Genomic DNA, 121,896 nt, shown 5'->3' with positions numbered 1-121,896 from the left:
GTTGCAAATGCAGTCTTGAAAGGCACCGAACCTCAGGCCCTGCTCACAAGCCCCACCCCAGCTCCTAAGTCTCCTTTCTCCCCTTCCCGTTTAGCTCTGAAAATCTTTCCCGCGACGCTTCTTCCCAGGGGGTCCGCCTCTTTCTTGCTCCGCTGGGAGCCTAGCATTGACCTTGGCAAATCCAAAGGCACCACAGTGAAGTGTTAATGGAAGAGCCACAAGTTTCTCTTGCCAGAGATAAGGAGAATAACTGCCTTTCTAGCAAGCAAGAACTTTCTTCAGACCCCTGAGGGAATGGGAGCTTTTGTCTAAAAGCCAGACCTAGAGAGAAAGGCTTTCTTGGACGACCAGACACGTCGGGACTAAATAAACTCAACCGTGCTTCCTGCTTAGACCAGACTTGTGAACCCTGAGATTCTCAGCAGGGGCTGGGACTGCTTTTCATTTGGCTGAGCGACAAGTCTCGGGCCGCGAAGGCCTCTGGGAAATGTAGTCCGGAGCAAGAAAGCGGCGGACCCATTCGGATTCTTCTCAGTTGCAAGCAGCAGACCGGGGCTGTGAAAACCAGGCCGGAGAGAAGCCGCTGCCCCAAAGACGCTGGGCCGTCTAGGCCGGTGCAGGCCTAAGCCGATCCCCCTGCTGGAGCGCGGCGCCCTCACCTGGGCACTCTCCCGGCTCGCTCACCGGAGGCCAGACCCGCCCGGCGAGCCGCGGGGCCCTCTGGGAAGTGCTACCCAGCTTCTAACGGACCCAGGTTTGTGGCGCTTCTCCCCCGTGGGGTGTGGGATCGCAGCCGGTGACCGGGCTCAGCGGTGATTCCCAGGAAGCCGCGAGCCCGGAGGCCGGCACTCTTTGTGCTGGGTGGGAGCGGGGCCCTGTGGAGCCGGGTGTGGATGGAGGAGGCGATGCCGGCCGTTTGCAGCGGCCATGGCCTGTGCGTGATGTGGCTGCAATTTGCTCGTTATCCATTATGTGCCTTTACGAACATGAGTGCACACGTGCATGACTGACTGAGATAACGAATGAAAGAGAAACTCTGTGGGTGGAAGTTAGGTAGGGAGGATTGTGCGTGTAGATGTGTGGAGACCGTGTTTGCTTCATTTAGTTGTTTATAATAATGGAAAATGCGTTTCTGTACGAAATATTAGTAGCCCCAACGCTTGAGTATTTGACGATTTATTTTCGTGTATTGACAAGCTGTCTGTGTCATTCGCCTTGCTGCCCCCACTCCATTCCCCAAATATTAAGATACAGAAAAGCCCAAAGAACAAAAATTATTCAGTTCTACTAGGCACATAGGTCTTGTTAAATTGCCGTTTTTACACTCCGTGAATATAAACGCTTGCATGTGTGCACATATACGAGCATAGTGGCTTAAAAGAGCAAGCGCATATATACAGTTCTGTAGCCCACATTTCATTTAATAATATGTTGTTAACCTAGCGACAACAATTTCAAATGGCTTCCGTTTCCATTTTCCTTGGTATACATATATACATTTGTCTCCCGAATGATTTGTGTCTTTTCAACCTCTTGAAGTTATAAACCAAGTTCATGAAGAACTTTTTGGCAATGCTCCAATGTAACTTCTTCCTCCCTCCCATGCTTGGGTAGGCTTTTCGAAGTAAAATTGGTACGGTAATAATCCTCATTAAAATCTCCCTCAATCTAAACTTTTCTTCCTAATGCAGGGTTCTAACATCCTACAATATTGCTAAAATAATAGATTCATCCCTATCATTTCAGTAATATTGGAATCGAGATACACTACAGATAGCAATACATGCTGTAAGTGATGGTAATCTTTATTAACTTTGTAGTTATAAAATACAATTTAGGCTGGGCAGTGGTGGTGCATGCTTTTAATCCCAGCACTCAAGAAAAAGAGGCAGGTGGAGCTCTGTGAGTTTGAGGCCAGCCTGGTCTACAAGAGCTAGTTCCAGGACAGGCTCCAAAGCTACAGAGAAACCCTGTCTCGGAAAACAAACAAAAACTTAAATTGAGTTTGCAGTACTTGTTACCAAAATCAAGCATTTTGTGATTTGTTTTTCTAAAGTAAAGTTCTATTTTCTGCTTTCGTTTCCAGAGTTCTTCCTCTGCTGAAAATCCTTTTAGAAACTGAAAATTGATTGAATGTTGGACACCTATCAGTCACAGTTTTTGGTGCTTGGGAGAGAGCTGTGAAGAGAAGAACCAGCCCCTCAGCTACCATGACACCCACACCACCGCAGACCAGATAATAAACAAAGTAAGTGAACCAAACATATCAGGTGCTGGAAAACACTAAGAAAAGAGTCAAAATAGGAGGATCTTTAGAATCAGACATTTAGTTTTAGATGGTGAAGCCAGGGAGGGGATGCTGGGAAGGAATGATGAGGAGGTGATGGTGGAAAGGAAGTGGGGACCCGTGCAGCCGAGGAAGGATCGCTGCATACAGGGCAATTGCAGCTTACAAGTTTCGAGGTTTTCGTGCCTGCCTGGATGAAATGCTGGTGCTGGCTAAAGCAACAAATGAGGAGGAAGACGTTCCAGATGTGAGAAGAAAGCTCAGTGGAGGGGAGGAGCGCAGAGGAAATTGGGCTTTGCAGTTCATTGTAATGATTTTGGCTTTTACACTGAGTATTTTGAACATGGGAATAAATTTATCTGCTTAATGGCAGCTTTGGCTGCCCTGGTGGCTGAACAGCTGGAAAAGGAATGCAGAAAGGGCGGGGACAGGGAGAGGGAAGGAGCAGAAAGACCAGTTAGGAAACTTAAAATGGTCCGAGGGAAAGGCATTGCAGATGGAGAGCAGCAGTAGTGAGAATGAGTGTTGCCTCTCCCTCCAGTGTTCAAGCAGAATTGATGCAGAATGTAAGGATAGCAAGGTAGTGCAGTGTTTATTTGGTTAAGAATTTGATTTTATAAGAATAGGCTGGCCTTGAACTCACAAAGACCCACTTGCCTTTGACTCCCAAGCATTGTGATTAAAGGTGTATACCACTATACCAAGCAAGCGTGTATCCCATTTTAACCTCACTTTTGCAAAACTTTTTCAAAGTCACAACAGCCATTTTTTATTTGGCAAAGACTTTCTCAAACAATAAATATATATTTAAAGTCAAAAGAAAGGAATTTGATTTTGTTGTTGTTATTTTGGTTTTTGGAGACAAGGTTTCTCTGTGTAGCCTTAACTGTCCTGGAGCTCAGTCTTTAGGCCAGCTGGCCTCCACCTCAGAGATCCACCTGCCTCTGAGTGCTGGGATTAAAGATGTGCGCTACCACTGCCCGGCTAAGAATTCAGTTCTTGAGAATGGAGGCGAATCTTACTCAAGGAGCTAATGAGATTCTAGTTTGGGATATAGTGTGTAAAGTGTGATATGTCACGTTGGCAGCTGTGTGTGACGTTCAAGAGACCTAGAATGGGGAATTATCAGCATATAAATGATTGTGAAAATCCGAAGGATAAATGAGATCACTTAGAGTGGATGGAAAAATACAGAGGTGAAGGACTGATTTGGGCGTTCCTCTAATGATTGACATTTGAAGGATAGTGGAGAATTAGCAACAATGTCTGACAGAGACCAGCTAGAAAAGTCAGAGGAAACGAGGCGGATGTGTTAGAAATGAGTCTTTCTTAATGAAAACTGTCAAGCACTACAGGTAGGGTACTGAAGACAAGAAAGAGTCATTGAATTTAGCAACAAAAAATTCCGTGGATTATGAGGCCAAGGAGAACTAGAGAAGAAAAGCTGGAGAAATCAAATCCAGATAGTTCTTAAGAAATCTACCCCCCACACTCCCCAAAAATCAAAATATACTGGATGAAAGAACTATTAAAAACAGAGGGAGGAATGTGTATGTGCTTAACGAGACAGCTGATAGGCTCAGATGGCAGAGTACGCCTTAGTGTGGAGCATGCTCACACTAGTAGGAGGAGAGAAGGAAGAAGCAACTGGACAAGAGACAGGCCAGCAAGCAGATGGTTGGCAAGAGCCTGCAAGCTTTTTCTCCACACTCCTTCAACTTTATAGGCAGCTGAAGAAGACCCAGCCTGACCCAGCTGAGAGACTGGAAAGAGGTGTTAGGGGTTTAAAGAGAAAGCAAAGCAAAGCAAACACAAACCCAGGTCAGCACTTGAAGCCAGCAGGAGTGATGTGAAAGAGAACAAGAAGGCCTTGCGTTAAAATAAGTTTATTGTATTTTCTGAGTGTGGACTTTAAAAAAAAAGCTTTATTTTTATTTTATGTGTGTGGGTGTTTTATCTGCATGTATGCCTGTGCATCATGTGTGTGCAGTGTCCTTGGGTCCTCTGGACCTTGAGAGCTGTGTATGTGTTGGGAATCCAACCTGCAAGAGCAGCAAGTGCCCTCCCGCTGAGCCATGACGCGCCCCCCCCCTCCCCGCCCGACTGACAGTTTGAACTGAGCAGATGAAAAGGCGAGACTAGGAAGGCACTGAAAGACAGTGAGAGATTGGTGGAGCCACGGAGGGGCTGAGATGGGCGACAATGAGGTTTTCAGTTTTGGTTTTCAGACTTCTCGTAAACAGAACAGAAAGAGCTGGATGTGATGGAGGCAGGGCGATGACCTGTTTTAGGTTACCTGGGCTACATGGCAAGACTCAGCAAAAAATGTAATGTTTGGACTGTCATTGTCACTATTATTTTTTCTGCCTTTACAAACCGAAATATTTTTCTAAAGAAAGAAAAATCCCTCATCAATTATTTAAAGACAGTTTGTATAAGAGAAAGGGAATAAATGGACTTTTTTTCCCCTTTATAGGATTTAGGGACATTGAATTGTTTCCAAAGTGTTTCTGTCTGTCTGTCTTTCTCTCTCTCTTTCAAGACAGGGTTTTACTGTGTAACAGGTTACCCTGGAACTTGCTCTGTAGACCAGGCTGGCCTCGAACTCACAGAGATTCTTCTGCCTCTGCTTCCTGAGTGCTAGGATTAAAGGTGTGCCACAATCACCAGGCTTCCCCCACCCCAAATTTATTTATGGTTGCCTACTTGCCTTTGTGCACACCAAGTGTATGCAAGTGCCTTCAGGGGCCATAGTCCAGTCCCTTGGAACTAGTTATTTACAGGTGCTAGTAGCCATCTAGTGTGGGTGCTGGGAATGGAACCTGGGTCCTTTGCAAGGGCAGCCTGTGCTCTTAACCATTGAGCCATTTTCCAGCTAGCCTCTGGCATCTCTTCCTAAGCTTTTGTTTGTATTACAATTATATACTCATTGATTTCAACATACTAGTGTTTCAAGTTTTTGCAGTTACTTTCTATCTTAAGTTCAAATTCCTTACCTTAAACAACCCTTCAAGATGGCTTCTGAGTCCCCAATAGATTTTTATAATTTCCTGTATTTGTGTTATCACCAGCTATTTATTTTGAACATTTCCTGATCTCGGCATGAAGTCAGTATTTTATGCATGGTGTCCTGATTTCTTTTAATGAGAAATAGCATTTAAGACCATAATTAGGGCTGGAAAGATGGTTCAGGGAGAAACAGCATTTAAAACCATAATTAGGGCTGGAGAGATGACTCAGTGGTTAAGAGCACATACTGTTCTTGCAGAGGACCTGAGTTTGATTCCCAGCACCCACATCAGGCAGCTCACCACTGCTTGTAGCTGTAGCTACAAGGGATCTGACACTCTCTGACCTCCTTCAGTGTGCATGCACAGCCTAAGTAATAATTAAAATAACTTTTAATCATATTTTTAAAAGACATTTGTTGTTATGGTTTAGACAAAACACTGTGGTTTCCCGAGGGGTGCAGTGGTAGAAACGCTGCAGTTCCTCGAGTGATGGCAGTGAGCAGTGGGCCAGGAAGGCAGCCGGTCCCAGGCAGGGAGCCGCATGAGCCGCATGGCAGGTGAGACAGAGACCTATTTGGCGCACCATGCAGAGAAAGTGGCTATTTATTTAGTGGGTTATGGGGAGAAGGGAGAAGAGCAGAGAGAGAAGCAGAGAGAGAGAGAGAGAGGGAGAGGGAGAGGGAGGGAGGGAGGGAGGGAGGAAGAGGGAGGAGGGGGAAGGGAGAGAGGTCGGTGGTGGGGTAAGAGAGTGGGTACGGCTTGTCTCTTAAAGGGACAGGACAGACCATTACATTTATTATAATGCTTATTACTATTGGTATGGTCGTTGTTTCTGTGTGTGTGTGTGTGTGTGTGTGTGTGTGTGTGTACAAAACTAGGATTTTTAAAAACAGTTTAGGATATCTATATGTATATTTACCCACTTACCACCTAAAGTATATTATTTATTTTTAAAATACAAACCAGGTGTGGTATTATATTCCTTTGATTCCAGCACTAGGGAGGCAGAAGCAGGTGTATTTTTGTGAGTTCCAGTCTAGCCAGGTCTACATAGTAAGTTTCAGGCCATGTTTTTTTGAGATTGGGTTTCCCTGTGAATTTCTCTGGCTGACCTGAAACTCACTATGTAGTCCAGGCTGACCTAGAACTCAGAGATTTTCCTCCCTCTGCCTCCTGGGTGCTGGGATAAAAGATGTGCGCCACCACTGCCCAGCCTAAAAATTTTTTAATAAAATATATACAAAGGTTGTGTTTCAGTATAATACAATTTTAAGCCATTTTTGTTCCTGCTAGAAGAAACATATATGCCATGTGCAAGTGTTGTAGCTCTGGCGGGAAAGATACCCTGACTGTCGGAAGTCAGGCAGTACCTGCAGCTGTGTTCTGGGGGATGCACATCTCCGTGGCAGTCCTGCTCCTCTACAACAGAGTCTGGAGCAGTTGCTCTGCTCTGCTCCCCTAAGGGGGTTTCCCAGCAGAGGCGTCCATTGCTTCTCTGCTCCACTCTACAAAGTTTCCTAGCAGAGATTCTGCTCTACTCTGGTTAAAGAAGGTCTTTACCCAAAACTCTTTGAAGAGATTTATTTGGGACGGAGGAATCGAGGAGAGCGGCTGACTGTCAGGGTGGAGAAGGGCAGCTGCCTGCTGCACAGGTACAGGGTTTATGTAGGGCTTCTTAGGAGTGGAGGATTTTCAGGGTGGGAATTGGTCAGATTTTAATCTCCTGGATCTTGGACAAGCTCAGGCGGGCTAGATTTTGTGTTCAAGGATTGGTTGGTTTTATCCTCAGTTGGTCAGGGCAAACTTGGCTCTGGTTATAGCACCAAAGTTTATTTTTTTCACTGCCATTTGGCTCAGGGGTAGGGTGAGTTTCCTTCACTGGCTCTGGTTCCAGGGCCAAAGTTTGTTTCTTTGGTTCTGGTTTCAGGGTTAGGGTGTGTTTCTTTTTTTTTTTTTTTTTTTTTTTTTTTGGTTTTTCGAGACAGGGTTTCTCTGCAGCTTTTTTGGAGCCTGTCCTCCTGGAACTAGCTCTTGTAGACCAGGCTGGCCTCGAACTCACAGAGATCCGCCTGCCTCTGCCTCCCGAGTGCTGGGATTAAAGGCGTGTGCCACCACCACCCGGCTAGGGTGTGTTTCTTTCACTGGCTCTAATCTCAGGAACAGGGTGTGTTTCTTTCACTGGCTCTAATCTCAGGAACAGGGTGTGTTTCTTTTATTGGCTCTGGTTTCATGTTGTGGTCCCAGACACAACTGGGTGGGTGCGAATCACAGCCATGATGCTCTCCACAGTTATGAAGGGCCTGTTGGCCCTGGGTTCAGCCTTTCTCTTCTGTTTCTCTCCACTGAAGGCTTAGCTCCCATGTGTGCTCTCCTCCTGGTGTCCAAATGGCTGTCACAAACCCAGACAAGCTCTTTCTGGGGCGTGCCATAGAAACTTCAACCAGAGTCCTGAACTTTAAGGAAGGCTAGCTCATCAGCAAATCATGCCAGAAAGTCTGTCGTCTGAAAATTATCTCTCAGACCAGCGTGGAGGTGTGGGATTTTTGAGGCACAATTCACATGGCTTTATCTGGAGAGAGTTTTCAGGGATCTCTCATGAAATCCTGAGTTCACATCCTGAAAATTCACCCAGGTTTATTCTCCAAACAGCTTTTATACCAGAACATACACTGAGGGGGAAATTCATTAGCATTCTGTTTCCTAGGTAACCAGGTGAGTGACTGTGGTCATGTCCACACCTTATCTATGCCCATTCTGTCACGTCTTCCTGTCTATGACTGCTCTGTATGGCTGCTCTGTCACATAGACTGAATTAACACCTCTTTCCCAGGCGACCTCCCAAATTACAAAGAAGGAGCAGAGCGACATTGGCAGATCCTGAGCCTTTGTTCAGGATGACGTCAGTTTGTCCCAAAAGGCTAGGTGACCCTTCTGTGTGACCAGGTGCAAACTGTGGCCTGAGAGTCTGGCCACCATACAATGTAGAAATATGGGCCTGTATAATATGGCCCTACAATTCACTCCCTCTTATTAATTTTAATAAAACCTGTGCTTCTGCAACAGGACAGATGATCACATCTGCCTTAGGTAAAGACTCCTTCATTTACCCAAATTTGCCCATCCTTGGAACAAGCATTTCAATCAAGTGAGCTCCTATCTTAGGCATCTGGGGAGAAGAAGCTTTAAACCCATCTCTGACTGCCCACCTCTGTGAACAAAAGAGATTAAGGGAGAGAGATACCTTTGGGCTCTGTGTCTTGGAGCCAAACTTTCTAGTCAGGAGAGATCATAATGTATTATGAATAACCATGCTCCTAAAGGCAATAGTCTCCTAGTTAAAGGAGAGGAGGGTCGCCTGAGTTGAAAATGTTTCTTCAGATGCTCTAGTGCAATTTTTTACATTGTATCAAAATCTAAAATTCTGAACATATGCATTAAACCCAAACATTTACAGGGCGTGTCCAGCTTTCCTCAACATCTTCTAAGCTGTTACAAACATCATCAGGTCAATACCATAATCCTAGAATGGGAATTAACAAATCCACAATTTAACATATCACAATCTTCTTAAATCCATATTAATCAAGAGACGAGAAAAGCTCTTCTGACGGGTGAGCGTCCGGTGACTACAGTAACGTTGCTGCTATCGATACCAGTTCCAGTCTCTGCACAGCAGCTAAACCCTCGGGCTGCCCCCTCGGAAGTGAAGAGGGGCTTCAGTCATTCCTTATTGAGTCTTTCTTTCCCTGAGGGGAAAGCTTAGGTCTTAGTTCTCAGGTCCAATATTTTAATCTAAATGAGTTCTGTGTCCCAAAGACTAAACAGTCAAATATTCTGTCTACATTTCAGCTCCAAAGCAAACAGGATTCAGGCTGCAGAAAATTGTAGTCATTGCTATCAGGTCATCTCAGTAGGGAGGGCCTCTGGGTCTGTGGCCTGAATGTCTGGAATTAGGTCAGCATCCCTCCCCCGGTGCAGCACGGCACCCTGCAGTGTAGAGTGGCAGCAGCAGGTCCGGCAGACCGGGCACGCCTCTCTGTGGGGGCGGGGGAGACTGGACCATGGACTCCTCTCCAACTCCTCTGTGGGGGCGTTTGCGGCTACGATGTCATCGGGTCGGCCACTCCTTTACTGTCTATGCAGTCATCTCACCCAGCTTTATTTCTTTCTGTGAAAAAGCACAAACACATCCTTGACATCCAAATTATTATAGGGTCAGATCTTTTTATAATTTATTCAAGGGTTTGGTTACCTTGGTGTCACCATGCCAGATCTGCCTGCAGCTTTTATTGTTTTAAGTTGTTTTCAAGGAGCCATGGCATGCTCCACAATCCCTTTTCATTGTTAACCATATATGCAGTCATTCCATTGGCAGAGCCATTGGAAATTTTAGCATAACATCCTTTAAGGGATCTTTAGCTATAACATTAGCAAAATATAGTTGCGCAAATAGCAGCAGCGGTCAGCTGGGAAAAGATTATTACTCTGGCTTTTTAATTGAGCAAACACAATTGTCCAAGAATCACTATTTAAAAATTATCAGTTAATCTGTTGCTTAGTATAAGGAACATTGACCATAGTCAGTTCTCTGCTAAATCATCTCCTAGGTTCAGCCTGCTCCTCTGTATTAGACAAGCTACTGCTTCAAAATAAGAGTTTAACATCCTAACTGGCAAAAACAGAAAGATGCAGCCATAAAAAACATTCTGTTTTTCCATAAAACTGCTGTAGAATAAGTTTTGTACTTATCATACATACTTGCCATAGCTGAATTATGATTAATATACTCTACCTGCTTGAGTACCTGTCTGTAGTTTTTTAAGCTCTCTATCGGAAATTGGGTCATTGCTCCCTTTAAGAATTTTACTTTGTAGCTCAAGATCTCCCATAAGAATATTATAATTAAGGCTTTAACCATTGCATATCTAATTAAGTTTGTAAACTGTCTTCCTTTTAAGTTGCAAGACTGCCTAACTGATAGGAAAATGGAAAAAGGAAAGCATATTCAACTAGTGATGCCTGCATAACTTGATATTAACATATAGAAGAATGAAAATAGATCCATATTTTTCACTTGGCACAAAACTGAAATCCAAATGAATCAAAGGCCTCAACCTAAAAGTAACCACACTGGACCTCATAGAAGAAAAGTTAGAAGTGCACTTGAATGCATCGGCACATCAAATACGGCTCCAGTGGCACAGACACTGAGAGAAACAATAAATAAATGAGATCTCCTAAAACTAAGAAGCTTCTGCAAAGCAAAGGACACAGTCATCAAGACGTAATATCAGCCTATAGCATGGGAAAAGATCTTATCCATTCCAAAATATACAAAGAATTCAAGAAATTGGTCATTAAGAGCACAAATAATCCAATAAAAGTATATGGTACAAAGCTAAACCAAAAACTCAATAGATAAACTTAAAATGACTGAAAGACACTTGAAATGCTCAATATTCTTAGCCATTAGAGAAATGCAAATCTAAACAACTCTGAGATTCCATCTTATCCTTGTAAAAATGACCAAGATCAGAAAACACTGCTGATAACTTGTGCTGGAGAGGTTGTAGGATAAAGAGAAACTCCTCTGTAGCTGGTGGGAGTGCAAATTGGCACAGTTACATTGGATACTAGTATGGCAATGACTCAGAAAATTAGGCAACAATCTACCTTAAGACTCAGCAGTATCACTTTTGGGCCTATACACAAAAGATGCTCAACCATACCATAAGGACATGTGCTCAACTATGTTCACAGCAGAATTATTTTGTCATAGACAGAATCTGAAAACAACCCAAAATGCACCTCTTCTACACATATGATAAATGAGAGCCATCATCCTTTACCATAACCATAAATACCATAACATGTCTTAGAGTAACTCTACCAAACAAGTGGGAAAACCTGTATGATAAGAACTTTACATCTTCGAAGAAAGAACTAAGACATCAGAAAATGGAAAGATCTCCTATTCTCTTGTGAAGGTAGAATTAACATAGCAACAAATGACTATTTTATCAAAAGCAATCTATAGATTCAGTGCAAATGCCCACTAAAATTATAGCAAAATCATTCATAGACCGCGAAAGAACAGTCCTCAACTTCATATGGAGAAACAAAACTCAGGATAGCCTAAATAATCCTAAAATCCTGTACATTCAAGGAACTTCAGAATGCCTGACAATCTCTGACTTTAAACTTCATTACAGAGCCACAGTACTGAAAACAATTGATATTGGCATAAAAACAAATATGAGGACGAAAGGAACTGATATCAGTCCACCTTGTATATCAATCTACATGCCTATGAACTACAGATTTTTGACAAAGGAGAAAAAATGTGAAATGGAAAAAACGTATTTAACCTGCTTTTTTTTTCATACCTTTAACTGTCCTGAAACTGCAATTCCCTGAGGCTACCTTTTCAAACCTGCCTGTCAGCTTGTAGCTGAAGCAGGGCCACTATCGGAGCAGGTCATGCTCCCTCCCTTACCCCGCCTTCCTGCTGTACTAGGGACCAGCTGTGCCTGTTCCTCATTCCCCGTTCTGCCTGGGCACAGGCCATGCGTTCTAAGTTCGTAAGTCCCATCAGAGGTCAGTGGCTGACACATGTACAGGCTCTCTGGTGTCTGCCATTGTGGCTGCCCTAAGATCGCAGCAGGCCATCACAAGCTCTGGTGGGTGTAGCCATTTTATTTTAACTTGTAATCATAAAATTAGGAAGATTCCTGAATCCTCTCCTCTGTTCTATTGACCGACTCTGGGTGCTGACTGTGGGAGGTAAAGTTAGCTCTCTAAACTGTCTCCTGCTTGCTTTTCACCCCCGGGTGGGTTCGATTCAGCTGGCTACAGCATGGTGGGGCAAAACTCAGCTACAGCGCATGTGCATGGAACTGCCGCGGTAACCTAGGTGATCGCTAGCAAGGGGGAGCGACATTTCCTTCATTCTTCCTACCCGTTCAGCAGCTGCATCTCACTACCGTGGCATTCACATACTCTGAATATCTCAGCCTTTGTTTCTGCTCCACTTTAACTTCCTTTAGCTATCAGCATACATAACTAGATGCTCTTTCCTTATCCCATATATGTAACTTACTATTTACAAATTTTTACTCCTGATTATTATTTTCCCGCTTCTATGCTTTAAATTTTATATTTCTGAGCGCTCATTTCTCACCTCTCCACCGGTGGTGCAGTTTCCTCTCGCAGTTCCCTCGCGTTCTCCTCCGGACGTCTGGTCATTTCTCTGGTGTCTTTTAGGGTTCACTGGTCAGTCCCACATTGCAGGGCGCCACTATGTCATGGTCCAGGGCCAGCCCGGACCTAAATTATTTCTCGGACCAGAAGGGAGGTGTGGGAATAAAGACACAACTCAAATGACTTTATCAGGAGGGAGTTTCCAGGGATCCCTCATGGAATCCTGAGTTCACATCCTGAAAATTCACCTGCATTATTCTCCAAACAGCTTTTATACCAAAACGTAAACTGGGGGGGAGGGGGGAGGATTCATCAGCATTCTGTTTCCTAGGTAACCAGGAGAAAGACAGCAGTCTCGTCCACACCTTTCTATGCCCATTTTGTCACGTCTTCCTGTCTATGCCTGCTCCGTCACGTAGACTGAATTAACACCTCTTTCCCAGGCGACCTCCCAAGTTACAAAGAAAGAGCAGAGAGACATTAGCAGATCCTGAGCCTTTGTTTAGGATGACGTCAGTTTGTCCCAAAAGGCTAGGTGACCCTTCTGTTTGACCAGTTGCAAACTGTGGCCTGAAAGCCTGGCCGCCATACAATGTAGAACTATGGGCCTCTGTAATACGGCCCTACAGTTTCAGGGTCAGGTGTGTTCCCTTCGTTAGCTCTGGTTTCGGGGTCAGGTGGGTTTCTTTGGCCTTTTACCCTACACCTTTCTAATTGTGCTTGTTTTTTCTTTGGTCCCTGTTTTCCTTTTCTAGCTCCTTTATTTGATCTTCATAAGTAATCTCTGGTTTTACTCTTTGATTTATATTTTATTTAAAAAACATAAGAGTATTGTCCTGAATTTTCAATATGTATTTTTTAACTCATCTTGGTTTACTTTGAAGCAGAGCCGCCTTGTCCTGCCCCAGCACAGGAGCTGTTTGACTGAGTGGTCCGCCTCTCCTTCCCGCATTTTATGGCACAGTGGTCGCTGACTTCACTCATCCCGGTGCTATAGCTAACACGTTGATGTGTCACTGTTGTTTGCAATAAGCAGTTTTCTCTCGATCAGGGCCCAAGGAAACGTCTCCTTTTCCCTGTACTGTCCCACCATGTGGCTTCCCGTGCCCTTTTCCCATCTCTACTATAACCATTACAGCTTGCATGGAAAGGGTTCCTGGCAGTTGGAAGCCAAGGAATACCAGAAATCACACTGCACAACAAACCTCACACAAGAGATTTGTTGGGAGGAAAAAACAGGAGGGTGGCTGCCTCTGCTTGGGTGAGAAAGAGCAGCAGACTGAACAGGATACAGGGCTTGTACTTGGGAAGGGGGTGGTGGATCTTTTCAGGGTGGAGATTGGTGAGATTTTCTATTCAGAGATTGGGCTTTTTACTCTCTAGAGTAGGGGCAGGGTTTAGCAGTTAGGGGAGTTAAGAGTGTTCTGTAGGTGGAAGCCGGCAGTTAGAGGTCCTTGGGCGAGGGGCCTGGCCGCTTGTCTGGCGTAAGAGGGCTTACATTCCCCCTCTCTGTTTATTATTGATAAACAATTGGGGCATGGAAAAGGGGGCAATGTTATCATTAGACTACTTCCTGTTGAATCAGGACCTCAAAGTCCTTTGGGTGAACTTGATCTTCACTATCTGTATAATTAGGAGTTACTGGCCCCTGGCTCTGTAGCTCGGGACTAGTAATCCTGTAATAGCAACTGATTAAAATTCTGGTTAGAGATCTATTAAATCTGTTTTTGAAGAAATCTAGACAAGAAGTTTATCAGGCAGGGTGCAACTAGTAGGATTAAGAGAAGCAGGAGAAAGGGGGCTAAGAAGGGTAGTTTTCAACTCCATGTTGGACTGTCAATGAGCTGTTTCTTACATTTTTGGAGATTCATCTGGAGCTGTCAGATCTTGTCTTTTGCTAAACCTGACTGGTTGACAAAGAAGCAACATTCCTGCCTGAGGAAGAGACAAAGACCTCCTCTTTCTGCTCTTAGTGAATCCTCACCAATTTTGTAACACTTAGGTGACCCAGTGAGTCTAGGTGGCCCTGGAGGGTAAGGATGCTCTGAGTCACCCATTAGAGATCCTGATGAACTGAGAGGAAAAGCGATGGTGGATAGCTAGGGAGGAGTCAGCCCTGGGTTTCAGCACCAAAATGTGAGTGTTATAGCTCTGAAGGGAAAGGTTATAACACAGCTTGGAAGGAAAAGTTATCCTGGCTGTCAGAAGCCAGGCTATACCTGTAGGTGTTACAGCTCTGGAGGGAAAGGCATCCTGGCCGTCAAAAGCTAGGCTCTACCTACAACTCATAAGGGAAAGTTATCCTGGCTGTCAGAAGCCAGGCTATACCTATAGCTGTGTTCTGGTGGGGGATGGTTTCCCTGCAGGATTGTAGCAATCCTGCTCCTCTCCGAGAAAGCCACTATAGCTCAGCTCTGCTCCACTCTGCTGAGAGTTTCCTTGTAGAGATGTCTGTTGCTTCTCTGTTCCACTCCACTAAGGGAGTTTCCCTTCAGAGATGTCCATTGCTTCTCTGTTCCACCCTGCTAAGGGGGAACCACCCCCTCCCCCAAATGTAGCAGCTTGCTCTTGCTCTGGTGAAACTCATTATTTCTCTGCCCTGCTCCACTTAGAGGAAGGTCTTAACCCAAAATTTATTCAAGAGACTTATTGGGAGGGAGGAATCCAGGAGAGTGTGCCTCAAGGTGGAAAAAGACAGCTCCCAACTCAATAGGTACAAGGCTTATATAGGGCTTCTTAGGGGTGAAGTTTTTCCAGGGTGAAGAATTTTCAGGGTGGAAATTGGTCCAGTTTTAATCCCTGAGCCTGAACAAACTCAGAGATTGGCTGGATTTTGTGTTGAGGGATTAATTGGCTTTCATGCTGAATTGGTCAGGGGCAGAGTGTGTTTCTTTGGCTCTGGTTTCAGGGTCAAGGTGTTCTTTTTTGTTTTGTTTTGTTTTGTTTATCTCTCTGGTTTCAGGGTCAGGGTGTGTTTCATTGGCTTTGGTTTCAGGGCCAAAATGTGTTTCTTTCATCGGCTCTGGTTTCAAGGTCAGGCATGTTTCTTTGGCTGACCCTTTTACCCTACACCAGGCTGGTGTCCACCTTCAGGTCTTCTTGCCTCGGACTGCAGGTGCTGGGATTTATGGGGTATACCACCATGGCCAACTGAAAAGCCTTACCATTGCTTGAAGGAAGAGCTGCTTGATAAACTCCTCAGTTTTTGTTTGAATTTCTCTGTGTCCATCACTGTTGAAAATGGATACAGTTCTGGATTGGTGTTTTCTTCTTCAGGCAGACACTCCCTGCATTCTGTTTTATGTCTGTGGTTACTTTTAAGATGAGTATAGTTCTTTCCTTTTTTCTGTAGAGATATGGTATTGGTTTTTTGCCAGCCTTCTTTTTATTTTCGGTATGCTGTGTTTATGTGTGTGTTCCCCCCACACACATTCTGTTATCTGAGTTTTTTAGAGTTGTGACCAGATCTGCTGTCAGTTTATAGCATTCCTATAGATTATTGCTTAAAATACTTTTCCTTTTGGTAATCCATTTGCATTCATAATATCTATGTATCATATGCTTTAATAGTGTCTCATAGTTTGGTTGTTTTCCATTGTTTTGTGTTTATGCTTAGAAAGTATCTATTGACATTTTTTTAAACTCACTAATGTTTTCCCTCGGTGTATTAATTCTGCTGATCAGCACAAAGACATTGTTTCTGTCTAGTGCTTCTTATTTATAGCATCCCTTTTCCCCCTAGTTTCCATCTCTTCGCTTATTTCCCCCAGTTTCTGTTTTTTCCATTAGCAACCTCAACATACTAATCACAGAGCTTTAAAACTCATTTCACAAACTTTTCCTCATCTTTTCCTGTGAGTTATTGTGCTGTGTCATGGAATGCCGAGCCTTATAGTAATCTATATCATAAATGCTTCGTAACACTAGGGAGCCTAACAGGTCAACAGATAATACTGTTGCAGAGTGGTAAACGCCACAGTGTGGGAGCTGAAGGGATACAGCAGCATAAGTGAGTCCACAAAGAGGAGTACCCCACCCCCAAAGTGAAGTGATCTCGACTTAAGAGCAGGGCTTTGGTAAAGGAGCAGCAGGCTGGTTGGAAGTCAGGTTGTGGTTTCTAGACATGGGAACAGGATGTGTAGTTTGTTTAAAGAAGGGCACATCCTTATATATAGCTGGAGTTCACCTTCAGGAGTGAAAGAGGAGGCCTACACGGCATTTATAAACAAATCTATACAAGAAGCCACTCAATGAATTTAAGCAGGAGGACATTTTATAAGTATAATTTAAAATGTATTATTTTATATGCACGTATGAGGTTTTGCATGTATGTACATGTACCATGTCTGTGCTTGGTGGCCTTGGAGGGTGTTGGAGCCTTTGCAGCTGGAATTGCAGGCAATTACGAGTGCCCAGTGTGGGTGCTGGGGACTGCATGTGGGTCCTCTGAAAGAATAGCAATGCTTTTAACCACTGAGATACTTCTCTAGCCACAGTATAAAATTCTTGATTAGATCATGGGACTTAAAAAATCAATTTTGGAAAGGGTGGCATTAAAATAGGGATGTTTGAACAAATAGGTTTAAAAAATATGAGTATATGTGTATGGGTTGTGCATGTTGGGGGGCTGCTCACAGAGGTCAGAGAGGGCGTCAGCTTCCCCGGAGCTGGAGCTACAGGCAGTTGTGAGTGAGCCGCCTGATGTGGTTCTGAGAACTGAACCCGGGTCCTCTGGAAGATCAGCAAGAATTCTTAACCACTGAGCCGTCTCTCCAGCCCCATGACTGTATGGATTCTGTTATCTCTCCAGTGGTCAGCGCTTTTGGTGTTATAGTAGTGCTGTGTTAATGTAGGAGGATTTCTTAGTTTTTAACAGGTACAAGAGTGAAGTTCACGTATGTTAGAGAAAGTACGAGAACAAATGTATCAGATCAACTCAAACACTCTGAGTGAATGTTTCTACAAGCATTTGTGTAGAGTTTTTAAAAGTAAAATTGAGCCAGGTGGTGGTGGAGCACTCCTCCAGCTCTTGAGAGGCAGAGGAGGCAGACCTCTGAGTTAGGGGCGGCCTGGGCTACAGAGTGAGTTCCAGGACAGCCAGGCCTACAGGGAAACCTTGTCTTGGGGAAGAGTTAGTGAAAATGAATACAAATGGAGGGGAATCGAGCAAAATACATACATAAAAGCTCATGGCATAAGCTAGAGGTAAGGAAGAATAGGTCAGCTCTCTTAGGAAGCGCATCCCTAAGGAAGACTAGGTCAGCTATTTTAGGAAGCCCATCCCTAAGGAAGAATGTGTCAGCTATTTTAGGAAGCGCATCTCTCTTTTAGCCCCCATCCAGAGGGAGCACTTTGCACTTTGGTTAACAAATATAAGCGGGACCTACCTTCTCAAATGCAAGGACTCTAAGTTTCTCTGCAGGGCAAGAGGAAGCTTATAAGCAAACTCTTGTTCTTTCATGTGAGCTTCCTTTTGAAAAAAAATATTTCTGTTTAAAGTAGAGCTTTTCTTTTATTGTGGATTGACTAAGTGAGCGATTGAGAGGTGGTCTTGTTCTACAGCCAGGGTGACCTTGACCTAAGGAGACCTTCCTGTCTCAAGCTCCCAAGTGCTGGGAATACAGACATGTTACCACCCTCACTTGAAGCTAAACCATGCACGAATATACATGCTTATGTGCATGGTGCATAGACATAGAAATGCATGTACATATTCCAAGATAGGTGATGTCGAGTGGGAAGGAAGCCCCTTTTCCACCCCACACCTGTCCCTCTTCTGCCGAGGCCAGTCTGTTTTTCCCAGACGCTCCCTGATGGTGTTTACCAAAGCTCTGCACTCCCCTGACATTGCCAGTTTCGTACAGCAGGGAAGGGTATGGGAAAATGCACAACCCAAAAGTCAGGTACACCCCATCATTTAAAAGTTAACTCAGCTTATATCTGTTGTTAATCACGGATGGGGATGGTAGGGGTGTTATCTTAGGACTAACTCTCAGTTTGCAGAGGGATGCTTGGTCTTATAAACAGAGCAACCAGTTGTAAAATGAAATAACACACTGTTATCAATAGATCCTTAAGCAGCTGAGAAAATAACCCACCGTGGATAATCGATCCTTAAACTCCAGAGAGAGCTGTTGGTAGTTTGTCTAGGTTTACAACTTTATATGTCTTTCTTTCTACATTCTAATTTCTGGTACCTATATTTCTATATTCTTATCCTTATTTCTAGACCCTTCAAGGGGTCTGCCATCCAGCTCCCAAATCAATATCTCCCCCCAACACACACACACAGAGAGGGGGGGCTTACTGTTACTTATAAATGCCTGACTGTAGCTTGGCTTGTTTGTAGCCAGCTTTTCTTAAATTACCCCGTCTACCTTTTGTCTCTGGGCTCTTCCTTTCCTCACTTCTGTGTATCTGACTTTCACTCTGACTCTGTGTCTTCTTTTCTCTCTTTTCTCCTCCTGTTCTCTCTGCCAGTCCTCCCTATCCTTTCTCCTGCCTCACTGTTGGCCATTCAGCTCTTTAGACCAGGCAAAGAATCACAGCTTCGCAGAATTAAACAAATGCACCATAAAAGAATGCAGCACATCTTTGCATCATTAAAACAAATGTTCCACAGCATAAACAAATGTAACACATTTAAAAATAATATTCTCCAATAGAATATTGGGACCAGACTAGAGATAGCCCAACTTGCCTTTTCGGGATGAAAAGAGTCAAATCCTTTCTAATGCAGAACCCTGGGGAGCTGTAGTGGGACATGGTGTGTCCAGTGCAGAATAGCTGAGTGCTGCTGGGCTACGAATGGGACGAGAATTTGGCACTCAGATATTGGACTTCTGGGTCCCTTCCCCCACCGTATACACACACTGTTTCCATTGACAAGGAGATCAAATTATGTATATGAATTCAGTACCTGTGCTGGTGTTTGTTTCTCTGAAAGCGTAAAATAAATCTCGTCATATGACAGCAGCCAGGTTCAACAATTCAGGTGTGATGTTCAATTAATTAATGTTTTCGACCTTGATAAGATCTAGAATCACCTGGGACATGGGCCTCTAGGCCCACTTTAGGGGGCTCTCTTGATCAGGTTAACTGAGGTGGGAAATGTTTGAGCTGGGGGGGATGGGAGGAGAGGTTGGTGTGAGGGGGTCCCTGCGGGTGTTGTACAGGAGCCATGCAGAGATGAGAATGGAAACTCAGTGCAGATTGACTTCTCCAACCTAATCAGACCTCAGGGAGTCTGAGCCAGGCGGTGCATTGCCAGGATATTTAAAACAGTGCAGTTTGGGAGAGGTTTCAATGCAACAAATAGTTCAGTTTCAGGTACACAATAAAGCTTAAGGGGTGACTACATCGGGACTCCATGGTTTGTGTGACCGTGAGGGCAGGTTCTTTAGCTAAAAGGCCTAGAATCTAGTGTGGCCTCTAACCAATGATATAGAGGTCACCAGGCCACAAAGTACTGGTGACAGCTCGCCTAAGGGTGGGAAATGGTCTAGGGAGGGAGGAGTCTGGAATAATCATTCTGGGAAATTAGGGCAAGGTCTGTCCCTAAAGGATGGCAAAAAAAAAAAAAAAAAGGACACTCTCAGCTTTGTGGATGGAATGCAGGTATTTGATTTTTATCTCCTCCATCCGGGCGTGTTTAACATTCTGGGTTCTCTTAGTGCTTCTCTGTGAATACAGGGTCCTCTGCGCCCCCAGCAGTGCCTTTAACTGAGCACTTAGAAAGCTGAGGCAGGCAACAGAGAGCTCACATAGTGAGTTCCAGGACAACCAGGGATACACAAAGAAGTGTCTCAAAAAACAAACAAACAGAAGAAGAAAAAAAGTTTTAATTTTTATCTTTTTATTTTTTTTTTGAAACAGGGTTTTACTATACAACTCTGGTTATCCTTGAACTCACTATGTGAACCAGGCTGACCTTAAACTCACAGAGATCCACCTGCCTCTGCCTCCCAAGTGCTGGGTTCAGAGGCATGCACCACTGCACCTACTGAAAGTCGCAAAAATGAAAGGGGCCACTGTTATGGTTTAAGTAAAATCCGAGTCACGGCATCAATGTTATGGTAAAAGTAAAATGCTGCAGGTCCCCGAGTGGCTGCAGTAGGCAGCAGGTCCCCAAAGTGGTGGCAGGCAGTGGGCCATGAGACCATGCCACAAGTCCCCGAAGTGGCGGCAGGCAGCCGGCTGCGGGCTGCGGGTCCTGAGAGCAGCCAGTTCCAGGCAGGAAAGGCACAGTTCCCCAAGTGGCTGCAGTGGGTCATGAGGGGCAGTGAGTCTCAGGCAGGGAGCCGCATGGTGGGTGAGAGACCTCAATGGGGCAGCCAGTCCCACGAGGAGAGACGGATGGGCACACCATGAGACCACACCACAGGTCCCCAAAGGTGGCTGTCCCAGGCAGGAAGCCATGCAGCAGGTGAGAGACAGACATGGATAGGCATGCCATGCAGAGTGAGGTTGGATATTTATTTAGTGAGTTATGGAGGCAAAAGAGGAGAAGGGGAGGAGAGAGGGGGGGTGACATCAGCAAGATGGTGGTGTAGGGAGCCTTGGGTCTTTTCCTTTCCTTTCCCCCGGGTTCTGTGGGACTGTGGAAGAGGTGTGTCTCAGCAGTCTCCATCAGGTCTGGGACAGGCTAGCTACTCAGGAAGAGAGGAATGGCAATTTAGGCTTTAGGTGTCTGACCTACGGGGAGCAAAAACTAGCTGCTGCTGCTTCCTTAGAAAGAGAAGAGTCAGAAAACCCCAGATTTCCTGGCCAGGCTCTCTGTCTGTGTGTCTGTCTGTCCCAAGGCCAGTCCATGAAGGCTGGGAGTGATTCTTGCTTTGTCTGATGCACAGACATCAGAAGACAGTGTCAGAGCAAATGTAAAGTCAGCAAAGATTCCCACAGAGACATATGAGATTGTCTGAAACCAATTCTGGGGAATCAGAGCTAAATGGCTTATGTGACAAAAAAAATTAAAAATAAATCTTATAAAGAAGCTCACTAGGGTCAAGAGAGCAATGCATGAATAAAGAGATTTTAAGCAGACGGAAACAAGAGATACCATGGAATTTTTAGAGTTGAAGAACATAGCAACTACACTGAAAAGTGTATAGTAACCGGGTTCCGCCCAAGACTAGATCAAGAGGAAAGGATCAGCAAATGCAAAGACAGGTCCCTGAGAACAGTCCAGGCAGAAAGCAGAACAACCTAGAATCAAGAAGCCTGGGTAGTAGTAAGGAAATCATGGAATCCCAGGGAGCCCACTAACTAATGTGTGGGTATATACCCATTGTGTGTGTGTGTGTGTGTGTGTGTGTGTGTGTGTGTGTGTGTGTGCCTGCGTGCTAGAAGAAAGGGGAGGGTAACTGGGTGTGGTGGCACATGCCTTTAATCCTAGCACTCAGGAGGCAGAGGCAGGTGGAACTCTGTGAGTTCAGGCTAGCCTGGTCTACAGAGTGAATTCGAGGACATCTGGGGCTATCTAGAGGGGCCCTGCTCAAACAAACAAAAAATAAAAAATAAATAAATTAACATGTAAAGCTGAAAAAAAACTAGGTGGCTCTGACTGGCCTGGAACTGACTCTGTAGACGAGGCTAGCCTTGAGAGATTCACCTTGCCTCTGCCTCTCAAGTGCTAGAATTAAAGGAGTGCATCACCACACCTAGATAAGTCTATTTTATTTTTACTGGAGCACATCACTAGATAGTGTATTTGGTACCCAAGGCTCTCTTCCCTTATAGGGAATTCAAGAATTTGACAAACCCAGCAAGAAAAAAGTGTTCAGCCAGGGGCTATGGGAGACTGAGATCAACCCCAGTCCAGGCTTCCAGTTGCCAAGTCTAGAAAGGAGCCACGTGGAAGTGCTGGTGCTGGAAGGCACCTAGGGCGGTGATGATAGGAAGGGCCGGGTGTAGCATGGCAGCAATGAGGGGGACCGGCCACAGACAGGTGACTCTAGGAGAAGAAGGGGGGCTGCTGCAAGTCTCCCCAGAGACCCCAGGGTCTCTTGCTGCTGCAAGTCTCCCCAGGGACCCCAGAAGGGGCAGATAATTTAAGTGATCACCCTGGAGTGTGGGAGGCCCATTCTGTGCAGGTAGAGAACTGCATACCCTCCGAGTCAGACTGCAGCTGGGAGCCTCCTACCTAAGGAAGGAGAAGCAGCCAACGGTGAGCCAGAGAGGATCTCTGTGCCTATCTGCTGCTGTCCTGGTGTCCCTGGGGAAACTGCCCATCGCCTAACCCTTGGGGAGCATCTTCCTCCTGCTCCCCTATGCCATTCATTTCTTCCACTCTCCTTTGGGGACTGTCCTGGATCTCACCTCCTAGCCAACCTGTACCCTCTGATCTGTGTCAGAGCTGTTCCTCTGCTGTATGGGATGAGGTGAGGCCACTGTGTCTTTCTGCTTAAATCTGTTCTCTGGGCTTCTCTTGGGGCCTTGTATTAGTTGGAATTCTTTAGAGGAACAAAACTGTTCATTTTTTATATATGGATTTATTAGAGTGACTTACAGGCTAGCCCAGCTAGTCCAATAATGCATGGCTAACAAGAGAAAGTCCAAGGATCCAGTAGCTGTTCAGTCCATGGGGCTGGATATCTCAACTGGTCTTCAGTATGTGCCAGAATCCCAAAGAAGTAGGCTCTAATGCCAGTGAAGGAATGGACTTGCTAAGAAGAGCAAACACACAAAGAATGAGAACTTCCAAGTCTTGTGTAGGCTGCCAGCAGAAGGTGTGGTCCAGATTAACGCTGGGTCTTCCCAACTCGAAAGCTCTGGATGACAGGTGCATCTAGACTAGGGGCTGGGTTGGGGTAGGTGCAAGCAGGATGGAGCGTAAGCATCAGGGCTGGGGTCCTGGGACCTGAAGGGGCAGTCCTCCACTTGAAGGAGGAGAACAGGAGTGGCTTATCTTGACTGCCAGTCCCCATCCTGTATTTATTTTGCCATCTTCCTACATTGAGAAAAATAAGCCTGTGAGAGAGGTTCCCTTCCTCGCATCCCTGATGATTGTCAGCACCATTCTTCTTCTTCCTTTCGTGGGGGGGGGGGGGGGAGAGAAGGCAGCTGGATCCCTTGCTGGAGTTGGAGTTACAGGCATTTGTTAATCACTGAGTCAAGTTTTCAGCCCCTCACTGTTCTAATCCTGTAATTCCCCCAGTAGATCTAATGCCCTTCTGGTTTAGATTTCTTTTTTCTTTTTCTTTCTGTTTTCCTATGGAAAAATAAAGATTTAATTCTCTGAACCGCCAGTACTTCTGATACACCTAACATAAACCTTCCAGTCCCGGAAATACATCACCTTTCTTGGTACATTCGCATTTAATTAATAAATGTCTCTGTCCACTAAGAGAGCCTGTTTGTCTTAGCAGTTTCCCAATTGTTCTGGCCTACGCTTTCGGAGCTGCAAACACAAACAAAAATTTGTGGGCCTCCCCACAAATGTGGCCCTGCTTGGCACACCCCACTCTCAGCCCCACATCGCCTGCCTAGTGACCCTTGTGATATTGGCCCCTCACCAGTATGACTATTGTCCCGCTTTCTCTTGGATCCAAGATTGGATACAAGAATGATTGTAAGTTGTAGGCACATAATGCTGAACCCACAAAGGCAACTCTGTTCTAATGACTTCTGTTCTTTTTGCCAGCTCAGCCTGCTGAGGCCGCCCCTCCCAAAAAGAAGAGGAAATGACGGAGTCCAAGGTAAATCCAGCGTCTCCTCCTCTGCCTGTGCACGCCGTTCCAGAGCACTCAGTCACGTGCCATGCATTTAAAAGGCCTGCATCCAGAAGACAGAAGCATTATTTCCTCCAAAGGAAGTAACGTCAGAAGTTTAAAACTATGGGGGATCAAATGTGGTTGTTCTATGAAGTCCATTCAGAGCCTCACGTTTTAGTTTCATTCTTCTTCTTTTTTTAAATTATTCTTTTTGGTTTTTCAAGATTGGGCTTCTCTGTGTAATAGCCCTAGCTGTCCTGGAACTCGCTCTATAGATCAGGCTGGCCTGTAGCTCACAGAGATCCGCCTACTTCTGCCTCGTGAGTGCTGAAATTAAAGTGTGTTCCACCAGGTAAAGAAAACCAGGGCACAAGCTGATGACATCACTTTCATTATATATAAGGCCCAAAGCAATAACTTCCTCACAGAAACAAGCCTTTCATTGTCACATGGGTCAATGAGAACAATGTGGTGTGTGGCTCCTTACACTTGATAAACCTACGTTTTTGTTTGTTTTGATTAAAGATGAAACAGTATGTGTCAAAGTAGTCCAGAATCAGAAGGAACACAAATAAACATCAATAGTAAAATAAACACAGCCTGGCACCATGTGCAGTGGGCACTGAGCAGTGGTAAGGGAGTGTGTCTAAACACAGTGTGCAGAGCTGTGCAGCAGTAAGGGAGTGTGTCTAAACACAGTGTACAATGCTGTGCAGCAGTAAGGGAGTGTGTCTAAACACAGTGTACAGTGCTGTGCAGCAGTAAGGGAGTGTGTCTAAACACAGTGTACAGTGCTGTGCAGCAGTAAGGGAGTGTGTCTAAACACTGTACAGTACAGTGCTGTGCACAGTATGGGAGTATATCCCTATATCCATCAACACATTGAGAAAGAATCTGGAGACATCAGTACATACCAACTGCCTCCATTCTTATGACATTCAGACTTGCAAAAGGTGTTAAAAGTCAAAATAGTGGCCTGGGTATCAGGTATATGTTCTTGGTCCAAGTACCTGGGAGGTGAAAAGAGCAGAAGGTCAATGTCGGCTTTGGCTGCTGAGCAAGTTCACGGCCAGCTTGGGTGATGAGATTATTACCTGCTCAACATCAGCACAGTCAGAGTAGCAGTTAGCTCTGAGAGGGTGGACGGTTACCCAAGAGAAGGTCATGTGGAGTATTGAAGACAACTTTGTTTGATTTTATTTGGTGGATGTTGTAATTTATAAAATTGTCAGGCTGAGCACACAAGACTTTCTGCTGTTGAATTGTCAGATATAACCCTCCCTTCACAGCATCTTTATTTAAATTGAGGTTATTTCTGTAAGTTCTCTTAGTCACTGAAGGATTTTTCCCCTCAACTGTGTTTCTGCTAGTTTACCTCTAATTTTTGCCTCAGGCACATTGAGATAATTTTCAAGTGAACACATTGTACGATGGAAACAGCACTAAAGCCATTTCAAACCCAGGCCCCATTTTTGTGAGAATCTAACCTAGCAGGCATCCCACCCCAGGCACCTTACCCAAATACCTGAAAATTCTGAGAAAGGCCACAAATGGCCCAAAATCTACCTGGCTGAGAACAGCCAGTCAGAAGCTAGACAAACAAGTTTTCACAGTTACCAGGTGTTTTTGTGGAAAATTCCAAAAATGCCCTCTTGACTTGGAGCCACCTACAACATAAGCATATCCCCCTTCCCAATCCAGTAACTCCAAGGCATGTAACTCCCCATTTACGGTTTTTCCCTTTAAAGGTCCCCTGCACTGTGAGCCAGGAGCCTTCCTCCCTCACCTGCTGTGTTGGTGTGTGGGATGAAGCTCCTGCTCCTGAGCTTGTAAAACAATAAAGAAACCTTGTGTGAATGCCTTGGAAAGTCAGCTCCATGGGGGTCCCATTGGGGGGTCTCACGACTCAGGCGTAGCACAGCCAGCACAGGGTCAAGAAACGGAACAAGAGGGCTCAGAAAGTAAAGGCACTTGCCACCAGATTTGAAGACCTGATTCAGTCTGGGCCCTATGTGCTGGATGGAAGGGACTGAATCAAATAATCCATGTGATCTGTCTGTATCTGGCTTTATTTACTTAATATTATGTTTATCAGATTCATCCATGTTCAGTTGTTACATCTAGTTATAGCTCACGTTCTCTCACTCAACTAATGAGATAGCTTGTATTTATGCATATTGCTGGTAGTCATTTAATTGGTTTTATTTTTAGGAATTATAAATATGAAAAATGGGAAATTTCTTGTAAATAGCAGGCTGTGTATAAAGTTCATTGTTGTGGAAAACAGTTTTCTAAAGTGATTGTCCAAAATGACATTGTGTCGAAGAGACTGTCACCCCAAGTAACCTTGAATATTGTTGTTGACTTGTCTGTGGTGTTGGGGGTTGAACACAGGGCACCATGCATGAGCACTCTACCTCTGAGCTAGGAGCTGCCCCCTTTAAAATTTAAATAGAAAGTTCTCTCTCTGTGTGTGTGCATGTTAAGAAGCCTTTAGAGTCTCAAAGAGGGAGTCAGGTCTTCTGAGCTGGAATTGCAGGCAGTTGTGAGCTGCCTGGCGTGGCTGCTATAGCTGAGCGTGTTTCTCTGTAAGTTCTCTTAGTCCTGAGCCTTCCCTCCAGCCTGTGGAATATATTTTTCTCTATTTACAAGCTTGCCTGTTCAACATAATAGGGATTCATTTGTGGTAAAGGAGAAACTCAAAATTTAAATACATAAAAATCATAGTATTGTCAGGCATAGTGGCTCATTTATGCCTTTAACCACAGCACTCAGGAAGCAGAGGCAGGAGGATCTCTGTGAGTTACAGGTTACCTTGTCTACATAGTGAGTTTCATATCCTGTCCCAACAAATCAAAAGCACAGCAAAAACAGAAAACAAAATCACAGTCTTCTTTTGTTCTAGTCACCTAAGTTAGTTAATAAAACATGACAATGAGCTCCAAACTGGAGTTTTTCTAGAGACAACCCAGCATCGCCTATGTTACATCTTTCACAGTAGTTGCCAAGGCCATTTTGCTACAGCAAACTTAAAAAAATTAAACTTATTTGTATGTGTCTGCATATGTGTGTCTGAGCATTTATTACATGTGTGTGCAGGTACATGGATGCAGGAAGGTGTCTGTACATGTGTGTCTGAGCATATATTACGTGTGTGTGCAGGTACATGCATGCAGGAAGAAGGTGTCAGGTGTGATCCTCTGTGTCTTGCTGTCTGTTCTTTTGAGGCAGGGTCTCTCCCTGAAACTGGTATTCTCTCAGGTAGACTGGAGCCTCCTCAGAGCTGGGTTACAGGCATGTTTGGGATATCTGGCTTGTTAGATGTGCCGTGGAGTCTGAACTCAGTTCCTCATGATTGAGTAGTAAATGTTCATAACTGCTGAGCCAACTCCTCCTCCCAGCTCCTCTCCACCTCCCCTCCCATCCAGGTCCACCCCCTCTGTCTCATTAGAACATAAACCAAGCTTCTGAGGGATTATATATGATGATATGATATAACAAAAACTAGCACATTGAAATAGGACAAAACAAACAGAAGGTCAAGAGCCCAAGAAAAGGAACAAGAAACAGGTATAGAGACAGAGGCTCACTCATTTGCACACTCATGGATCTCGTGAAAATATTGAACTGGGGACCATAATATTTACCCAAAGGACCTGTAGGGTTAAAAGAGAGAAAAAAGATATAAATAAGATATACATAAGATATACATAAATAGATAGATAGATAGATAGATAGATAGATAGATAGATAGATAGATAGATAGATCGATAGATAGATAAAATAAGAAGGTAAAATTAAGTCGGGTAAAATTAAGGTGGCATATACCTTTAATTCCAGCACTCAGATCCCTGAGTTCAAGCCAGCCTTGTCTTCAGAGTAAGTGCCAGGAAAGCCAGAACTACATAGAGAGACCCTGTCTCAAAAAACCAAAACCTCCACAGAGAAACCCTGTCTCGAAAAACCAAAAAAAAAAAAAAAAAAAAAAAAAAAAAAAAAAAAAAAAAAAAAAACCAAAACCTAAAAAAGTCACACACAAAAAGATTAAATAAATAAAATGCAAGAAAAAAAAGCAAAAAAACAAAAAACAAAAAAAAAAAACAACCCTGACACAACATTATGAGCAAGGAACCTTCAGCGGTGCTGTGGAGTTCCTGTTCTGTCCATTGTTTACTGCTGGGCATGCAGCTGCCCCAAGAGTAATTGGTTTCTGCAGTGTGGTGAGACCCTGGGAGATGTAGTTATGGTAGATAATAAATACGCATATCAAAATTTATCCCTGCTCTTAGGTTTTCCACCTTACTGCTTTTGAGGGATGTATTACTGACCTTTTGAATTTTGTTTGCTCTATCATATGGCTCCCTTTCGAAACCCTCTGCTGGGGAGACAGAGCGTTTCGTTTGGTTGCTCCTGTAGATGGAGCTGCGGGCCACTTCCCAGCTCCCGGCTGCTGGCTAGCTTTACCCAAAATAATTACACGGAAACTATATTCATTTAAACACTGCCTGGCCCATTAGTTTCAGCCTCTTATTGGCTAATTCTCATATCTTGCTTTAACCCATATTTAGTAATCTGTGTAGCACCATGAGGTGATGTCTTACCGGGAAGGATCTTAGCCTGCGTCCATCTCGGAGAGGAGAGCTATGGCGTCTGCCTGAGACGCCTACCTCACTGCCTTCTTCTCAGCATTCTGTTCTGTCTACTCCACCCACCTAATTTTCTGTCCTATCAAAGGGCCAAGGCAGTTTCTTTATTAACCATTGAAAGTAACACATAGACAGATGACCCTCCTCCATCAGCTACATTCTTCATTTCGGCATTTCAGTTTGGGTTTTCTTCAGTACTTCTGTCTTCTTGCAGAATCCCTCTCTCATGTCATGTTATTGGAATCAGCTGTTTGTGTTTTCTTGGAATTCTTTTCAAAAGTTTATTTCATTCTCTAAGTTCTTTGAACAGACGTATCCTTCTTTTAAGTTATTTTTGGGGTGATTTCATCCAGCTCACTTTCATTGGATGCTATTGCTATAGAGTAGTACTTTTGAAGGAGTTGGTTGCCTTGGTTTCTCATGTGTCGTGTGTGTGTGTGTGTGTGTGTGTGTGTGTGTGTGTGTGTGTGTTGTGACTTCTACATCTGGAGCTAGATTTTTGGTTGGATTTTTTTTCTTTTTTAACTCACCCTTATTATTTCAGAGTGGGCATTTGTGTGTTATGAGTGTCTCTTTATGGTCTTCACTGTGAAGGATACTAGGTTGTTGTTATCACCCGGTAGAGACGGGTGGTGGTGGCGAGAGTCTGGGTAGGTGTGCTAACCTCACTTAGGGAAGGTGCAGAGCAGTTGCTTTCCAGAAACTGTGGATACCAGTGTGAGAGTAGGTAGGAGTGAGGCTTCCTGGGCATGCTGAACTCACCAGGACAACAGGCAAGGCTAGCACCTCCCTAGCATGCTGTGCCCACGGGGGAGCCGGTAAGGCTGAAGTCCCAGCCACACTTTGCTCATCATGTATAATGCCATTTTTCTTTATGGCTGAACAGAATTCTACTGTGTATAGATACCACTGACTCTACTTTCTGTTAAATGATCTTAAATGGACAGAATATTGCTAATATGGTATTTGTTTTATTTTGTCTAGAAAATGGGCACTTTTTATAACCTTTTTTTCTGAATAATATCTGAATGAGATTCCTTATGTTTTTCATATGTCTTATGGATTAACTTCAGGTTGAGTGTATGTGTGTTGTTACAGGGAACAGTGACATTCAAAGATGTGGCTATAGATTTCACCGCAGAAGAATGGGAGCGATTGGACCCTACTCAGAGGAGCCTGTACCGGAGCGTGATGCTAGAGAATTACAGCAACCTAGTCACAGTGGGTGAGATGGCATCGTTTTTCTAAAATAGGTAAAACTTCAAAATGTTGGTGAAGTCTGCTTTGAGATGCCTTTGTTACTGGTCCTGTCCATGCTGTTACTTCAAAGCAGAATCCTGATAATATTTCAGCGTCCAGCATTCCCAGAACTTGGAACTCCTGGCTTCCCAGGCCTATCTCATTTCCTGGGCTGGTTTTTGTTACTGGTGTGTATACCCAAATTATGTCATCTCCCCCAACAGGCTCTCCACTCACCAAACCTGAGGTGATTTTCAAGTTGGAACAAGAGGAAGAACCATGTGTGGTGGAGAAAGAAGTATTAAAGAGATACTGTCCAGGTTAGTGGGAGGGAAGCAGCCAGGTGAGGAGAGAGGAACAATGAATGGTTAATCTGTCTGAAACATTTCCCAAGGTGTTTTCCTAAAGCATATAGACTTGTGGAGTAGCAGTTAGTGTGAAGTCTTCTTATAACTATGATGCCATCACCCTTTAAAACTTTTTAATTACGTTTCTATTTGTGTGGGGGTGTATACATGCATATTTATGTGGGTGCATGTGTGCTATGGTGCACATGTTGAAGTTTTAGGACTAGTTATACAATAGAACTTGGATCATCAGGCTTAGTAGCAAATGCCTTTATCTGTTGAGCCATTTCATCAACCCAAGGTGTTATTTTATTTAAATACTATTCATTTGTGTGTATATATATATGTGTGTGTGTGTGTGTGTGTATGTATATCTCTGGGTTGTTTTTGAGTGTGTGCAGGTGCGTGTGTGTATGTGTGAAAACAAGCATGTGGAGGCTGGAGGATAACCATATTCTGAGGTGCTGGGAGTTAGTACTGTATTATATCTTTTTGGCAGCACACAGTTGAACTTGTAACATCTTTCTTTTCTGTTATTGTTATTGTATTGAGACAGGTTCTCATATAACCCACGCAAGCCTTGAACTTGTTATATAGCTGAGACTGATCTTGAATCACTGACCTGTCTGCCTCAACCTTCCAAGGGCTGTACTTTTAGGCATAGTCCACAATACTTTGCTTTTATGTGTTCATTTTTGAGTTTTCACACAGTGTTTGGATATTCTTACTAGTTTTTTCTTAGTTTGTTCAAATTACTTTATAAGTATAGTTTTCCTTTTTATATTTCCTAAATAACTATTTATGTGTATAAGAAGATTATAAAAATTAATGTTCCTTTCTTTCACATAAAACAGAGGTAATTGAATTTCTAGATATCTGCTTCTACTCATATTTCCTTTTCTGGAATTTTCTTGTAAAAACTGAGGACGTAAGAGATACATGTGGGGTTGGAGCGATAGCTCATCAGTTAGGAGCACTGGCTGCTCTTCTGGAGGACCCAGGTTGGATTCCAAGCACCCATATGGCAGCTTACAACTGCCCGTTAACTCCAGTTCCACTGGATCTGATGCCCTCTTCAGGCTTCAACAGGAGCAAGCATGCACATGGTACACTTAAATGCATACAGGCAAAACACCCATGTATATACAATGAAAATATTTTTAAGATTAAATTAAAATAGGAGATATGCATTTGTTTAATTGTGGGAATATGTTTTTCAAGTATACTTGGTATTTCAATACTGGAAAAAATCTTCAGTGATACTTATTTGCTATTTATTTTAGGAGAAATTTGGGAAGTTGATGAGCACGAGAAAACCCAGAACAAACTCTTGAGACAAGTTTTCAAGGAAACAGTGACTGATGAAGCCAGTGAATGTCCTAAGAAATTTGCAAATACATTTCCTCCAAATGCAGATTCCCTTCCTTCCAGACACAATCTCTGTGAACAAGACTGCTTTGGAAAGTGTTTAGAACACAATCTTGATGATCATAATAATGCAAAATGCCCAATAACAGAGGAACATTTTGAGTATGATGATGCTATGAAATCATTTAATAATAGCTCACCCTATTTTGTAGTGACCCCCTTTAAGTGTAACCATTGTGGAAAAGGTTTTAGTCAAACCTTGGACCTTATTAGACACTTGAGAATTCATACTGGTGGGAAACTCTATGAATGCCACCAGTGTGGAAAAGGATTTAGCCTCAAGGAAAAACTTATTAATCATCATAAACTTCATAGTAGAGAACAGTGTTATGAGTGTAATGAATGTGGGAAAACTTTCATTAAAATGTCAAATCTCATTAGACATCAAAGAATTCATACTGGAGAGAAACCGTATACATGCAAGGAATGTGGGAAATCCTTCAGCCAGAAATCTAATCTCATTGATCATGAAAAAATTCATACTGGTGATAAACCCTATGAATGCAATGAATGTGAGAAATCCTTCAGCCAGAAACAAAGCCTCATTGCACATCAAAAAGTTCACACCGGGGAGAAACCGTATGCATGCAATGAATGTGGAAAAGCCTTCCCTCGAATTGCTTCCCTTGCTCTTCATATGAGAAGTCACACAGGAGAAAAACCTTACAAATGTGATAAATGTGGAAAAGCCTTTTCTCAGTTCTCCATGCTTATTATACACGTGAGAATCCATACAGGTGAGAAGCCCTACGAATGCAGTGAGTGTGGAAAAGCCTTCTCCCAAAGCTCAGCACTCACTGTGCATATTAGAAGTCACACGGGTGAAAAACCCTATGAGTGTAAGGAATGTAGAAAATCCTTCAGCCATAAGAAAAACTTCAGTACACACCAGAAAATCCACACTCGAGAGAAACCTTATGGATGTAGTGAATGTGGGAAAGCTTTCATTCAGATGTCAAATCTTGTTAGGCACCAGAGAATTCATACCGGAGAAAAACCCTATATATGTAAGGAATGTGGCAAAGCTTTTAGCCAGAAATCAAATCTCATTGCTCATGAAAAAATTCATTCTGGCGAGAAACCCTATGAATGTAATGAGTGTGGGAAAGCCTTCAGCCAGAAACAAAACTTTATTACACATCAGAAAGTTCACACTGGAGAGAAACCTTATGATTGTAATAAATGTGGCAAAGCCTTTTCTCAGATTGCATCCCTTACTCTTCATTTGAGAAGTCACACAGGAGAAAAGCCTTATGAATGTGATAAGTGTGGGAAAGCCTTCTCTCAGTGCTCATTACTTAATTTACATATGAGGAGTCACACGGGTGAGAAGCCTTATGTATGTAATGAATGTGGGAAGGCCTTCTCTCAAAGAACTTCCCTTATTGTGCATATGAGAGGCCATACTGGTGAGAAACCCTATGAATGTAACAAGTGTGGAAAAGCCTTCTCCCAGAGCTCATCCCTTACCATCCACATACGAGGTCACACGGGCGAGAAGCCCTTCGACTGCAGCAAATGTGGAAAAGCCTTCTCTCAGATCTCGTCTCTGACTCTACATATGAGGAAGCACACGGGAGAAAAGCCCTATAACTGTATTGAGTGTGGCAAAGCTTTCAGCCAAAAGTCACACCTTGTTAGACACCAGAGAATCCACACTCACTAGAAACTCCCTGAACACTGAGTGTAGGAACTGCCTTCCAGTGAAACGAACACCTATAGTACACTACATGGTCCATTCTAGAGCAGAGAGCTATGAGTATAGGAAACCTTGTGAAGAACCCACATATTTATTAGAGAATTCTCAGTGAGACCACCCATTGTATGAGGAAACTGACTGAGGAACTGTGAGTAAACTAATTGATATCTAATTGGTGTCCTCATTCAAATCTGAAAGTGTCTGCTGAGTATCAACGTACTTGAGCTCCTTGTATGAAGCAAGATAAGAAGATAAACAAGATAAGAAACAACCTTTGGTAGGCAATATGAGACTATGAAAAAGCAGGTTTTGTACAAGACTGTGTCAATAAGAAAATCTGATAATTGGGTGACGTGTCTACAAAGTTGCGAAATTTGCTGATGGTTGCAAAAGAATGCCTGAAAACTCAAGTTAGAAAACTATAAAAATACAAGCACTCTTCCAATTTCCTACCTCTGTTATACTCCTACCCAAAATTTACACATTGGTTGTAAAGAAATTCATGAACTGGTTTCAGAGTAATACAGCAAGGCAAAGGACAAAATATAAGGCCCAAACTATTTTTTTTTTTTGACAAAACAACTAAGGAAGAAGCTCACTATTAGATATCATTACATTATTTAAAGTTTCTCTCATTTAAATTCTTTCGAGTAAATAACCAAGTTATCGGAAACAAATTGAGCATTAGCATAGAAATTCAAGACTTGGCCATTTTGTGTGTGGTAGTGCTACTGAAATCATTAGAACGAGTCTAGCCTATCCAATATGTGTAAAATTCATATGACCCAACATGTTACTCCTCAACCATACATATATGACTCAGCTCATAGGGTGCTTGCTGCCAAGCCTGATCCCTGACTCTGACCTCTAATGGCATGCCATGCATGCATGTACACACACACACACACACACACACACACAATCCAAATAGATAAAATCCTAAAACTATGATGGAAATAAAGCTGACTATGTCACTTTAGAGTAAGAGTATCAAAAATAACCCCACAAACATGTACTAGTCTATTTTAGTGTGTAACCCATGTATGTATACAACGAGAAATATATCAGTGTGTTCCCAGAATCATGGTTTGTTTTGCTGTAAATTGTAACATTTTCATCAACAAATAAATCAGTATGTTTATTTCTATGATAGGATACTATACTGTAAAATATACAAAATTGTCCACAATATTTTGAGAGGAAAGAGTAAAATACACAATGAATAATGGTATAATATTTGTAACTTAATAAACCAGTTCAAAGAACAGTAAGGATATTACTCATGATCCATTTATGGTGTTAGTTGCCTTTGAGGATGTAGAAGGGTTTGTGGGAGTTGTTACATTGATCTGTAATACTTCTTTAATAAAAGGATGAGAGCAAATATTACAGAGCTGGCAAGTCTGGTTGTCAAAATTAGTTCTAAGACTTTAAAGCTTTAGTTGCCTGCTTTTTCTAAAGTAAATCAATAGGTGCAGAATGTGTGGCCTTATAGAATTGATTTTAAAGTATCATTTACGTGTTATATTTATTTAATCTTCATATAAACAAGCCTGATTGAAGATGCTTTGTTTACTGTAATGGTTAGAAGTTTCCTTAAAGACTCATGTGTTGAGAGCTTGGACTCCAAAACATGTATTCACGAGTGATTTGATCTTGGTGTTCAGACCTCTTCAAATGTTTAGCCCACTAACGGATTCCTAGTTGACAGTGGATGGTGCAAGCTGTAGGAGGTGATACTTAGTAAGAGGAGGTCACCTGAGGCATGCCTTCAAAAGGGGCGATACCTTCCCCCTCAATTCAGTTGATTTTCTTAGGCCTTCTTGTCATAGTAACAGAAAGCTGGCTTGGAGTCTTTATAACATTAATTGGGATAATGAGAATCATCAGTATACAACATTTGAGGCCAGCTGTAAAACTGTAAAGCCTGTTATCTTTTACATAGTTCTTTCCCTGGCTGAAAGCAGTAGAAAAACAACAAAAAAAAAATTCTTGGAATATTTGACTCTCAATTTAAGAAAAAGACCAATTGCATTTGGGTTAGTTTTGAAGAAGAGAGGAACTGTGTACAATGCCAGATAAGGACTGGTACCCAGATCACAGCAGGAGCAAAGTTCAGTGTATCTCAACAAAGCTTTTTTGAGTGTCTGTATTCTTGGTTTTTTGTTTTTATTTTTATTCTTGTTGGAGGGTTTGTGGGTAGTGTTAAGACACCTCTGTAGCCCAGGCTGGCCTCAAATGTAGGTGGATTTTTCTTTCCCACCTGCCAGTTCCCAAATAGCCAGTATGCAGACTCAATATTAATTGTAAATGCTCGGCTGATATCTCAGGCTTATTACTAACTAGTTCTTACAATTTAAATTAACCCATTTCTATTCTGTGTGTTGCCACATGGCTCATGACTTTACCTGTCCTCCAGCATATCTTGCTTCCTCTGTGTCCACTTGCAACTCCTGACTCCACCCTTCTTCCAGCATTCTCAGTCTGGCTCTCCTGCCTAACCTTGTCTTGTTCAGCTATTGGTCAGTCAGCTGAAGATGGATGCTAAAAGAAATCCCACACTAGCTCAGAATTGAGAATAATAAAGAGTTATTTATTTAGGTGTAGAGACACAGATCACAGTCCTCTGCGCAAATGGGCAACAGAAACCAAATACAGCAGCTGGAAGAGAGAGGGAACATGAACTTTACATCAGCATTTATAGTATAAGAGGCTGTGCCCAAGTGGGCGGGTAACAAAGGCTACTGGCTGTAGGATTTCCTACAGCATATGCCCTTTTTGTTTAAATAAGAAAGTTCTAAGCCTAATACAAAATTACGTACAATAAGAACAAATATCAGGTATAAAAATTAGAATTACAACCAGCATAAACAATATCAAGCAAGAAACATTTGAGAAATGTTTCAATAATTATCCTATCCTGAGGAGTTTAAGTCTTGTATTATAAATAACTTGACCAAAGCATGAGAGGAAAGTAACTATGACTATATAGTCTTCAACCCCATCAAAGACCCGAGAAGGGAAATAATATTACTTGAGTAAGCAGGAACTTCCAAAATGTGCAACAAATGACAGAGACAACTGGCTACCTGGGCAATCACCCAAAGTCTCATTTGCAACGTTGGAACAACCAACTTTAGCTAAGGCCTAGAGTAACTGACAAACCACTTTCAGAGGCAGAAAATTTTTCAAACCATCTTGGCAAGATTTGACAGTCTTTTTTCTTGTATCCTGTTTGTCCTATATGGACATCATGCATTTTGTCAGTGGTTGATGCATAGGCAGTTCCTTGCCCAAAGGCTACTTTTGCCAAGAAGAAAATAAGCTCCAAGTGGAGTGTCTTCAGTGCTGAACATTCTCTTGGGAATAGATCGGGGCTGCCAGGAGCAATCATGTCTCATGTCAACAGAGCCCTAAGTTATTTAAATGCCATATTCTACAGTTCTTTGAAGTGGTTGAAGATTACCTGTCTATGCAGAATACAGTCTCTGTATATCTAAAGAACCTGATTAGTCTAACTATAAGTATGACAAACATGGATGACTATTGACCTGTAATTTTAAATACCTATATAACTTAAAGACTGAGACTTCATATTAGAATATTAATCTTTAAACAACTGTGCAACAAATGAGGACAATGACCTCAAAATGTAAACAATGTATGAGTACCTAGATCAGAGGTAGAAATGTATATTGCAATATGATAAATATATCCTAAAATTGTATCAGTTTACAAAATGCCTTTTTTTTCCTCATTTTTTTTATTAAAGATTTCCATCTCCTTCCCTCCTCCTCCCCCTTCCCTCCCCTCCCTTCCACCCATACCCCCACTCCACCCCTCTCCAAGACAAAGAGCCATCAGGGTTCCCTTCACTATGTTAAGTCCAAGGTCCTCCCAGCTCCCCCTAAGACCAGGAAGGTGAGCAACCAAACTGACAAGGCTCACAGTGAGCCCGTCCATGCTGTAGAGTTCTACAAAATGTCTTAAGCAGAGGTAGAAGCATGCATGCATACAATATGACAAAATAACTTTGCCTAGGTATACAAATATTATAAACAAAATAGGAACATATTCAATATAGTTTAAGTTTGTATCAATATATAAGAATCTATACCAATGTAAATTGCCTATAAATAATAGCTCACAAGTATTCACTAGTCTATTATCCCATCAGTTTTCTTTTTTCAAAGAGATCCCCGAGACTACATAATTTCCCCCAATCCCCAACCCTATACCAATTATAATCAATCCCTAAATGATGTCCCTAACCCTGAGGACAACCTTTATTGGGAGAGGGCACGTTGTCTTCTAGAATTACTTCCAGCTGTCATGGGGGCGATGTTCTTTCTATGGGATCCTGTGAAAGTAAAATGATGGTTAAGTTTCAAGATTATTGTCTGGTATAATTGCAAATAGTCTCTGAGTTTTTGGTAGGGTTTTTTTTTTTTTGAGGTTTCTGTTTGGAGTTCTAGTCAGATCATTGTAAAAAATTGCACCATTTCAGCTAACCAAGTTGGAACCATCTTGAGCAGGTGGTATACCCCAAACAGGTCTATAGTAGCGCTATCAGCACCCTGATGTCATATCAACCAGGTGGAGCCATTATTGTGGGGCTCCATCTTCTTCCTGGAAACTTTAAAGATTACTGCAGGGAAATAATTCATTGTTCATTGTGGAAAACTTAAACATTATTTGTACAGACATATATTCAATGTGAGGTATGATAGAGACAAAAATAGATATGAAGAAAAGTAAATTTTTTTCTAAATTCTTCTTTCTGTCCCATACCGTGGCTCCTGACATGAGACAGAAACTCTGGATTTTTATTTTAACAAAATGTTTGGATTCAGAGGACAGAGCTGTTGTCTACCTCCAAAGCCAGCTTTGATTTTTAAGTGAGTTATGACTATTATTCTAGTTAATATTCAGAGTTTCAGCTGGGCAGTTATGGTGCACGCCTTTAATCCCAGCATTTGGGAAGCAGAGACAGACATATCTCTGTGAGTTCAAGGCCGACATGGTCTATAAGAGCTAGATCCAGAACTGGCTCCAAAGCTACAGAGAAACCCTGTCTCAAAAAATAAAAAAAAAAAAATCAGAGATTCTTATCCTCAAATGTTCTGTCCTCATAAGTGATAAATGTCTTTGTTTGGTGATCCTATCTGGATCTTTTCCTCTTTAGACATCTAGATGTCCAGGGTCTCTTGACTTTCTGAAGAGTATTTTCCTGCAAAGACAAGAACAGAATCCTGCCCCAACCCTTATGAGGTTTCTTTACTACCTGTATGATTGTCAATTCTGTGGATGAGTCATCATTTCTATTTCTAAAGAGATTTCTCTTTTTTAAGCCAAATTTATATTAATTTTGATTTGATCCATAACTTTTCTTCTCCTATGGAAAAAGAGCAAAATCCCTTCCCAAATGTAGCACATCTCCTGGCTTCCATTGTGAGGTCAACACATCCTTGAAATACACCTGCTAATTTAATTCAGAAGACTTTTCTATTATCCAATGTCTCTCTGCTGCTGTTGGTCCTTTCTCATTAGCATTAAGAAAATCCAAGGTTAATAAAGCATTATGTAATCTATTTCTGGGAATATTTTCTATCCCTTTCTGTTTGTTTAACATATCCTTTATATATTTGATCTTTTTATAACTGTCTGACCTGTAGGATTGTTTGCTATACCTGCAACATGCCTTATATTATAATATGCAAAAAAACCTGTTTCATTTTCTTAGAGATATATGTTGGACCATTGTCTGTCTTTATTTGTACAGGAATAACCATGATGGCCATAACTTTAATAAATGTATGATTACTGAATCAGTCTTTTCTGAGCTCAAAGCAGTTGCCCATTGAAAACCTGAATAAGTGTCAATGGTGTGGTATACATATTTTAATTTCTCAAAATCTGCAAAGTGGAACACATCCATCTGCCGGATTTCATTCCTTTGAGTACGCTTTGGGTTACTCCCTGCAGGTAGCAGTGTTTGGTTATAGAAAGAGCAAGTAGGACATTTCTTTATAATTTCCTTAGCTTGTTGCCATGTAACAGTAAACTCTTTCTTTAAACCTTTGCTATTGACAGGATGTTTTATGAAATTCTGAGGCCTTCAACACACTTCCAATCAATAATCAATTGATTTCTTCTTTACCTTGTGCTAGAGGACCTGACAGACCCGTACAGGATCAAATGTGTGTTATGTATATGGTACAAAGCCTATTCCTGATTATATCTAGAACCTATATGAATAATGAAGTTAATTCTGTATCGTCTGGTATAAATTCAGTGGTTTCAATATGCAAGACAACTCTTTCTGCATATTGAGAATAAGTAACTATATTAAGAGGTTCACTAAAATCCCTTAGTATCATGAGAATAGCATATAATTCTGCCTTTTGGACAGAATTAAAAGGGCTTTGTTCCATCTTACTTAAATCTTCAGATTTGCAACCTGCCTTCCCTGGTTTATTTGCATCACTATAGAATGTATGGGCTCCAATTATTGGTGTGTCCCATACAATGTGGGGAATGATACATGTAGTTCTCTTTATAAAGTTAATTCTATCACTTTTGGGATAATTGCTATTAATCTCTCCTAAAAAATAGCACAAGCTCTTTGACAAGGTTTATTGTCATTTAATTTTATCAGTAGTAAATGGCACTATAATCTCTGCTTGGTCTATACTTGCTAGTTGATGAGGTCTCAATTTTCCTTTTATAATTAATTCAGAGACTTTTTCCGCATAAATTTTTAATTTTTTACTTGTTTTATTTGGTAAAAATATCCATTATAAGATAATGTCTTCCATTTACATTAAAATTCCTATAGGGGAAATTCTGAAAGCCAATATGACTAGGATGCAATTAAGATTTGGATTCGCCCTATCCACATGTGCCTCCTGTAATTTTTCTTTAATGACAACCAATTCCTTTACCGCTTCAGCTGTTAATTCTCTGGGACTATTTAAGTCTTGATCACCATGTAAGATTTTGTTTAAATGAACTATTATATCAGGTGTTATCCTAACAGCTGGTTGTACACTGAAAGTGCCTCCTAACGATTTTTGAAAGTCATTAGGAGTCCACAATCGGTCTCTCCTAATTTGTGCCTTTTGGGTTCTAATTTTCTGTCAACCTATTTTATAACCTAGGTAATTGACAGGATCTCCTCTCTGTATTTTTTCAGGAGCAATTTGTAATTCCCATTTTGACAAAACTTCATTTCTTCAAACATTCTTTCTAAAGTATATATGCTTTATTTAGGTAGAAAATGTGTTCCATGTAATGGTAAATTATAGATTTAGGAAATTTTTTATGTATTATTTCCAATGGCTGACTTACAAAGTATTGGCATAGGGTTGGCTATTGAGCATTTCCTGTGGAAGTATGGTCCACTGGTATCTCCTAGTAAGCTGAGAATTATTATAATTAGGCAATGTGAAGGCAAATTTTTCTCTGTCCTTTTCTTGTAAAGGTATAGTGAAGAAACAATCTTTTAAATCAATAACTATAAGTAGCCATCTTTTTAGTAATAGAAAAGGCAGAGGAATTCTAGATTGTAGAGGGCCCATAGGTTGAATTGCCTTGTTGTCAGCTCTTAGATCTGTCACCATTCTCTATTTACCAGATTTTTTTAAACAACAAATACAGGAGAATTCCAAGGGCTAGTTGACTCCTCGATATGTCGAGCATCTAATTGCTCCTGTACCAATCATTCTAAAGCCTGAAATTTATCTTCAGCTAGAGGCCATTGCTTTACCCATATTGGTTTCTCAGTTAACCATTTTAAAGGTAAAGCTGTTGGTACCTCTAAAGGTTTGATATTTGCTTTATGTTCTTGTACAGCCTGAATGGCTGGTGACCTTTGTATATAGTACCTTATAATCTCCTTCCCAGCATTAAGAGTTTCTGGGACTACAGGAGTGTTAATCTGGGTTCCATTGCTGCAGCAGGTCACAATCCCATAAATTCAGGACAGGCTCCAAAGAAACCCTATCTCGAAAGCCTCCCCCCCACACACACACCATCTCCCGGTGTCCCCAGGTACACACACAGCGTCTCGCAGTGTCCACCGGGTCCCTTGTCACTGGCCCTCATCTCCCCGCCCCACAGGCCGTAGAAACGGGCTCTGTGACCCAGGCCCATGACGTCACCGCGTGCCCAGCCAGAGAGCTGAGGCAATCGAGATTCTCAGCTAGAGGCTGCGTCTGGCCCACGCGAACTACCAGTCCCAGAGTTCTTTGCGGCGCAATCCTTCCCACTTTGCGCCTGCGCTTCAAGATGTGCGGGAAGTGCTAGCGCTCAGGGACCTGGTAACCGCTCCCGGGCGAGTTCCCTGCTGTGGGTGGGTTTTTGTGAGACGGTAAGGTTCAGCGAGGGCGTGACTGTGATTGAATGCCTGCGTGTGCTCTTTGTGCATGACCATGGCTGCATATCATTTCGCGTGCGCACCAATGGGGGTTGACTTCTTTCAGTTTACTGAGCTTCTGAATTTGAAGTCACGTCCTCTGAGGTGGGCTGTTGCTTGACAACTTTGAGTGTAACCAAATTGCAAGTCACTGCGGGTGTATGGGGTGACTCTCTTACTTTGTTGTTGTTTTTGTTTTTGTCCCTGTCCCTACCCCCCTCCCCAAACAAGGTTTCTCAGAGCTGCCCTGGAACAGACTGTAGACCAGACTGGCCTCGAACTCATATCTCCAGCCTCTGCCTCCTGAGTGCTGGGATTAAAGGCGTGAACCACCACCACCCGGCTTTCTTACTTAAAGAGTGACCATTTCAGTCCGTGTTACTTACTGCCTTGGGTCTTTTGTTTCCGAGCTTGCATTTAAGGGGTGTGTGAGTGTGGGGTTTCAGTTGCTGCATATTCAAAGTTGCTGGGTTCTGTTTTAAGTGAGGTCTTAATTTATGTCTGGGTGTTTTGCCTGCCTGTACCTATATGCACCAGGTGTTACTGGTTCCCTGAAACTGTCTTGTGGGTGCTGGGAACCAAACCTAAGTTCCCTGGAAGAGTAGCAAGTGCTTTTAACTGCTGAGCAATCTCTCCAACCCCTTAAATGAACTTTGAGAAAAGTAACTACCCGTATTATAGAAAGCAAAACCAAGCAGAGAATAATCTCCAGTCAGCAGCAGTTCATTTGGACATGGCCTTCTTCTAGGTCCTGATGTGTGCACATGAATTCCATTTTAAGTAAACAGGGTCAATTGGATTCACCAATTCAAAAGTCCTAAAGTTGGCAGGACAAGGTGGAAACGTTGAGTATTCTAAAAGATTTCTTTAAAATCATGTTATTGGAGACAGGGTACACAGACCACCCTGATATCAAGCTCCCAGTCAGCCTCCATCAGCATCTTTAGGCAGGTATGAGCCACCAGAACCATCTAATCACCTTTTATATAACTACATCTCCCTCCTCCAATCCCCTTTATTATGGGATAAGATGCAGAATAGGGTATTGTGTGATATTTTCTTCGTGTTTTGACAAATAAAGCTCGCTTGGAGTTAGAGGGCGGAGCCAGTCACCAGCTGACCATAGAGGTTTGGAGGACTGTAGAGAGAGGACAGGAAGTGGTCAGGTAGGGCTGAGACTGAATCTTGGCCCTTTTGGATGAAGGAACAGAAGAGGTAGGAAGGGACTGTGACTGTTCCTCTGCTTCTCATCTTTCAGGTTTTTACTCCAGTTTCTGACTCCTAGTTCTTATTGATAAGATTAGATTAACACTTCTATAGGGATTCATTTCCTTGTGTCCAAAACAAAATAATTTTAATACCCAGATATTTAATCGTATTGTTACTGTCTCTGTGCCCTCCCATTCTTTTTTTTAAATATTTATTTATTATGTATGCAATATTCTGTCTGTGTGTATGCCTGAAGGCCAGAAGAGGGCACCAGACCCCATTACAGATGGTTGTGAGCCACCATGTGGTTGTTGGGAATTGAACTCAGGACCTTTGGAAGAGCAGGCAATGCTCTTAACCTCTGAGCCATCTCTCCAGCCCCGTGTCCTCCCATTCTTGTCGAAGAATATGACTTGCTGCAAAGCAGCATCTTTTGAGATAAAACATTCCATCTTGAAGGATGTTCTATAGGGAGGTGAAATATTCTTCTGTGCAGGAATGCTCCTTACAAATCAGGAAGTACACAACCCAAAAACTTTTAAGAAATCCCTGAAACTGAGTAGACTCATCAAGTCCCTCCTTTTCCAAGGTTATACAAGCAGTAAGGATGGACCTTAACTGAGCAGCCTGGAAGAGGTAATGTCCAACAGGTTCACCCATCCCGGGATGGGCTTCTTGCCATGCAGCTATCTATAAGTCACTTCTGCTCTTATAGCTAATTCCCCCTCCCCCACGCTTCTGCATGCAACTCCAGTAAAACTCTGGTTCGCCATGACTTCGATAACATCCTCACTTTGGCTGTCACTGGTTCCCTATCAAAGGTGAATAGATTCTTGCTCATGCCTCCCCCAGGAATACTGCCACACAATACTTGTATGTTTTCTGCTTTTGGGCAATAAAGAAAAACAATGTCATCTCTTCCTGCTGTTTTGACAGCTGTGACTTCAACTATCTGTCAAAACCTTCCAGAATTTCAAACTGACATTATTTGAACAATATTCAGAATTAAGTCTGAAGCTAGCTGTAGTACCCACATTTTTAATTCCAGCACTTAGGCGGCAGAAGTAGGCAGATCTTTGTTTTCCAGGATAGCCTGGTCTACATAGTGAGTTCCAGAAGAGGAAAGGCTGTATTTAATTTAACTATTTATTTTTCTATCACAAATCCTCCAGTTTTGATAAAGGTAAATGGCAGTTAAAAGTACATCCCAAGGCCAGGTGGTGGTGGTACACACTTTTAGTCCCAGCACTTGGGAGGTAGAGGCAGTCAGATCTCAGTGAGTTTGAGACCAGCCTGGTCTACAAAGCAAGTTCTAGGGCAGCCAGGACTGTTTCACAGAGAAACCCTATCTCAACAAAACAAAAAGTACATTCCAGAAGCTAGGAGAAGTGGGCTAACAATAAAACACTTGCCTAGAATTCATGAGTCCATAGGTCCATGGCTGGACCATAGCTCAGTGATAAGAGTGCTTGCCTAGCACATATAAGGCCCTGGTGTCTATCCCCAGCATTACACACACACACACACACACACACACACACCCCTTCCAGAAATCATAAAGAAAATTATGACACAGTATGCTAATGATAACGGAGAAACCTTTTATTAGACTATACTGTATGCTAGTGTAGATTACAGTCTTTATAGTTATGAGTTGGAGTTCTCGCAGCAAACCACTGCATACCCATGACTGCACATATAAGATGAAGAACAACTGCTCACCATGTGTGAGAAAATAACACTTTGCTAACACTTTCTGGCATGGCATCAGGATTAGGGCTAATGAAAAGGAAGAGCACAGCATACAAGAAGAATAGGTGAATAAACTCAGCATTAAAAGAAATGCTTTTCTTTTTATTTTCAGAGAAATAAAACATCAAACATCCAAACATAAGTTTGGGGTCATATTAATGGAGACTTCTTTTATAAATGCAAAAATTTAGAAGCAACCATAACATGAATAATAGTCATTTAAAATATACTTCACATTGCTGTAAAAGCAATTATCATAATGTTTCTAGCATGATAAAAGCAGATGAAGGAAGAATACAAATACCATAACTACATGTCTTTAGAAAATAAAGTCCAGCAGAATTAGTTCTACCAAATTGATAATCGTCGTCTACAATCAATATAGCAGTTCATTTTGATGTTTCAGCTTTGGATTTTCTAGTTTTCTTATTTTTTTTCACTTAGAATAAAAATAAAGCTCATGAACTATAGCAAAAACACTGACATGCCTCAAATCAACACTGGAATTCTACAAGGAACTTAAAATCACTACAGGTTACACAATTAAAACACTGTGATATTAGTGCAAACATCAAAAACAGTTTAGAAGATGATAAAAGACAGGCCTAAAACTATAAGAAAATATAAACAATGGTATGACAAAGCCCAGCAATGGAGAGATAAAGAACAATTAGGCACCTAGCACTGGGGTGGGAGAAGAGAGCAAACGTAGACTCGGAATTCCTAACCTACAGTTATGACTGAAAATATAAATACCTAATCAACCGTGTCAAGAAAGTAACTCTCAAATATGAATTTTTATTATTCATTAGCATGAATTTCCTGATGGCGAACAAGGTCTGAGTCATTACTGAATGTCTTCCCACATTCCTTACAGCTATAGGGCTTGTCCCCACTATGAATTCTCAGATGGCGGGTAAGATTTGAGCACTTATTAAAGGCCTTGCCACATTTATTACATTCATAAGGTTTTTCATCTGAGTGGACTCTCTGGTGTTGAAAAAGCTGAGAGTTCTGGGTAAAGGCCTTCCCACATTCAAGGCATTCGAAGGGCTTCTCACCAGCATGAATTCTTTGATGCTGCCGAAGTTGTGAGCTCTGAGTGAAGGACTTCCCACACTCCTTACATTCATAAGGTTTCTCCCCGGTGTGGATTCTCTGATGGTTTGTAAGTGCTGAGCCACTACTAAAGGCCTTCCCACACTCCTTGCACTCATAGGGTTTCTCCCCAGTGTGGGTTCTCTGATGCTGAACAAGCTTTGAGCTCTGAGTAAAGGCTTTGCCACATTCCTTACATTCATAAGGTTTCTCACCTGTATGAACTCGCACGTGTTGGAAAAGTTGTGAGCTCTTTGTAAAAGCTTTCCCACATACTTTGCATGCATAAGGTTTTTCACCAGTGTGAATTCGCTGATGGTCGATAAGATTTGAACAATAGCTAAAGGCTTTTCCACATTCCTTACACTCATAAGGTTTCTTACCAGTGTGTATCCTCTGGTGCTGGGAAAGGTAGGAGCTACAACTGAAGGCCTTCCCACAGTCTTTACACTCAAAGGGCTTTTCACCAGTGTGAATTTTCAGATGACGAGTAACATGTGAGCCACAACTGAAGAATTTCCCACACTCCTTACATTCGTAAGACTTTTCACCAATATGAAGTCTCTGATGTTGAAGAAACTGTGAGTTCTGAGTAAAGACCTTCCTACATTTCTTACATTCATAGGGCTTCTCATCATTATTAATAATTTGTTGTAGGGTAAGGAAAGTCTGCTGAACAAATGTGGGCATGTACTCACGACTGAGTATTTCTTGGCTTAAATGGTCATTTTGATATTGCAATTGGCTTCCACATTCCAAAACATCTCTAAAACTGGAGTACTCAAGGCCATGCTTCTTAAGTCCCATTAACTCCCTCTGACACGATTCTATTTCATAAACTTCCTTCTTTAGAGATAGTAACTTGCTTTCACACATTGACTCCAGAGCTGAAAGGCAAGAAAGTAGAAAATGTTTTCCCTTCCTATTTGGAAAAACTTAAAACTTTTATAATGGAAATGGGAAAAACTAAAACTAAAGTGAATCTACTATCTGGAGGAGATTGTCACAGGCGCTTAAGGAGATCTAGTACAGCGCTGCTCAGCCTTCCTAACACTGCAGCTTTCATACAGTTCCTCATGTCGTGGTGACCCACCATAAAATTATTTTCATTGCTGTTTCATAACTATAATTTTGCTGTTATGAATCATATATTTTTCGAGCCAGTGTATATATCTATGTATCTACTGTATGTTTATCTATATCCATGGCAAATTCCTGGATATTTTGTGGCATAATAAATAATAAATTTGGTCTTTCATTTATGTTGGGTTTAGATAATAAAGCAAAGTCTCATTATCTAGCTCTGGATGGCCTTGAACTCAGAGCTCCTCTGCCTCCCAAGTGCTAGGATTAAAAGAATGTCCCCTGAGATGAGGTCTTACTATGGAACTGGCTGATTTTGAATTCTGGGATTATCTTGTCTCAATCAATTTAGATAAAAAAGAGGAAATATTGTGGAATAATCTTTTTGTACACCGTGAAGATGTGCCACTCTGATTGGTTTAATAAAAAGCTGAATGACCAATAGCTAGGCAGGAACTGGGGGGCAGAGAGGACACCAGGAAGAAGAAGGGAGGAGACACAGGGATGCAGAGCAAGCAGCATGGACATTTACAAAGTGAAGGTAATCAAGCCACATAAAAGAAGTAGATGAGGGTTGGAGAGATGGCTCAGAGGTTAAGAGCATTGCCTGCTCTTCCAAAGGTCCTGAGTTCAATTCCCAGCAACCACATGGTGGCTCACAACCATCTGTAATGGGGTCTGGTGCCCTCTTCTGGCCTGCAGGCATACACACAGACAGAATATTGTATACATAATAAATAAATATTTTTTAAAAAAAGAAGTAGATGAATAGAAATGGGTTAATTTAAGTTAGAAGAACTAGTTAGAAACAAGTATCAGCTACTGGTGAGCTTTCATAAGTAATAAGTCTCTGGGAGGTTACTTGGGAGCTGGCAGACAGGACAGAGAAGTCTGCCTACAGCCAGGATGATAAACATACAGTTGCATATTGGTCTTTGTCCTGGTTTTCTGCCACAGAGCTTCAAAGCCCCGGGCCTCTCCGAATGACAGCAGTATCTTTGTACTGCTACTAAGGGTGTTCATTGATGGGTCTCAGAGAGAGAGAGAGCCTCAGGACTGGTTCTGGAAAGACGGGCTGGTGGTTAAGTCTGGCAGAGGACCCGCGCTCGGTTCCCAGCATCCACTGGGCAGGTCACACCACCCGGGACTTTGTTCCAGATGTACATACTCTTGTGCCCTCTGCACATGCACCACACACTCGGTTTATTAGAAGGCTGGGGTTTAGCTACTGGACCTCTGGATGGAGGAAAGACTGAGGTGTCAGTTAAGTAATCAGACCTATGTAAAAATGATGACAAGCTTGATGACCTGAGTCTGATCCCAGGACCTACATGATGGGCAGAGAGCCAACTCCAGTAAGTTGTCCTTTGATCTCCTCACACTAACCTCATACAACAAACAAATAAATATATGCAATTAAAAAAATTTTTTTAAAGAACTTGGTTTTCTCACTAGACCTAGCTTTCTTGGCAGAAGCTTTCAAAATAAATCTCATAGGTGCTGTTTCTTCGATCGCAGCGAGTTATCCCTGCAGGCATTGCGCTGCTGCTGCTTTCTCACTTACCTGAGCACAGGCCTCTTGTAAGCTCTTTGCCAATCATCCAGGGCTCTTTGCCTTGCTCCAATAAAGAGATCACCTGAGGCTTAGGAATGTGAAGTCCTGCTTACAAGAAAAGATATGGGACATTGTTATGCTGTGGGAAACAGAGCCTATCCCTCGATCACCAAGCAAGAGATGCCATGACAGGAACAGCCAAAGACGCAGATGAAGCTTCAGCCCCAGCCTGATGAAGCGGCCTGTTTCCCGCGCTTCCTTTTCAGCCCAGCTGAAACCATATGTGAACAAGGAGCAGGAATTCAGGTGGCAAAGTTGAAAAGCAGCTGAGAAATTCACTGAGGAAGAAGCAGACACTCCAGAGAAGGCTGAGTTGTTGGTACGGGCGCTCTTACCCACTGAAAGCAGGTTGCTGTAGTTCTCCAACATCACATCTCTGTACAAGTCCCTCTGAGCAGGGCCCAGGCACTCCCACTCCTCCTGAGAGAAGTCCAGGGACACGTCGCTGAACACCATCGATTTCTGAAACAATAAATGCATACCCTAGCTGTGTAATACAAAAAAATCCTCCTGAAACTTTGGTGCTTGTGCTGTGGGGTTCAGCGAATGAGCCATTGCTCTGATGTCAAGAACCAGTACCTCATTCAGAAACAGATGACACAGCCAAGCATGCTGGTGCCTGACATAAGCCAGCACCAGGGAGGCAGAGGCAAGAGCACTTTGCAGTTTGCGTTGTCAGCCTGGGTTATATAGTGAGATAAAGTCTCAAAACATCAGGACTAGGGAGTGGTCACTGGTAGAGTCCTGATTTCAACCCCCAGCATCAAGAAAAAAAAATCATTTCTTATTAATACAAATTATTTTTCTGCTGACCAAATGTTTTGATTTCTGATTTACAATCTCAACAGCTTATATACACTGATGAGACTGATTAGAACCATCCACTGTTATACTTGTTCTTATTTCTGAGATAAATAAAATGAATGATTCATATAGAAAGTCAGCATAACCAGGTGGTGGTGGCACACGACTTTAATCCCAGCACTCGGGAGGCAGAGGCAGGAGGATCTCTGTGAGTTCGAGGCCAGCCTGGTCTACAGGGCCAGTTCCAGGACAGCTAGGGCTGTTCCACAGAGAAACCCTGTCTTGAAAAACCAAAAATCAGCATGACCCACAGTTCCCATTGGACCTCAACTAAACCTATTTTTAAATACCTAAGAGTCTCAAAGGTCTGTACCAGCCACTAATGACTCCATAGGCCCCATAAGCTAGGACATCTTTCAACACTTGGAAGTACCGACTCCATTTCCCACTTTCTCACTGCAGGATTTTGGCTTCTCCATGTGTCTTGCGAGCTAAGTGGCTCATTGCCACCTCATCTAGTCACAGACCAGGCAGGACAAGCTCATTCTATAATTCTACTTTCACTGCCCTCAGTACAGCATTTTCTGTCCATCACAGTGCCTGGAAAAAGGTCAAGACAAGACAATCAGTCATTTGCTGAATGAAAATATTAATGTTGTTTGAAAGTCAGAGGTACTGAATGGTGATGCAGGATTAGCATGAGAGTCAAGAGGGACCAAGATCTGAGCAGTAATCCTTATCAGCCACAAATGTCAGCACCAGGAAAGCAAGTGCAGCCTCCTGATTGGCTGGGGTTACAGGTATTCACAGCTCTGCACCTATCTCACATGAGGAAGAATGGAATGTCAAGGAGTAAGACCATCATTCCTTCAGCATGGTGTGAAGTACTGCAGGATACCGCCAGTCTTCCTCCAGGCTGTTCTAGAGGCATGGGTGTTTCAGAATATTCCTTTACACTGTGTGAAGATGGGTCACTGTGACTGGGTTAATAAAGAGCTGAATGGCCAACAGCTAGGCATGAAGCGGTTAGGTGGGACTTCTGAGGCCAGAAAGGACTAGAGGGAGAAGAAAGGTGGAATCGCCAGCTGGATGCAGAGGGAGCAAGACATGCCATGTGATAACACGTAGATTAATAGAAATGGGTTAATTTCAGTTGTAAGAGCTAGCTAGAAACAAGCCTAAGCTAAAGTCAAGCTTTCATAATTAATAAGTCTTCGTGTCATTATTTGGGAGTTGGTGGTATAAAGGCTTGCTACACGGGGGAGGTTCTGAGAAAGTAAGGCCGGGCAAGGGAAGAAATACCCTAGAAACTATACCAGTCTTATAATGAATGCTTAAAGCAGTCAGATAATAACTACTTTCCTTGTTACAATTCTACTTAGTGGGAATATGGAACAAATACTACTTATACTGTTGCAGAATATTTGTTTATACTGTAAAGATGTGTCTGCCTAAGATGCCTTCTGATTGGTATAATAAATAGCTAGGCAGGAGAGAATTGGCGGGACTTGTGGGCAGAGAGAGAGAAACTGGGAGGAGAAATCTAGGCATGTGGATTTGTCAGTAAGACATGGAGAGGAAACAGAAGGTACAGCTTAGAGAGGTAATGCCACACGGCAGATGCAGATGAATAGAAATGGGTTAGGTTATAAGAGCTAGCTATTGCGAGCTATGCTAAGGCCAGGCTTTCATAATAATAAGTTTCCATGCTATTTGTGAGCTGGCAGCCCAAAGAAAAATCTGAGTACACTATACTTTATATGACATTGCATTTTATTTATTTTACTTGAGACAGGGTCTTAGTAGGTAGCTTGGTTGGCCTGGAACTTGTTACGTAGATCAGGCAGGCATTGAACTCACAGAGATCTGTCTGCCTCTGCATCCCAAGTACTAGGATTAAAGGCGTGTGCCATCTCCCCCAGCTATTTTTTTTATGAACTATTCCCTTTTCTCTAGGGAAGCTTCCTGTCTAGATGTGTACTTTCACCAACTGCAGCTGGAAGTACAGACTGATACAACCACTTTGGAAGGTCAGCATCAGTTCTAGTGGGACGTACAATAACCTACCGGCCTGCAATTTTACTACTAGGGATACACCTAAAAGAAGCACATAGCATATGTACACTGAAAGATACAAAATGCCCTGTTCATAATAAACTTACTTTGAAAACAACTCAGTAACGGACTAGGCTGTGCCCACCATGAAAGAATATTGTGATTTTTTTTTTTTTTTTTTTTTGTTGGGTCTTCTATGCACCACAGGCTGGCTTGGACTCACTATGTAGCTCAGGATGGCCCGAAATTCATACTCCTGTTGTCTCAGCCTCTTGAGTACTAAGATCACAGGTCCCACCTCATCTGACTTCTCACAATGAAATTTTAAAAGGAAAATAATAATGAACAACTCTCAACTAATACAGTAACATGGGTGAATTTCATGTACTTTTTTTTAAGACAAAGGGTCTCACTGCACAGTTCTCAATTAATAGACCATGGGCTAGCCTCAAACTTGCAGAAATTGGCCTGCCTCTCATCTAGCAAATATGAAATTTTTAAGGAAAGGCAAGACTTAAATTGTTAAGCTGAACTTGGCATGGTATCTCATACCTAGTGCTCAGGAAGCTAAAGCAAGAGTTTGACTTCAAGTCTGAAGTCAGCCTGGGCTTCACAGTGAGACCCTGTCTCAGAACTAAATACAACCAACAACACAAATGACTCAAAAATGGGGATTGAGTGACGGCCCAGTGGTTAAAGGGCTTCTTGCTCTTGCTGAGGACCCATGTTTGGTTTCCAGCTCCCATACAGTGGCTCACGACCTTCTCGAACTCCAGTCCCAGTGGATCCAACGCTCTGTTCTGGCCTCCAGAAGCACTGCACATATGTGGTGCTGCACACACACACATACATACATACATATATACACACATACATACATAAATACAAAACAATCATACACATAAAATAAAAATAGGTAATTTTTTTTAAGTATGGTGACTCACACATGTAATTTCAGTACTTGGGAAAGTGGAGGCAGGAGAATCAGAAGTATAAGAGAGTTTGAGACCAGCCTGTAGGGTAAAAGGGACAACTGGAGCAGGGAACCAACCACACTGAGCACCTTGACTCTGAACCCAGAGCCAGTGAAAGAAACATCTTTATCCCTAAACCCAGGACTAAAGACATGTGCCCTGACTCTGAAACCAATGCCAAAAAAACAAAACCAAACAAAAACAAAACAAAACAAACCCCACTTTGTCCATAGAATCAGAGCCAGTGAAAGACATATGCCCTGGTCCTAAGATTAGAGTCAAAAGGCTAAAAAGGACCAGCGAAAGAAACACAGTTTGGCCATGGAATCAGAGCCATCTATGCTCCTGAGCAGGGAAAACTAACCAATCCCTCTTCTCCCTGGGAAAACTCCGCCCCTAAGAAGCCCTGTATAAGCCTCTCTGCTGGTTGCATTAGAGGCGCCTTTTATCCCTCCCTGGCAGAGGCAGTCACTCTCCTGGGCTCCTCCTTCCCAAATAAATCTCTCTCTCAAAAGAGTATTGGGTGGCAATCTTCATTCGCTGGTGCAGAACAGAAGAATCTGGACGGGACATCCCTTAGGGGACTGAGCTAGCTGAAAAACCTTGCTGAGATGCTCCCTTGGGGGCCAGAGCAAAGTGGAGAACAAAACTTTGCTAGGAGCTCCATAAGCGCTGAGCAAGGCCTGACAGGAGACTGCTGCATTTCTGCACTGAGCAAGACCTGGCAGGAGACTGCTGCATTTCTGCAGGGGCTTCCCCTTTAGCAGAGTGTTAGCAAAAGAAGTCACATCTTGGGCTGGAGAAGAAGCTGATAGCTCTGCTCGGATGTTCCCTTAAGGGCACGGCTGTAGTGGCTCTCCAGAAAAGCAGGATTGCTATATCCTACAGGGAGACCATACCCAACCGAACCCCAGCTTCAGGTAGCCTGCTTCCCAATAAATTCGGGACACCTTTCCTGGAGGACCGAGCTGTCCCATTGCAGCTCCAGTTTCCAGAGCTGTCCTACTGTGGCTCCTCCCCTCCAGAGCTGTCCTACTGTAGCTCCGCCCCTCCAGAGCTGTCCTATCGCGGCTCCGCCCCCGCAAAGCTGTCCTCCTATTGCAGCTCCGCCCCCGCAGAGCTGTCCTATCGCGGCTCCGCCCCTCCAGAGCTGTCCTATCACGGCTCCGCCCCTCCAGCGCTGTTCTATTGTGGCTCCGCCCCTCCAGAGCTGTCCTATCGCGGCTCCGCACCTCCAGAGCTGTTCTATTGCGGCTCCACCCCTCCAGAGCTGTCCTAGTGAGGCTCCACCCCTGCAGAGCTGTCCTAGTGCGGCTCCGCCCCTGCAGAGCTGTCGTATCGCGGCTCCGCCCCCGCAGACCTGTCCTATTGTGGCTCTCAGTACAGCCTGGCTCCCAGGATATCTTTGCAGCTCCACAGTTGTAGCACATTCCCCTACACAGCCTGTCTCAAAAGACAAAACAAAGCAAACAACAACCAAACTTTTAGTGGAAATACATGCAACGGTCGGTGCTGTAAAGATCCCACCCTTGAAAATAACAGGAGAAGGAAACTGAGCAGAGGTTGTTTCCGTGCAGGGAAAATTTAACTCAGCTCTGTTTCCAAAATTCTTTGAAATAACCGTGTTTGAGATGTGTGTTTGGAAAGAAACAAAAACTTTACAAGTTATCTGTTTCCTAAATTAACATGTGACCATTACACAGAATGAGTCAGAGCAAACACGGGGCGTGTGTCCATGCAGAGTTTCCCACCATTTTCATGAATGGAAAATGTGAAGAACCAGGTTATTTTATGAGTCAGTGTTAAGCAAGACCATCCCAGAGAAAAGCAAAAGGGAAAGCCCAGTGCACCTTGTGTTTGGCTTGGTCCACAGCCATTTCTCTTTTCTCCACTGGGTACTTCCGGAAGGGCAGTGCTGGGGGAGAAAGAAGGAATCATGAGGTCCTAAGCCTTTTAATAAAAGGTCACCCTGGATGCATACCTGTCACCCTGGGAGAAGAAATCTAGGCTGTCGTGATATTCCTAGAGTCAGAAAAGGAATGAAGCCTATGTTGTCCGAGGCTGGAATTGGTCCTTATCTCACTGGGGTCTCAGAACAGAAAATTGGAGCCACTTGGTCAGTCAGAGACATCCCACACTTACAAACCCACGGCCGTAGTCACTTACCCACCACAGGGATCACATATAGCCTCACACCCATACCTAACTCAAACAACAGCCTACAACATATGGTCCAAGCCATAGTAACACGTCTACCCTGAGGATACAGCCACGTCCACACGGTTACAGAACCCTAAAATACAACACCACAGAAAGCCACGTGCTACAAATGGTCACAATAACACACCCATTGCAGAGTCACACAATAGTGACAATCCCCTCCAGTTCCCCTCATGAGAATTATACAAAATCACACAATTAGCAGAACACAACAGCCTCATGAGAGACACAGTCAGCCTGGCAACGGGACTCATCTTCCAACCATACTCACTATATCACATAAAGTTACATAATCACACTCAAACATCTGCAGTCACAAGCAACCAATGCACACGATACACACACACACACACACACACACACACACACACACATCTCCTCCTCAAGTTAACAGTCTGTCTTGCAGGCGTAATTACTAACTCTCTGATAGATCCCTCATAAACAAGTTATGCCGTTATACACCATCAGTCCAAACACACTGGGACGCAATCACACACACATACACACACACGGTCGCACAGTTATCAATCACACACAGCTCTGAGAATGCTCACTGAGAAACTTAAAAAATCACACCCGCGCACTCGCGGTGCCCTAGGGTCACTTCAGGTCACACTCACGCACAGCCAAGAGCTCACTACTGTTCACCCGGCTAGACTAATTCCCACCGGCCTGACAGCTCGGATACCAACTGGTATTTCCCTTCAGAAGCCAGGGCCGCACCTGCGGAGCCTCACAAGGGTCTAGGCCGCTCCCCGCGCACTTTTCCTTCCCCGGACAACGAGGGTCCCGCAGGCAAAAGAAGGGGCTGCTTTGAGTGCGCGGAAGTTTCTGGGAAATGTAGTCCGCGGTGGGACCTGGCGGGGAAAATGGCGCCTGCTCTCGGATTCCCGCCAGGGCACTGCCTGAGGCAGGCTGAGGGGCTCGCTCCGCACGTGCAATTGCCTGCGCAAGTTTCCTAGACACAGGCACAAGGTGGAACAGAAACTCTCACAACACGCAGGGCTGACATCCTGGACACAAGCCCCCTCCATGGTAAGGAGCCGACCTCGGGAAACCACTGCTTTCTGAGTAAGACAGTGGAGGCCAGGTTGGCGCCGGAAGTTGTGTGTCGTCGCACGTGTTTCTGGGAAATGTAGTCTAGGGACGGAAACTGCGTGGCACTAGTCTCCTGGAACAAAGTTGCTTCAGTATTTCTGAAAGACCACACCCAGTGTCGGGACGCTTGTGGGCGTTCGAACTCACGGAAGGAATGTTTAGGATGTCGATAGGTCTCCCATTTTGCCTTCCTCAGTATAGGGTTTATATGACTCATTTAAGTGGCATATAAAAAAAGACAAGGAATATTAGTTATTAAAAACTATCAGATTTAGGAAGAATTGTGAACGAGTAATTGCTCCTGAGTAGGTATGAGATTCTTTTACAGTTTAGTTTTTTTAAAGTTTTTTTCCTATTCAAATATTCAAATTTATTTGTTTGTTTGTTTAGAGTCTGGGTATCTCTCCAGACCGACTTGGAACTCACTATTGAAGAGTCCAAGAAATAAATAAATATGGATTCCAAAAATGAGGAATATATATATATATAGTTGCAAGTCTGGGAGAATGAGAACAGACCATCAGCAGCTTTTCCAGCAGATCAAGGATCATTCACTCACAGGGAGCTGTTTTCTCAGATGTTTGGGAAGCTTAGGTCATTTTACGACTGGCTGTTTCATTTACAAGACCAGAACGCCCCCCTATAAATTTAGAATGGTGTCCTGGCCAGTCCTGATAAACGACAGAGGTGAACTGAGCTAACCTTTAGGAGACAGAGATAAGGTGACCTTTGGGTCAGATACTGTCTCCGTTATGGACAACTGGCACCACAGCAGGGTATTAAATGGGATACATCTGGTCAAGAGATTAGCTGACCGGACTAAGATCTCAGACCTCCTTATCACAGCTGTCAAATTGATGAAGTATACCTTGCGAGAAAACCTGGGAACAGACAAATGGGACTGTCCCCAAGATGACCCAAGCCCCTACCAATAGAATTACTGTTACTAAGCCTCCCCCCCATGTAACCTGTAAACCTATAAAAGCTGAATAAAGAGTTGGATCGGTGTGATCAGTTGGCGAGACCTGCTGATTCACCCACAGACGCCTGTGAAATTAATAAAATAACCTCATGCTAATTGCATCTGTTGGTTTGGGTCATCGAGTTAAGGGGGAAATCGCCACCCTTGAAAACGAGGGTCTTTTCACTATGTAGGCTGGATTTGCAGTTCATCTTATCCATCTTTCCCTGTCTCAGATGTTTGGACTAAAGGTGAGCTTCACCCTGTAGTGAAAAAAAATGTTTTGTTTGTTTTTGTTTTTCGAGACCGGTTTTCTCTCTGTAGCAGCCCTGGCTGACCTGGAGCTAGCTCTGTAAACCAGGCTGACGTCCAACTCACAGAGATCCACCTGCCTCTGCCTCCAAGCGCTGGGATTAAGGGCTTGCGTCACCAGTATCCCATGAAAATATTCTTAAATTAGGAAATAGTGATCTGTGCGCAACTCTGTGAATACAGTAAAACAATTAAGTTGTGTGCCGCAAGAGCGTCTACAGGGAATTGAACCCGGGAACTCGTGTGGCGTGAGCCTTCTGATGTCTTATTAGTTACAGTTATGTTGGATTTTTAAAAGAAAATCAAGTCCACTGAGGTACAATTTAGATACAACAAAAGACACCAGTTGTATGGGCTTATTTTAAAACACACCTTTAAAAGGCTTCTTTCCCGCAGTAGGTGGGCTATGGAGGCCAGGCGAGGGCATCAGATCTTCAGGAACTGGACTTACAAAGGGTTGTGAGCAACCATGTAGGTGGTGGGACCTGAATTTAGGTCCTCTGCGAGAATAGAAAGTACTCTTGGTCACTAGCCCCCTCTCCTGCCAGGAATGCACTAATTTAAAAGTGAGCTGTTTGATGAGATTCAACATGAATATATGGCACCGTCGTCATATTTATGACCTAGACCTTGTTTGCTTGTTTTTTGTTTCTGTGTGGCTCTGGCTGTCTGGAACTTGCTCATGTATGTTCTGTCACCTGCCCGCTAGCCAATTCAGAAGAGTCTTTTGGTTTAAGAGGCGGGGTTTATATTGGGGGATGGACATTACCCAGTGAAGAGGCGGAGCGTGAAGTCTGTGGCCTTTTTGAGCTGTAAATGAGCAATGGTAGGGGTTGGTGGTGGGTTGCGGTTCGGCTCAGGTTCCCCTTTTGTTCTTTAATATTTGTATGTGGGATTTTAATAAACGATAAAGAAATGTCTAACACTTGTGGATCAGGTTGGCCCTGAACTCACAGAGATCCACCTGCCTCTGCCTCCCGAGTGCTGGGATTAAAGGTGTGCGCTACCATCACCTGACTCTGCCTAGATTATTTTATACATCAAGCCCCACCCTGATTTTCTGTGAGATTTTAAGTGAGGCATTCTTCATGAAGAGTTCCTTACAAATGAAATCACAAGTTGCTGGGTGGTGGTGGCACATGCCTTTAATCCCAGCACGCAGAAACTCAGACAGGCTGATCTCTGTGAGATCGAGGCCAGCCTGGTCCACACAGTGAGTTTGGAGTTCCAGAACATCCAGAGCTATATCGGGAGATCCTGTCTCAAATAAACAAGTGGAATTACATAGTAGGTATACTTTTTTACTTTGGTTTTGGCAAGATCTTTATGGGACTCAAATATACTCCTTTCTACCTAAGCATTTCTTTTCTTTGCTGAATGATATCCCGTTTAGGAATTCTGTGTCTGAGCTTGCATGTCCAGTCACACATTCATGGATGTTTCCTTTCTCTCCAGATTAGCTGATTTGAATAAAGCAGACAGACATCTGCTTGCAGTACTTTCTATAAGCATGTGCTTCCACTTATCTTAGGAGATATGTGGTAGTAGAGTCAGTGAATCCTATAAGCAAATATTGAATTTTGTAAGTAACTACCAGATACCAGCAATGTAAGTTTTATTTATTCCATGTACCATTAAAACTATTATCAGCCTTTTTTAAAAAAAGATTTGGTGTGTGTGTGTGTGCGTGTGTGTGTGTGTGTGTGAGAGAGAGAGAGAGAAAGAGAGAGAGAGAGAGAGAGAGAGAGAGAGAGAGAGAGAGAGAGAGAGAGAGAGAGAAATTCATACATTACTGCAGTGCCTGCAAAGGCCAAAAGGGGGAACCAGATCACCTAGAATTTATAGAAAGAATTGTGAGCTGCCTGTCATGACAACAGAGCTCTGGTCCTTGGTGTTACGGTTTTCGTCTCTTTAAGAGACAAGCCATGCCCACTCCCAGCGACCCCTTCTCTCCCGCTCCCTTCTCTGTCTCTCTCCTTTCTCTTCTCCTTCTGCCTCCCCTCTCTCCTCTAAGTAATAAATATCCAATTCTATTCTGTATGATGTGTCTGTCCACGTGTCTCCCAGCCACGCACCTGCCCAGCCGCTCGCCGTTGGGAAACTGCACCTTCTGGGGACTCAGTGTCGCCAGGACCAGCCCAGCACCAGCGACTCTCCTGGTCAGGGACCCGCTGCTCGGAGACCGGCAGCCATCTCTGCCTGGGACTGGCTGCTCTCAGATCCCGCTGCCTGCCTACTGCCGCCGGGCACCTTGCAGCATTTTTAAAAAATCATAAAACTTGGCAAAACCTGCATAAGTATTTGAGACTTGAGCCACCATCTCGGCTTCTCTGGTTAGTCTTTGAGTTTAATTACCTATTTAGAGAGCCATGGTATCGCATTAAGGCTTCGTTTACACAGAAAGGACATTGCTATCTACCAATTACTTTAGAATTTTGGTGCTTTTAGTCACATGGTGGCCATCTTAAGTTCTTTCCTCCCCCATCTCCCTACCTTCTACGTGTACCTCAGCCTGGCCTGGTGCCCCATCCTCCAAAGTCCTGAGACTTTAAGTGTGAGCCATCATCCCTTGCATTAAACTATTGAAGGACTCTAGCTAGCCTGGGCCTAGCAAACATGGCCCTGGCAGGCCTTGCCCTTCTCTCCCCCACCCCCTTCCCTCTGCCTTGCTAAAAACTGTTAGATTACAGTTCTAAAGCTAGCTACCAAGGTCTATTCCCTTATTTGACCACTTCCTCTTCCTGAGGCTGACAACCAAGGCCCAGCTATTGAAGTATTAAAATCCAGTAATCAAAAGCCTGTTTTGGCTTACCTAATTAGGATGCCCAATTAAAAGTAAACACCTCATCCTAACTCGAGGTTTCCCCTTTTACCTTTATAACACTATGTGCCACATCTGCCTCCCCTCTACCCAGAGGCAATCCTTTGTCCCTCTGTGACAAATACCCCGGCCCCTCCCTTGTTCCCACCTCCTTCTCCCTTGGTCTCTATCCCGTGTTTCTCTTAGTCTCTGCTCTCTGTCCATCTGGGGCAAATAAATCTCCTTTGTGCTGAGAACTTGGCCATGGGGGTCCTGGGCGGATACTTTTCCTTTCCGCTATTTTTTGTTATTGCTGCCTGCTACTTTACCCAAGGTGGTTAGATGGGGGACAACAGAAGAATGGGCTTCATGCCTGCACTCCACTGCATCCTTCAGGACACCGCCACTGATCCCCTCCGTTGTGGTATAGTCCACACTGACCCTAGCTTGTACCCTATTTCCCAATGTCGTTTGTCCCATTAAAGATTTTAACACTCTTCCAGTTGCTTGTGATACTGATTCTGACGCCTCCCTCAGTTGTTGGGGTTTCTCTCCAGAACAGATTACCATGTCAACCTTTTTCATGAATGATTTTTTTCTATAGAGCGGATTGTACCACCTTGCTTTCTCCCCTCATTCCCAGTGGTTTCTCCCTCGAGCCCACTCTTTTAAACGTTTTTGTCTTTTCTGGATCCCGTACCCTACAGTTTCTTCCAGCAGATGGCGCTGTATTCCGCGTGGCAACTAGGATTTTAAATATAACAGAACTCATGATCCCATGTCGAGTACTTTCTTCCTCTTGGATGATGCACAGACAAAGGTCACAGCACTCTATCTACCTGATAATTCTTTACCTCATTCTGTGAAATCGGCCTGGATAGCGAATCCTCTGCTGTACGGAATGGACAAGCTTCAAAGATGGCGGCCTACACAAATAAGCATCTGTGGGCGCGGCCATGTTCTCCGGGCCACTTAAGGAATCATATGCCGAGGCTCTTGAAGCTACACGTGTGTGTGTGTGTGTGTGTGTGTGTGTGTGTGTGTGTGTGTGTGTGTGTGTGCGTGCGCGCGCGCGTGCGTGCGTGCGTGCGCGCGAGCACGCCTTGGCTTTCTCTAGCTGCCCAGGTAACGCTGGGCGTGCGCATTAATAATAGCCCAGGAAGACATTTTTTTGGAAGGCCGGAAGTGGCCGTGGTCCCGGAAGGTGGTTTCTGGCCCGCGCTGCAGCTGTTGAGTATTTCTGTTGTTAATTCTGTTAATAACAAGAAGTCTTCGGGGATGATTCCGGTTGGTTTCAACTAAAATTTGTGGAGTCAGTAGTGTGCGTGGGTGTTAGGCGGTGGTGACCGCGGGGTTGATGGTTGTCCCTGGGGAGGATTTCTCCTGACAATAACGGGACTCTGAGTTTGGAGGTGGAAGGGTGGGCGGGTAACGGGGTGTGAGGGACGAGCGGGACTGTGCTGAGTGACCCGTGAGACCTTGGCGTCTGTTATGTTTGCTTTCTAGTCTGAAAGTTTAGCTCATTAATTTATAGCCTTCTTTAATGTAAAGGATCTGCAACCTTTGTGGAGTTTTCTTTATTATTGTTCAAATATAATTGGCTTTCTTTTTAAAATTTGTTTTCTTTGATCCAGGAGTCATTTTAAAGTGCAATTCCTGTTTCAAATAATGTCTCTGGGTCGAGTTGAAAAATACTTTATGGCCTGTGCCGTAGTCTCTTTTCATAAATGTCACATCTATTACATAAAAATAACTTGTTCGTTAATTAGTTGTATTGTGGTATAATAAGCATATATTTTAATATATCTATGACCTTACAGATTTTTTTTGCCTGCTTAGTTGTGGGGGAAGGTATATATTGCTATAAGTGTATTGTTACCAACACATGTATATTTTTACATAATACATTTACCTATTATTTGAAAATTCTCCATATGTATGCAGTGTGTTTTGATCTTACCAACCTTAACTGCCTCCCTCCACTTATGAGTATTTGCGGGGGAAGGGAATGTTCGAGGGGGGTTTCTTTGTGTAGCCCTAGCTGTCCTGGAACTCGCTCTGTAGACCAGGCTGGCCTTGAACTCACTGAGATCTGCCTGTCTCTGCCTCCAGAGTGCTGGGATTAAAGGCATGTGCCACTATGCCCAGTTAATTGTATTTTTAATAATAGGTATGACTAAATAGCTCAAGGGATATTATAACGATTTAAGTGTCCATCATCAATTTGTAAAAGAACTTATTTTCCCAAATGCCTTTCCTTTTTGCAAGTTTTCTATGGTTTGTCCAATTTTTACCCCTTGGGTTTTTAAAAGCAATTGCTAGATTTTTTTTAATTAGAAGCTATTAGTCTCTTGATGAAAATAGTATATGTTTTAATTTCAATTTTTGTGGTATCTTTTTTCTTTGTCTTTCTTTTTGGGGGTGGAGGTGTTGGGCCCAGAACTTCAAGCATTCTAGGCAAATGCTCTACCTCTGAGCTATAGCTTCCAAGCCCTTCTCTCTCTCTATCTCTCTCTCACACACTGTGTGTGTGTGTGTGTGTGTGTTAAAGCTATTTGTTTGTGTTCCGGGGCAGCACAGTCTTGCCATGTCACAAGTATAGAAGTCATGGGATCTGGTTCTCTCTTTCCACCACATGGACCCCTGGGATCACTTGAGCCATCAGGCTTGGTGGCAAGTTTCCTTACCATCTGAGTCATCTTGCTACCCCTTCCCCATTATGGCTATTTTATCATATGATGTGGTCTGCTCAGAAATGCGCACCATCTTTTATATCTTCCGTTTTCCTTGTCTGTGTGTGATGGATGAAAGCTTCTTCCTCCGTGCATAACCATCTTGGACTTTGCTCCAGATTCTGATACTAGAGCAAGACTGCGTGATAAGTCTGTGGGAATGTCATGGTGCTATTGAGAGTCTCTAGGAAAGGAATCTCGAGAGGTGCTACCATTATAAGAAATGGAAGATTAGATTAGTTAAAAGCAGGACTTCGTGATGCAGCTTCCATGAGGTTGTCATCCATGAAGGGGTGAGACTTTTAATATGATGTAGCTGTTTTGGGGTCACCATTGCTTTTTTCAGTAACCCTTCCCCTGTGCTGTGTAAGCGGGCCCCGTAAACTCATTGGTCTCACTAGTTTGGACTTAAGTGAAATTCTGTCTTCGGCTGTTGTTTCTCTAATCTGGGGTGAGCAGGCTGTAGCACGTGTTTCCCCGGTGGAACGGCACCGCTCACAGCCGATGGCACGGTGGTACGCAATACAGACTCCAGAAAACTTGCAATACTTTTAAGGCATCTGAAAGTACATATATTTAAATTTTCAGTTCTGCCTGAGTTTGTGCTCTGCACAGCGTGTGATGATGATTGATCTCCTTTGCTTTTTTCCGGGTGGTAGCCAGTTACAGCAGCGCCAATTCCAGAATCAATGTCTTGAGTACACTTGGTATGTGTTGTCTTTACATTTTGATGTCTATTTTTAGATGTTTGCCTTTATGTAGTGTGTGTCTGTGTGTTAGAGTAACTGAGCACATGCCATGGTGTGTGCGTGGAGGGGGAAGACAGATTGCACAGGCCAATTCTCTCCTTTCACCATGATGGTCTTGGGGATGGACCTTGGGTTGTCAGGTAGTAGGTTCTTTTTACCCTCTAAGATGTCTCCCGAGGCCCAGATTTTCTTAAATTTTCTACTCTCCCAGCGCTGGGTATTGAGTGTGGTCCCCATAGTACAACAGTTCAGGATCATTCTGGGTACTCGTCAGAAGCATGAATTCTTAAGTTCTTAGACCTGCAGGAGCAAAGCCTGGGGGTGTGACGCTGAGAAGTTTTAACTGTATTTTGACAGTTCCTCCAGACTAGTGGTTCTCAGCCTTCTTAACGCTGTGGCCTTTTAATACAATTCCTCGTGTTATGGTGACTCCCAACCATAAAATTATTTTTGTTGCTACTTCATAACTGTAATTTCACTACTATTAGAGATCATAATATAAATATCTGTTTTTCCCAGTGGCCTTAGGTAACCCCTATGAAAGGGTTTTTAACCCCAAGGGGTTGTGACCCACAGGTTGAGGAACACTGCTCTGTAGTTTCTAGTACCTTCAGATGCCCAAGATGTGTTTCAGTGGTAAACGGCTAAGGACTAAGGACTTGATCTTTCCAGGATTCTTGGTATCTCTGTGGGGCCTCCTTACAAGATCTTCCGCCAGACTTCAGATTACTTCGTCCACACATCTCTGACTGATTTCATAGAGAACCAGTAAGCTTCTGGTTGCTGAGAGAACAGGGTCGAGACCCAGGGTGACCATGTCAAGCAACTGTACTTCAACTCAGGAAGCTACATCTTTGGCACCAGGGGATCGTGGAAGCTTGTGTGAGGTCAGCAGGAGGAATCCTGGGGTGGGACTTCCTCCACAAAATAGTTGCCTCTGACTTGTTGCTAGAGTCTCAGAGGAAGAGCAGATAGGCCACAGGAGGCAACCAAACACTAAGGAAGCAAATTTTGATCTTTGTATCAAAAACTTAAGAAACACCTGGGCAAGTGTCCCCGGCTTCAGAGGCCGGAGGGTGGAGCTTGATGGAAGACTCTTGGGTTGGTTTGTTTTAATTTTTTTTAAGACAGAATCTCACTATGTAGCCCTGGCCGGCTTGGAACTTCCTGTGTAGACTAGGCTTACCTTGAACTCACAGAGATCCTCCTGATTCTGCCTCCCAAGTTCTGGGATTAAAGGTATGTGCCTCCACTGCCCAGCTTTTAGTTTTTTTTTAATATTCATTTGTATAGCACTTGATGTTTGTCTTTTCCATTAGTGTTGAATGTCTTATCCCTCTGGTGATACAGTGATAGTTTGTTAGGAATGATTCAATTCTTTAGAATAGGCAATGTCTATTAGTTCAGATATGGGGAACTAAAAGCAACACTAAAAATTCCTGTGTTGAAAGGCTCTCAGGGGAAAGATGAACGGCGGCTCGCCCGCCTCATTCTCTGCATGCCCCCGTCACCGAGTGTAGATGGCCAGTTTACATTGTCTGCCATGGGTTATTCACTTCATTATATACCTGAAAACAACTACTTTTTCCTTCTGATTTCAAAAATAGTAGTTAGTGTGCTGGACACACACTGCAGTTTGTTTTTAAATGTTTGGTAAATACAGAGCATCTTGTGAATAGCATTCTTCCCTAGGGAAAAAATGTCTTCTTTTTCTGATCTCTAAGAAATAGTAGGATTTCATTTCAGGCTTTGACCACAAATAGCAAGTCTCAGCTGAATATTAAAGACATTTCTGTTCTGTTGTACAGTTTCAGTTTTGGATATCTCAGTCATTTGTATGTCAGACAGGGAGCCAGGACTGACTGCTATGCCAGGATTAAGAAGTAACAGTCATCTCTATCGGTGGGAATAAGAGGATGGTTATTGCTTTGCAATTGAATAGTCTTATATCTGTCTGTGCTTAGGCGTAATTAAAGAATGGTCTTTCAAGTGTTTATCTAAATATTCTTTATCCATAAAAACTTGGGAGTCAGATATCAGGGCAAGAAACTGATTGATCACAGAAATAACAGAGAAGCAATCAGTGACCTCCACTCTCTCCACTGAGCCTTTCTCTCATCCCCTCCTTACTATTTCCTGTGTCTCTCTATATATCCTCAGTCCTCCAAAAGCTCTATGGCTAATTTTGGTTAGCTACTAGCTCTGCCATCTGATTCAAAATAAACTGTATTGGCAGTCTCGGGAGTGTCAGAGTGTGATCAAAATATTCCACAACATGTTTTGGTTTTGTCTTCTGTAGGTGGAGTTTCCCTGTCCTGCAGCTGTACTCAAACACACTGTTCAGCTATTGGCCAGTCAGCTTGTTTACTAAACCAATCATAGCGACATATATAAGCAACCTAGTGACACACAGTGTAAAGGAATGTTCCATAGCAGTCTTCTGTCCCAGTGGCCAGACAGTGAGTCTTCTTTAGTGTTGACTCCCTGTGAGGGTGTGTGTGTGTGTGTGTGTGTGTGTGTGTGTGTGTGTGTGTGTAACAGCACGAAGAGTACCATGATCTAGATAATCCTATCAATCCAGTTCCTAGCAACACTGAAGCCCAATGATAGTTCCAGGCCTGTCTGTCAGCAACTGCTTTTCTTATTTAAAAATAAAGGAGTGGGAGAAAATTGGCTCAGAAATAAGAATCACAAGAAACCTACAAGCTCAGTAAAGGCATTGGTGGTACATGCCTTTAATCCCAATACTTAGGAGGCAGAGGCAGGCAGATTTCTGTGAGTTCGAAGCTAGCCTGGTGTACAGAGTGAGTTCCAGGACAGCCAGGACTACACAGAGAAACCCTGTCTAGAAAGAAAGGAAGGAGTCTATACAGCTGCATATTTAGGAATTGGAATTTAAGATGACAGCCACCTAAAATGATGATGGATGAATCTTACTGATAGTATTCAAAGAATTACAGTATTTATTTCCCAATAAATAAAAATGAACAAAGATCACCACTGACCCATCTGTCTGGGGCCCACTGTCCTCCAGATAGCTCTGTTATATTCTACCTATGGCAGCAAACCACTGTAAAACCTTCCAGTCTGCCCCTCCAATTTGCCTGCCACACCCTGTCCTTCAAGGGCTGAGCTCAGACCCTAGAACAAGCTATACCCAGCAAGGTGGTGCAGTATGACTTCTGCATGAACTACAAGGGGCAAGACACAGTGTCAGCTCTTTGTTTGGAGAGAATAACCATGTAGTCTCCAAGCAAAGCCCTCCCTGTGCTTAGACCTGTGAGGCCTGCAGGGAACCGGAGGATTGAAGATGTAGATTTCTGCCCTAGTTTCATTTCCTATTTCTATGGCTAAAAAAGAAAAAAGAAACCTCACAAAAACAACATAATAGATGAAGGGTTTACTTGGCTCACAGTTCCAGGCTACAGTCATGGGATGTCACAGTGGCACGAACTCCACACAGCTGGGCAAAGAGGATGAATGCATGCATGCTTGTGCTCAGCCCCCTCAGCTCTGCCCCCACTTGTGCAGCTCAGGATCTCCTACCTAGAAAATGGTGTAGACCCCAGTGGGCTTTCCATACCGATTGACATATCAAGACACTCTCCCATAGGCCCCTGTGGTCTAGACAGCCCCTCACTGATACTCTCTTCCTATGATTCTAAATTGTGCCCAGTTGACAAAATGAACCATTATAGTGCCCAGGGTAGTGATGGCTGCTGAGCTCCTCGCACCCTCCGAGTCCTGAGCTGACTGCTACCAAAGTCTGGGAGGGTGGCAACAAGGCATTGCCTTTTGTTCTTTCGTGTGGCCGTCCTGGTTTTCTGTCCTCTGGTGTCCCCAGGAATCTTCTTTGCTTATCTCCATCAAGAGGATTTTTTTGTTGTTTTGGCTGAGATGAGTGTTAGTGTTTCTCCTTGGCCGTCTTTCTGGCATTAGCTCTCCAGGGAATTTTACAAATGAGCAAAAGACAAAAACAAAATCTATATTCCTTATTTCTAACTATGTTTTTCCACCCACCCCTGAGTCTGTTTATACTGAACAGGAATTTGCTCTTACAGAGATCAGTGTCCTTCATGGATGTGTCTATAGATTTCAGCAGAGACGAATGGCAGCACCTAGACCCCGGTCAGAGAAGCCTCTACAGGGATGTGATGCAGGAGACCTACAGTCACCTACGCTCAGTAGGTAAGCAGAGTCCCCTTGTCTGTAACCAAGTCTCCCTGAGCGTATTCTATTCTCAATTGGACGCCGCTGTGAAGTATCTTCAATATGTCATGGTTTTTGTCTGTATTTGCCTAGGGTTCTTTTAAGATTATTTTCTTTATTTCACATGCATGAAAATGTAGTACCTTTGGCTGCCAGAAGAGGGCATCACATTCACTGGAACTGGATTTACAGGCAGTTGTGAGGGCCCAGTGTGGCTGCTATTGAACCAAGTCAAGTCAAGAACAAGTGCTCATAATTGCTGAGTGTCTCCCCAGCCCTGCAACCAGGGTTCTCTTTCTCCTTTGTGCACTCTCAAGATGGCTCTGTTCATAGAGATCTGTGGCTACTTAAGAACAAACTCTCATTACACACTAAGACCCAACGGATCGGACTCTGAAACATGAGTAGGTGGACCCCGTTCTTTATTGTTTTCTGTGAGCGGGATATCAGGCTCCCAAGACAGAGGTTTCCATGCTGGAGCAAGGAAAGGAGACATGGGCATTGCAAAATGAGAGCCATGTCAGCCCTGTGTAGGTGAGTGAGCGTCATCTGTTTCGGTGGGAGGCAAGGGATCCTCAGAAGACAAGAAAACCTCAGCCATCTTGAGCAGGATTGACACCTTAGAAATGCTGTTAAGGTGACTTCTGGGGAAAGCTCTACATTTTCTTGTATTGCTTGATTGAGGACCCTTAACATTGACTTCTCAAGTCACTGAATGCTTCTGCTCGAGTGAACTTTGTTATTTTTCTGTCTTCTTAACATTATAGATTCTAGAGTGTGTGCTAATCTACCTCATTCTTTTTTTCTTTATTCTTTTTTTCTTTTTTCTTTTTTTTTTTTTTTTTTTTTTTTTTGGTTTTTCGAGACAGGGTTTCTCTGCAGCTTTAGAGCCTGTCCTGGAACTAGCTCTTGTAGACCAGGATGGTCTCGAACTCACAGAGATCCGCCTGCCTCTGCCTCCCGAGTGCTGGGATTAAAGGCGTGCGCCACCACCGCCCGGCCTTTCTTTTATTTTTTTAATTGACTTTTTTCTCACACCTTTCCCATGGCCTTAGTCTTTATTTATATACACAGGTATTTATGAATCTTTCTTTCATAATTACTTTGTGATATACATACTTATACTCCTATACATCCCATTTTCTTCTTTCCCCGTGACATGCTTCAGAACCATATCTCCACCCCAGCTCCTCCTGCTTTTTTTGTGGCTACTACATGAGATTTCTCATTGCTTCCCAGCTTACTTTGCCTTTCCTCTAGCTTAGGATTTGGGAATCCTTGTCACTAAACCTATGAAGTATCTGTCTGCTGTGTTTGACACTATTAATCACCAAGCTTCATCTTAATGCTGCCTTAGTGAGTCCACATTTGACCAAGTCTTTCTTCCTGGTTACTTGATTTTTCTGTTGTTGGTGCTGTTTTTTTGTTTTTTGTTTTTGTTTTGTTTTGTTTGAGACAAGGTTTCTCTGTAGCTTTGGAGCCTGTCCTGGAAACTAACTCTTGTAGACCAGGCTGGCCTCGAACTCACAGATATCTGCGTGCCTCTGCCTCCCGAGTGCTGGAATTAAAGGCGTGCGCCACCACCGCCAGGCATTGCTGCCGTTTTGTTACTGTACTTTACTGATGAGGCCTGCATTTAATTATAATCTTCTGTTAGACTTACAATATGGGGTTTGTATACCCTTTTCTCTCTTTTGCTCACATCCTCCTCCCTCTATATGATGGAAACATTTAAAAATCATCCATGTTATGAGGTCTAAAATAAATTTGAGCTATTTAACTGTATAGACATGCCAGTTTGCTCTGTGTACCTTGTTCTTTGCTTTATTTTGTTCACATCTGCTTGTGCATCTACCTAGTTATTTCCTCTGACACATTGTGTACCTGGATGTTTCCTGTCCACCACTGCCTTTTTCATCAAATTATTACCCTTCGTGTCTCTGTGCTCATCTGGGTCAGCCATTTGTACCACGCCATGTAGCCTCTGCAAGCTGTAGCCGGTTCTAGCTGGACTGCAAACTAAAATAGCATGTTTCACATTGAGCAAGAAGATAGTTTTACATGATGCTTTCTCATATTTCATTCCAGAAGAATTGCAGCAAATTGGTGGCCAGAAAGAGACCTGTCAGCAAATAGAAAATAAATCGGCAAGTGATGTTATCTTCATCAAGAAGACACTGGATACAAAGAGTCATTGTGGATCTAAGGTCATTAGAAAAATAATTCATGTGAACCCGTACATTGTTCTGCCTCCCAAAAGACCCCATCAGTGTGACTCACTTGGGGATGATCTGAAGCATAATTTAGAATTACAGAGTCATAATGAAAATAACGGGCCAAAGAGAACTAAAAAGATTACTGAATATGATAAAATTTCATCTTATACCAATGCTGACCATACTTTAACAGGAAAGAAATTATGGGACCAAAATCAATGTGGAAAAGCCCTCAATTATGAACAAGTACCTTATCAATATCAGAAAATTTATATTGGAGAGAATTCATATGAATGTGCTGAATTTGGAAAGCTCTCCACCCAGAAGTCACAGTTCAAAGTACATGTGAAATCTCATACAGGAGAAAAACTTTATGTATGTGTTGAATGTGGGAAGGCATTCTCACAGAAGCCAGAATTCATTACACATCAGAAAACCCATACTAGAGAAAAACCCTATAAATGCAATGACTGTGGAAAGTCCTTTTTCCAAGTCTCTTCTCTCTTCAGACATAAGAGGTTTCACACTGGAGAAAAGCTCTATGAATGCAGTGAGTGTGGGAAAGGCTTCTCCTACAACTCAGACCTCATTATTCATCAGAAAATCCACACAGGAGAGAGACATCATGCGTGCACTGAGTGTGGCAAAGCCTTCACTCAGAAGTCCACACTCAAGATGCACCAGAAGATCCACACAGGAGAGAGATCCTACATATGTATCGAGTGTGGACAGGCTTTCGTCCAGAAGACACACTTGGCTGCACACCGAAGAATTCACACTGGAGAGAAGCCATTTGAGTGCAGTTACTGTGGAAGGTCCTTCATTTCCAAGTCACAGCTCCAGGTCCACCAGCGAATTCACACAAGAGTGAGGCCCTGTCTGTCTGCTGAGTATGGGGAAATCTTAAGCGGTAGTTCCAACCTCATTGCACATAAAAAAGCTCAAGTAAGAGAGAAATCTTCCATCTGCACGGAATGTGGGAAGGCCTTTACCTATAAGTCAGAATTAATCATTCACCAGAGAATTCACACCGGAGAGAAACCTTATCAGTGTAGTGACTGTGGAAAAGCCTTCACCCAGAAGTCAGCTCTCACAGTGCACCGAAGAATCCATACAGGAGAAAAATCATATGTGTGCATGAAATGTGGGCTGGCTTTCATCCAAAAGGCACACTTGGTTGCACACCAGATAATTCATACTGGAGAAAAACCTTATAAATGTGGTCATTGTGGAAAACTCTTTACGTCCAGGTCCCAACTCCATGTACACAAACGAATTCACACAGGGGAAAAACCATACATGTGCAGTAAATGTGGGAAAGCATTCACTAACAGGTCAAATCTCATCACACATCAGAAAACACATACAGGAGAAAAATCCTATGTGTGTTCAAAATGTGGAAAGGCCTTCACTCAGAGGTCAGACCTGATGACACACCAGAGAATTCATACCGGAGAGAAACCATATGTCTGCAGTACCTGTGGGAAAGCCTTTACTCAGAAATCACACCTCAATATACACCAGAAAATTCATACTGGAGAGAGACAGTATGAATGCCACGAATGTGGAAAAGCCTTCAATCAGAAATCAATACTGATTGTGCATCAGAAAATTCATACAGGGGAGAAACCCTACATATGTACTGAATGTGGGAGAGCTTTCATCCGAAAGTCAAACTTCATCACCCACCAAAGAATTCATACTGGAGAGAAACCTTACGAATGCAATGACTGTGGGAAGTCCTTTACTTCTAAATCTCAGCTCCTGGTGCACCAGCCAATCCACACAGGGGAGAAACCTTATGTGTGTGCCGAATGTGGGAAAGCCTTTAGTGGCAGGTCAAATCTCAGTAAGCACCAAAAAACTCACACAGGGGAGAAACCGTACGTCTGTTCGGAATGTGGGAAGACCTTCAGACAGAAGTCAGAGTTGATTACACATCATAGAATTCATACTGGAGAGAAGCCTTATGAGTGTAGTGACTGTGGGAAATCTTTCACTAAGAAATCACAGCTTCAAGTACATCAGCGCATTCATACAGGAGAGAAGCCTTACGTGTGTTCTGAATGTGGGAAGGCCTTCACTGATAGGTCCAACTTAAATAAACACCAAACAACACACAGTGGAGATAAACCTTATAAGTGTGTAATCTGTGGAAAAGGCTTTGTTCAGAAGTCGGTGCTCAGTGTGCATCAGAGTATTCACACTTAAACATTATGAGGAAAAACTCACTGAGGTCTTACTGTAATCATTGTTTCTGTGAAATGGGATACTATGTATATTATTGTAAATAAAAATGCCCATGTGTCAGTGCTACACATTACTGCTCAGAAAAGGACCCCAGAGAAGGTACCTAAAGGGATTATGGAGAAGGACCTTTCTACATGCCAAGAAGAAACTGCATCCATTTGATACAATAGAAACTTTCTCATGAAAAATTCAGTGGCACACAATTACCAAGTTCTTCCCAAGGATGACTGTTAACTCATGTTAATGAGAATACTGTTGGTGGGATAGGTATAGTGCCCACTAATTGAATGAAAAAACCATGTAATATACATGATGGTGATAGTCTTTTTTTTCTGTCAGTTATTTGTTGCAAACATTAACAGACCTGTGGGTGTGTTTACATTCTTGGTGGAGTCTAACATATCTATACATACCCAGTACTTCTGCTGAGAGACATATACTACAGGACAGGGCATGGCATTTCATGTCTGTAATTCCAGCCTTTTGGAAGGGCAGAGGCAGGAGGGTCACCATGACTTCAAGGCTAGTCTAAGCTACAGGGTAAGACCCTATCTCAAAAATGAGAAAGACCACAATAAAAACATATACTAACAAAAACTTCAGAGTGTAAGTGGATTCTCATTGTCATTTATACCAGGACCTGTAACCCACTTCCTAAGGTACCAGTTGTCAGTGTTACAGCTCTGGAGGGAAGGATTATTCTGGCCATCAAAAGCCAGGCTATACCTACAGCTCAAAAGGGAAAGGTATCCTGGCTGTTAGAAGCCAGACTATACCTGTAAATGTTACAGCTCTGAAGGGAAAGATATCCTGGCCTTCAGAAGCCAGGCTATACCTCTAAGTGTTATAACTGAAGAGAAATGTATCCTGGTTATCGGAAGAAGTATCTATAACTCTGAAGGGAAAGGTATCCTGGCCGTTGGAAGCATTGTTCTGATAGTTTCCGCATAGGAATGTAGCAGTTCTGCTCCTCTCTGGGAGAGCGGTTAGTTGTCTGCTCCACTCTGCTAAGGGAGTTTCCCCACAGAATGTAGCAGTTCTGCTCCTGTTCTTGCAAAAGTTGTTACTTCCGCTCCACTCTACTCCAGAGAAAGAAGGTCATCCCTTAAACCTCTTTGAGAAGATTTATTGGGAGAGCAAAATCCAGAAGTTTGGCTGCCTCTGCTGGGGTGGAAAAGGGCAACTCCCAACTGAATAGATATAGGGCTTATTTAGGGCTTCTTAGGGGTGGAGTTTTTTAGGGTGGGAATTGGTCGGATTTCAGTCCCTGAGCTTGACAACCTCAGAGATTGGCTGGTTTTGTGCTCAGGGATTGGTTGGTTTTGTGCTGAGTTGGTCAGGGCAGAGTATGTTTCTTTGGCTCTGGTTTCATGGCCAAAGTGTGTTTCTTTTGCTGGCTCTGATTTCAGGGCCAGTTAATTGGCTCTGGTCTCAGGATCAGGGTGTATTTCTTTGGTTCTGGTTTCAGGGTTAGGGTGTGGTTTTTTTTGGCTGACCTTTGCACCCTACACCAGTAATATCACCAATAATTACTTTCTGTTGACTGGGTGGTGGTGGCGCATGCCTTTAATCCCTGCACTTGGGAGGCAGAGGCAGGCAGATCTCTGTGGGTTCGAGGCCAGCCTGGTGTACAAGAGCTAGTTCCAGGACAGGCTACAAGGCTCCAAAAGCTACAGAGAAACCCTGTCTCCAAAAACTAAAAAACCCAAAAACTTAAAAAAAAAATGTTCTCAGGGCCCTGAAGGCTAGAATATTGGCCAGAGGCAATGAGGAAATTTAGAAGTATATGATTTATTGACAAGCTGAAAAGACAGCAATCCCATTGTTTGGATTGGCCCATATCAGGTTTTAGCAAGTCCAGGACTTATGGTTATTTGGAGAAGTTTATCAGCAATTGATGCTAGAGTGTGTTTGTCAGCCAAATGGAAACCTGTTAAGACATATACAAACTGGGAACAGAAGTTAAAATGTATGAACTCATCTGAAACTTATAGTCTCAGTAATTGAGGATGGGGAAGGGTCCTAAGACCAGGAGAGAGAAAATACCATAATCCTTTTAACTTGTGAGAAGTGAAGTAAAACATTCCACAGCATTCTTCCACAATAATCCCTGAGCCTTAAAAGGACAGGGTGTGATACGCATGTTCCATTTGAGGATGAGAATTCTGCCCTTTTTTGTCCTTTTTGCTCTGTGCTTTGGCCAGTTGTGGATGTTTGTATTAATCACATATACAGCAAACAGAAACTTCTCTGATGAGCATTAAGAGATGCCTTATCTATTGCTGTGGGACAATGGTTTTACCAGGTAAACATTTGTTTCTTGTACTTGTTTAATAAAACACTGATTGGCCAGTAGCCAGGCAGGAAGTAGAGGTGGGGTGATGAGAACAGGAGAATTCTGGGCTAATATAAGTTATAAGAGTTAATAAGAAGCCTGAGCTAATGGGCCAATCAGTTTATAATTAATGTAGACCTCTGTGCATTTCTTTGGGACTTAATGACTGTGGGAACCAGGCAGGACAGCGAACAGAATGGTGCCCAACATGTGGACAAGTGCATCCACAGAAAACCTGAGAGAGCTTGGGAACAGAGTTAAGCATGGCTTTTTGGTAGCAGCAATTTCTCGGGTTTGCTCTGCTTGCTAGAGGCAAGTGCATCTCATTTAAAAGAGGCTTCCTGACTCAGATTTAGTTGCAAAACTTTGCAGCTCTTTTAAGAGGTCCTGCCACAAAACACTTAAATAGTGTTGATGAAAAGCTGACCTCATGCTTTTTGGTTGTGGCAGGGACCTTGAAACGCCATAGAGTTGTGGCAATAAACATGGCTCTGGTCAGTACCTCCACCATGAGGCTGGAATCTCAGAAAGCTAAGAAATGGGCTGGATTCAGTTGTCAAAGCCACAACTTTTAATCCTAGCCATGTTGCTTAGCAAATTAAAGACTCGTGTGGTCAGAAAAAGAGAGATATACATTAAAGATAGATTCAGATGAAGAAAACCTCTAAATCTTTTACAATGTGTTTAAAAATATATGTAGGCTTGGGAGAAAAAAGGATAAAGTCCTTAAAGGAAAAGAGTAGTTGGGTGTGGTGGCACACACTTTTAATCCCAACACTTGGGAGACAAAGGCAGGCAGACCTCTGTGAGTTCAAGGACACCCTGGTCTACAGAGGGAGTTCCAGGACAAAGATACATAGAGAAACCCTGTCTCAAAAAGCCAAAAATTAAAAATAAAAATATAAGAGATAGAGGTTAAAATAAAGCCATGTAAAGATGGAAAACACAGAGAATCTGGATACTGTATGTTATTATGTTCTCTTTGAATCATTTAAATGCTGTGGAAGGAGCAATATCTGCTAAAAGATATTTGTTTATAAATGCTGCTGAATTAATCCAAGATAGGTATTTTGAAAATACCTTGACTTCAAAATTGAAGTCAAAAGGTGTGTTACTTTGGAGAAGAGGTTTTGCTTTTCTTTCCACAGTAAATGAGAGGCTGTGGATTCCTTCTGAGTTAAGAAACATCAGGTTTGGTCAAGGAGGACCACCTGAGAAATCTCTGGTAGGAACAGATGGCCCAGATGTCTGAGTTCTACATCCAGAACAGATTCAAGACTGCTGCCTGAGATGATCAAGCCTTACCAGATACTCCAGTCATGACTTGATCATAATTCTAAATTTTCTTTAGGTCCCCATAAGGTTATCAGTGCCCCCAACCAACAGGAAGTATCCTGAAAAACTATGCCAACATTCTCAAAAAATGGACTATGGATATTTTCCTTTGTTTAGAATGTTGGTTACAAGTTGTTATGGATAATGGTCAGGAGAAAAGCTAAACAAAGCATATTAGATTTAGAGTTACTTTAAAAAAGGGGGGGAGTGTTGTGGGACAATGGTTTGTACCCTGTCACTTATATTTTAAATAAATGTTCATTGGCCAGTAGCCAGACAGAAAGTATAGATGGGGTGAACAGGCAGGAAGTAGAGGCAGGGCAATGAGAATTCTAGGAAAAGGAAAGTTCATTCTGCAGTCATGACCCAGCCACAGAAGAAGCAAGATGTGACTGCCTCACCAAATAAGGTACTGAGCCACGTGGCTAGTGTAGACAAGAATAATGGGCTAATGTAAGTTATAAGAGTTAACAAGAAGTCTGAGCTACTAGGCCAATCAGTTTATAACTAATATAGACCTCTGTGTGATTTCTTTGGATCTTAATGGATGCAGGACTGGACTGAACAGAAAACCTCTAGCTGTCTTGTGGGCCACACATAGAATTGGGATCCCCCAACCCCCATCCACCTGACCCTGCAAGCTACTAACCCCATCCTGCCCCCAAACTCATTTATCTTCTTGCAACCTCAATGGAACTCCAAAACACAGCTTGTTACAATACTGAGGACCAAGAGTTGAGTGACCAGCCACCTGGTAGGACACCCACTCTCTAGGCCTTCCATAGTGGGGTAAAACCCTGAGCCTTTCCCCCATCTGCCTCAGCTTATCTAGCCAGACAGCAGGACTTGACCTCTTTGCTCATATTCTTATTCCTCCCACTCTCCAACAGGACTTTGGGAGATCAGTCCAGTGCTCTGATGCAGGTCTCTGCCTCTGTTTCCATCAGTTGCTGGATGAAGGTTCTATGGCAGTATTTAAGATATTCATTAGTCTGACTATAGGCCAGTTCAGGCACCCTCTCCTACATTGCTTAGAGTCTTAGCTGGGGTCATCCTTGTGAATCCCTGGGAATATTTTGAGAACCAGGTTTCTTGCTAACACAGTAATGGCTCTCTTTCCTTGCTCTCATCTCTCTTCTTCCTCCATCTTAACTATCCCATTCCCTCAGGTTCTCACTCTCCCCTTCTAGCCTCCTCTTCTCCTTCTACCCTCCCTTTTCCCCCACCCCTATTTTTTCAGATGATCTTGTCTATTTTGACTTTCCAGGTGGATCTATATGTTTTTCTTAGGGTTCACCTTGTTACTTAGCTTCTCTAGGTGATGTGAGATTTCCCTCTGTATGCTGTGATTACCATTAATGAATAAAGAAACCTGGCTTGGCCTATTGATAGGGCAGAACTTAGATAGGTGGGGAAAACTAAGCTGAATGCTGGGAGAAAGGAGGCAGAGTCAGAGAGAAACCATAGAGCTGCTCTGGAGGCAGAGTGCTGAAACTTTTGCTAGTAGGCCACACCTCATAGTAATGCACAGATTACTAGAAATGGGTTAAAATAAGATGTAAGAGTTAGCCAATAAGAAATTAGAGCTAATGGGCCAAGCAGTGTTTTTAATTAATATAGTTTCTGTGTGGTTATTTTGGTTCTGGGTGGCTGGGATGAACAAGAAGCCACCTCCTAGATCATGAACTATAGGCTCAATATCCATTGTCTATAGCTAGTATCCATTTATGAGTGAGTACATACCATATTGAGTCTGAGTTACCTCATTCAGGATGGTGTTTTCTGGTTCCATCTATTGCATGCAAAATTCAAGATGTCATTTTTTTAACTGCTGAGTAGTTCTCTAATGTGTAAATGTACCACAATTTCTTTATCAGTTCTTCAGTTGAGGGGCATCTAGGTTGTTTCCAGGTTCTGGCTATTACAAATAATATTGCTCTGTACATAGTTGAACATATATCTCTGTAGTATGATTGAGCATCTTTTGGGTATAAACCCAAGAGCGATATTGCTGGATCCTGAGATAGATTGATGCCCAATTTTGTGAGAAACCACTATACTGATTTCCAAAGTGGTTGTACAAGTTTGCATTCCCACCAGCAATGGATGAGTGTTCCCCTTACTCCACATCCTCTCCAGCATAAGCTATTATTGGTGTTTCTGATCTTAGCCATTCTGACAGGTGTAACATGGTATCTCAGAGTTGTTTTAATTTGCATTTCCCTGATGGCTAAGGATGTTGAACATTTCCTTAAGTATCTTTTGGTCATCTGAAATTCTTCTGTTGAGAATTCTCTGTTTAGTTCTGTACCCCATTTTTAAATTGGCTTAATTGGATTTTTAATGTTTAATTTCTTGAATTCTTTATGTATTTTGGAGATCAGTCCTTTGTCTGATGTTGGTGAAAATCTTTTACCATTCTGTAGGCTGCCTTTTTGTCTTATTGACTGTGTCTTTGCTTTATAGAAACTTCTCATTTTCAGGAGGTCCCATTTATTTATTGTTATTCACAGTGTCTGTGCTACTGGTGTTGTATTTAGGAAGTGGTCTCCTGTGCCCATGCATTGAAGGCTACTTCCCATTCTCTCTTCTGTCAGGTTAAGTGTGGTCAGATTTATATTGAGGTCTTTAATCCATTTGGACTTGAGTTTTGTGGATAGGAATAGATATGGATCTATTTCCATTCTTCTACATGTTGAAATCCAGTTATGCCAGCACCATTTGTTGAAGATGCTTTTTTTCCATTGTATAATTTTAGCTTCTTTGTCAAAAATCGGGTGTTCATAGGTGTGTGGATTGATATCTGGATCTTCAATTTGATTCCATTGGTCAACCACTCTGTTTTTATGCCAATACCAAGCTGTTTCTTTACTGTGGCTCTGTAATAGAGCTTGATGTCAGGGATGGTGATGCCTCCAGAAGTTTCTTTACTGTACAGGATTGTTTTGGTTATCCTGGGTTTTTTGATTTTCCATATGAAGTTGATTTTTGTTTTTTGAAGGTTTGTGAAGAATTGTGTTGGGATTTTGATGGGGGGTTGCATTGAATCTATAGATTGCTTTTGATAGGATTGCCATTTTTATTATGTTGATCCTACTTATCCAAGAACATGGATAGAGTGGACAGCTTTGTCTTGTTCCTGATTTTAGTGGAATTGCTTTGAGTTTCTCTCCATTTAATTTGATGTTGGCTGTCAGTTTGCTGTATATTGCTTTTATTATGTTTAGATACGTTCCTTGTATCCCTGATTTCTCCAAGACGTTTATCATGAAGGGGTGTTGGATTTTGTCAAATGCTTTTTCAGCATCTAATGAGATGATAATGTTTTTCTTTCAGTTTATTTATATTATGGATTACATTGATAGATTTTTGTATGTTGAACCATCCCTGCATCTCTGGGATGAAGCCAATTTGATCATGGTGAATGATTTTTGATGTGTTCTTGGATTCAGTTTGCCAGTGTATTATTGAGTATTTTTGTATCTATGTTCATGAGTGAGACTGGTCTGTAATTCTCTTTCTTGGTTGAGTCTTTCTGTGGTTTCAGTATCAGGGTAACTGTAACCTCATAAAAAGAGTTTGCCAATGTTCCTTCTGTTCCTATTAAGTGGAACACTTTGAGTAGTATAGGTATTAGCTCTTCTTGAAAATTCCGGAATAATTCTGTACTACAACTATCCAGCCCTGGGCTTTTTTTGGCTGGGAGGCTTTTGATGACAGCTTCTATTTCTTTGCGGTTTATAGATCTATTTACATTGTTCACCTGGTCTTGATTTAATTTTGGTATATGATATCTATTCAGAAAATTGTCCATTTCTTTTACATTTTCCAATTTTGTAGAGTACAGATTTTTGTAGTATGTCCTAATGATTCTCTGGATTTCCTCTGTGTCTGTTGTTATGTCCCCCTTTTTATTTCTGATTTTGTTAATTTGGATGTTCTCTCTCTGCCTTTTGATTTGTTTGGATAAGGGTTTGCCTGTCTTGTTGATTTTCTCAAAGAACCAGCTCTTTGTCTCAATAATTATTTGTATTGTTTTCTTGTTTCTTTTTTATTGATTTCAGCCCTCAACTTAATTATTTCCTACTTCCACTCTTCCTGGGTGTGTCTGTTTCTTTTTGTTCTAGAGTTTTCTGGTATGCTGTTAAGTCACTAGGGTGAGCTTTCTTCACTTTATTTGTGTGGGAACTTAGTGCTATGAACTTTCCTCTTAGCACTGCTTTCATAGTATGCCATATGTTTGGGTATGTTGTGCCTTCATTTTCGTTGAATTCTAGGAAGTCTTTAATTTCATTCCTTATTTCTTCCTTGACCCAGAGGTGGTTCAATAGTTCACTGTCCAATTTCCATGGGTTTTTAGGCTTTCTGAGAGTAGTGTTGTTGTTAAATTCTAACTTTAAACTGTGGTGATCTGATAAGACACGGGCTTACTCCAATTTTTGTATCTATGGAGATTTACTTTATTACCAATTATGTGGTCAGTTTTAAAGATAGTTCCATGAGGTACTGAGAAGATGAAGATATATTTTTTTATGTTTTGGTGGAATGTTCTAGAGATGTCTGTGAAGTCCTTTTGAGTCATCACATCTGTTAGTTCTCTTATTTCTCTGTTAATTTTCTGTCTGACTGACCTGTCCATTGGTAGGAGAGGAGTGTTGAAATCTCCTACTATTAGTGTGTGGGGTTTGATGAGCGATTTAAGCTTTGGTAATGTTTCTTTTACATATGTGGGTGATCTTGTATTGGGGTATAGATATTCAGGATTTAGACTTCATCATGATGGATTGTTCCTCTTATGAGTATAAAGTGTCCCTCTCCATCCCTCTCCATCTCTTCTGATTGATTTTAGCTTGAAATCTACTTTGTTAGATATTAGCGCAGCTACACCCACTTTGGGTCCATTTGATTGAAAAACCTTTTCCCAACCCTTTACTCTGAGGTAGTGTCTGTCTTTGAGGTTGAGGTGTGTTTCTTGTACACAGCAGAAGGCTGGGTCCTGTTTTCACATCCATTCTCTTAGCCTATGTCTTTTTATAGATGAATTGAGCTCATTGATATTAAGAGATATTAATGGCCAGTGGTTGTTAATTCTTGTTATTTTTTGATAGTAGTGGTTGATCGTTTCCCTTCGTTGGGTTTTGCTGGTGGGAGGTTATCTGTTGCCTGTGTTTTGTGGGTACAGTTAGCTTCCTTGTATTGGGATTTTCCTTCTAGTTCTTTCTGTAGGGCTGGGTTTGTGGATACATATTGTTTAAATCTGGTTTTGTCATGAAGTATTTTGTTTTCTCCATCAATGATGATTGAAAGCTTTGCTGGGTATAGTAGTCTGGGCTTACATCTGTGGTCTCTTAGTGTCTCTAACACATCTCCCCAGGACCTTCTGGCTTTTATGGTTTCCACTGAGAAGTCGGGTGTAATTGTGATAGATCTACCTTTATGTATTACTTGACCCTTTTCCTTTGCAGCTCTTTACGTTCTTTCTTTATTCTGCATGTTTTGCATTTTGATTATTATATGGTATGACTGTTTTTTTTTATCTAGTCTATTTGGTGTTCTGTAAGCTTCTTGTACCTTCACAGAGATATAATTCTTTAGGTTGGAAAAGTTTTCTTCTATGATTCTGTTGAATATATTTTCTGTGCCTTTGAGCTGGAATTCTTCTCTTTCTTCTATCCCTATTATTCTTAGGTTTGGTCTTTTCATGGTTTCCCAGATTTCCAGGATGTTTTATGTTAAGAATTTGTTGGATTGAATGTTTTCTTTGATTTCCTCTATAGTATCTTCAACACCTGAGAGTCTTTCTTTCTGTTTTTGTATTCTGTTGGTTATACTTGCCTCTGTAGTTTCCATTCATTTATCCAGATTTTCCATGTTCAGAATTCCTTTGGTTTGTGTTTTCTTTATTGCCTCTATTTCAGACTTCAAGTCTTGAACTGTTTATTTCACCTGTTGGATTGCTTTTTCTGTCATGGTCCAGGACCAGCCTGGACATAAATTGTCTCATACTGGAGTGGAGGTGTGGGAATGAAAAATACAACTCACACGACTGTCAGGAGGAAGTTTCAGGGATCCCTCAAATCCTGAATTCAAATCCTGACAATCACCCATGTTTATTCTCCAAACAGCTTTTATATCAAAACATAAGCTGAGGGGGAAGTTCATTAGCATTCTGTTTCCTAGGCAGCCAGGAGAATGACTTAGGTCACACCCACACCTATCTATGTCCATTCTGTCATGTCTTCCTATGTATGCCTGTGCTGTATGCCTGCTCTGTCACATAGACTGGAAAATATCTCTTCCCCAAGGGATCTTCTACATTACAATAGAAGGAACAGAGCAACATTAGCATATCCTGACCACTTGCTTTGGATGGTGTCAGGTTGTTTCACTACCACTGTCAAAGGCTAAGCAACCACCTTCTGTGTAGAAAGAGCAAACTGTGCCTCCTCAGGTCAGTCAGAATTCTACTGCCATACAATTAGGAATATTGGCCTGTATAATCCAGCTACTGCAGTTTTCATTGAGGGATTTATTAATTTCGTCCAATTTTTGTTTGTCTTTTTCTCCATTTCTTTAAGAGAGCTTTTCATTTCCTCTTTAAAGGTCTCCATCATCTTCATAAAGTTACATTTAAAATTGTTTTCTTCTGCTTCTGGGTTAGGATGATCAAGTCTTCCTGTTGTGTGACCACTGGGTTCTGGAATTACCATTTTGCTTTTTAGGCTGTTTGATGCATTGGCGCCTACCCATATCTTCAATTGATGCCAGCAGTGTCTGCGTCCTGGTCCAGTCCTTGCTGTGGCTGTCTAAATCTCTGATGATTGTTCTTGGTCTTCTCTATATTGTCAGTGTGTCTCAGGGAGCCACTGAGGTCTGTCTTAGCCTGCTCTCTCGGTCTACTCTGCGCAGTTATCGCTTATGCTTTAGAGTTCCTCTCTTGGTCCTCTCAGCAGGAAACTCTCCTACTGTCTGGCTAGATAACCTGAAGCAGGTGGGGGAAGGGCCCAAGGTTTCGCCTCACTATGGAGGGCCCAGAGAGTAGTTGTCCTGCCAGGTGGCTGGTCACTCAACTCTTGGTCCTCAGTATTGTAGCAAGCTGTGTTTTGGAGTTCCACTGAGGTTGCAAGAGGATAGACGAGTTTGGGGGCAGGATAGGGCTAGTAGGGGGCTAATAGCTTTCAGGGTCCAGTGGATGGGGGTTGGGATCCCAGTTCTATGTGTGACCCACGAGACAGCTACTGTACCCTGCATTCTTTAAATTTTATTTTATTTAACATTTTTTTATTTATTTTACATACTGACCACCATTTTCCCTCCTCTCCTCCTGTTCCCTCCCTCTGACTCCCAATCATCCTCCATCTCCATTCAGAAAGGAGCAGGCCTCCCATGGGTTTGAATAAAGCATGGCACATCGAGTCCAAGATCCTCCCCTGGCATGAAGGCTGAGCAAGGTAATCCAGAATGGGGAACAGGTTCTCAAAAGCCAGCTAATCACCAAGGACAGGTACTGTTCTCACTGCTCAAAGCCTTACAGACCAAGGTACACAACTATAACACATACGCAGAGGGCCTAGGTTGGTTCCATGCAGGCTTCCTAACTGTTGGTCCAGAGTCCATTTGCTACCACAAGCTCAAGTCAGTTGTCTCTGGGTTCATCCATTATGATCTTGACCCCCATGGCTAATATAATTCCTCCTCCCTTCCTTTAGGAGGACTCGGCCCAGTGCTTGGCTGTATCTCTCTTTATCTGCTTCCTTCAATTACTAGGCAAGGGCTCCCTGATGACAGTTAGGGTAGTGAGCAATCTGATTACAATGGATGGCCAGTTCAGGTACCCTCTCTGCTGTTGCTCAGAATCTTAGCTGGGCTATCCTTGTGAATCCCTGGGAGTTTCCCTGACACCAGTTTTCTCCCTAACTCCAAAATGCTCCCACATCAAGATGTTGTTCTTGTTATACTCCCTGTCAGTTTTGCCCTCAACTCACCTCCCATGCCCAGCCTGCCCTAACTACTCTCTCAAGTTCCCATTCTTCTTATGTCCCCACCCCTGCCCCCAGGTTACTCAGGGAAATCCATTCATCCCTCTTTGTTATCTAGCTTCTATGAGGCTATGGATTATTAGGTTGGTTATCCTGTACTTTACTCCTAATATCCACTTATGAGTGAGTATATACCATATTTGTCTTTCTGGGTCTGAGTTACCTCACTAAGAATGATTTTTTTTCTAGTTCCATCCATTTGCCTGCAATTTTCATGAGGTCATTTTATTTTACAGGTGAGTGATACTCCATTGTGTAAACATACATTTTCCTTATCCATTCTTTGGTTGAAGGGCATCTAGGTTGTTTCCAGGTTTTGGTTATTATGAAGAATGCTGCTATGAACATAGTTGAGTACTGTTCTTGTGGAATGATTGAGCATCTTTTCAGTATATGCCCAAGATTGGTATAACTATGTCTTGAGGTATATTGACTCCCACTGTTTTGAGAAACTGCCATACTGATTTCCAAATTGGCTTTACAAGTTTGCACACTCATAAGCAGTGGAGGAGTGTTCCCCTTACTCCACATTCTCTCCAATATAAGCTGTCATCAGTGTTTTTGACCTTAGCAATTCTGACAGGTGTAAGAGTTGTTTTGATTTGTATTTCCCTGATGACTAAGGGTGTTGAGCAATTCTTTAAGTGTATTTTGGTCATTTGAGATTCTTCTGTTGAGAATTCAGTTAAGTTCTATGCCCCATTTTTAAATTGGGTTATTTGGTATTTTGATGTTTAGTTTCTTAAGTTCTTTAAATATTTTGAAGAGCCGGGCGGTGGTGGCACATGCCTTTAATCCCAGCACTTGGGAGGCAGAGGCAGGCGGATCTCTCTCTGTGAGTTCGAGGCCAACCTGGGCTACAAGAGCTAGTTCTGGGACAGTCTCCAAAAGCTACAGAAGAAACCCTGTCTCGAAAAAAAAAAATAATTACATTTATGGGCTGGAGAGATGGCTCAGAGGTTAAGAGCACTGACTGCTCTTCCAGAGGTCCTGAGTTCAATTCCCAACAACCACATGGTGGCTCACAGCCATCTGTAATGAGATCTGGTGCCCTCTTCTGGCCAGCAAACATACAGACAGACAGAACACTGTATACATAATAAATAAATCTTTAAAAAAATATTTTAGAGAACAGCCCTCTGTCAGATGTGGGTTTGGTAGAGATCTTTCCCATTCTGTACACTGCCATTTTGTCTTATTGACAGCATCCTTTGCCTTACAGAAGCTTTTCAGTTTCAGGAGGTCCCATTTTTAATTGTCAATCTCAGTGTCTGTGCTACTGGTGCTATATTTAGGAGGTGGTCTCCTGTGCCAATGTTACCCACTTTTTTTTATCAGGTTCAGTGGACCTGGGTTTATGTTGAGGTCTTTGATCCACTTGGGCTTGAGTTTTGTGCATTGTGATAGATATGGATCTATTTACATTCTTCTATATGCCAACCTCCAGTTACGCCAGCACCATTTCTTGAACACACTTTCTTTTCTCCATTGTATAATTTTGGCTTCTTTGGAAAAATTAGGTGTTAATAGGTGTGTGGATTTATGTCAGGGTCTTCAGTTTGATTCCATTCACCCATGTGTCTTTTTTTTGTCAATACCACGCTGTTTTCATCACTATAGCTCTATAGCAGAGCTTGAAGTCAGAGATGGTGATATCTCTGGATGTTCCTTTATTGTACAGGATTATTTTTAGCTATCCTTGTTTTTTTTTTGTTTTCCTATATGAAACAGAGTATTATTCTTTCAAGGTCTTTAAAGAATTTTGTTTTTGATAGGGATTGTGTTGAATCTGTAGATTGTTTCTGGTAAGATTGCCATTTTTACTATGTTAATCCTATTTATCCATGAATATCTTGAATCTTTCCATTTTTTGATATCTTCTTCAATTTTTTCTTCAACGACTTAATTCTTGTCATGCAACTCTTTCGCTTGTTGCGACTTATCCCCAAGATATTCTGTATGATCTGTGGCTATTATAAAGGGTGATGTTTCTCTTGTTTCTTTCTCAGCCCTTTTATCGTTTGTATATGGGATGGCTACTGAGTTTTCTGCGCTAATCTTGTGTCCAGTCACATTACTGAAGGTGTTTATCAACTGTAGGAGTTCCCTGGCAGAATTTTTGGAGTCACTTATGTGTACTGTCATATCATCTTCAAATAGCACAAGTTTGACTTCTTCCTTTCCAATTTGTATCCCCTTGGTTTCCTTGTGTTGTCTTACTGCTCTCTAGCTAGAACTTTGAGTACTATATTTAATAGATATGGATAGAGTGGACAGTCTTGTCTTGTTCCTGATTTTAGTAGAATTGCTTTGAGTTTCTCTCCATTTAGTTTGATGTTGGCTGTTGGCTTGCTGTATATTGCTTTTATTATGTCTAGGTATGCTCCTTGTATCCCTGATTTCACCAAGAACTTTATCATTATGGGGTGTTGGATTTTGTCAAAGGCTTTTTCAGCATCTAATGAAATGATCATATTTTTTTCTTTCAGTTTGTTTATATGGTGGGTTACATTGACAGATTTTTGTTTTGTATGTTGAACCATCCCTGCATCTCTGGAATGAAGCCAATTTGATCACGGTGAATGATTTTTTAATGTGTTCTTAGATTCAGTTTGCCAGTATTTTATTGAGTATTTTTGCATCAATGTTCATGAGGAAAATTGGTCTGTAATTCTCTTAGTTGCATCTTTGTGTGGTTTGGGTATCAGGGTAATTGTGGACTCATAAAAGGAGTTTGGCAATGTTCCTTCTGTTTCTTTGTTTGGAACAATTTGACGAGTATTGGAATAGCTCTTCTTTGAAATTCTGGTAGTATTCTGCACTGAAACTATCTGGCCCTGGGCTGTTTTTGTTTGGGAGACTTTTAATGACTGCTTCTATTTCCTTAGGGATTATAGGTCTATTTTGTTTATCTGGTCTTAATTTAATTTTCATATGTGGTACCTATCAAGAAAATTGTTCACTTTTAGATTTTATAATTTTTGTAGATTCCAAGTATGACCTAATGATTCTCTGGATTTCCTCCATGTCTGTTGTTATGTCTCCCTTTTCATTTCTGATTTTATTAATTTGCATATCTTCTCTCTACATTTTGGTTAGTTTGAATAAGGGTTTGTCTACCTTGTTGATTTTCTCAAAGAAACAGGTTTCATTGATTCTTTGGGATATTCTATTTGTTTCTATTTTGTTGATTTCAGCCCCGAGCTGGATTATTTCCTGCCATCTTCTCCTCCTTGATGAGTTTGCTTCCTTTTCTTCTAGAGATTTCAGGTGTGCTGTTAAATCACTAGTGTGAGTTTTCTCCAAAATCTTTATGTAGGCTTTTCGTGCTGTGAATTTTCCTCTTAGCACTGCTTTCATTTTGTCCGATAAGTTTGGGTATATTATACATTCATTTTCATTGAAATCTAGGAAGTTTTTAATTTTCTTTCTTATTTCTTCCTTGACCCAGTGGTAATTCAGTTGAGAGTTATCTGTTTCCATGAGTTTGTAGACTTTCTGGAGTTTGTGTTTTTGAATTCTAACTTTAACCCATGGTGATCCAATAAGACACAGAGGGTTATTCCATTTTTTTTTTATTTGTTCAGATGCTTTATGGCCAAGTATGTGGTCAATTTTATATGAAGCATCCCATGCGGTACTGAGAAGAAGGCATATTCTTTTGTGCTTGGGTTAAACATTCTGCAGATGTCTGTTAAGTGCCTTGGGATTATGTTAGTTTCCTTAATTCTCTGTTAGGTTTCTGTCTGGCAGACCTGTCCAGTGGTGAGAGTGGGGTGTTGAAGTCTCCCACTTATGTGTGGGGTTTAATGTGTGATTTAAAGTTTAGCAATGTTTCTTTACAAATGTGGGTGCCTTTGTATTTGGGGGCATAAATTTTCAGAATTAACATATCATCTTGATGGATTTTTCTTTCAATGAATATGAAATATCCTTCTCTGTCTCTTGATTAATTTTAGTTTGAAGTCTGTTTTGTTAGATATTAGGATAGCTACATCGGTTTTCTTCTTAGGTCCATTTGATTAGAAAATCTTTTCCCAACTCTTTACTATGTCTTTAAGTTGAGGTGTGTTTCTTTGATGCAGCAGCAGGATTGATCCTGTTTTGATATCCATTTTTTTAGCCTGTATCTTTTTATAGGTGAATTAAGTCCACTGATATTAAGGGATATTAATTAATGATCGTTAATTACTGTTATTTTTGGTTTTGTTATTGGTAGTGGTAGTGTTTGTGTTTCCCTTTTTTGGGATTTGCTGGTGTGAAATTATCCATTGCCTGTTTTTTCATGGGTGCAGCTATCTTTCTTGGGTTGGAGTTTTCCTTCTAGTACTTTCTGTAGGAATGGATTTATAGATTGTTTAAATCTTGTTTTGCCATGGAATATCTTGTTTTCTTCATCTACGATGATTGAAAGTTTTTCTGGGCATAGTAGCCTAGGCTAGCATCCATGGTCTCTTAGTGTCTGCAAATTGTTTGTCCAGCATTTTCTGGCTTTAAGAGTCTCCATTGAGAAGTCTGATGTTATTTGGATAGGTCTGCCTTTATATGTTAGTTGACCCTTTTCCTTTGCAGCTCTTAATATTCTTTATTATATATGTTTATTAATATTATTATTATATAATATTATTATTATATATTTTATTATGTGGTGAGCAAACTTTTTTGTAGTCCAGTCTATTTGGTGTTCTGTAAGCTTCTTTAATCTTCATAGGCATTTCCTTCTTTAGGTTGGGAAATTTTTCTTCTATAATTTTGTTGAATATATCTTTTTTGCCTTTGAGCTGACATTCTTCTCCTTCTCCTATCCCTATTATTCTTAATTTTTGTCTTTTCATGGTGTCCCAGATTTCCTGGATGTGTTGTGTTAAGAATTTTTTTGGATTTAACGTTTTCTTCAACCAATAAATTTATTTACACTATTGTATCTTCAATGCCTGAGATTCTCTCTTTCATCTCTTATATTCTGCTGAAGATGCTTGTAATTGTAGTTTCTGTCTGCCTACCCAGGTTTGTTGTGAGATATTATTTTAAGATGTGTTACATTTATGCTGTGGAACACATTTGTTTAATGATGCAAAGATGTGGTTACATTCTTTTATGTTACATTTTTTTCACTCTGTGAAACTGTAATACTTTGTCTAAAACACCTGATGATCTAATAAAGAGCTGACTGGCTAATAGTGAGGCAGGAGAAAGGGTAGGTGGGACTGGCAAGCAGAAAGAATAAATAGGAGAAATCTGGAGGAAAGAAGGAGCAAGATTGATCAAGGCAAGGAGAACATCAGGGGCCAGTCACCCAGCTACACAGCAAGCCACGGAGTAAGAAGAAAGAGATACAGTAATAAAGAGAAAAGCCCAGAGGCAAAAGATAAATGGGATAATTAAGAAAAACTGGCTAGAAACAAGCCATGCTAAGGTCAGGCATTTATAAGAGTAAGCTTCCATTTGTGATTTGCGAGTTGGGTGGTGGACCCCAAAAGAGCAAAGAGTAAAAGACAAGCAACACAGCTTTTCCACTTCCAGAATTCCCTTGGTTTGTGATTTCTTTATTGCCTCTATTTCAATTTTCAAATCTTTTTTTTAAAGATTTTATTTATTTATTATGTATACAACATTCTGCCTCCATGTATGCCCGCACACCAGAAGAGGGCACCAGATCTCATTACAGATGGCTGTGAGCCACCATGTGGTTGCTGGGAATTGAACTCAGGCCCTCTGGAAGAGCAGCCAGTGCTCTTAACCGCTGAGCCATCTCTCCAGCCCTCAATTTTCAAATCTTGAACTGTTTCCTTCACCTGTTTGATATTTTTTCTTGACTTTAAGGAATTTATTGATTTCTTCCATTTTTTTTTTTTGTCTTTTCTTCGATTTCTTTAAGGGAATTTTTAATTTCATCTTTAAGGGCTTCTATCATCTTCATAAATTTATTTTTCAGGTCATTTTCTTCTGTTTCATCTGCATTAGGGTGTTCAGGTCTCGCTGTAGTAGGCCTCTGGGTACTGGCGATGACATTGCCCTTTATGTTGTTGACTATATTCTCTTTTGGCTTACAAATGTCTTTAATGGTCTCTGTTGACTATATTCTTACACTGGTGTTTACCCATGTGTTTTTCAACTGCTGTAGTTGGTGCTTGTGCCTATAGGTGCTGCTGTACTTCCAATTGGTGTGGTTGGCACTTGTGCCTATAGGGCCTGCTGATATTGCCAGAGAGGGCTGTCTGTGGGGAGTGGACAATGGAGCAGGTCTTGTGTGAACAGACCAGTGGGTGGCATAGGTGGTGGAGCTTACCTGCAGGTCTCTCACCTGCTGGCCAGCTGCTGGGGTCTGCACCAGAGTAGTGGGCTTGCACCAGAGTTGAGGCAGGGCCCAGTTGCATTGCGGGGACTGAGATGAGAGGGGGAGGGGCAGGGATGTAACCAGGGCCTGGAGGTTGGGGCAGTTCAGCTGGGAGACCTATCACTCACCTGTTAGTCCAACTGGTGTGGGTGGAACTTATGCCTGCAGGGTCGGCTGATGCTGCGGGAAAGGGCTGTCCACTGGGAGGCTGCTGGGGTAGATGGGTTTGGGTGGGGGAGTGGCTCTTGTGGGAACAAAGTCCAGTCGATGGCAGCAATTGTGGTGGAGCCTGCCTGCAGATCTCTCACCTGCTAACCAGCCGCTAGGGTCTGCACCAGAGCTATGGGGTTCCACCAGAGTTAGCAGCGGGCCGGCTGGTGCTGAGATCAGAATGGGAGAGGCACAGGATGTGCCCTGAGGCTTATGGCCTGGAGGTTGGGGTGGTTCTGTACCCTGTATTCTGATGGCACTAATATTAACATTTACTTGAAGGCTCTTAGTACCTGTGGCCCCTGGGGTTTGAGTCCCAGCTCAGTGTCTGTTTTAGGCCAAGACTGAAGGGAGACACTGGACATAGGGTCAGTGAGTTTCCAGTTTGCACCACCAAGCATCTTCATATCCCTCAGAAACACCAGTCCTGACTTATCTAATTCACCTGACTGTGATGTGCTCCATGTCCCTTTCTGAAACCTGCCACTCCAGGGTGGGGTCTGCAGAAAAGCCCACTGTGCCCACCCTGTACCATGAAGCATGGCCACCACTTGGGTGGCAGAAATGACACAGACAGGATTGTTTATATCTTGAAAACAATCCTGAGAACCGAGTATCCAATCTTTGCCAGTAGCTTCCCTAGCTGGTGCTGATTTGCAGCCTTGCTGCTACAACTGTGGATGCCTGGAGTCTGAATCACATTGGCCACAGTGGTTGCTCTGGCTGTTTTAGGAGACTGCAGAACCAATGCCCACTCTAATGCACAGTGAAGGGATGTGACAGCCACTCTAAGTAGACGGTCGTGGGACCAGAGAAGTTGATGAGGGCCAAGTAGGTAGGAGAGAAAGTGTAAGTTGTTGCGGAATAATCTTTCTGTACACTGTGAATATGTGTCACTATCATTTGGTTTAATAAAAAGTTGAACAACCAATGGCTAGGCAGGATTTCCTGGCACAGAGGACTCTGGAAAGAAGAAGGGCAGAGATACCAGGAGACACAGAGGAAGAAGCATGGGCAATACAGGGTAAAGGTAACCAAGCCATGTTAAAGAATGTAGATTAAAAGAAATGGGTTAAGTTATAAGGGCTAGTTAGAAACAAGCCTAAGCTATCGGCTGAGCTTTCATAATCAATAATAAGTCTCCATGTCATTACTGGGGTGCTGACAATCCCGATGAAAGTCCGACTGCAACAAGTGCTCAGTGAGCACCGTGGGAATGGGGCGACCCTGTGGGTGCACGCGCACCTTTTCTCCTGGAGAACCCAGAGAACAGGGCTGCCTGTGCATAGTAACCGCTCTGCTCTGCTGAGGTTTACATGCCATAGCCTGAGGAACCAGCTAGGTGAACAGATGGGCTTTTGTGATCAAGAGGGACCGTATCAAATCTGAGTTACTCTTGAGACAGTTTTCTTTGCCTGTGTGGCCAGGCTTGACCTTTTCTTCCTCACAGTTAGGGGTTTCCATGTTAGTTTTCTGGATGACTTCCTTCAACTGACGGCAATTTTCTGAGAGACAGCTCTTCTTATTCCCCCAAAATCACAGTAGAAACTCAGTTTAGACCTGAAGAGGCACAGACAGAAGACAAGGCAACCAGAACACAACTCTTCCCTTTTCTTAAAAGGCAACGAATCGAAACACAGCTCAGTGATCAAGAGGACAGTAACCTGGGGACAATGTCATACAAAATGGCAGTCTAGGTGCTGGAGAGATGGCTCAGGTGTCCAGAGCTCCTGCTGAGTAATCACGAGGCCAGGGTAAAGGCTAATGTCCTACACCAGCCTGTAATGTCAGCAGGGGTGTGGGGAGACAGAGGTGGATCCGTGAGGATGACTGGATCCCAGTCTGGTGAAGAAAAAGGAAGTCCCAGGTTCAGGGAGAGAGACTGCTTCAAAAGAATAGCTAGAGAATAATAACAGAGAGTACCTACTGTTCTTTGCATGAATCTTTAGGTGCACCCACATGTAACCCCATGCACAAATAGACCTTTTAAATAAGCAAGTGGTGGCCTTTTTAGCCAACTAACTGGTTTCACACTCACATACAGGGCCCACCTGGCAGGTGGCAGTGATTCCCTGCCTTATCTCCAGCCTTTCCTCTGTACCCGTCTTTGTCTGAATGCTCTGCAATCTCCCTCCTTTGGTCTTTGTAATACTGTGGTCCCAAATGCAGCTTTCAGTTTCCTTAAGCCTTGGGTGGTGACTCCTAGGATCTGGGGAGCACGCTTTAGTGTGGCCATCAGTCTCGGCATGGCCAAGCACTGCCCTGGACACGGTTTCAGGGCAGCACTCACTTTATGCTGCTTGTTCCCTAAGTGATATATATGTATTCGCTGTATCTGGTTATAGTCTCTCTTCAGTTTTTTATGCTCACCCCCAAACAATAAATCTAGTTTAATTCTGGTAAATCCAGCCACATTATCAAGTCTCATTATTTAATCTGCCAGTAGTATGTTACCATTGATTTAATTTAGCTTCTGGACTGCTAGTCTTGATTTTCCTCTTATTTCTTTGAGCCCCCATTATAGCTCCTTTGTTGTCCTTTTCTTGATCTCAGTGTTGGATAATACACAGTTCGGTTCTGGTTCTTTACATCAAGTCCAGTCCTACTTCAGGGTTTTAAATATTTATAACTAAAAGACCAAACCTAAGAATAATTGGGGTAGAAGAAGGAGAAGAATTACAACTCAAAGGCCCAGAAAACATATTCAACAAAATTATAGAAGAAAACTTCCCCAACCTAAAGAAAGATGTTCCTATGAAGGTACAAGAAGCCTACAGAACACCAAATAGACTGGATCAAAAGAAAGCATCCCCACGCCATATAATAATCAAAACACAAAACATACAGAATAAAGAACAGATATTAAGAGCTGCAAAGGAAAAAGGTCAAGTAACATATAAAGGGAAACCTATCAGAATTACACCTGATTTCTCAATGGAAACCATGAAAGCCAGAAGAGCTTGGATAGATGTGCTACAGACACTTAGGGAACATGGATGCAAGCCTAGACTATTATACCCAGCAAAGCTTGCATTCACCATTGATGGAGAAAACAAGATATTCCAGGACAAAAACAGATTTAAACAATACGCAGCCACAAATCCAGCCTTGCAGAAAGTAATAGAAGGAAAATCACAAACCAAGGAGTCCAACAACGCCGACAATAACTCAGGCATCTAGCGACCCTTCACCAGCACAACTAGAAGAAGGGAAACACACAAACTCTACTACTAAAAATGACTGAAGTTAACAACCACTGGTCATTAATATCACTTAATATCAATGGACTCAATTCACCTATAAAAAGGCACAGGCTAAGAGACTGGATACGAAAACAGAATCCAACATTTTGCTGTTTACAAGAAACACACCTCAACCACAAAGACAGGCACCTACTCAGAGTAAAGGGTTGGGAAAAGGTTTATCAAGCAAATGGCCCTAAGAAACAAGCGGGTGTGGCCATACTAATCTCCAACAAAGTTGACTTCAAACTAAAATCAATCAGAAGAGATGGAAAGGGACACTTTATACTCATAACAGGAAAAATCCTTCAGAATGAAGTCTCAATCCTGAATATCTATGCCCCTAATATAAAAGCTCCCACTTATGTAAAAGAAACACTTCTAGAACTCAAGGCAGCCATCAAACCACACACACTAATAGTTGGAGACTTCAACACTCCTCTCTCACCAATGGACAGGTCAATCAGACAGAAACCTAACAGAGAATTGAAAGACTTAATGGAGGTAATGAACCAAATGGACTTAACAGACATCTATAGAACATTCCACCCAAATAGGAAAGAATATACCTTCTTCTCTGCGGCTCATGGAACCTTTTCGAAAATTGACCATATACTTGGTAACAAAGCAAACTTCCACAGTTACAAAAAAATATTAGTAACCACCTGTGTCTTATCGGATCACCATGGATTAAAATTAGAATTCAACAACAATGCTACCCCCAGAAGGCCCACAAACTCATGGAAACTGAACAGTCAACTACTGACCCACACCTGGGTCAAGGAAGAAATAAAGAAAGAAATTAAAGTCTTTCTTGAATTTAATGAAAACAAAGACACAACATACTCAAACCTATGGGACACAATGAAAGCAGTGCTAAGAGGAAAGTTCATAGCACTAAGTGCCCACTTAAAGAAAACGGAGAAAGCACTCATTGGTGACTTAACAGCACACCTGAAAGCTCTGGAAAAAAAAGAAGCAGACTCACCTAGGAGAAGTAGAAGACTGGAAATAATCAAACTGAGGGCAGAAATCAACAAAATAGAAACACAGAAAACAATCCAAAGAATCAATGAAACAAGAAGCTGGTTCTTGGAGAAAATCAACAAGATTGACAAACCCTTAGCCAAACTAATCAAACGGCAGAGGGAGAACACGCAAATTAACAAGATCAGAAATGAAAAGGGGGACATAACCACAGACACAGAGGAAATTCAGAAAATCATTAGATCTTACTACAAAAGCCTGTATGCCACAAAATTGGAAAATGTAAAAGAAATGGACAGTTTTTTAGATAAATACCATATACCAAAGTTAAACCAGGACCAGGTAAATGCTCTAAATCGTCCTGTTAGTCGCGAAGAATTAGAAACTGTTATCAGAAACCTCCCTACCAAAAAGAGCCCAGGACCAGATGGTTTCAATGCGGAATTCTACCAGAACTTCCAAGAAGACCTAATACCTATACTCCTTAAGGTATTTCATAATATAGAAACACAAGAGTCACTGCCAAATTCCTTCTATGAAGCTACAGTTACCCTGATACCTAAACCACACAAAGACTCAACCAAGAAAGAGAATTACAGGCCAATCTCACTCATGAACATGGACGCAAAAATTCTCAATAAAATACTGGCAAACCGAATCCAAGAACACATTAGAAAAATTATCCATTACGATCAAGTAGGCTTCATCCCAGAGATGCAGGGCTGGTTCAACATACGAAAATCTATTAATGTAATCCATCATATAAACAAACTGAAGGAAAAAAACCATATGGTCATCTCATTAGATGCTGAAAAAGCATTTGACAAAATTCAGCACCCTTTTATGATAAAGGTCTTGGAGAGATTAGGGATACAAGGGTCATTCCTAAATATAATAAAAGCTATTTACAGCAAGCCGACAGCTAACATCAAATTAAACGGAGAGAAACTCAAGGCTATCCCACTAAATTCAGGAACACGACAAGGCTGTCCACTCTCTCCTTATCTCTTCAATATAGTGCTTGAAGTTCTAGCAATAGCAATAAGACAACATAAGGGAATCAAGGGGATTCAATTTGGAAAGGAAGAAGTTAAACTTTCATTATTTGCAGATGATATGATAGTATACATAAGCGACCCCAAAAACTCCACCAAAGAACTCCTACAGCTGATAAACTCCTTCAGTAACGTGGCAGGATACAAGATCAACTCCAAAAAATCAGTCGCCCTCCTATACACAAAGAATAAGGAAGCAGAGAGGGAAATCAGAGAAGTATCACCTTTCACAATAGCCACAAATAGCATAAGATATCTGGGAGTATCGCTAACCAAGGAAGTGAAGGATTTATTTGACAAGAACTTTAAGTCTTTGAAGAAAGAAATTGAAGAGGATACCAGAAAATGGAAGGATCTCCCCTGCTCGTGGATTGGGAGGATCAACATAGTAAAAATGGCAATTCTACCAAAAGCAATCTATAGATTCAATGCAATCCCAATCAAGGTCCCATTAAAATTCTTCACAGAGATTGAGAGGACAATAATCAACTTTATATGGAAAAACAAGAAACCCAGGATAGCCAAAAAAATCTTATACAATAAAGGTACTTCTGGAGGCATTACCATCCCTGACTTCAAACTCTATTACAGAGCTACAGTATTGAAAACGGCTTGGTATTGGCATAAGAACAGAGAAGTTGACCAATGGAATCGTATAGAAGACCCGGATCTTAAACCACAAACCTATGAACACCTGATTTTTGATAAAGGAGCCAAAAGTACACAATGGAAAAAAGAGGGCATCTTCAACAAATGGTGCTGGCATAACTGGATGTCAACCTGTAGAAGAATGAAAGTAGATCCATATCTATCACCATGCACAAAACTCAAGTCCAAATGGATTAAAGACCTCAATATTAATTTGAACACATTGAGATTGATAGAGGAGAAAGTGGGAAGTACTCTACAACAAATGGGCACAGGGAACCGTTTCCTATGCATAACCCCAGCTGCACAGACTTTAAGGGCAACATTGAATAAATGGGACCTCCTGAAGTTGAGCAGCTTCTGTAAAGCAAAGGACATTGTCACTAAGACACAAAGGCAGCCTACTGACTGGGAAAAGATCTTCACCAACCCTGCAACTGACAAAGGTCTGATCTCTAAAATATATAAGGAACTCAAGAGACTAGACGGTAAAATGCCAATTAACCCAATTAAAAAATGGGGCGATGAACTGAACAGAGAATTCTCAACAGAAGAAGTTCGAATGGCCAAAAGACACTTAAGGTCATGCTCAACCTCCCTAGCTATCAGGGAAATGCAAATCAAAACAACTTTGAGATATCATCTTACACCTGTCAGATTGGCTAAAATCCAAAACACCAATAATAACCTTTGCTGGAGAGGTTGTGGGGTAAGGGGCACACTCATCCATTGCTGGTGGGAATGCAAACTTGTGCAACCACTTTGGAAAGCAGTGTGGCGGTTTCTCAGGAAATTCGGGATCAACCTACCCCAGGACCCAGCAATTCCACTATTGGGAATCTACCCAAGAGATGCCCAATCATACAACAAAAGCATATGCTCATCTATGTTCATAGCAGCATTATTTGTAATAGCCAGATCCTGGAGACAGCCTAGATGCCCTTCAGTGGAAGAATGGATGAAGAAACTGTGGAATATATACATGCTAGAATACTACTCAGCGGTAAAAAACAATGACATCTTGAATTTTGCAGGCAAATGGATGGAAATAGAAAACACTATTCTGAGTGAGGTAACCCAGACCCATAAAGATGAACATGGGATGTACTCACTCATATTCGGTTTCTAGCCATGATTAAAGGACATCGAGCCTATAAGTTTGGGATCCTTGAGAAGATAATAAGAAGAACCTCCACCTGACGATAGATGAAGAAAATGACAGAGCCCCACCTTGGAGCACCGGACTGAGCTCCCAAGGTCCTGATGAGGAGCAGAAGGAGAGAGAACATGAGAAAGAAAGTCAGGACCGTGAGGGAACCTCCAGCTGGCGACAGATGGGGAAGGTGACTGAGCCCCACATTGGAGCACTGGACTGAGCTCCCAAGGTCCCGATGAGGAGCAGAAGGAGCGAGAACATGAGGGAGAAAGTCAGGAACGAGAGGGGTGCGTTCACTCATGGAGACGGTGGGACAGAACTAATGGGAGATCACCAACTCCAGTTGGAATGGGACTGATGGATCATGCGACCAAACCCGTCTCTCTGAGTGTGGCCAACAGCGGGGGCTGACTGAGAAGCAAAGGACAATGGCTCTGGGCTCTGATTGTTCTTCATGGACGGGCTCTGTGGGAGCCTTCTCAGCTTGGTCGATCACCTTCCTGGACCTGGGGGGAGTTGGGAGGACCTTGGTCTTAGCATAGAGTGGGGAACCTTGATGGCTCCTTGGCCTTGAGAGGGAGGGAGGGGAGGTATGGGTGGAGGGGAGGGGAGGGAAGGGGGGGAAGGAGGGGAGAGAAAGGGGAGAAGGAGGGGAGGGAGGGGGGAGGCGGAGGGAAGGAGATGGAAATTTTTAAATATAAAAAAAAATAAACCATGAGGAAAAAAAAAATTTATAACTAATAACTATAATTAGTTATTTATAACTAATAAATTAACTTTGGGGTAATACAAGCTGCTATACATCCAACTACACAGTATTTTCATTTGGTGTCTAAAAACCATCTCAAGATTAACAGTCCCTTGGAACTGTTAGTGGTTAAGAGTGTTTGGTATTCACGAGGACCCAAGTTCAGTTCCCAGAACACACATCAGATGGCTCACAGCTACCTGTACAGCTCCTGCAGGTCTAGCACCCTCTTCTGGCTTCTTCAGGCACACTTCCACACAAGGCACACAAAGGCACACAGATATGAATAATAATCTTTTTTAAAAAACTTACATAACATATCCAAAACTAAGCTTTCAGTTTTCTCCTGTGTCAGAACTACATTTTATCCCCCATTTTTTTGTTAGTTCTGTTTTCCATGTGTAGCCCTGGCTATCCTGGAACTTTGTAGATCAGGTTGGCCTCTGCCCCCCAAGTGCTGGAAGTAAAGGCCTGCGCCAGTACACAGCTCACCCACTCCATCTTATTTGATGGGACGCACTACCTTTCTAATTGCTGGGAATAAAAACCTAAGACACATTCTCCTAGGGCTTTTTTTTCTCACGTCTAACTCTTCACCGTTAAACTAAACTTGCTTCGTATTTAATAACATAACTTTTCACTATAACAATAGTAACGATCACTGCCGGGTTCTCTGGCAGAAGGGGGGGCAGAGTCAGACCCGCCCAGCCCGACTCTCCCTGGTGAGTGTGGAACAACCCAGCCGCCCTCCCCTCTGGGCCACCAGGGAAAAACACACCCATTGAGTCGGGAGTCTGTCAAAGCAGGATCTCGTTTAATGGTATCAAGCAGGGACTTCTATAGGGTTGTGATGGGGGTGGGAAGCCTGGGATGGGCCAGGGCGGAGAAGGAACAAGGGCCAATAACATTCTGCCACATTAGTGGTGGCTGGGTAGAAGCGGACCTAGGCTGCGTAGCCAGAGACAGGTCTCCAAACTCGAGCTAAGCGCAGGAAGTTACACTAGGCCTCACCAAACTCGAGTTAGGCTTAGGAAGTTACCCTGGGCCTCATGCCCAGGCCTCATGCAGCCCAACAATCACAGTCTAGGCCTGTGGTTCTCAACCTGTATCAGAAATCCTGCATATCCAATATTTACATTGTGATTCATAACAGTAGCAAAATTATAGTTATAAAGTAGCAATGAAATAATTTTATGGTTGGGGGTCACCACAGAATAAGGAACTGTACTAAAGGGTTGCAGCATTAGGAATGTTGAGAACCACTACTCTAGGTCGCTGGCATATTTTATCAAAGACGGCTACACATTATGTCATGCCTCTTGCACAAAACCCTCCAATGGTTGCACATTTCATTCAGAATAAAGTAAAAAGTGCTTGCAAGGGTTTGTAAGACACAGCCCTCAGTTGCCTCTCTGGTCTTCTGTCTATCATCCCCTTGCGTAGAACTCTAAGACCCTCTGGTGTTCCTCAAATACACCGATGTCCTGTTATGTGAATATGAGACATATATTTCTGATGAAGTTCAGCATTGGAGAATTTGGATGGGAAAATAGAAATGTTAATACAATCCACACAGGAAGACCTTCCTGCAATGTTCTTTCCATGAACTTCAGACTTTTGAATCTTGGCCCAGATTCTCCTTAATGGACTCCAGCTCTTTTTTTCATGATCCTTTTGCTCTATTACAATTTTCTGGAGACAGGCTCTCTTTATATAGAACTGTCTAGAATTTACTATTTAGTCCTGCATGACCCAGAACCTTAAATCCTCCTGCCTCAGCTCCCTACCTTCACCAGCAAGTGTTGGGGTTATAGGTATGCCACCATGCCTGATACAATTATATTTAACATAGTCTGTTTATTTTTGCCATCTCCTAAGATTGATCATAGATATACCCAAATAACAAGAATAATGGTTGTATTTTAGCAAGCACTCCAGTGAATGAGACTACTTCTAGAATAAGCTTGGATAAGGAAAGCATATAAAAAGTGCAGTTTTCTGCATACCTACTTACCTTTGTAGGCATGGGCTGTTGCCTCAGATTTTGTTCAAGTTCTTCAAGTCAGTTCATAGGTTTTAGTTAAGAATACTTGCTGTCAGAAATAGCATCTCCGTCTTAGATAGGATCTCTCTATGGAGCCCTGGCTATCCTGGAACATACTACGTAGACTGGGCTGGCCTCAGACTCACAGAGATCCCCCTGCCTCTGCCTCCTGAGTACTGGGGTTAAAGGCGTGCGCCAACAAGTCAGACTGCGCCTCCTAATAAAAGCAATATAATATCACTACTGGCCTGGCTGTATCTACTCTGAATCAATGTCTCTTACAAGCCATTGTTTTTTTGAGACAAGGTTTCTCTGCAGCTTTTTTTTTAGAGCCTGTCCTGGAACTATCTCTTGTAGACCAGGCTGGCCTCCAACTCACAGAGATCTACCTGCCTCTGCCTCCCGAGTGCTGGAATTAAAGGCGTGGGCCACCACCACCCAGCACAAGACATTTTTTAAACCAGCAAGAAATACTGAGCATGCATGTTCTGTATCATTCCTGTTATTTCTTCTAACACTGCTGCCTAGATTGGTATCTGGTCTACCTCACAAGACAGTAGGATGCAGGCTGATCAAATGTCCTGCCTGAAAAAATAAGAAATTCAGTTTTGTAGCTCACTCTCAATATGCCCTCACTCTCCATGGCCTTATATTGAGAATTCATTTATTCACAGCAGCCCATTTCCAGGGAAAATATTATTTTATGCCCTTAAAGCAAGCTTTATTGCTAGCCATGGTGGCACACCTTTAATCCTAGTACTCAGAAAGCAGAGGCAGGTGAGCTCTGTGAGTTTGAGGCCAGCCTGGTCTACAGAGTGAGTAACAGGTCAGCCAGGGCTGCACAGAGAAACTCTCAAAAGAACAAAGAGGGAGAAGGGGGAGGGAGGGATGGAGAGAGGGAGGGAGGGAGGGGGGTTATCTTTCAGAGGACTAGGAAAGCGTCATGAGGGTCACTTTAATTTTAAATAAAGAATACATAGAGCCGGGCGGTGGTGGCGCACGCCTTTAATCCCAGCACTCGGGAGGCAGAGGCAGGCGGATCTCTGTGAGTTCGAGACCAGCCTGGTCTACAAGAGCTAGTTCCAGGACAGGCTCCAAAGCCACAGAGAAACCCTGTCTCGAAAAAACCAAAAAAAAAAAAAAAAAGAATACATAGGCAGAGCAGAGTTGGAATTACTGTTCACAAAATCAGCAGGGTTGCAGCCTCCACCATCCAAAATACCCAGATACCACTTCTAAAATCCTCATGAGGCTATCTGGGCTCCACCTCAGATGCCTACAGTGTTAAGAAACAGAGGAAGGACGTCTTAAATATTTTACTCATACAAATACCATTTTCATCTTGTTGACCTGCAATGGAGACTGAGACAGGATTTTTTGTGATTGACATGGAAATGAAAACTGGGTACAACAGCAATCCGCAATACAACACATCTGATTCTTTCATTGTAAATGAAATACAGGCTATGGGTGTAACTTTTTACTTTAGGTAACAAACTAAATATTCAAGTTCTTTTATTTCCTAGATTAATCTTGAGTATTTAGTTCATCATTTATAAATAATATTCTTGAGTTGACATCAAAGTGGGTGAAACATGTAAGCTTGGGACTTTTATGAGAAACCACACCTCTCCTACATTCAGGGACAGTGGTACTCAATAGCCCACAATGCCACAGAGTGCCTTCATACCATACATTTCTCTTATAATAAATACATGAGATTTGAATACTTTCTTACATTGGTAACAGTGTATAATGCATCCCACCCAAATAATTTGTCTAAGACAAATAATAGTGAAAGGTTTAATGTTAACTCCACAGTTCCTTCCTTTCATGCAAATTCTCTGGAATCCCAATAATAAAAATAACACCTAATGTTTATGATATGCTATGTTCAAGGCACTAAGTGCTTTTACATGTTTAGACATGATGAGACAAAAAATAGCCTTAGATCTATCTTACAAATGAATAAATCAAAGCAAGGCTATTTATAACACATGTCACAAAGGAAGTGAATGGATAGGCCCACAATAATGTTGACACTTTTATACCACAGTAACAGAATCACTTTCTAATTTGCTAAAATGTAATATAGTTATAAACAAATGCTTTCCTATGTGAATTATATCAGCATTTCCATTCTCCCATATAATTTTCCAAATGCTGAACCTCATGAATCCCATATTCACATCTGTGAGAATTCTTCACTGATAATGATAGGAAAAGCTATGCTAATCGAAAAGAATAAGTTAACTCAAACAAAAATTTGTGAATGATGACTGAAGTCTATTCCACATTCTTTACAGTCAAAAGATTTGTCACTGCTATGAATCCTCTGATGGTGCATTAATTGTGACCCTCGAGTAAAAGCCTTCTTACATTCTTTACATTGGTATGGCTTCTCACCAGTATGAATTCGTTGGTGCCGAGAAAGATGTGAGCTTTGAGTGAAGGTCTTTCTGCAGTCTTTACATTCATAGGGCTTCTCACCTGTATGGATTCTCTGATGTAGAGTAAGCTGAGAGCCATGGCCAAAGGCCTTCCCACATTCCTTGCATTCATAAGGTTTTTCTCCAGTGTGAGTTCGCTGATGTTGAGTAAGCTGGGAACCGCGGATAAAGGCCTTCCCACATTCCCTACACTGATACGGTTTTTCCCCAGTATGAATTCTCTGATGCTGTATGAGCAGCAATCCACGAGCAAAGGCTTTGCCACATTCACTGCATACATAGGGCTTCTCACCAGTGTGCAGTTTCTGGTGCTGGGAAAGATGCGAGCTCTGAGTGAAGGCCATTCTGCAGTCTTTACATTCATATGGTTTTTCACCGGTATGGATTCTTTGATGTTGAGTAAGCTGTGAGCTACGAATAAAAGATTTTCCACACTCCTTACAGTCATAGGGTTTCTCACCAGTGTGAATTCTCTCATGCTGCGTAAGTTCTGAGCCTCGACTAAAATTTTTTCCACACTCTTTACAGTCATAGGGTTTTTCACCAGTGTGAATCCTCTGATGCCGAGTAAGGAGTGACCCACGATTAAAGGCTTTCCCACACTCCTTACATTGGTAAGGTTTCTCACCAGTATGAATTCTCTGATGTTGAGTAAGTTGTGAGCCATGACTAAAGGTCCTTCCACATTCTTTACATTCATATGGCTTTTCGTTAGTATGAATCCTCTGATGTTGAGTAAGCTGGGAGCCACGGATAAAAGCCTTTCCACACTCATCACACTTATAGGGCTTCTCACCAGTATGAATCCTTTGATGTTGCATAAGTAGTGAGCCTCGGATAAAAGCCTTCCCACATTCCTTACACTCATATGGCTTTTCCCCATTGTGAGTTTTCCGGTGCTGTGAGAGCTGGGAGCCACAAATAAAAGCCTTCCCGCATTCTAGACACGCATAGGGCTTCTCTCCAGTGTGGATTCTTCTGTGGAGAATGAGCTGGGACAGCTGAGTAAAGACCTTCCTGCATTCTGTACAGTCATAAAGCTTCTCCCCAGTATGCAGTCTCTGGTGCAGAGTAAGCTGCGAATTCTGAGGGAAAGCCTTTCCACATTCTTTACATTCAAAGGGCTTCTCACCAGTATGGACTTTTTGATGTCGGCTGAGTTGTGAGCTTCGAATAAAGGCTTTCCCACATTCTTCACACTTATATGGTTTCTCACCAGTATGAATTCTGTGGTGTAAAATAAGTTGTGAGCTTTGAGTAAAAGCCTTTCCACATTCCTTGCATGCATAGGGTTTCTCGCCAGTGTGAAGTCTTTGATGAAGACTTAGCTGAGAATCACGACTGAAGGCTTTCCCACACTGCTTACATTCATAGGGCTTCTCCCCAGTGTGGCTGCTCTGATGCTGAGTTAGGTGTGAGGCCCGTCTGAAGGCTTTCCCACAGTCCTCGCATTTATAGGCTTTCTCCGTAGAGTGAGCTCTCAGATGCTGAGATAAACAAGCATGAGGGCTGAAGACGGACATTTTGTCATATGTTATCATCTCTTGCCTGTAATATTACTTCTGATTTTCTTCTTCCTCCTCTAGCCTGTCTTTGACTTCCAAAAAGCTTCCAAAATTAGTATTAGTCTTAGGTGCAGTTCTTAAACCTGTCACTCACTTCCCACTGAGATCATTCTGATTCCTTAATGTGATATTTTGAAGATAAGTCCTTATTCATACATCGAAAAGTCAAGTCTGAAAGAGAACAGTGAATAATTTCAGAGAAATAGAAATAATATACCAGAAAAGACAACAGGAAAATAACATCTGTAAGTAACAAGTATATATTAGCATTTTCCAAATATTGCTTACTACGTCCCACCCATATCATTATCTACCTTTCCAAAGCAAAATTTACCACAAATGTAATTTCCTTAAAGTAATATGGTTTTCCATTCTATATTATTTTATACATGCCTCACTCCATAGTCAAAAACCAACTTAAGTGATTTTGATGCTGCTATCCAGAATAAAAACTAATAGCTTTGCTGGGCAGTAGTGGCGCACGCCTTTAATCCCTGCACTTGGGAGGCAGAGGTAGGTGGGTTTCTGTGAGTTAGAGACCAGCCTGGTCTACAGAGGGAGTTACAGAACAGCCAGGACTATACAGAGAAACCCTATCTCAAGAAGCCCAAAAGGAACTGTTTAGTCATGAGGCATGGTGACACTTGCTGTGATGATGATACTGATGATGATGATGATGATGATATATATACACACACACACATTAGCTCAGAATGAGCTAATGGGTACCTGAGATGAGAGAATAATGAAAACTCGCCTGGGAGTGGAAAAGGGTGAGATTAAGAAAGTTTTCAAGTCAGGAAGTGGTGGTGCGCACCTTAATTATTGTTCCTAAACAGTAAGAATCCTGCCTCGGGTAGAGGGGTGGAGATAACTCAATACTGCTCTTCTATAAGCCTAGGTTAAGTTCTCAGCACCTACACAGCACCTAACAACTGTATGTAGTTACAGCTCCAGGGGAGCTGATGCCTCTTCTAGGCCCTGTAGACAATGTATTTGGTACAAAGACATACATGTAGACAAAAACCACATAAAAGAAAATTTTTATTTTTTTAATTATTTGGTTTTTAGACCAGGTTTTTCCAGGCTGTCCTGGAACTGGCTTTGTAGAACAAGCTAGCCTTAAACTCAGAGAGATCTGCCTGCCTCTGCCTTTGGAGTCCTGGGATAGAAGGCATGTGCCACCACACCCTGCAAGAGCAAAATTTTAAAAATAAATCTTATTTAAAAAAAAAAAAAAAGATCTTGGTCAGACATCATGATGTATAGTCGCACATCCATTTGATCCCAGCACTCAGGAGACAGCGGCAGGTGGATCCCTGTGAGTCTGAGGCCAGCCTGGTCAACCTTGCAAGTTCAAGGTCAGTCAGAGCTATATAGTGAGACCTTATCTCAAAAAAATTTAAAAATATTATTTCTGCTAATTTAACATAAGTTGTGAAAAATATAAAAAGCTTAAAAATGAGGGCGAGAATGCTTAAAGAAGTGGTAGGCTAAAAGCTAAAAACAAAGAAACAAAAACCCACAACTGGTAACTCAGAGACAGAGCAAACACACGGTCTTCTGTTCTGCTCAAGCAAGTCTGAGCATTCTGGAAAACTAAAGCGGTGCTCTGGACTCTCTCGAGCTGCTTGGCGTCGGGGCTGGGATTCTGAGTGCTATGATGTAGGAACAAGAGACGGGTCGGTGCCAGGTCTAAAACCTGGGCCACGCTGTCCCTCTCTGCTCTTTGTCTCATCTTCTGTAGTCCAGGCTGGCCTGAAGCTTACGATCTTCCTGTCTCAACCTCTGGAATGCTGAAATTACAGGCATAGGACAGACACTAAGCCCACATAACACTGTTAAATAACTTAAAATTCAGAAATTGAAAAGGGTTGACTTGGAGGTTAAGAGCACTGGCTGCTCTTCCAGAGGACCTGGGTTCAATTCTCAACATCTACCTGGTGAATCACAACCATCTGTTCCAGAGGACCTGACCTCCTCTTCTGGCCTCCACAAGCACTGCATGCATGTACACATAAACACGTGTACACATACACTCATACACATAAACATGTATAGGCAAAACACTCATACACATAAAGTAAATAAATGGTTTATAAAAACCTAGGTCATAAGATACAAGGGACAGGAATTCTTACCAACTGACCCCAAGTCAGCTTTCCAGACATCACTTCTCTGTACAAATCCCTGTGAGTAGAGTCCAGGCATTTCCTCTCTTCCCCTGAGAAGTCAAAGCAACATCACTGCACATCACTGACTTCTGAAACAAACAGCTGCCAGCTGTAGAAACGAACAACACGGTTCCTCAGGGGGCCGATGAGAAAGGACACCCCATAACGGGCACTGCCGAGTGGAGCCTCTGGCGCAGACAGCACAGAATTAAGTGATGAGGTGTAAGCAGTTCCAGTTTTCTCCTGTAGGTGTCTTCCGCGTATAAAACATCTCATTATACTGGAAGTCTGGAGTGAATACAGTCCATACAATGCTCCAGTTTCTTTTATGAAACAGCATATACAAATACCCTAGAAAAATACTTAAGTTGGATATCACACATTCAACAAATGCTGTTTCTCTCTGCTGTTTAGGAATAAGAAAAATGATTGAATTTTTTTCCCTGTAAAATCTTTTTGATGTTATTTCCTGGTTTTGACAGTTTCTCACAGATACCAGATTGGCCTTGACCTTACTATATCACCAAGGATAATCTTGGCTTGAACTCAGCCTTCCGCCTCCCTCCCTTGGTGTTGGGACCACAAGCATGTGCTGTCATACCCTGTTGCCAACAGCCTTAACTGAGAAAGAAACACATTCTACATCTAGACATTCTGACCTATGGCACATGAGGACAACCGACGTTTCCTTCAAGGAAGCTGGAATGTTCTATTTCTTAAGACACATAGGGGAAAAAAAGACTAGGCAGTGGTAGCGCACTCCTTTAATCCCAACACTCGGGAGGCAGAGGCAGGTGGATCTCTATGAGTTTGAGGCCAACCTGGTCTACAAGAGCTAGTCCTAGAACAGGTTCCAAAACAACACAGAGAAACTCTGTCTCAAAAAACAAACAAACAAACAAAAGACACATGGGCTTGTTATGTCCACACATGTTTCTTTCCACACTTCACAGGCTTTGTTATCCCTGGCAACCTAATAAGCAAAACACTCTATTTCTTATAAACATAGTTTAATGATTATATTCTATCTTTGCAAGTAGCTGTTTCTAAAGAACCTCAGGGCAAGAGGCACTCTGGGTTCTCAGAACATCTTGCGTGCTCTTTCAGTCCCTAGCCTCCCCTGCTGGAAATTCACATCCCAGATTCAGAGTCGTGTTTCACGAACTGTGACTTTCAAACTGTGGAAAGGCACAGCTGGTGCAGCCTTACACGACTCTTCCAACACTAAAGCATCTTGAGTCCTCACAGTCGCCATTTTATCAGGTTACACCAGTCAGGGTTCTCTAGAGTGGCAGAACCTATAGAACGAATCTATCTCTCATGTACACATATATGCACATACACACACACACACACACGGGATTTATTAGAAGGACTTCCAGGCTGCGGTCCAGCTAATCCAACAATGGCTGGTTATGAACGGAAAGTCCGAGAATCCAGTCGCTACTCAGTCAGCTGTCTTCAGTAGGTGCTGGAATACCAAAGGCGTGGGCTCTAATGCCAGTGAAAGAGTGGACCTGCTAGCGAGGTGAGAGCAAGCAGGCAAAGGGCAAGACCTTCCTTCTCCCGTCTCCTTATATAAGCTCCCAGCAGAAGGTGTACCCCAGATAAGATCTAGAGTAAAGACCTGGATTAAAAGTATGTCTTCCTGCCTCTGGAAGATCTGATCAGGAGATTTTACCACATCAAATTAAGCAGAAATCCCTCACAGGTGTGCCCTCTATTTTTGGTTTTCAGTTAATTCCAGGATGTAGTCATGTTGCCAAGCAAGAATAGCCATCACACAGGATTACATCATGAACACTATGTCACAGTAATTTAATCTTTTTATAGACTTCAGAATAGCATTGTATAAGAAGTAGTTCTGATTTTCATTTTTGAAATTTCAGGTTATTAGAAATATGTTTCTTTTGAATATTACTTATTAATATTTATCACTCTTAAAATCTTCTTTTCCCATCCAAAAAATAGAAAGATAGAAATATATCATCTCAAGTATACACATTCAACTTCACAACTGAATATTGAGTTTCAAAATGATCCAATTACCAGTATTGGTCAGTTCCACATTCCTGATCTCTCTGCATCTAGTACCTAGCCATTTTCTTTTTTTCTTTTAAATATTTATTTATTTATTATGTATATAATATTCTGTCTGTGTGTATCCCTGCAGGCCAGAAGAGGGCACCAGACCCCATTACAGATGGTTGTGAGCCACCATGTGGTTGCTGGGAATTGAGCTCCGGACCTTTGGAAGAGCAGGCAATGCTCTTAACCTCTGAGCCATCTCTCCAGCCCCAGCCTAGCCATTTTCTAACCTTGAGGTTTATAAAGCTCTTTCTGCAATCCCAGCATGAGAGGCTAATGAAGACAAGATAAATTTGAGGTCAGCCTGGAATTCAGAGTGAGTCTGGGAGCCAATGTAGGCTAAATAAACAAGTTCAAGACCAGTGTGGGCTCCCCAGAAAGGCCCTGACTCAAACAAAGAAAGCCACATACTGAGAAATTCAAATTTTTCTTTTAGTCATGTACAAACTTGCTTATCTTATAAAATCAGAGGACTCTCTATCTTATAAAAATCTTCTGTTAGATCAGTGTTCCTAGTCAAAGATGCTGTATGTGGAGCTGGATGTATGGCTCAGTGGTTAAGAGCACTTGCTCGTCTTGAAGAGGACGAGTTCCCAGCACCACATGGTGCCTCGCGACCACCCAGCTTCACTTCTAGTTTCCAATGTCCCCAACTTCTGAGGGCACTAGGCATGCATTCAGGCAAAATATTCATGTGTGTGTGTGTGCGTGCGTGTGTGTGTGTGTGTGTGTGTGTGTGCGCGTGCGTGTGCGTGTGCGTGTGCGTGTGTGTGTGTGTGTGTGTGTGTGTAAAACAAACAAATCTTAAGAAATTTAAGAGCACTTGCTGCTCTTTTTGAGGACCTGGGTTTGGGTCCCAGCACCCACATAATGGCTCACAACCATCTGTAATTCCAGTTCCAGAGCATCTGATGCCCTCTTCTGGCGTCATGAGTATCTGCACTCATATAGGACACATACATGCAGGCAAAACATTCACACACCTAAAATAAAAATTCTTAATTTGTTAAGTTGCCAGATGTACTGTTGAATAGGCACAAAAATATAGGTTAGACTAGAAAGACACAAGTGCCATTATAAGAATGAGACAGAATGGGGACCTCATTCTTAAGAGGGCTCAGTTAGGAAGGAGGCTCCTGGAATACGCACTGTTAACAAACCTGTCTAGTAAACAAAGTAACTAAAATGTGTAATAAATCTCACAGACTAACATACAGACCCCAACAAAACTCGTTGGTTTTTCCCTCAGATGGGAGGAAGCTACAAAGAAGATTCTCAGACAAGCCAACCTACAAAGACCCTGAGGTCAGACCAGCGGCCTGGAGGCAGAAGGCAGTCAAGCTGCCTGGAGGAGGCTAAGAGGGAGCAGGAGCGCTCCACCTTGTTCAGCCGACTGCAGGCTGTGCCGTGAGCTTCAGGCTCCCAGCTTCTGAGAGGTGTCGTTGTGCCGGGGTGGGCGTTGGTGGGGCCATTGTCCTTGAGTCATTTCTGCTCCTGTAAGTAACCCTCACCCATATTCCTGGAATAAACTGATAAATTCATTGGTTAGCAAAACTGAACCTTGTTGGTATACAAACTTTGGTTTGTCATGGGCTCCATATCTAGGGTGAGCTGATATAAGCATGTGTGTGTGTGTGTGTGTGTGTGTGTGTATGTGTGTGTGTGTGTGTAGTGTCTTCCTGGGAGAAGTTCTGTCACACAACCTGTCACACAAACAGTAGCACAGCAGAAACAAATGAGCTGGGGAGGAATGACAGCATGGTCCCTTCTCTGGGTATCAGGGAGTGTAACAGGCTGAGCAGCTTGAGTGGGGAGCATGCGCAGAGGAAATTCAGATACAGCTGTCCTTTCCTGTATGGTGGGTATTGATGGACTTTTGTGTTATGAAGCTGAAGGAAGGGCTCTAGGAGGCTCAAACTTGGCAGGGCAGGCCTTGTGCTCCCCACTTCCCTCTCCCTTGTAAATGGATGGAGTAGATCCCTAAAGCTAGCCACAGAGTTCTATTCCCTTATTTGAACACTTTCTTATGCCAGATTCATTCCTGCGGCTCATCACCAAGGTTCATCTATCAAAGTATCGAACTGCAGCAATCAAAAGCCCTCTTTTGGCTACTCCAATTAGCATGTCCAATCAAAACACATCACAGCACCCTAGCCCAGACTAACACAGACCTCTCCCTTTTTCCTCTTAAAAAAAAAATCATACCTATAAATAATTTGCTGCTGTTTTCTGCCTGAATCAGAAGTCAGTCACTTTCTTTTGTACCTAATAAAGGATGTGGTCTGTGCCTAGCGCAGGGTTGGGAGGGAGTGTGTGGGTGCTTTAGGCTTAGCAGTGTCTACGGGAGGAGTCTCCGCATGGCAGTATTCATCCAGGTGGTACAGGATGCCATGCCTGCTTCATGAGTGGGGCTCACCGCACGAATACGGAGGTGACCTGAAAATAGTTAAAGGTTTACAGGGAGTTTTGCAGCCTTTGAAATTAGCACACAAGAGTCAAGATTGCCGCCAAACAGCAGCAGAGGCTTCCTGGCCTCTGTTGTGTGTAGTTAGAAATGCATCCCAGGCAGAGATGGCAGCAAATGCAAAAAGCGAGATGCAGCCAAGTTAGCCTCATTTGGCAAGTAAATGAGATAAAATGAGGATGAGAGGCTGTTGGTAAAAGCAGTTAAAGATACTACTCGGGCCGGGCAGCGGTGGCGCACGCCTTTAATCCCAGCACCCGGGAGGCAGAGGCAGGCGGATCTCTGAGTTCGAGGCCAGCCTGGTCTACAAGAGCTAGTTCCAGAACGGGCTCTAGAAACTACAGGGAAACCCTGTCTCGAAAAACAAAAACAAAAACAAACAAACAAACAAAAAACAAGATACTACTCGGGTCCAACCCTTAATACAGAAATACAGAAAGAGGACAATCTACAACCCAGCCTGCAGATGGGGCCTGAGCAATAGTCCCGTATGAGAAACCAGGACCAACAGGAGATATGCACAACTTGGACGGCTGGAACCGGGGAAGACTTAAACAAACAATCAAAGAGTCGGTCCCAGCCTGGCTTGTGAAGCTGTGGGACACAGGGGCAGATGGTATCAGTCTGGCTGCTGTGAAGGCAGGAAAACTGAGTAATGTAGCGCCCATCCCTAGCACATAGGGGAAAGGCGGCAGAAGCCCCGACAGCGTGAGGGAAGACAACACCTGCTTGTCTCTGGCTGAGGTCCTCACAAACAGCAGGACATAGAGGCTCCCTGCTATTGAAGGAAGTAGGAGTAGAGAACCTGTGTTTGAACCCCATTCACTGGGCCAGACAGAACTGTATTCCTAGAGGTTGATCCACACCTGAGGCTGGGGTGGAGCTTTAGCGGTGCTGCTGGGCCTCTTGGTTGGACAAGATCTTGGTGAAATAGGAAAACTTGGGCAGATCTGTAACTGACTAGCACGGAGAGTGTCCATGAAGTGGGCACGCAACCAAGGGGAGACGGTCATACGGTAAAGCCAAGGAGAGAGCTGTCTTGTTCCCCAAAGACAAATGTCGCGGAGTTGTGTCGTGCTGGAGTTCCGAGGAAAATGCTGATGGAAGCCAAACTGTATGCTGGGGAGCTTCTGAGAGACTCTCACCCGGGGAGCGGGTCACAGAGCTTCTGAGAGACTCTCACCCCGGGAGCAGGTCACAGAGCTTCTGAGAGACTCTCACCCCGGGAGCAGGTCACAGAGCTTCTGAGAGACTCTCACCCAGGGAGCGGGTCACAGAGCTTCTGGGAGGCTCTGACCCGGGGAGCGGGTCACAGAGCTTCTGGGAGGCTCTGACCCAAGGAGCGGGTCACAGAGCTTCTGGGAGGCTCTGACCCGGGGAGCAGGTCACAGAAGATGGAACTGCACAGGTGAAGCCGATCAAGGCTGTTCCAAGGTAGATAATTATCCTCCCAGGCTAAGGAGGGCTCATTTCTCTCCAGCAAGAAGTTATGCTGGTGTGGAGACGGTTTGCCCATCCCAGAACTCCCCTACCAGCCAGGTGTGGTGATTGAGGAGGCAATGGCCACCATGCCAGCCCAGAATCACTCTGACCCAGGGAGCCAGCAGGTGCAGCAGAGAGCAGGGCCGTGTTCACCTTTGGCTATGAGTAGCAATGAGCAGATTAAATCAGGTTCACGGAGTTTAGCAGGTGTGGAGAAACATAAGGAGGCTCCCAGATATGGAAACACAGTGGCTCAGAGCAAAAGGCTGAGGATTACAGAGAGCTAATCTCTGTAATCAGTTAGCATCTCCTGCCCATGCTTTGTATCCCCCCCTTGATCTGTGGAGGAAGCAACTGATATAAAAGGATGGAGCCCTTTCATGCTGTACTAGGCCTTGCTTATGTCTGACCTTAGAATCTTCTCAGTTGTGAACTCCCGGGACAGATGTCCGGCATGCTTCACCAAGGTTCTTTGTCATAGGACGGTAGTTCGGGGTGCTGCCTTGCCGTGCCCATCCTCTGGAGAAGGTTTTGTTTCACAGATGATGTCGTGCTAGCCTCTGAGTATTTTGCAGATTTGGAAATCCATTGAAGAGACAAGCCAAGAAGCAAAAAAGACTCTCAGACAAACTGAGCTGAGAAGACAACTCAGAAGCCAGCCAAGCTACCTGGAAGAAGTTTAAGAACAGAGGCACTTGGAAAGGCCATTCTCCAGCTTGTTGAGCTGCCTGCAGCTGTGTGAATACTGCCAGGTCCCAGCTTCTGTGAGCTGTCACCCAGGCTGGGTGGGCTTTGATGATGCAGCTGTCTTTGAGTCATTCCTGCTCCTGTAGGTGACTCCAATAAAACTCACTGATTCACCAAGATGGACTTGCTGGTATCTATACTTTTGTGGTGGACTCCCTGCCTGAGGTGAGTAGACATGTGTGTTGCATCTCCCCAGGAAAGGTTTTCACACACACACACACACACACACACACACACACACCAATGCATACTTAAAATAAATTATACAAGCAATAGTCTAAACATTCCAATAAAAGGGGAATGATAGTTTAAAAAGCAAGTTCTTTAGAGGAAATACACTTTAATTATAAAAAAATAAGATTAATGCTAGAAATAAAGATTAATTGCCCAACCTTCCCTGAGGATCTATGTGTTAATGGTTGCTCCCAAACACGCTGTCATTAGGGGCGGGGGGGGGGGGGGGGAGACCATCCTGCCTCGCTCAGCCGGCCTTGACCCAGAGCCCTGAGAAGCCAATCCTGGACAACTTCTTCACCAAGAGGGACAAGAAGGAGCAGAGCAGCTGGGTGGCCAGGCAGCGGGCACCAGGGCAGGTGATGGCGGGGGCTCAGGCTCCTGCAAGGCCATAACGAAGACTGGAGAGGAGCGGAAAGAATCTGAGCAAAGAGAGGCTGATTACCGCGGACTAAGAGTTCAGGCGACGCAAATAAGTGAAAAGGAAGCCAATAATGAAAAGCGAGAGGATCCAGGAGATAACTGGGAAGAAGGTGGAGGTGGCAGTGGAGTAGAAAAATCTTCAGGTCCCTGGAATAAAACAGCTCCCGTACAAGTGCCTCCCGCTCCAGCAATAGTTACCAAAACCTCTGCCGGCAATGCCTAGTGGTGTATATAGGCCTCCTGGGGCCAGGCTAACCACAGCAAGGGAAACGCCTCAGGGACCAGCAGAAATACAGTGACACATATTCCCACCCCTGCAGGGCACTGCAGTACAGTGTAGAGCCGGTGACACACATTCCCACCCCTGCAGGGCACTGCAGTACAGTGTAGAGCCGGTGACACACATTCCCACCCCTGCAGGGCACTGCAGAACAGTGTAGAGCCGGAACAGGCACCTAAAATGAATGCTACCTGAAGTTAGAGGACCACAGATGGCACAGCTACATCTTATTTAGGGACATGAATTTTCAAAAGAAAATAAAATGGAAAGAAATGTAAAAAAAAAGTTAAAAAGAGTTAATGGTTGCCGTAGGAAGGAAGGAGAGACATTTTCTTCAGTGACACAGCCACTGCTAAGGTCCTGTTCCTTTAAGGAACCCCAGTGAAACTCATAACCCAGCAAAAAATAAATAACAACACTAGGGTCAACTTACTACACAGCAACCCTAAATGTGTTTCAAATATGAAGCAAAAATCAGAACTAAAGGAGGATACACATTGCTGGGCAGCCACCAAACACGCCTTTAATGTCGGCACTTGGGAGGCAGAAGCAGATCTCTGGGAGTTCAAGGCCAGCCTGGTCTATAGATCGAGTTCTAGGACTAGTTCCATAGCTAGAGAGAAACCCTGTCTTGAAAAACCAAAAAAGGCAAAGCAAGCTGGGCGGTGGTGGTGCACGCCTTTAATCCCAGCACTCGGGAGACAGAGGCAGGCGGATCTCTGAGTTCGAGACCAGCCTGGTCTACAAGAGCTAGTTCCAGGACAGGCTCTAGAAACTACAGGGAAACCCTGTCTCGAAAAACCAAATAAAAAAAAAAAAAAAAAAGGCAAAGCAAAACAAAACAACAACAACAAAAATGTACAGTTAGAAATTGTGGGCCAGCAAGATAATTCATCAACTAAAGGTACTTCCAAGGCCAGGAGCTTGTTTGGGTCCTCAGAACCCACAGAGAGGAAGGCAAGAATGAAGTCCTGTGCACCCCACGGCACACACGCACACCTGCATCCAACCCACCCATCCCACCCACACACATACTTTCTAAAAGGAAATTGTAACATCTTGCATTCAGTAACTAAAAGCATCAGTTGGCAAAACAAGTTTCAGTAGCAATATAGCAGATTTATATAACATTACATCAAGTATTTGACATAACTGATACACAGAGAATACCTACACCCAACTGTCAAGAGCTGGATGGACCTGGAGGGGCACAGCTACAGTTTTAACCATTTATTAACCATTCAGTATTAGCGAAGGGCTAATACTGATATTCATATAAAGCGCCAACTCCCCCGCTGTTCCATTTCCCAGTGCACATCACGGGGGAGTAAATCAACACTGCCGGGGGAATCTTGATCTCAGTGCCAAGAGAACACTGAATGAAGTTCCCTGCCATTTTATGAACTGAGCACGAAGGAGAGGAAGATGGGGGAAGGCTAGCAGCAGGCAAGAGAACTGCTTTAGAGGAGGGATAAAAATGTCTTCAGCCTTCCCCTTTGATAAGCAAGTCTTGGTAGAAACACCTACTAAAGGGCCCTCCCAAGAGAGGTGCCCGAGACATGACTGGTGAGGAGGGCTTCGACTCCCTTTGAAGACTGCAAAGCCTTCCAAGTGTACTAAATATGGCATGGTGAGGACAGCTTTCCCCTAAGTGGCTTAACAGGATCACCTTGGAAGAAAAAGACAAATTCAGTGAATGAAATCAGTAAAGGGCCAGAAGATTTATTTATTTATTTATTTATTTATTTATTTATTTATTTATTTTTGGTTTTTTCGAGACAGGGTTTCTCTGCAGCTTTAGAGCCTGTCCTGGAACTAGCTGTTGTAGACCAGGCTGGTCTCGAACTCACAGAGATCCGCCTGCCTCTGCCTCCCGAGTGCTGGGATTAAAGGCGTGCGCCACCACCGCCCGGCTGGCCAGAAGATTTAAACAACACAATCAAGCTACCTGATCAGATGACATGCTACCCAGCACCAGCAGAACACAGTCTTTTCGACTGCAGGGGGAATATGTGCTAAGATGCACCAAATTGTAGGTCAGAGAACAAATCTCAGTAAATTTAAAAGGATTCGGGTCACACAAAGAAATAAACATCAGCTCTATGAAACATTTGAGAAGTGACAGCACATCTCATGGGTTAATAAAAAAGACAAGTTGGAAAAGATTATAAACTGAAGATAGAAAGAATTATCAGCATATAATGGTTTATTACACATTTTCTCATTTTAAAATTCTAATCAAAAGCTAAAAAGTGGAGTTAGGTGTGATGGCACAGGCCTGTCCTCTCCCAGCTCTTAGGAGGTAGAGACAAGAGGTCCAAGAGTTCAAGGTGATCCTCACCTGGGCTACACAAGACCTCATCTAAGAACAGAGCAGAGCTGCTCTTTCACAGCATCCCGGTTTTGTCCCAAGCACCCCATCAGGCAGCTTGTGCCTGCCTGCAGCTCTAGTGCCCTATCCGGGCAGCTTGTGCCTGCCTGCAGCTCTAGTGCCCTATCCGGGCAGCTTGTGCCTGCCTGCAGCTCTAGTGCCCTATCCGGGCAGCTCGTGCCTGCCTGCAGCTCTAGTGCCCTATCCGGGCAGCTTGTGCCTGCCTGCAGCTCTAGTGCCCTATCCGGGCAGCTTGTGCCTGCCTGCAGCTCTAGTGCCCTATCCGGGCAGCTTGTGCCTGCCTGCAGCTCTAGTGCCCTATCCGGGATTCCCCGGGCACCTACACACACATGGAAACTATTCATTCAAGTACAAAAACACAAAACCTTATTTTCTAGATAAACAGATAAAAAGCAAACAAAACTGAAGATAAAGATAGGGGAGCACATTCACGAAGGCTGGGTCAAGAGTTTGACCTGGTCTGAGCTGTGCAACAACATTGTGTTGATAAAAACATAAATTTAAAAAGCTAAAACCCCTCAAATGTTAAAGAAAAACAATACAAGAATGCTCTTATATTCCATGAGCATCAAATCCATTCTTTATAAATTTAACCACTACTAGAAAACATCTATCACAACTAAATATTTCTATTACTTTCAAACTATAAAAATCAATAGCCATTGGATTAGCGCATGTCTTTAATCCCAGAACTTGAGAGGAAGAAAAAGATTGGTCTCTATAGGTCTGGGGAGTTAGCACAACAGTTAAGAGCACTGGCTGCTCTTCCAGGGGTTCTGAGTTTAATTCCCAGCACCCACATGGCAGCTCACAACTGTCTGTAATTCCAGTTCCAGGGGACACGATGTCCATGCCAAAACACCAATGCACATAAAATAAAAATATATAAAGCTTTAAAAAACAGTACTACAATTTCTCTCTCTCTTTTTTTTAAAGTCTGGTCTCTACGATTTCATGGCCAGCATACTGGTCTATATAAAGAAGTTCAAACCAGACAGTGAGGCCCTGCCTCAAAAATAATAAATAAATAAATTGCCTTGTTCCTCATTATAAGAGAAGACATGGGTTGCAGATATTTATAAAAACAATAAAGTGAAGATTATGTCTTGACACAATAAAGGCAGCTGAAGAAACAAGTATCTCCTTACCTCAAACTTCTCTTCTAAACATGCAATGGCCATTTTTTTCTCTTCTGTGTTGTACCCTAAGAGAAAGAGTGAACCGTGATGCCATGCCATTCTTGTCATAGTCTATATTACAGCCTCTCCCTCCAACCCTACAATCCATCCCTCATCTAATACAAGAGACTAGTATTGGAAACGGACAAGGTCAAGTTGTCTTAGGCTTGGATTTATTCCTAGACTTAGAGCTGCCCACTAGAGGGCAGTGTCATGGGCTCTAGGCTCCACAGCAATTATTTCCCACTCCTAAAACCCATTCTATTTCCTAGCATCCTGTCTTGGGGTGCTATCGAATCTCGAAGCATCATCTAAATACTAGGCTTATAGCGTCACTCGGAGTCTTAATTCTCTGGTTTTCTGTCTGCCAATTTCCTTGGCTATAAGATCAAGGAGCACTGGGAACCAGCAACAAAACTCTATTTCCCAGGCGGAGTGAGGAGGGATGGTAGAGCTGAATCGATCCTGGCCATGTCTGAATGAATGAGTAACCACTGTGGCCAACCAGAGGCTAAGTCCTTAAATTCTGGGAGGGATTTGGGGAGAGACACAAAGTCATGAGAAATTCAGGATCCTTCAAAAGATTCAGCCCCGAAATGAATTCCAAACAAAATTTTACCGCTGTACCCTACCGAACTAGGGTAAGATCATAGGTACAAAACATACTAATAACCACACGAAGTCACATGGAATAAAATCTCCACAGCCACATAACTAGAGCCACAATTTCATGGTTTAGTGCTACACTGAGCACTTAAACAGGATCCAAGCACGCACAAGAAACAAACATACTGTAGGGGGCAGCGACAATCTTTTACAAGGGTGTAATTCTACTTTATTGACGTTCCTGAAAACAGCATATACAATCCCTCAGTCAGTCTCCTCTCCCTCTCTCCCCTCCCTTCTCTCCTCCCTCCCTCTCTCCCCCTCTCCTCTCTCTCTCTCTCTCTCTCTCTCTCTCTCTCTCTCTCTCTCTCTCTCTCTCTCTCTCTCTCACACACACACACACACACACACACACACACGCACACGTCAGACAATCACCCAGATAGGAAAACCACGAAAGTCACAGGCTACGGAAACCAGCAGCTACCATCTCAGCGCCACTGCCATCACACCTGTCTACACAGCCAAACCAGTTAAGCGCAGGATACCAGGCACGTCTGTAAACCTCCAACTCTCTCTCCCTCTCTCTCTCCCTCTCCCCTCTCTCTCTCTCTCACACACACACACCCTACCACCTGGTTACAACAGCACCCTTCCTCCGCGATACACGTGGTGCTATCACAACCACCGTCAAGAAACATCTCCAGTCAGGCAAGCACACACACATCACACCAACCACAAACCAGGGTCGCAACAGGCTCCCAAAGCTGGCAGGCTTGCAGCACACCCAGCTCAGACACGGCCACCTAAGTCACAGACACATCCTTCAGGCGTTCCTGACACTCCCACCTCCACGGGAGCGCATCTCAGGGTTCAGCCTGCAGCGCCTGACTTCTGGACCACCTGCTCCGCGGGATGCCTAACGAACTCGCCCACCAACACAGCCCTCCCTCGACCTAAGTACCCCGAACTCTCGCGAGGAAACAGAACCGAAGCGGCGTTCCGGACGCGAGGAGTCTGGGAAATGTAGGCCCGCGTCAGAAAGGTCAGCTATTCTATACCTCTGTGACATGAACAGTACTGGTGGCAATGCGATTTTATACCTCTGTGGGATTGCTCGACACAGACTTCAGCCATAGCGAGTTGCCCTTGAAGAGTCATTGCGTACTTCTGGTATAATTCACTAGTTGGCCATGACGATTTTTACTATATAAATATGCTTTTCTGCTGTTAGCATCTCATATTGAGTCCAGGAGTTCCATTAGCGTATGACTGTGTGATCGTGTTGACTGTGGAAACATGATAGTCGAGTTATTTCTTCCTTGACTATTTATTGGATATCAAATATTAATTGGATATCAGAAAAATGTAAGCACTGTATTTGAAAAGTAATTTAGACATGACATTTTCTATTAGAGTTATACTATGGGAAAAAATGAAAAATTGATAGTCTATTTTTTCTGAAAAATTATTTTGAACCTTTTACATAAATAAAAATGAAGCTTGGAATAATTTTGATGTCTAATGTTAACCATTTATTTATTTTGTCAGACACAGTTTTAAAGTATACATTACAAACATTTTAAGTACTCTAATCATTCCCGTATAACCATGTATATGTCAGAAATATATACCCATATATACATATATTCCTTAAAAAATCTGGAAGACTAATATGCTGATTTGAATAAAAATCGCCTCCACAAGCTCATATATTTGGATGTTGGTTCGTAAGGGGCTGGAGAGATGGCTCAGGTTAAGAGCACTGCCTGCTCTCCAAAGGTCCTGAGTTCAAATCCCAGCAACCACATGGTGACTCACAACCATCTGTAATGAGGTCTGGTGTTGTCCTCATCAACTTAGACCATGAGACCCAATATGGACAAGATCAACAGAACCTCCATATATGGGCTGCCCATGCCTGCTTCAGCATTGCCAGGGCGTACATTTAAATCATTCATTCATTTTCATTCATTCGTTTCCTAGTTGGTAAGCTGTTTAGGAAAGGTTAGGAGGTGTGGCCTTGTTGGAGGAGATGTGTCACTGTGGGTGGCTTTGGAGGTTTCTAAAGCCCAAGCCAGACCTAATCTCTAACTTGTAGGTCAGATGTGAGCTCTCAGCGACTGCTCTAGCAACATGCCTGCCTGCCAGATGTCATACTCTCCACCATGATGAAACTGCAAACAAGCCCCCAATTAAGAGTAGTTTTCTACAGGAGGTGGAGACAGGTGGATTTCTGAGTTTGAGACCAGCCTGTTCTATAGTATGAGTTCCAGACTAGTCAGGGGTGCACAGAAAGACCCTGTCTCAAAAATAAAGTAATTCCCCCCTACAATTTGCTTTGGTCAAGTCATCTCTTCGCAACAATAGGAAAGTAGCTAAAACAAATACATTGGCTATACTGGGAAGGAGCTGACATCAGGAATGATGGTCAGACAAGCCCAGCTTTATCTGTAATGTGTAAACCTTTTACAAGCAGAAGAGATCTACACATTGTCTTGGAAATGAAAAATAAATAATGTGAACACATTCAAGTCCTCATAGAACCAACATCCAGCAACAGCAAGCAGGCGAAGAGAGAGCTCTCTGTCTTCCATGTCCTTATATAGGCTGCCAGCAGAAGGTGTGGTACAGATTAAACGTGGATCTTCCACCTCAAAAGATTTGGATTAAAAGTGGGTCTTCCCACTTCAAATGATCCAATTAAGAAAAAAGTCCTTTACTGGTGCACCCAGCTGCTTGGGCTATAGGAAATTCCAGATACAGTCAACTTGACAGTCAAGGAGACCCATCACAAGTCCTCATCTTGCCATCTTGATACACAATCATATCACCTTATATCATACTTAATTTTTGAGTGAAAATGATAACAAGTTCATAATTATTGCACACATGATATATAACCATCCCACACACAAATCACAAATGCATTGTATTTTTGACCAGGCCATAGGTACACCTAACGTGATATAACTATCCCTCATACAAAGGCAAATGCATTATCAATTGAAAATAGCTGGTAATTAATGTCCCCTGGGGAACTCTCGTTCCGTATCTCAGACCTAAATATGATAACCATTGATAGTCTCTTAATTGTAGTTATAGCACCTGATAAAGAAATTGAAGAAAACAAATATCTCTACAAATGCATTCTTAACAAAGTATAACAGAAGCATGCCAATTAGGATCTCTTTTTTGCAAATGGTCATGTGGCTTTAGCTGGTATGTATAACTACCTTTCTCTACTACCCATTCTGTATTTCCTAGTTCCTCCCCCCTGGGCAAGAACCACAGCAGGTATTTGCTCTTTCCTGGAGGAGTGACACATCCCTTCATTCCTGATGTGTCTGTGCCCTAATCCTGTGTGGATTCGGCTGTTGTAGTTTCTCATTGATTTTAATGATGAGATGGTGGCACCAAGAGACGCCCTAAAGGATCTCCTGCACTCCACACATGATCATTCGTACCTCCATTGTGGAGAAGCAATCCAATCTTCCTCCTGACAGTATTATTCCTTTCTTAACCTGTTGACTTAAGGGCATCAGAAGCCCAAAGA

At 42.8% G+C, this 121,896-nt stretch overlaps 4 protein-coding genes across 12 annotated transcripts; 2 read left to right on the top strand and 2 right to left on the bottom strand.

Moving 5' to 3' along the window:
• The first annotated feature begins 511 nt into the window (after positions 1-511).
• On the top strand, positions 512-34,957 carry Znf569 (zinc finger protein 569). Its single transcript, XM_038340694.2, is given in 7 exon segments — positions 512-754; positions 2,087-2,248; positions 24,140-24,194; positions 29,954-30,080; positions 30,319-30,414; positions 31,725-33,448; positions 33,450-34,957. Coding segments are annotated over 5 exon segments (2,193 nt in total). The 5' UTR covers positions 512-754; positions 2,087-2,248; positions 24,140-24,179; the 3' UTR covers positions 33,681-34,957.
• Positions 34,958-44,774: 9,817 nt separating this feature from the next.
• LOC119821596 (zinc finger protein 383) lies at positions 44,775-60,838 on the bottom strand. Of its 3 annotated transcripts, none has more exons than XM_038340724.1 (5): positions 60,820-60,838; positions 54,425-54,489; positions 49,077-49,203; positions 48,691-48,789; positions 44,775-46,930 (listed from the first exon to the last, which is right to left on the bottom strand). In XM_038340724.1, exons 2-5 carry the CDS (start codon positions 54,449-54,451, stop codon positions 45,747-45,749), a joined length of 1,437 nt encoding a protein of 478 aa, XP_038196652.1. In that variant the 5' UTR covers positions 54,452-54,489; positions 60,820-60,838; the 3' UTR covers positions 44,775-45,746. The 3 variants fall into 3 exon arrangements, with proteins under 3 accessions (XP_038196652.1, XP_038196651.1, XP_038196653.1); XM_038340723.1 differs by lacking the exon at positions 60,820-60,838 and adding an exon at positions 55,518-55,882; XM_038340725.1 differs by lacking the exon at positions 60,820-60,838 and adding an exon at positions 55,518-55,882 and having other exon boundaries at positions 48,691-48,786.
• Znf585a (zinc finger protein 585A) lies at positions 55,663-74,469 on the top strand. 4 transcript variants are annotated; one of them, XM_038340691.1, is made up of 5 exons: positions 55,663-55,829; positions 56,283-56,314; positions 57,037-57,104; positions 67,508-67,634; positions 69,744-74,469. In XM_038340691.1, the coding sequence occupies exons 3-5, from the start codon at positions 57,090-57,092 to the stop codon at positions 72,080-72,082; spliced, it is 2,481 nt and encodes an 826-aa protein (XP_038196619.1). In that variant the 5' UTR covers positions 55,663-55,829; positions 56,283-56,314; positions 57,037-57,089; the 3' UTR covers positions 72,083-74,469. The 4 variants fall into 4 exon arrangements, with proteins under 4 accessions (XP_038196619.1, XP_038196620.1, XP_038196618.1 ...); XM_038340692.1 differs by lacking the exon at positions 55,663-55,829 and adding an exon at positions 56,018-56,201; XM_038340690.1 differs by lacking the exons at positions 55,663-55,829; positions 56,283-56,314; positions 57,037-57,104 and adding exons at positions 61,151-61,252; positions 64,119-64,333.
• Positions 74,470-101,422: 26,953 nt separating this feature from the next.
• LOC119821589 (zinc finger protein 420) lies at positions 101,423-119,301 on the bottom strand. Of its 4 annotated transcripts, none has more exons than XM_038340702.1 (4): positions 119,190-119,301; positions 117,705-117,760; positions 106,414-106,555; positions 101,423-104,443 (listed from the first exon to the last, which is right to left on the bottom strand). In XM_038340702.1, the coding sequence occupies exon 4, from the start codon at positions 104,246-104,248 to the stop codon at positions 102,512-102,514; it is 1,737 nt and encodes a 578-aa protein (XP_038196630.1). In that variant the 5' UTR covers positions 104,249-104,443; positions 106,414-106,555; positions 117,705-117,760; positions 119,190-119,301; the 3' UTR covers positions 101,423-102,511. The 4 variants fall into 4 exon arrangements, with proteins under 4 accessions (XP_038196630.1, XP_038196632.1, XP_038196631.1 ...); XM_038340704.1 differs by having other exon boundaries at positions 106,422-106,555; XM_038340703.1 differs by having other exon boundaries at positions 106,414-106,496.
• Between the last annotated feature and the right edge of the window lie 2,595 nt (positions 119,302-121,896).

This window comes from Arvicola amphibius, chromosome 8, assembly GCF_903992535.2.
Source record: "Arvicola amphibius chromosome 8, mArvAmp1.2, whole genome shotgun sequence".
Lineage (NCBI taxonomy): Eukaryota > Metazoa > Chordata > Mammalia > Rodentia > Cricetidae > Arvicola > Arvicola amphibius.
This window is presented reverse-complemented; position numbering and strand designations above follow the sequence as displayed.

Excerpts from the sequence above, each read along its gene's own strand:
- LOC119821596 (XM_038340724.1), bottom strand. The coding sequence starts at position 54,451 with ATGGCTGTGGACCAAGCCAAACACAAG. Across the intron at positions 48,790-49,076 it reads CAGCAACCTGCTTTCAGTGG|CAGGACTTCACATTCCTAAG; the intron begins GTAAGAGCGCCC and ends TTTTCTTGTAAG. Across the intron at positions 46,931-48,690 it reads TACAAGAGGCCTGTGCTCAG|CTCTGGAGTCAATGTGTGAA; the intron begins GTAAGTGAGAAA and ends CTTGCCTTTCAG.
- Znf585a (XM_038340690.1), top strand. The coding sequence starts at position 64,262 with ATGTCAAGCAACTGTACTTCAACTCAGGAAGCTACATCTTTGGCACCA. Across the intron at positions 64,334-67,507 it reads ATCGTGGAAGCTTGTGTGAG|AGATCAGTGTCCTTCATGGA; the intron begins GTCAGCAGGAGG and ends TTGCTCTTACAG. Across the intron at positions 67,635-69,743 it reads CAGTCACCTACGCTCAGTAG|AAGAATTGCAGCAAATTGGT; the intron begins GTAAGCAGAGTC and ends ATTTCATTCCAG.
- LOC119821589 (XM_038340702.1), bottom strand. The coding sequence starts at position 104,248 with ATGATAACATATGACAAAATGTCCGTCTTCAGCCCTCATGCTTGTTTA.